Source organism: Typha angustifolia, chromosome 9, assembly GCF_048772165.1.
Source record: "Typha angustifolia cultivar Huaian chromosome 9, ASM4877216v1, whole genome shotgun sequence".
In the NCBI taxonomy this organism is placed as follows: Eukaryota; Viridiplantae; Streptophyta; class Magnoliopsida; order Poales; family Typhaceae; genus Typha; species Typha angustifolia.
In genome coordinates this window covers 4,967,057-5,082,074 of record NC_133247.1, presented here as the reverse complement: position 1 = coordinate 5,082,074, position 115,018 = coordinate 4,967,057, and the positions used below count along the sequence as shown (strand labels likewise).

The 115,018-nt window shown below is 35.8% G+C and overlaps 11 protein-coding genes across 18 annotated transcripts in view; 2 read left to right on the top strand and 9 right to left on the bottom strand.

The window, feature by feature from the left end:
• Positions 1-3,418: 3,418 nt before the first annotated feature.
• On the bottom strand, positions 3,419-7,270 carry LOC140767176 (uncharacterized). The gene is made up of 3 exons (XM_073106994.1): positions 6,667-7,270; positions 5,844-6,471; positions 3,419-5,022 (listed from the first exon to the last, which is right to left on the bottom strand). Exons 1-3 carry the CDS (start codon positions 6,993-6,995, stop codon positions 3,988-3,990), a joined length of 1,992 nt encoding a protein of 663 aa, XP_072963095.1. The 5' UTR covers positions 6,996-7,270; the 3' UTR covers positions 3,419-3,987.
• A 2,005-nt stretch (positions 7,271-9,275) lies between these two features.
• On the bottom strand, positions 9,276-10,830 carry LOC140767178 (uncharacterized). The gene has a single exon (XM_073106996.1). It carries the CDS (start codon positions 10,555-10,557, stop codon positions 9,634-9,636), a length of 924 nt encoding a protein of 307 aa, XP_072963097.1. The 5' UTR covers positions 10,558-10,830; the 3' UTR covers positions 9,276-9,633.
• Positions 10,831-14,091: 3,261 nt separating this feature from the next.
• LOC140767177 (peptidyl-prolyl cis-trans isomerase CYP59) lies at positions 14,092-21,888 on the top strand. Its single transcript, XM_073106995.1, has 14 exons — positions 14,092-14,278; positions 14,499-14,603; positions 14,834-14,951; positions 15,808-15,858; positions 15,950-16,047; positions 16,354-16,453; positions 17,088-17,207; positions 17,306-17,383; positions 17,625-17,671; positions 17,756-17,811; positions 18,205-18,245; positions 19,652-19,757; positions 20,951-21,074; positions 21,207-21,888. The coding sequence occupies exons 1-14, from the start codon at positions 14,181-14,183 to the stop codon at positions 21,724-21,726; spliced, it is 1,662 nt and encodes a 553-aa protein (XP_072963096.1). The 5' UTR covers positions 14,092-14,180; the 3' UTR covers positions 21,727-21,888.
• Positions 21,889-22,347: 459 nt separating this feature from the next.
• LOC140766915 (4-hydroxyphenylpyruvate dioxygenase) lies at positions 22,348-25,813 on the bottom strand. Its single transcript, XM_073106603.1, has 2 exons — positions 24,493-25,813; positions 22,348-22,736 (listed from the first exon to the last, which is right to left on the bottom strand). Exons 1-2 carry the CDS (start codon positions 25,659-25,661, stop codon positions 22,550-22,552), a joined length of 1,356 nt encoding a protein of 451 aa, XP_072962704.1. The 5' UTR covers positions 25,662-25,813; the 3' UTR covers positions 22,348-22,549.
• A 968-nt stretch (positions 25,814-26,781) lies between these two features.
• Positions 26,782-31,211, bottom strand: LOC140766437 (uncharacterized). Its single transcript, XM_073105774.1, has 4 exons — positions 30,765-31,211; positions 27,989-28,177; positions 27,253-27,859; positions 26,782-27,151 (listed from the first exon to the last, which is right to left on the bottom strand). The coding sequence occupies exons 1-3, from the start codon at positions 30,954-30,956 to the stop codon at positions 27,515-27,517; spliced, it is 726 nt and encodes a 241-aa protein (XP_072961875.1). The 5' UTR covers positions 30,957-31,211; the 3' UTR covers positions 26,782-27,151; positions 27,253-27,514.
• An 810-nt stretch (positions 31,212-32,021) lies between these two features.
• Positions 32,022-37,100, bottom strand: LOC140766460 (urease accessory protein F). Of its 2 annotated transcripts, none has more exons than XM_073105811.1 (2): positions 36,657-37,100; positions 32,022-32,908 (listed from the first exon to the last, which is right to left on the bottom strand). In XM_073105811.1, the coding sequence occupies exons 1-2, from the start codon at positions 36,668-36,670 to the stop codon at positions 32,170-32,172; spliced, it is 753 nt and encodes a 250-aa protein (XP_072961912.1). In that variant the 5' UTR covers positions 36,671-37,100; the 3' UTR covers positions 32,022-32,169. The 2 variants fall into 2 exon arrangements, with proteins under 2 accessions (XP_072961912.1, XP_072961913.1); XM_073105812.1 differs by having other exon boundaries at positions 32,022-32,913; positions 36,657-37,099.
• Positions 37,101-39,850: 2,750 nt separating this feature from the next.
• On the bottom strand, positions 39,851-53,480 carry LOC140766476 (probable LRR receptor-like serine/threonine-protein kinase At1g56130). Of its 3 annotated transcripts, XM_073105839.1 has the most exons (24): positions 53,180-53,479; positions 50,533-50,722; positions 48,873-48,944; positions 48,354-48,425; positions 48,185-48,256; positions 47,600-47,671; positions 47,435-47,506; positions 47,280-47,351; positions 44,750-44,821; positions 44,592-44,663; positions 44,434-44,502; positions 44,222-44,293; positions 44,033-44,098; positions 43,708-43,773; positions 43,241-43,285; positions 43,086-43,150; positions 42,604-42,983; positions 41,948-42,149; positions 41,697-41,861; positions 41,500-41,618; positions 41,098-41,308; positions 40,772-41,003; positions 40,521-40,671; positions 39,851-40,418 (listed from the first exon to the last, which is right to left on the bottom strand). In XM_073105839.1, exons 1-24 carry the CDS (start codon positions 53,301-53,303, stop codon positions 40,023-40,025), a joined length of 3,129 nt encoding a protein of 1,042 aa, XP_072961940.1. In that variant the 5' UTR covers positions 53,304-53,479; the 3' UTR covers positions 39,851-40,022. The 3 variants fall into 3 exon arrangements, with proteins under 3 accessions (XP_072961940.1, XP_072961939.1, XP_072961937.1); XM_073105838.1 differs by having other exon boundaries at positions 43,086-43,285; positions 53,180-53,480; XM_073105836.1 differs by having other exon boundaries at positions 42,604-43,150; positions 53,180-53,480.
• A 6,144-nt stretch (positions 53,481-59,624) lies between these two features.
• Positions 59,625-70,995, bottom strand: LOC140766478 (probable LRR receptor-like serine/threonine-protein kinase At1g56130). 2 transcript variants are annotated; one of them, XM_073105844.1, is made up of 24 exons: positions 70,812-70,993; positions 69,445-69,628; positions 68,924-68,995; positions 68,232-68,303; positions 68,077-68,148; positions 67,410-67,481; positions 67,228-67,299; positions 67,070-67,141; positions 66,558-66,629; positions 66,369-66,440; positions 66,208-66,276; positions 65,989-66,060; positions 65,798-65,863; positions 63,708-63,773; positions 63,197-63,241; positions 63,042-63,106; positions 62,560-62,939; positions 61,816-62,017; positions 61,559-61,726; positions 61,361-61,479; positions 60,964-61,174; positions 60,551-60,782; positions 60,314-60,464; positions 59,625-60,191 (listed from the first exon to the last, which is right to left on the bottom strand). In XM_073105844.1, the coding sequence occupies exons 1-24, from the start codon at positions 70,933-70,935 to the stop codon at positions 59,808-59,810; spliced, it is 3,114 nt and encodes a 1,037-aa protein (XP_072961945.1). In that variant the 5' UTR covers positions 70,936-70,993; the 3' UTR covers positions 59,625-59,807. The 2 variants fall into 2 exon arrangements, with proteins under 2 accessions (XP_072961945.1, XP_072961946.1); XM_073105845.1 differs by having other exon boundaries at positions 63,042-63,241; positions 70,812-70,995.
• Positions 70,996-74,521: 3,526 nt separating this feature from the next.
• LOC140766477 (probable LRR receptor-like serine/threonine-protein kinase At1g56130) lies at positions 74,522-86,385 on the bottom strand. 4 transcript variants are annotated; one of them, XM_073105841.1, is made up of 24 exons: positions 86,149-86,384; positions 85,022-85,208; positions 84,495-84,569; positions 81,529-81,600; positions 81,360-81,431; positions 80,680-80,751; positions 80,502-80,573; positions 80,345-80,416; positions 79,816-79,887; positions 79,645-79,716; positions 79,487-79,555; positions 79,273-79,344; positions 79,078-79,143; positions 78,758-78,823; positions 77,962-78,006; positions 77,807-77,871; positions 77,320-77,699; positions 76,623-76,824; positions 76,374-76,541; positions 76,176-76,294; positions 75,793-76,003; positions 75,379-75,610; positions 75,146-75,296; positions 74,522-75,036 (listed from the first exon to the last, which is right to left on the bottom strand). In XM_073105841.1, exons 1-24 carry the CDS (start codon positions 86,270-86,272, stop codon positions 74,743-74,745), a joined length of 3,030 nt encoding a protein of 1,009 aa, XP_072961942.1. In that variant the 5' UTR covers positions 86,273-86,384; the 3' UTR covers positions 74,522-74,742. The 4 variants fall into 4 exon arrangements, with proteins under 4 accessions (XP_072961942.1, XP_072961943.1, XP_072961941.1 ...); XM_073105842.1 differs by having other exon boundaries at positions 84,495-84,566; XM_073105840.1 differs by having other exon boundaries at positions 77,807-78,006; positions 84,495-84,566; positions 86,149-86,385.
• Positions 86,386-88,720: 2,335 nt separating this feature from the next.
• On the bottom strand, positions 88,721-89,504 carry LOC140767447 (auxin-responsive protein SAUR71-like). Its single transcript, XM_073107363.1, has one exon. It carries the CDS (start codon positions 89,424-89,426, stop codon positions 89,067-89,069), a length of 360 nt encoding a protein of 119 aa, XP_072963464.1. The 5' UTR covers positions 89,427-89,504; the 3' UTR covers positions 88,721-89,066.
• A 17,654-nt stretch (positions 89,505-107,158) lies between these two features.
• LOC140767390 (probable LRR receptor-like serine/threonine-protein kinase At1g56130) overlaps positions 107,159-115,018 on the top strand; it is a 12,049-nt gene continuing 4,189 nt past the window's right edge. The window contains exons 1-12 of the mRNA XM_073107275.1: positions 107,159-107,458; positions 107,738-107,915; positions 112,588-112,659; positions 112,906-112,977; positions 113,067-113,138; positions 113,483-113,554; positions 113,651-113,722; positions 113,819-113,890; positions 114,250-114,321; positions 114,486-114,557; positions 114,658-114,726; positions 114,860-114,931. Of these exons, the coding sequence (XP_072963376.1) occupies positions 107,320-107,458; positions 107,738-107,915; positions 112,588-112,659; positions 112,906-112,977; positions 113,067-113,138; positions 113,483-113,554; positions 113,651-113,722; positions 113,819-113,890; positions 114,250-114,321; positions 114,486-114,557; positions 114,658-114,726; positions 114,860-114,931 (1,034 nt within the window). The 5' untranslated portion in view covers positions 107,159-107,319. The remainder of the gene's footprint in view (positions 107,459-107,737; positions 107,916-112,587; positions 112,660-112,905; positions 112,978-113,066; positions 113,139-113,482; positions 113,555-113,650; positions 113,723-113,818; positions 113,891-114,249; positions 114,322-114,485; positions 114,558-114,657; positions 114,727-114,859; positions 114,932-115,018) is intronic.

Here is a 115,018-nt window from a genome sequence, read left to right as displayed (position 1 = left end):
CAAGAAAAAGAAGATAAAAAAAGGCTGGGTTTTCTTCAGTCCAAGAGTGGATTCACAATGCCTAGTGAGAGTTGAGAAGCTGGATGTTTAAAAAAAGATTGGGCAAGTCAAAATGAACCAATTGAATTATTAATCATAATTGATAGTCTGAGATAAAGACTTATATTGTCTATTAATCACAACGGATTATGGTCAGACAAATAATGTACAAAAAAAAAATCAAATGCATTTATCAATAAATAAGAAATAATAAGTTTGATGTTGATATAATATATTTCTTAATATCAGCATACCCTTGTGATCTTATATAGTATCTATCGTTGTTTTACATACAACACATTGTTATCTACCTTTTTTAATATTTTGCCTTCATTCTTACTGAACATCTTTATGTTTAGTATAATATTAATCTTTGAAGATGCAAAGATTCTATTTACTCCCACTATTTTTTTACTATCCATAAGAGATACAACTTATGAAATCTAAGATGGGGATGCACTAAAGATCAATTAGTTGGAACACCAATCTAAGTTCTTTAGGCTACCTTTATTCCTGGCCTCTCAAAGGTTGTATATGACTTTAAATATAAGAATTCTTTCATTCTTATACTATAACTTTTAAAATCCTTAAAAAAATATGACATGAAAAGTTCACTGTATAATTTCGCTTTATGTGATTAACTTAAGATAAGTAGATTCTTTTCTCCAAAATATATATATACATATATATAAACTTGAGATAAAAAAAATAAATTATCATACTATAGTCGAATTTATTTTCCTCTTCTTTTTGTATTAAGAAGAGAAATATATCTACTTATAACTGCCTCATCATAACAATTTAGATGATTAATTCATAAGAGAATCAATTTTACTACATCTCTTTAACTTAATTTTAGTCTCTTATAAGTAACATATTTATTCTCATTTCTAATCAATACAAAGTTATCACGTAGATGTATAACCGACACTATCCTTTTCGCTATAAGTACGACACAGTGTACTTGTTTCATTAATTAAAGCAAGAAACTTAATTAATGATAATGTATCAAACTATTTCAACTATTTAATAAATGATTATTTCTTATCCTCTTATCACATATTCTCCACTATCATCTAATTAATATATAAACGTGATTATGAGAAAGACTCCACCAAATAAACTCAGGGCCATTAATCATAGTGGAATTACAATTATTTCTCAAAAAGAATATGATACAAATAAATTAATAATCTTACTATAATCACATCAAATAATATTTCTTATGACCACCTTATAGATGATCCTTTGGCATCTACTAAAAGACATCCTAGTGTGTGCATGGTCTCCTAACAATGAAGGGTCATTGGGTTTTCCTCAATTTGTTCTTTGAGAAATGGAAATAGACAGTATTCTCACCAACATAATAAAACAAGAGGAGTTGATAGGTATATTATTTTGTAGTGAACTTAATGGGGTTTGTGTTAATCCTTATACAAAATAATATGATCATATTTGAAATAATCAAGTACTATACTTATAACTATTTTTTCTTTAACTAATAAAGATATTATCTTCAAACTTTTTACTATCAATGAGTATTATACATCATCTCATATACAATATATTTTTAGCAGGTCTATATGATATATCCCAAGAAAGAATAACATAACTTTAATACCTTCTTTTTTTAATGCATCATCGTAATCCTTCCTTCCTTTGAACTATTAGATTTTATAAAAGTAAGACTATATATAAATTTCCTATGAGCCTAATCCTTTCTACTCAATGTTAATAATTACTCTATGTTTTATTTTAAGAAAGTTTGTAGATCATTCGTGTCATTTATTTTAATATATCGATTACAATTTGGTACAAAAAATAATAAAGGAAAATAGGACAAGAGCCCTAGAAGCAAGTCCCACACTTGGCTGTAGTACATACTGAACGACAAGTTAACATAGATATTATAATAAATACTCAAATATAGTAAAAACAAAGGAGATACAGCGATGCTTTAATAGCAAACCTCTTGCTTAACTAGCTGGTAGCACTTAAGTAAAACAACATCAATCTTGAGAAGCTAAGCACCCAACTAAGGAGCAAGCTTCAATAGGGATACAGGCACACTACTGACGAAGTTCGATAAATTTAACAAAACACATATAAACCTCATTTAAGTAGATCTGTGAATCCAAGAACAACACAAGCAAACAAGAAGGAGAAAAATGAAACAAACAATAAGGGGGAAGAGCAAGGATCTACTGCTGCCTGTTACATCCCATTGCATCCATACATATTTAATTCAAAAAATAGATGGCCCAAAAAATATGAAAAATCCCAATAATAGAACAGCACAAGAATTACTCTACGTTGCTAATGAATCACTATACTTAAATTTCCACCATGCATGGTAACCAGGAGATACCAATCTATCAAAGAAGCAATTAGGTAAAGTGGCCCTCTTCCATGCCTGAATCAAGAGCTCTTTCTTCAAGAAAGAACACAATCTTCCCCCCTTTCCATCATCAAACCTCCATGGGATTAAAATTATAAAAAAATAATTAAAAAAAAAGGTGATAGAAAACAAGCAAAAAAACCTGACAGGATGAAACACCGAAGAAAATAATAAGCAACCATCTGATAACAGGATGTTTGAATTTTTTCATTAGTTTGACCGAATTTTAATTACTTTAATATATTTTAAACTTAATTACTTTAACATCGTAATCCCTATGAAGTACACACCAAGTTGAAACGGTCAGTATTAGAAATATAAAATATCTTACTTATTTTCACATAAATACAGCCTAATTTAAGGATGGTGTAATATACTTGAAATTAGCTCAAATTAAAATAACTTTAATTCAAACTTGATAACAAATATATGCTCAAAATTAATTTTAATTTATGGTCGATTAAAGAGAGAGAGAGAGAGAGAGAGAGAGAGGAGAGATGAAATAGACGTTATTGGATAAATCTTTGATATTTTCCAACGTAAGTTCTAACCACCATGAGAGAAGATAAGGAATTAAAAAGCAAAACCTATACTAAATAAATTTGAGAGAAAGAAGCTTTACGGCCATTAAGAGCAAGTCCACTTGTGTCAACCGTGTAGAGTGTCTACAAATGTAATGAGTGAGATCCATAACTAAAACAAGTTGGTCGCATATGAAATTAGTGATCCATATATTCTATTTCAGATTGGTCACCACTCACAAGTTGATAAAATAAATACTAACTATACTTGCTCAATATATACATATATATATATACATAATTTTTTACTTTTTGAAATATTAGAAGTGCATGGATCTGTGGATCTACACATGAACACAACTTTTAAAACCATATCCATTTGGATAAAACCATCCCTATCCGAATTCAATGTACAAGGCTTGCAAGTTGCAACCACTTCACAATTCACATGGAGAATAACTTTAAACAAGTGCCCGGGATTTAGGGCATATGACTCTCCCAAAGGAAATAAACTTGTACTAGTAATCTTCTTTTATAGAACCAATCAAATTTTAATTATTTATCCTTTGGAGTCATCTGCGACATAACAACAATCTTTAATTATAGATCAATTTGTTGTGTCGTCCTGTCCATCCAATTGCATTTATCATCTAAGAAATGGACGGCTGATGCTTGGTCTGAGAATTTTTAATTTTTTTCTTTTCTTTTAGTGGTATTTGATGCTCCACTCACTGCCCCTTAAAACTCTTCTCTTCTCCGACTCTCCCAATTGTCCTGTCCCCCAAATCAAATTTTGATCTCAACTACAACAGAAAGAGGGGAAAAGAAAAAAAGAGATCAAATTACACAACAAAAAGGCTACGCCTACGGGCTACGGCTAAACCGACTAAAACGAGGAAACGCAATCAAATTAAACTAAACTAAACTAAACTAAACTAAACTAATAAAAAAGTCTTCCCTACTTGCTGAGGTTAATAATCGGATAATTTACATCCCGACCCTACTCTTTAATCCTCACCCCAAGCGCTACTACTTCTTTCCTCGCTTCCTCTTAGCGGGTGGCGGAGCCTCTTCCCTCGCCCTCTTCGACGGCGGTGGAGGCGCCGCCGTCTTCTTAGGCGGCCTCCCAACGCTCCGCCTCGCCGGAGGAGTCTGCTCGGCCAACTTCTTCGAAGAGCCGCTCCCCTGCCGGCCGGCGGAATCCTTCTTCCCCTCGGCCGCCCGGCCGCCCTTCTTCGTTTCCGCCGCCGCCCTCCCGCCGGAGGCGGTTTCCTTCTTGAGCGACTCGAGCAGCGGCGCTTTCGACGACGGCCAGGTCCGCTTTACCCGGGACGGGGTACTCGGCGAGGGGGCAGCGTTTCGCTGCTTCTTCGCTGTGGAATCAGTCTTCTTCTCCGATGAGGTCTCCGCTTGGGTGGTCGGTTTCTGAGTCGGCGGAGCAGGTGGGTTAGGGTTCTTGGCCCGGGCTTTGTTGCTCCTTAATCCTCTCGGTCCGGAGAGAGTAGGCCTCTCCTTGGTCCTCTTTCTCAAAGGGGATTGCTCCTCCTTTTGGATCGGATTGGGCTTCTCCTCTTTTGCCTTCTCCTCCTTCGCCGCTTCCGCCGCAGCAGCCGCCACTGCGGCTGCCGCCTTGGCCGAGATGGAGCTCCGTTTCTTGCACGTGACCAAGGGACCCAACGTCGATGGCTTCTCGAGAGGCGAGCTGGCTCTTGCTGGCTCCGACTTGAGCTTGGCGGGTACGGGCACTGGAGGCGGCGGAGGAGGGAAGTGTTCAACCTCCGCCGCCATCTCGGGAGGCGAAGGAGGGCGCGGGCGCCGCGGACGGTTCATGATGCTTTTATCCATCTCCTTGCGGACGAGTTCCCGGAGATGGGCCGCTGCGATGGATTCGTGGGAGTCTTTGGGGTAGAAGACGATGGCGTTCGTGCACAGGAGGAGTAAATCGCGGAAGAACTCCGCGCGCGTGTAGGCGCCGTCGGCACGGCCTCTCCTCCCTTCGAGCTTTGACCGCACCATCTCCAGGTCCACGTGTCGCCTGATCAAACTTTTGTACTCTGCGCTCTCCTGTAAAAAAAACAATAATACAGCAAAAATTAGAAAACCTTAAAATAAACATCTACAGATACTCCCTACTCTTATAACTACACCCTGTTTAAAGTCATGGGAGGTAGGCGCACTAGGAGTGAATAAAGTAATAGCAGGGTGAGCTTATCGACGACCCTGAAACGAAAGACGCGGGAGTTGGAATACCGGGGGGGGGGGGATTTTAAGGCGAATCGGACAAATCGTGGTCCACGTCAGCCGGAGGAGTTAGGCTATCTATCGGACATCGGCCTTTTCAATTGAAATTTTTTTATTTTTTTAAAAAAGAAAGCCTCTACAGTTTTTATATGGTTTAAAAAGGGCTGCAGGTGGATACGACGTTAAGCTGCACCGCTGGAGCAACTTAACGCGCGGCGAACAATCACGAGCACCAGGGATACAACGTGGCATCTCAAGGCATGTTAAAACGTGTCGAAATTTCATTGGGTATACAAGCTTAGGACCCTTTCATAAATTAGGGGCCGTCCAACCAATTCGTCATTATCCGCATCGAAATAAAAAGGCACAACCCCAAGAAATAACACACGCTTCAACACTCGTGCATGATATTGACGGTTGCGCTGTATGCCTGTAAGGCACCACCTATGGTAGCCCTGGATTAATTTTGTAGCTAATAATTTACAGTTGTTTTTTTTTCTTTATTTTCAAAGGTAAAATTCGCAATTATTAATGGAGTTGCACCGCGGGAAGTACGTGAATAATAACGTCACTATTTCTCGTTTTAAATTTATTTTGAGATCGGTAAAGAACGTGATTAATCGCGAAATGGATCGTGAAAATACCTGGCTGTCGAGCCGGCGGTCGAAAACGATACCGTACTCGTCCGAGCGAATCACATCCAGGAAGCCGACCAGCGACTGCGGCTCGGCTTCGGCTTCCGGCTCATCGGCTCCGCCACTGCTGCTGCTGCTGCCTGAAGCCGCCTTCCTCAGCCGCCATCGGCGCCGTCGCCGACGCGAGAGGCTCGCCGAGCTCTGCACGTCGCTCGTCTCCTTCGAGACCTCCTCCTCCTCCTCCTTCCGCCCCTTCGACTCGGCCACCGACTCCCCAAGCCGCGCTGGATTAGACTCGGCTATGGCTCGAGCCATGGTGTCCGAACTCCCGTTATACGATGCTTCCTCCGTCGGCTTCCCACGTGTGAGATCGGGATAGGGTCCTCCTCCGCCTTCCCCGGCTTGATCACCTATTTCTTTCATGGGTTTCGGGTCGCCGCCTGGATCCGTGGAGTTGGACTCGTACGAACTGCCGGAGATCCGATCTCGGGGGCCGTCCTTGGGTTTGGATCTCGGCGATCCAGCGTCCTTATCCTCCTCCTCGTCTTTCGGATCGGGTCCGACCTCGCCGCCGTCATCTTCTCGGACGCTCCGTTCGTGCTCATCTTTTAGCCTTTTTACCTTTGATTGCAAAGACCTAAAAATAATATGACGAAATAACTTTAAATAATATATATAATAATAAAATTTTAAGATCGTCAAATGACTAACGAAGACCGTTAGATCCTGATCTGATTGAAAAAAGGGAAAAAAGAAAAAGAAAAAGAAAAATAGGAGAGAAAATTAAAATGGTAAGAGGAGAACAATTTCTAAGTTGATATGATTTCTTTACAGGATCGAGACGTCATAGCGGTGGAGCTCGCGGCGGAGCTCGGCGACGCGGAGGCGGCGCAGGTCCTCGAGCCAGGGGATGGAGGCTCCGGGAGGGAGGTCGTCTTCGCCGTCTCCGGCGGTGGAGGCGTCGTCGGAGTCGGCGAAGCGGCGGCGGAGATCGAGGTATCGGCGGCGGCAGGAGTCGGCAGTGGCAACGGCGGCGGGGCTCCGGGAGCGGACCTCCATGGCAACAGACTCCCAGCTCTGGCTCCCGTGGCGGCTGATGGCGAACGCGAGGAGAAGCTCCTCTAGCGTCCCCCAGATCTCCGGATCTGCCGATCTATCCATCGATCGCCTTTCATCTCTCCATCTCCTCTTCCTCTTTCCCTTGAAACCCTAGACTCTCTTTCTCTCTCCCTCCCTCCCTTCCCTTCCCTTCCCTTCCCTTCCCTTCCCTTGTTTCGAGTTAGGTTCCCCCCTTCGCTTGTTTCGAGTTAGGTTTTCGTTTCCTCTTCTCTTCTTCGTTCTCGCTTTTCTTCTCTCTCTTCCTCCGGATATATAAGGGGGGAGGGGGTAAGTCGAACGGGGAGAGGAGAGGGATTTCTGCTGCTTCCTTCCTCTTAGTCCTTGAAGAACAAGGATAACTCTAATGTCTAAATTGCCCATAGGTTAAGTCCGTAATTAGGGACTGTGTCTGGGAATTATTTAAAAAAATCAATAAAGCGGTTGATTCACCAAAATGGCGAAATTGCCCCTTAGTGCTGCCCTGCTGTGGTGGGTGGGTACGCCGAGGCCGGGGTTCATCGACGTGAGAGGACATTAGCCTTCGGATTGGGAGATCTGCCATCTTGGCCGTTGGTTTTATTTTCTACGAGATATTTGTGGGATTCAAATGGCTGGTCGGTTCGAACACGGAACACGAGTGTGAGTTGGTTCCCAATGACGTGTCGAGTTGTACCAAAGTGGCCTTTCGAGGGCGAGAGAGAGCGGAACTGGAAAGTGATAGGGTGCTCTCTCTCTCTCTTTCAAGAGCTCTGAAATTAGCTAACTTTTTCTTGATATAAAAATAATCTTCGCCAACGTACGAATATTCGATCAAAGCTTTAAATAGTTATGTTGTAAAAATAAAAAAAAAATAGTTATGTTGTCGAGCTATTGCTCTTGGTTAATTATTGTCTAATTGTTTCTTAAAATCAATATATGAGCTATTAAATTAAGACGAGTTGAGCTATCAAATCAAACTAAGCCACAGTTAACCAAATAATTTATCTATAGAAAAGGAAACGAGTATGAGAGAAACTATTTTGTCCATAAAATATAAGAAACTTAGGAAAACATTCTGGCTTTAATCATGAGTACAATGATTAATTTGGTTAAGAAAAATACTTATACAAGAGGTAAAGTGTATAAGTAGACAATGGTAGTATATATTTCTCATAATTTACTATTAAATCTCATTTGATTGAAAATAAGGTGAGTCATAGATAGTATTATACATATTTTTTATGTTTAGAAGAGAATTAGCCTTACTCATATATTTTTATGTTTGATTGCAATTCTAAGATAGAGAGTATAATCATAATCATAGATATGAAGGTGTTTAATTTGTTTTATAAAAAAAAATCTAGTCTATTTAACTATTTAAGTAGCGATATATCAAAGCAAGGCATCTTATTGATGATAAAAAGTAATTAGTACTCTTTTACTACACATTTAGTCTCTTTTGTTTAATAATTTTGTAGTAAAATGAATGTGAACAACCTGCGAGGGGTTATTACTCATCTGTTTACCTACTCAGCTCAATTTTTTTTGGGACATATGGGCTCTGGTCTAGAGGGTGATGGCTTGCTACTAAAGATAAGGCTTTGGTTAAGTGCCTTGATTATTGTCGTTGATTTTTTTAATATTAAAAAAGAAAACTTAGATTAGGTTTTACTTATATCTTATCCTTAACTAACAAATACGTCCACCATCGCTTTATCGAATTAATGAAATTGACGATATTTGTCTCTTTTGACGTTCTCTTTCGACGGACTTCACCCCTTGAGAGGTGTAAGTGAATACTGATGGCTTTTTTCGAGTCTAGATAAAGTCGAGGGGCTAGCTTCATATTCAACAACTTAATATGGCTCTACCTATATAGTGATTAAATGCAGAATGTATAAATCAAAACTTACGATTGAGGTTATAGTAGTTCGCGAAGCATTGCTTTTTTTTAAATGACAAAGACATCCACAAAATCATTATGAATCTAATTTTCTTCTCTTAGTTAATTGCTTGAAAGGGTCACCAAGTCTACTTAGTCTGTCGTCTTGTGAACGATAACAAAAGTTTAACAATGTAATTTTTAAAATTATAAAATTAATTATATTTTTAGAGAAGTCAATCAAGATACTGATTGTTTTACTAATTACGGTAAAACTATAAGCTATATTATACTTGGGATTGTGAACTTTTTTTTTTTCTTAAGAAAAGATTCTCTCCAATTCTTCTTTCCTCCTCCTTCGTCGCCCACCACACCACCACCATCCTCTCCTTTCTCCTCCACCCACCACCACCTCTTCCTCACCACCACCACCACCGCCACCGCCACCACCACCAACTCATACTCCTCGTTCTCCTCGACCACCCATCACCAACTCCTCTTCCCATCTCTATTTTTTTTTCCTCCAAAATTTCCATTGTTTGATATATTAAATCAATCCTAAGAAAAATAACCCTATGCGTTCAACACAACTAGATTTGAGCTAATTACTCAAAGCATATCTACTAAGACTTGGCAAAGATGACCAAACTGACCCAATCCTACCTTACTCGACTCTAAACTCTAAAGCATCCTTTTAAATGCCCAAAAGGCCAAGACAAACCTAGCTCAGGCTTTCGTAGTAATATTCACATTCTACAGGTCTTTACGTGAAAAATGTTGTATAAGATTTACATCTTTTAGAATTTTCACGCGTAACAAATTTAAATGAGACGGATAGGATTACTTCCCCGTACTCGGATCAACGCCCATCAAGGCCTTCTTCAACTCCTCGCTAACATCGCCTTCAAGCTTCGCCTTGGCCGAGTTATCCGATGAACTCCAACTTCTCCGGCGATCCCTCCGTCCATCAGGCGCGGCAGGCGGATTCGCCCCTTCCTTCCGCTCTTCTACATCATCTCGGATGTCAGCCGTAGCCTTCCTCTGGACGGCGATCTCTGGCGCTGTCCGATCCATCTCATTCGGTCTCCGATCTGCTGCCACGCGTTCGATCGAGAGCTTGCGCATCACGAGGTGCGGGAGCCGCCGGAAAGATACGCTGGCCGCCGGATGTTCCCCGATGGCTGTATGGACCTCCGCTGGTATCCTCACCCCCCACCGGAACCTCACCGCCGTGCAGCTCCGAAGCGGGAGAAAGCTACTCGCTGTCATCTCCGCCCCGGAGAACGCCCTCAAGATTCCCTCACCAGCGCCTTCCGATCGGATCTCCGCCGGGATCCCGTTCTCCTCTGCGCAGCCATCTGACCCGTTGACCTCCGGCTGTAGCGTCATCGGCGGAGCACCTGATTCCGACCCGATCGCCTTCTTGATCCGGAAGTCGCCGAGGCGGGGCTTAAAAACGATGGAGAAAGTAGGCGCCCTTCCAAGGCCGAGCACCGCCGTCATCGTCATGACGGAGGAGATCGGAGACCCCATGGACCCGGATCCAATCCGGACGCCGACGGCGAATGGGATCCCGGCGTCGTTCGGGCGATAGGAGAAGCGAAAGGAGGGGCCGCATTCAGAGGCAGTCGTGAGATCGAATCCGAGATCCGCCGCGTCGCCGGTGGAGATCTTGGAGAGGAGGGGGATTCCGGCGGCGGAGAAGGGGATCTTGGCGGTAACGAGGGGGCTACGGTCTTCCCGGAGCTTGATGGATGCCTTCATGGGTTTCTCGATCGAGGGTTATCAGGGCTAAGGGTTTCGAGGAGGAGCGGGGACGTCGAGGTGGCGGGAGGGATAGGGTGAATCGGAGAGAGCGGTCCTCAGGAGCGATCAGGTGAGGATGCCGGTGTGACACGTGGACAAGTTTGAGCCGTAAAAATCGAGATCATAGGAAATCGTACAAACGGTTTGTGGACAAAGGATAGGAAGGGGGAAATTTCTTTTATTTTTATTTTTATTTATTAATTAAAAGATTAAAAGAAAACACTCAATCACAAATATTTCGGATATCCCAGCGGCAATTTTCCTCTCCTACGATAATTTTCTTTTTATAGACGATGAGTTTTAAACTAATTAAATACTAAACAATGAGATTAGACCCTTTTAATATATATATATATATAATAATTAGATTAATCTTTTTAAGAAAATAATTAAAACGAGTAGAATTCGACTAATTAGCTGCAGTTAGTAGTTACCAACGTGCGATAGGCATTGGCTGCCATTATTTAAGATAGCAAATAGGCTTGCTCCTTTCTAAAGAAGAAACACGAAACGATAATTGATTCTGTTCAACGCTCATCTACTACTAATAAAAGAGACCAACTAGTGTCGGACTTTGTCCGTTGAATGTAACAACTTTCAAATCATTCGTCTACCTCCAAACTGCCTTGCAATGGGTCGTAGTATGTTGGTCCGGAGTAATTATTTAGGCCGCTAAGATCTATATTTAGCCCCTATTCATTTTAGCTTTATTTTTTTTATTGTATTCTAATATATAATCTCTTATTTTAAATAAGTAAAATTTGTATACGACACCCTGTCTTTTAATAAAATTATAATTTACACCATATATTATTTACTATTTATAAATTAAGCTTTACGATTCAGTGAGTATGCGCAAAAAGTTATAACCAATCTCTGAGTTAAATTTAACTAAACTAATAAAATTATGAAACTATCCTCAACCAAGTCATGCTAAGGACATTTTAGTTATTTTAAAAATAAAATATCTCTACTTAACGGAATATTCTGATGGTGTTAGTTCAAATTTTTCCCAAGGTGTTTTCTAAATGTATTCGCATAAACCACAATTACGTTATCAGTAAGATATTATATACAAATTTCTCTTTAAAAAAAAGCTAAATATTATAATAGTAATATTCTATAATATAAATATTATTCATAAATTATATTTTATATCATATATGATACTAACCAAACAATTAATTTACCGGTGACATTTATTTGATCAACCTACTTTATATCAAATCAAAATATATTTATCATAATTTTATAAAAAAATTAAAGATAATTCTCTTTTTTTTTTCACTTGAGGTCAAAACAAAGATAATTACTACACCATTATTCTAAATACAAGTGACATCCAAAATATTTTTTCTATAGAATAAATAACTCATTTTACGAATAACGAAAATAGATACATATTCTTATATTGCAATTTTCCAATGAAATAGGCTACATACTGATGCTATAAAATTTTGGAATATAATCACTATTGAAAGCATAGTTATTAGAATTGGATCGGACACTGATTTGATTAGAGGTCAGGTCACCCAATTGAACTACAATAGGACCACGCCCAAACAGTATGGGTGGCACCTATTTTTATTCCGGACATAGAGCTTGTTGTGTAATTGCTTTCCCTCACTCTCCTTTCCTTAATATGAATAGTTTATTTAAAAATATTTTAAATAATATATTAATAGTTATAATTAATTTTGAAAGCTAAAAAATCTAAAAAATGATACACATGTTTTTCTTCTATTACTTAGCCATTTTAACTAATATTTGGGTTCAAATACATCCAAATCATATGACTCATACAAAATCATATATTAATTACACTTTTAATTTCAAAAATATAATTACTTTAATTTTAGAGAAAATACTAAGATAATTAAACACTAAAGATCGTAAAAATCTGTCCACGTTCTCATAAATACGATGGAAAGCTCAAGCTTAATTGAATAAATCAAATAATATCATATGATTGACATAATGTCATTCTTGTTCAGATATTTTTAGTGCAGTTGTGTCTGGCGTTAAAGCATTCATCCATTGGATTAATGGGTTTGAGACTTCCAGTTCAACATGTACTTGATCCAAAACTAGTGGTTAAAATGGGTAGAATGGCTATCAACCAACATCTGAATTTATACTATTGATCGGAATAGGGATATTGGATGGATTTCAAAATTTAAAATTATATTAAGATATAAAATGAATCTTAAATTAGCAATGATACAATCTGAATACAAATCAGATCTTAAATGAATTCGAGTATTAACTAGATATTAAACTAAGTTGAATACATATATGAAGTTTGAGGATAGAATGAGTTGTGAAATTTAAGGATATGTAATATAATAAATTCATTTGTTATACATTTGCGGATAATTGATATTTGAATATGTATCCAAATTCATATCTAATCATGAAATGTGAATTTTGGAAGATGAAAGAACTATCTATTTAATATTAATAGATTCAAGTCATATTTTGCGGATAGATAAATATTAGAATTCATATTCAAATTTGTATCCAAGTAAAATTTATTCGATTCTAGACTTAAATTTTTTTTTAATTCTCTATCTATTCTCATCCGAATCAGATATTGAGTCGAATAGAAAATTTACAACCCTATCATATCTTGATATAATTACATCTTGATTTCTTAAACTATGACTATTTTGAATTTTTCTTTTTCTAACATATAGCTCTTTTGAACTATTAAAATTATTGAAAATGTCTCACCATTTGTCATTGGAGGCTGGAAAGATAAAAAAAAAACTAAAAAAAACCTCTAGAAAAATAAGAGTATTTTGCTAAACTAATTTTTTTTAATCCTCCAAAATATATGTAAGGGTAAAGATATGCTCATGTAACTTGCACGTAATAACTTATAGATAAAAAAAATATAATATAAATTTAATAAAAATAGTATTTAATATATTTTTAATAGTTTAGAAGATCTATGTGTTACAAAAAAAAAGTTTAGAGAATATCCGTATGATCAAGGAAGTTATGAGTTTAACTTCAACTCCAAACAATATTGTGGAGAAATTGTTTGGTGATTTAGTGGCTTGACTCGATTCGGTTGATGGCTCGACAGTACGGTTAGCTTAGAGGAATAGTTTGGTAACGACTCGGAGTAGGTTTCGACGGCGTTTGATTCGGAGCAATTGTCCGGTAATACATATGACTTGAAGCCTAGACTAGGCAACTAAAAGCTTAGTGGGGCCTAATTGCCTCTATATTTAGAGAGGGTTGGTATTTTGTCGAACCCATATCTAGCCTTCGGGCTCATAAATGATTAAAAAGAAAAAGAAAAAGTGATATAATTATCCTATCCACGTATTATCGGATCCATTTCACCCCCCGCCTGGACCGAATTCCGATCCGTTTTCACCCGTGTCAGGACTCAGGAGTCAGGACCGAAACCCAACTAATCGGGTCAGCTTGTTGAATACATGCGCCCTATTTGGTTCGGATCTATATCCATCTCGAGCCAAACCGCTGAGCTCTTTCTTCTCCGAGAGAGCGAGAAAAAGAAAATATCGAAGAGGGAGAGAGGAGAAGGAAAAAAACGGAGAGGGAGAGAGATGTCGGTGCTGATCGTTACGAGCGTAGGAGATTTCGTGGTGGATCTCCACACGGATCGATGCCCTTTGACGACCAAGAATTTCCTCAAGCTCTGCAAGTAGGAAATCACTATCCTCTCTCCTCTTATTTCCATTTCTTAAGATTCTTAATGGAGTTGGTTTTGCTCTTGGATCTCCAATTCTCTGTTTGGTTTTTTGATTTAAGCGGCACTGACTTTCTTGAATTTTGCTCATCTATGTGATACATAAAGTCCTAAACCCTAATCTTTTTTTGCTGGGACGCTGGATTCTTGTTTATGATTGGGTTGATGTGGGCAGGATGAAGTATTACAATGGTTGTTTATTTCACAAAGTGGAGAAGGACTTCTTGGCGCAGGCGGGTGATCCTACGGGGACCGGCACTGGAGGCGATTCGGTGTACAAGTAAGTGCTTCATTTCTCAAAGTTGCTGAATATTTCGTGAATCAATGTAGGAAAATTTAACATTGGAGTTAAAATTGCTACTGATGAAATCAAGTGGATGATTGGTTTTGTGGGATTTGTTAGTGCATACGTGATCAAAATTTAGGAGCTGTATAACTAACATATTTGTAATTTATTTTCCACTTGAAAATGATGTTTTTGTTTTCCTGCTGTGTTTGCCGTACTTTTAGGTTTCTATATGGTGAGCAAGCACGCTTTTTTGAGGACGAAATTCATCCAGACTTGAAGCATTCTAAAATGGGAACTGTAGCTATGGCTAGTGCTGGTGAAAATTGCAATGCTTCGCAGGTTAGTTTTATAATTTCTCATTTTCTCCCGAAGCATGCTAATATCAGCTGTGCCCTTTGTATGAAGCATGCTAAACCATGGGAGACTATATATTTTAAGTAGAGAAGATTTTGTCTCGTACTGGACATCAGAAATATGTTAACCTCTGATAGTGCAAGCTTTGAAAACATTCTGCTTCTAGTGCAACGCCAGGCCTATATATGGATTGTCCCACATCATGTATGTTAAATAAGCATCACTAAAACCTAGACTCATACATTTCTTCTATGGAATGGTTTTCTTGACATATAAGGTGCCTATCTTTGTGATTTCCGATGCGCAAGAATGACCAGTATTTAAAATGGTAGTAATTGTGTGGTAAGGAACTTCTAAATTTATGGCATGCTTGAAATCTAATTAATGTGTTGTACTCATTGAAAGTGACATATTATAGTTTGTCGCTATTGTCATTAGTAGTGAAATCACAGGAAATAGTTGGAGATTCTGAACTAATCTGTATCTGATTTTGGAGTGTTGTTGGTGCAAGTAAGGTGAAAAGGGACAGAATTTTCTCTTCTGATATATTGTCGGACCAGGATGGTGAGTTGATCAGAAGGGAATATTGTCGCATTAACAGAACTTATTCCTAAATGCTATATATTTGAGTTGATGGTGAAGTTTGTAGATTCAATCGATGGATTTTGTTCTGTAAATGTTTAGAGAACATCTTGTGGTTATGTGTTCTCTATATTCACGGGAGTGAAGTTAGTCTATCTTGAACTTTTTTGGCACTTGTGATACTGAATCTTCTACTCTTCTTACAGCACTGTATTTTCTAACCTGGAGAACTGTTTACTTGTGTATTTATTTATTTCAGTTCTACTTCACCCTGCGAGATAACCTTGACTATCTTGATGGGAAACACACTGTAAGTTGTCTATGATCAGACTTTCCTGTTAGTTTTTAGTCAACAGATGCTCATGTTTAAAAAGTAAGGTGTATCCGTTCCAACAACATAGGTATTTGGAGTTGTTGAAGAAAAAGAAGGTCTGGAGACCTTGGCTAAGATAAATGATGCATATGCTGATGATAAAGGAAGGCCGTTTAAAGACATAAGGTAATGTTTCTTCCTACTTTTATTACTATGTTTCTGCAGTGACCAACATTACCGCACTTGTGAATTTCTAAGATTATGAACATTCGTAAATTACTAAGAATATCAAAAGAGCTAAATGCAGGAGTTGTAGTGTTGCTAGAGTAGACAACAAAAGTGAAAGAAGATAAAGGATATGATTTAAAATTTCTCTTATTTTACTTGAATTATGCTTTCTATGCTAGCTTTTTTATCTCTACACTTTCTATTTTTTCCCCCTTCCTCATGTTTGTTTGACATGCTAAATTTTTGCAATGTGCACCCTAACAGAATCAAGCATACCTACATTTTGGATGACCCTTTTGATGACCCACCTCAGCTTGCTGACTTTATTCCTGAAAAATCTCCCGAGGGCAAACCACGTGATGAGGTACTTTGAAATTTGGATCAACTTGATTGGACATCCGTCATTTAGGACGACTGAAATGTTTGTCATCATTCAGTTTCAATGTTATTCAACTTATATTATATCCTTGTCCTTTATTGGAAATCAATTTTCATTCTACTTTATTTTACTTTTGCTTTTTATCCTTCCCTAGTCATATGTCTTAGTCACTGACTTATTTATACCTGCTGATTGATGGATCATATTTTCAAAGAAATGTTGATAGATATCCAAGCTCTTGAGTAACTTTTCTTTTGATTGAGGAAGCATCATGCTTATATCATGATGGATAAGTGTGATCTTGCAGATGGAGCTAAAGATGTTCTCAGACAATTGTAGCAGATTATCTTATATTCTTATTTCTTAATAAGTTGATCTTACTCCTAATATACCTACTAGCATAGAAGAATGCTAGGAATATTGGAAGCTCCTATATGAAACCTTTGTAGTATCTGGGTTGAAGCCATTGAATTAGATACTACCATCATAATGTAATAGAACTAGTTTACCTTATTTCATGTATTGTACTTTTTTGCTTTCAGGTGCATCAACTCTAAATAACTGGGTAAAAGTTATTAATTTATTTATCTCTCAAACTTCTGTTTCTCTTTGGGCGTAGGTAGCAGAAGAGCGTTTGGAGGATAATTGGGTCCCATTGGATGAGACATTAGGTCCAGATGAGCTTGAGGAGAAGATCCGCTCTAAAGAGGCACATACTAATGCAGCTATCCTTGAGAGTGTAAGAACTGCTTCCCGGGTTCTTTTGTTTCATGTCTAGCTATATATGCCAATTATATATTTTTCAATCACATACATTCAACTTTTGTGTGTGTGCAGATAGGGGATATTCCGGATGCTGATATCAGGCCACCGGATAATGTCTTATTTGTTTGTAAACTCAACCCAGTTACACAAGTTAGTGACTAATCTGATAGTTTTAATATTTCCTCGGCTTAAGATTTTATGCATATTTACTAACTTGTCAATATCTCTAGTTTCATCAGAATATGCATTACTTTATATCTTTGCAGTCTCTTGATCAAACATCATAAGGCACTCACCAAATGCACTGCTAACAATATTATTGTACATTCTTCCAGTTTCAACTCAGACTACAATGGTAGATGATCTCTAACTATATTTTCAAATATTGCAGGATGAAGATCTGTATACAATATTTTCTCGTTTTGGAAATGTCACATCGTGAGTAATAATTTCTTGGCAATTAGATCTGTTGCTGCATTTGTTTTGGTCTTTATTACATAATTTCTTCAATTCTGCCTGCAGAGCTGATATAATTCGTGACTATAAGACTGGAGATAGCTTATGTTACGCTTTCATTGGTATAAATCTCCTCTCTATTTACATACGCATGTATGTACACAATAGTGTAATAGCATTCAGGTATATGTAGACATGCACAAGCTTACACCCCTTTTCTGCAAATTGGTTGTGGGTTTTTTCATACCTTCATCTTCTGTAGCCTGAGTATTTCCTCTCACCTTCTCTAGAATTTGTGAAGAAAATTTTTAAGTAGCTCTAATTGAAGGGTCTCATAAATGAGTTGCAACCTAAGCTTATATAGATATATAAACATACACACATTTCTGGAAAGTTTTTAGCTGAACGTTGGATTACTAATGTTTAATGTAGTCATGACTGATCTTCTAATGGCAATATTATTATGTCATAGTAATCATACATGTTGAGAATTTTTTTTTCCTTTTTTTTGTCAGAGTTCGAAACAAAGGAGGCATGTGAACGAGCATATTTCAAGGCAAGTAGCACCATTATATTGCTTTTAGCATGTTAAGAACTGTAGAGGAAATCTTTTATAATGTTTTAAGGTTTTCACTGAAATGTACTTATTAAAGTAGTTCTGGGAGGCATGTGAATGAGCATATTAAGTAGTATTGGGAGGCGTGTGAACGAGCATATTTCAAGGCAAGTAGCACCATTATATTGCTTTTAGCATGTTAAATACTGGTAAGAGGGAATCTATTATAACGTTTTAAGGTTTTCACTGAATTGTACTTATAGTAGTTTTGGCATGAGTGAAGAAGTAAAATTGTCAAGAAGACTTGTCTTTGCATTGGAGGAATTTAAAAATCTCTAAACTTTTAAGTCTTCAACTCTTAACCTTCGATTATACTAGAAATCCTTAGGTTTGTTACATCACCACTGGTGCTTCATATCATATTATTGAGCTTTTGTGTATTAGTATATAAGGTCACCAGAAATTAGTGTTTTGTGTGCTGGTCTTTGGTCAATAGGTTGGCGACTTGCCATGGCATGTCAGGTGCACTGTACTGGCACTTGGAGACAGTCTATTGCCACTAGCATATATCTAGTGCACTCATGGCACATTTTTGTGGCTATCCCTTTACATTTGATTCCTTAATCAGTGGTTATGCAAGAAATTATGAATAAAGCCATGCATCTTTTATGAAATACCTATAGTCTGGTACAAATTGGTCTGCCTTGAACACCCAATACACGCTGGTTAAAACCTTGTACCATGAGTTAGCAATGCCCAGAACTGTGATTTATTGAGAATACAGTATGTCTGGCATGTATTTGATCCCTTATTCATCATGACACTCGCTCTCACCCAAACCCCAATTCCAACTCCGACCTCGACCGCAACCCCGACCCCATCTCTCCAATCCAACCCCAATGTTGATGCTTTGAGAGCTTAAGCATGAAATGGCAACTGCTGCTGTAGGTGTCCACATCATAATTTAATTTGAAGTTTTGACATGGTGATGGAGAATTGTGCAAAAACGAAATGATGAGCTATGAAATTCCATAAGTCACCTTGGAGTAAAATTCCCATTTTGAGCAGATGAAATGTTGAATAAGGTTGACTCTCTGGTAAGATGACTTTAATATATCAAGGGTTCTGTAATTTGGTGCTTGATTCTAGTTTAGTTATGTTCGATTGATCAAAGAATTTCACTTGGGAAGTAATTTGGATGTATAGGACGTTGAGAATTATATTTTTATGCCAGGTTTTGCTTTAGGATTTTGCATTTTCTTTACTGTAACCAGCTGCACAATGAGAACAGCATCACGGATCTCTGTTTCCCACTAAATTAAATCACTGTTCTTTGCAGGTTTTAAGTTATCTGTGATCATGGATCTTTTAAATACTTGCTAATATATAACTCTGGAATGTGGCAGATGGACAATACTTTAATTGATGACCGGAGGATACACGTCGATTTCAGTCAAAGTGTCTCAAAGCTGTGGGGCCAATTTAGACATGGCAAAAGAAATGCCAATAAAGGTATTGTTGAATTTTGCCTGTCTTCTTTCATTGACATCATTCATTCATTCAAACTTTGTATTGTTGATCTAAACTACTTGACTTGAAATAAATGAGAAGAGTCCTCATGTATACTTCTTTCTTGTTAAGACTTCTTGAGCATATGAAATTTATATATGAGAGACTTTGTTTCTTGATGTAAGAAAGAAGCAGCACTTATGCTGTTAAGCAGGGAGTCTTAGATTGTCTTTGAAAAATGTGAAGTGTAGAGAATAAAGCCATAGATGTAGTTGAGCTAATATACTTTCGAAATTAAGGAGGTCTAAATGTAAATTTAGTCATATATATCTGGTTTTTGTTCCTTTTCTATTAAACTATCCTGTCCTTATATTCTTCAGTAAATGAAATTGTGGGGAGAATTTTAATGTCCTCTCTTATTTGTGAAATTACTATGAACTTGATACGTCGATATGCAAGCAGTTGTCTATCATTTGGTGCAATATTGTAAATCCATTTGTTGTCTAGGATTGTTCAGTACTAACATTGTTGCAATAAACTGGAAGACAATAGCAATTTTTCTTTTACATGACTAGACAAGTAAACATATGGGCCTGTGTAGATGATGGAAGTATTAATTTCCTTCTGTGGGATGAAAGTGAATTTTATAGTTTGTTGGGCTAAGATATGTCTTTTGTTCAGAGGGCAGCTCTTTCTATTTCAGTTACTGGTTCAATGGTCACAAGGATAAGGCAACTTTTCACTTTTCCATTTTTATGGTGATTCTGGCATTTGCAACTCTCTTTTTTCCTTGAGGCATTTACTAATAGTTGATTAGCCTCAAGAAAGTAAAGAAGACACGACAAAACTACACACAAAGAGACAACAAAACAATAATTACCGTGCCAACTATGAGAAACAAAAAGAAAAGAAACTTGCTTTTTGAAATGTCATATGTGATATTGGTTGGGCAGCTTCTGTTGTTTATGGTTGATAAAGATGTGTGCTGTTTCTTCATCTTCAGTAACTCTCCCTGTGTTGGGCATTCAATGAAATGCTTGGACTGTGTAGAATTGATTGATAATTCAGAATAAAACCCCTCTTGTTCTCTCTTCAGAATGTCATCTTGTACTTGTTGGGCGATTGGTAATACCTCCCTGACATTCCTAAATGCTGCATTTTGATATGGCCCTCTTTCTTGCCAAAAACAATTGCAGATGGCTGCTTCAAATGTGGTGCTCCTGATCATCTTGCAAGGGACTGTGATCAAGGTCCAGATAGCGGCCCAAAATATGTTCTGAAAGATGACAACGCTCAGCGGGGTGGCCATGATCGTCAAAGGTCTCTCTCTCTCTCTCTCTCTGTGTGTGCGCGCGCGCATGTGTTTGTTTGCGTTTGCACATTGTTACTGTGTGTTGCTGGAAAGCCTCTAAATCCATTCTAATTTATCTCATGCTTCCTGCTCTTGTGCAGGTATGACATGGTTTTCGAAGAAGATAACGTCAGTCACCAAGAACGTGAAAGGCAAGATACTAAGAAACAGAAATTGGACTACCAAAAGGGCTCAGACAGAAGTAGACATGAAGATAATGGAAATAGGGATCGTAAAGAAGATGATAGGAGTCGAGGAAGTAGGAGGCACGATGAGAGTCGAAGCGATAAGCTATCTGGACATCAAAGCTCTGAGAAAGATGAAGTTAGAGAGCACCGAAGGCACCATGACAGTAGTAGAGACAGGAAAAATGATGGGGATTACAGGAGAAGCTCAGGCAACCATCGACAAGAAAAGGATAGATTAGATGGTGATAGGGACAAGAGAGATGACAGAGAACATAGAAAGAGCGATCAACACAGGAGAGACGATGGTGATCATAGAAAGAAAAGCACACATAGTGACAGATATTCGAGAGATGATGTATACCTTGAAAGAAAAGCTAGAGGTTTTGATGACGAGTCTTACAGGAGAAGAAGGCGTGTAGATGATAGAAGATAGTGAATGATATCTGCACGCCTTTGTGCTGTTTATGTATTGTATCTTACTATCCTTTTATGTATACGACTTAACGTTGTCATTAGGAGCTTGCATAGAAAACAAAATTTTCGTGCTAATGGTTGAAATTATAATAATTTTTTACCATGCCGATTTCCAAATGAACTTGAGGTGAGATGATGTAATACATTGTCATATGTGATGACTGCTTGCTATAATTTTGATAGAATGTAGTTAAAAACTCTCGGAATTCTCCATTATTTCCTGTTATTTATAATTTTGACTACTGAATTGTTCTTCACAGTGAGCACTAAATCGCTGCTTTTTTTATTAAAAAAAAAAACAAACAAAAATTTAACTGATCCAAGGCTGGGTACAAACTAAGCTCATTACTAATGTGATCAATCTGATACACCATATCATACACGGTTTAATAGTCTTGGTCAGATCCTAGATACAGTAACAAATTAGTTGCCTGGTTAAACTATGGAACTCAAGTAGTGAATGGTCCTCAAATCTCTCTACAAGTTTAATTAAAAAAAAGAAAATTAAAAAGAAGGTAGAAATACAAAGTTCACTTGACTGGAAAATATGTGAAACTAATGCATGGATTAGAAAAGGATGTAGAAATAGATGACAATGTCAATTGATTAATTAAGTGCCAATGGATAACAATATCTACTGATCCATGTTTCACATATCACAACATGAAATCATACATCAATTACGCTGATGAGAATCTAAACCTAGAAAAGGCCATCTCAGAGAAACCCCCAGAAGCAAGGACAAAGAGAAGAAAAGAGCAAATTTCCATCTTGAATTAAACCTATGCAGCTGGGACTAGTGTAGATTGCTTGGCTTCAAGGGACTTCTCATATTCCTCAATGGACTTAAAGAGCTCGGAGAAGTTACCCTTACCAAATCCACCGCATCCACCCTTCTGATACTCCCTCCCATCCTTGTCCTTGGTCATGCACCCAATCCTTTGTATGATCTCTAAGAATATTGTTGGCCTAAAGAGAAATTACTGAAAACAATTAGATGCCGGCATATAAATAAAAAACATAGAGACCCATAATTCAGCCAAAAGGTGATCATCCACCAATTCCAAAATTACTAGTGAATGTGCATTTAGGAAAATCAACCTTGTTTGTCTAGAAACGACAAGAAATTTAGCGTCTATTATCGTAGTAAAAGATATGGACACATTACTAGCAATCTGGCATACTTGTCTCCGCAAATATTTAAGATAGCATGAACATTACGAAAACACATTAGCTCTAGAGGTTTCTAATTTACAGCAGTAGAGATGCCACAGCATTCAAATCCACATTTGGCATGCAAAGAATCATAAGTAATTGTAATCATTGGCAATGTGCCAGCATTGGAAAACTCAGGACAAGTTCCTCCCTTAATTATTTTTCTTTCCTCCTCTCTTAGATAAGAGATTCATGTTTCAGTATCTCTTAATATAGCAGCAAGATAAAAAAGTTTGATCTCATCTGATATATAGGAAGAAATTGACTCATAAATTACTTGCAAACTAGGAATTATAAGGCGTAAATTGAACTATTAAAGAGCTCAAACTGTCCTTGAATTTCAAAATCAACACGTCGCACATAATATACTACATCTACAGTACCTAAAAATCATACATTCCAAGTATACTTGTTGAGAATCAAGTAGCTTCAAAGCCAGTGTTGATTATTATTATAAATTGACTAATTTTTCTTGTTGACAATATGCTTAAGGTATTGAATACTATAAAGAAAGCATTTGCATATGTTAGACTTCATCTTTTTAAGGGGTATAAGACAATTACAACCAACATATTGATCTATATCCTATAAAGATAAGAATTTAGATAAAGATCTAATCCGATAAATCTCTCACTTCAAATTGGGACTAAGATAGAGTTCTTTGAAGGATCAGAATACCTATTCATTACCTTATAAATATGAAGACGATCTCTATCTCGGGTATGCCTACAAGCTCTCCATCAAGTAGGATACCTGAGATGGATATGGTTTATCCAACGGAACCTAATTAACACGGATCTAAATTATCCAAGATTCTAATTTGACTTTTATTGAGATGGATATGGATTTTAAATATCAAGGTCCCCTCATAAGATGCATTAGATATCAAGTCCCAGCTATAAATGACTTAACCAATGCTTAGCCACATATCTAATTGAACTCGACCGAACTGAGAATGAATCAAATTCAGATCAATCCCTCTCTTAGAAGACTAGTAATGGATCATAAAATTAAATTCTGATAGAGATCCCAAATCTGATAATTTGACCAACTAGATAATGCAATTTAGATCATCATCGTCATCATTATTATCACCAGTAATATTATCATAATTCATCAAAGTTAGAACAACACTAACACTAAGGCTTTATTTGATTCGTGCATAAGATTTTTTAAAGATAATTTTCTGCACACCTCTTAAATGTAAACTAGATACATCATATTTTATTATTTGATTATAAAACATAGTAATTATTATAAATAAGTATGTTACGTGTAATGAAAATTTTATTTAAAAAATATGCATAACTTTATCGCACTTTGTGATAAAATTGTGTATAACTTATCGTGTGTAAACGATCAAAGTATGCATAAATAAATGCTTGGTTATAGAATATATTTAAGGAAAAAAAATTCTAATTCATAAATAAATATAAGGAACTCCCAACCAAAGCCCAGCTGAATATTCCAGAGGCACAAACACACACAGAGAGGCATGACATTGACATACCTGTCCCCCACTGGCTTAGTAAAGATCTGCAGCAGCACACCCTGGTCATCCCTATCGACCAGCACCCCCAGCTCCTGACACTCCCTGATCTTCTCCTCTGAGAGTATGTCCCCGGCCCTCCGCCGCACCCCGTCGTAGTAATTCGACGGTGGCGGCTCCAAGAACTCGAACCCGCCCATCACCGACTTGCTCCTCATCTCCCTCAGCGTCCTGAGCACGTCGTCGCTCGCCAGCGCCAGGTGCTGCACTCCGGGCCCGCCGTTGTGGTCCAGGTACGTCTGTATCTGGCTCCGCCGCTTCATCCCGTGCACTGGCTCGTTCACTGGGATCAGCACGTCTTCCTCGTTGTTCGCGAGGACCACCGAGTTGAGCCCGCTCTCCGCCGTGCCCACGTCTTCCGCGGTAAACTCGGCGAACTCGTGGAACCCCGTAAATCCGGCGATGTACTCCACCGTCGCCGCGAGGTTCTCGACGTTCCCTACTGCGTGGTCGAGTCTCCGGATGCCGTAATCGAGCGGATGTGGATTTGAATCGGGGAGATCCTCAAATCCGGGTAGGAAAGATGGGATCTTTTTAGGGCTTTCGGAGTTTTTGGGGGGAGAGCTGATGAACCGGAGGACGACGTCCCCGTAGAGCTCGACCTCGGAGAGGGCGAAGCCCTCGCCGAGGTCGGCAGGGGGGAACGCCGGGCGGGCGCCGCGGGACACGCTGACGTGGAAGGCCTCGGCGGCGTCGGCGACGTGCATGGCGACGGCGCGGACCGCGAGGCCATGGGAGGTGGAGAAGCGGCGGGCGGCGGAGGCGGAGAAGGAGGGGATGGCGGCGGCTGGGCCGCCGTCAGAGAATCCCGCGGCCGCCGCGGCGTAGGATGGGTAGGGGGCGGAGAAGAGGAAGAGAAGGGAGTGGGAGCGGAGGAGGTAGGAGGCGTGGACGGGGTTCCCGGTGGAGAGGTCGGACTTGGAAGCCAACGGCATGCCAAGGGAGAAGGAGAAGCGTCCGGCGGCCGACGTGGCGTCGCTGGTCCAGAACTCGATGTGGTGGAAGGCGTAAACCGGGAACCGGTCCGACTTGGGATTGGACCGCACGAAGTTGGTGGCGCCCACAAGCTTGAACCCGTTCCCCGCGCCGTCTTCTTCATTGCCCGCCGTATCCTTCGCGGACTTCGCCATCGTAAACAACTAGCTTTTGGGGGATTGGGGTGGATTTGGGCTTCGGATGGGATGGGATTTGTAGCAATCTACGATTCTGCGGGCGGCCACATATGGGGAAGGGGAGCCGGAGGGTGACACGTGGACGATGAGACTGGGGTTTGTCGTTGGTGGTGGAAACTGGGAACCGGACAGAGAGGGAAGATAAGCTTTTATGGCGCTTACCTGGCGCCCGCCAGTAGTTACGTGGTAATTTTGCATATCACTACCAACACTTTGGACTTATCATAAACAAGACAAAACCTCAGTGTTAACGAACATAATACATACGTGCACTCAATCGACGTCCGAATTTTTCTCTCTTTCGTATTTGCGCTTTTTACATAATTGACACTAATTTTTTTTAATTATTATAAATATTATAGTAATTCTTCTTCTTAATAAAAAATATATATAATTTTTTTTTTCATTTTACTATGATATTGGTAATAGTATATACCTTTAAAGATATATTGGAGAATTTATATGAGTAAAATAGTCTTTGTTTTCAACTGAGATGGTTTCTGGTACACGTGTGACTTATTTATGAGGTGGCAAATCTAAGCTTATCTTTGAACTTGTAACGATTACTTTGACTACGTTTCTGTGTTAGGAATGGGTCATAGTCTTCTTTTTTTAAGCCTTTGGGGATTGGGGGCCTGTTCGAAAACTCTAAATTCGTGAAATTTAATTGATTCGGAATTCTGATTATTTAAAATCTACTAATTAGAACTAATAAGTGATGAGATTTTAATTTGAATGGATTTATTTGTAAATTAGCATTAACTTTTCAAAATACCTAAAATCTAACTCTTATCTTGTTATATAATTATTGATGCCAAAATGAATTCCTAATGAAATGTATTAAATGGATATCATTTCAATTCCACTATTTTCCAAACAACATAATTCACTTCCAAATGAAATGAATTAAATTTTATCCAAATAAAACCAATCAAATTCCATCTATAATTGGTTCCAAAAGTAGACATAAATTAATACCCATAGAAATCCTACCACCCCCATTTTTGGTATGTATAATTCCACTGTCATAACATAATCTTGAACCAATAATATTGAGATTGTTGTCCTCAAAAAAATTAATAGCGAGGGATTGTTGGGGCAGTTAAATTGATGGGTGATCATGAAATTTAATGAGTTGCAGTAATCAAGCATACAAAAAAGTAGCTCTAATCATTCATCAGTTGCTCACATTGCAATCCACCTATCAACAGATAAATAGTAGATCAAAGTTATCGTCCTAGAGGACACCAGATATTTACATACATGTAATATCTGCAGGGTCGTTTAGCTCTCCCAAGAAGTCTAAATTGTAAAAATATTAGAGATGTTTAATCACGCTTATCGACGATCATTTGAAGATTTCTGATGGCTGCTAATAGAAGTAAAGCCTTTCTCATGCTTAGAACTTCCATTAAGCATGTGAGCTGTAATTTTGGAACCCAAAAGTCCTGCATTACAAAAAGAGAAGAAGATAAATATAGCTCATAAAGGTTGCATGATAATAAATTTTCAGAAAACAAAGGCCAGGTATATTAAGCACATGAAATACCTGTAGACCTACAATCTAAAGTCTTGAGTCATTGCCTTAGTTCATCCATCAGAGTTAAGGGCCAATCCCAATTCCTTCTGCACACATCATAGCTAACTGATCTTCTAGTCTAAATCTTTATATACTTCTGCCATTTAGTTCGAGATATGAGCATGCTACCCTAGGATAAATAATGGATGCATGAAAGGAAGGCGATGGAATTGTGGAGCCTTGTCCTATCCATTTATCACATATCTACTATACACTTCACCATCGTCCATTCTTACTTCACAGACCGTACACCAACAGTTCTCACTCGGAACCGGTACTGGGGTTTCTGCTCTTCTGCATCATCATCATCTTCTTCTTCTTCACTCGAGTCATCTTCGACCTTGTCCCAACGAGAGTAATCAAGACCTGAGTGCCCTTTTGGTTTTGGGATTGCTTCCCAACCCCTCGGTTTTGATGGCAAATTAACAGAGGCTTCAAGGTTTGGAGGCTGAGTTACATGGGCTTCAAGCTTATTTGTGGGAGAGACAGTTTCTTTGTTCCCTTTCGGAGGGGCTTCTTCCTCGTCTTCTTCAAGATCCAGCATTTCTTCTTCAGATTCAGGTATTGGAGCTAGTGACTTCAAGAAAAAAGATAACTAAATAGGGAGGAGCAGATAATAGGACATAGGATACATGCTTGTGTAAATAAGTATGAATGAAGCAACAGAAAACTAGTAGCACAAGGACAAATGGACAAAAGTACTTACAACTTGTGTTCTTAGTCGTGCTTGTAGGTTTCTATACACTTCAGATGACGGATTTAGCTCCATCAGCCTGTTCACATCAAAGAGTGCAGATTGATAATCCTTCAGGGTGACCAATGTTTGTGCACGCAACATCAGAGCTCCTGTATGCTGGTGATCTAACTCAAGAACAGATGTACATTCTTCTGCTGCCTGTGATAGTAGGCAATGACCATTTTCAGCAAAACTTTCGATGAGCAAAGTTGTCAGTTAAACTTACAAGAAAGAGATATGTAGTACTAGTACTACTGCTAACTTTAAATTGTTCAATTGTATATTTGACTTTCTTCTTGTCATAACCCCAATATGTCAAAAAATTATGAAGTTGACAAAAGAAAAATAATATTTTGCATGAAATGCACTGCTCATCTCCAAAATTCAATGGTTGAATCATACTCTATACTTTAATATCAATACTGACTACAATGACTTGCAACTTCGATACAAATGCTTAGGAAGAAATCAACTATGTCCATTAGCATCACCTCCTGAGCAGTAATCAGCAATCACTTTCAAGCAACATATATAATATTGTTAATGCTAATTTTAAATGTGTATGTTGATTAGACTCAAATAGTACTGCACATGTGAGGAGCTGTTTACAATTATATTATTAGTAACTTTTACCTTTCAGACAACAACCAATAGACAAGATAACTTTTCCAATAGTAAGAAAAGAAAAAGAAAAGGCATTAGGAGATGGAAAAGAAAGTAAAATAATAGTAATAATCATGTATGTCAAATCAACAAAAAAGCGCAAATGTTTACGATTCAAGTGTTGCTTGACACTATGCATGTGGGGCAACATATTTTGTACTTCGGAGATGCTTTTTTTCAGATGCCGACACGATAATCATCTTTGTGCCATGAGATGCCGATAGACATGATCAAATGGCCCAGCCCGCCCATGTCCGGCCCGACCCGGCCCGGTTTGGACCGGGCTAAGCCCGGCCCGGACCCGGTTTAGGCCCGGCCCGGCCCGAGCCCGAACTACCCATGGGCGGCACGGGCCAGCCCTTTGCCCGCCCGACCCGGCCCGAAAGCCCGCCCGTTTAGCCCGCAACTAAGCCCGCCCGTCTGCTACAGTGCTTTGCCCGTTTTGTTACAGTAAAAAATATTTTAGTATTATACCATTTTGCATTATTTTAAGCAGACTTTTAAAATTTTTTTTTTAAATAGAGGAATATAAATATTTAAAAAAAAAAAAACTAATAGTTAAAAATATTCTAAAAATAGCTGAAATATGGGTTGGGCCGAGTGATTGATGGGTTGGGCTGGCCCGGCCCGATCTCTCACGGGCCAACGGGCGGTAACGGGCTAGACTATTCTAGCCCGGCCCGAACCCGGCCCGGCCCGAGTGATTAATGGGTCGGGCCGTGAACAAAGACTTAAGCCCGCTTGGCCCGAAAAGCCCGGCCCGAACCCGGCCCGGCCCTCCCGGTTATCATGTCTAGATGCCGACAGGAGAAGTCGAGGGAGATGAGAGGTTATGGACATACTAATGCTCTTTGCCACTACTCTCGCCTGTCTCACCGCTCATTGCCACTGAGCACTCATCTCAAGGGTTATGAAAGATTGGAGAAATGATTGATGATTTGATTGTCACCACTCGCTGCTTAATAATCTGTTGATGGTCAAGGAAACTGATGATTTGTAAAATAGATCATCTTCTTCCTCTACTTCCCACATCTCTCCTTCCCTCCCCTCTCACTCTGACTCTACCTCCCTACCTTCTTTTCTTTGCCTCCTTGTGCCAACCACGACATGATTCCTTGTGCAAGAGGTTCAGACCTGAGATTTACTTGTAATAAAGCCCAAGCCAAAGATCTTTGTGGCCCAAATTTTTCGGGTTGTTTGGCTCCATAAAGACCTGATAGACCCATCAATATCTATCCTAATTAATATATCCCCAGGCTAGGCTTGTTCAAGGCTAGAAATATTAAAAAACCTTAAGGCGTCCTGAAATTTTCTTTCGAAAATAATAAGAAGCCAATAATGTTGCTATTCTCATAGTATTTTGACTTCTCAAACAAATGTGATAATTGTGCTGTAGTTAGACTTAGTGAGATGCAGATTTGCATCATATGGGATATTGGCATATAAAATAGGACAAAATTGTCCATTACCATTCGGTATACATGGTTTTATGTTCCAGTATTAATTTAATAACCTCCATGCAAGGAAAAATTTAGATAAAAAAAAGAATTAAAATATGTACCTTCCCAAAAGTCCTATTGAACTTGTTCTCTCTTTCTCCCTGAATGACATGCAGAGCTAAGGCACGAAGCAAACACGACACCTTGGATTGTTTACACATTGTCCAAACAAAATCATGGGTATATAGATGCTTGTTCTGGTACTTCCAAATATAATCTAGTAAGCCATATCAACATAATAAACCAACATCTTACCATGACTTAATTTAGAACATAACCTTTTTCTCTTTTTGTCGATAAAAAGACAATAACCTTCAAACAGATTAATTAGCATTATTTATTTCACATATCACCCTTTATCAACGATTTCTTACATTTCAAAAATGTTATCAGTTCTATTTCAATATCGCTTATGATCATCGCTTACAAGAAACAGGATTAACGGGAAAAAGGTTAAAATTTCAATCTTTCTTACATATATTGCCTAACTCGGATCATCTACCAATTGCCATTTCACAAGTCAATGCTTTTAAAAACGATATGAGAATTAAGAATCGCTTTGTAAAGGAGATGCTCAAATAAACCTTCTTGAAATCATGCAGCTTCAAATAGCACGCAGCCCTATTGCTGTGGAGCGCAATCCTCTGAGCTTTCGTCTTCGCCATCGCCAGGGCCTCCGTGTAGAGCCCGAGCGCCTCCTCGTGCTGCCCCTCGCGGTACATCTGGTGGGCCCTCTCAATCTTGCCCAAAGCCGTCGCCGTCGCCGCCGCGGCCATCGATTTGATCGATAGAGATGGAAGAAAAATTCCCAATTTTAAGAAGAACCCAATTGACTTCGAGATAAGCTCGAGTGATCTACACCGGAAATCGAGATAGAGAGAGAGATCTAGAGATCAGATGATAATTCGAGACGGGATGGCATATAAGAGGAAAGATTTTGGGGAGATTATTCGAGGAAGAATCGTCAATTGGATTCGGCCGCAAGTTAGAAAGACAGAGAAAAGAGGAGTCGGATTTGAAACACTGGTGCAGAGAGCATCACTTTCTACTTTCTAGGAAGGCATTCCCACATTACTCCTCTTGGGTAGTTGTTCTCAACAACTTCCCCACCTACACCGAAATAGTTGGATTCAAAATTCGAAACGATTTTTAAAATTTTTTTTGAATCCATGAAAATTAATCGATAGCCATTCAATTAACTTATTAAATATATAGGTAAGTAGAGTTCGTTTTCCAATTTAATTGGCGTGAGTACTGAGTAGCAACCAAAAGAATAAAAGAATTCCGCTACTTTTAGGTGTAAAATATTTCAATAATTAAAATATCCCTTAATTTACTTTAAAATTTTGTTCAACTTTAATTTTTTTTTAATCTCAATTTTAAAAAAGTAGAAGTGAAAATGGATCAGATAGATACAGAACTTAATTATTGTATACATGGATAGAAAATCAATTGTATCCATGTTTATTTTCCAATATATCTATAGTCAATCAACAAATACATATGCAAAAAATATCTTTTATACTATTACTACGCTTTTACTGCTGTCACGATCAGTTGGGAAATTCCCATTCAACATTATGTTATATTGTAATGGCAGCTGTTAAACCACAGAAGAGATGCTTTTAGTGATTGCATACCATTGTTAGAGAATAATTTACAACTCCAAAGTCAAATGTGAGAGATGGCAAAGTCAGGAAATGGCACACTTGTAGAAGAAATTAAGCCATATTGAATCTTAAATGCAAATTACTAGGAAAAGGAAATGACAAGAAAAATCTGACTATAAGTTTGCTCCTTTGAACAGGTACATTCTATGTCAACTGACCAAAGATGAATAATGGAATACTCATCAAAATTATTCTGCTGTCGTACTCATCTTTTGTCCTGTAAGAATTGTAAAAAGTCCCTGTGCTTCCTTGTCAAGAGGAAAAGAGAAGACATATATACATCCAAAGTAACAGACGAGGATGAAACTGTGCTTTGTTATCAAGAACAAAATAGTCTGGAAAACAGGTATCCGTGACAGCCCTGCACGGCGTCGAGCAAAGGGGCAACCTGGAACGCATCCTCGACAGGGCGGTCCATATATTTCTTCACCAATTGTTCAGCTATAGGAGCAATTTGATGCTGCAAGACTGATGCTCCAAGGGGACCGATCAAATTCAGCCTCGTCGCAGCAGAGATTACATCTCTCATTGTAATGAACAAGTAAGCACGCTGAGAGGTCATACTGCTGAAACCAGTAACTCCGCATATGAGTCCAAATATGGGTGCATGATGGAATGAGACAGCCCCTGAACCTAGGTAAGTATTCCGCACTTCTTTGAGATATGGAAACTCTGAAAATACAGAAGCAGCAACTCTTAGAAGTGCTGAGCCTTGAGATACGGATGCCTTTCGACTAACTTCATTTGTTAGCGTCGCTTCAAGCAATTTATCAAGCTTAACCCAGGTTCCGATATTAGGAGATTTGCTTGCAGAATAAACAAATGGAAGAAGTAGGCTTCCAGTGTTCTCCAAGACTTGGATTGTAAAGGACTTCAGATCTTCAGGTCCCATCACAATGCGAGCTTGGACAGCAGCCTCAAGGCCATAAGAATGAGCAAAACCACCAGTGGGAAGAATGGAATCCAGTAGCTGCCATTGGCTCCATTGAAGAATATCATTGGTATTCACACAATTTACATTCATTTCATCTTGATCGCACTCCATTTTGTAATTCCTGCTGCACTGGTAAAACAGCCTTGTCAATAACAGAAGCAAATGTGGTTTCATCAGGTGTCACTAAACTATAGACACATATATCAATGGTTTTTCCTTTTTCACAGCTGGAACCGTCATTACCTCTCAACTAGATAATTCTCACTGGCACCAAAGTTATGAGGAAATATAACTCGGCTTACTAGTAGCATGCAGAAAATCTCTTTTAGGGATTATAGGCCATAACAAAGTCAGTAGAAACCATAGAAGAATTCATCTGATCAAACCAATATGAATGCTGCTAATATGAACTGGATACATGTCATCATCTAGTCCAAATAAACCTACAAAAAGTGGACACTATAAAGATATTATCAGAATTTCCTTTTGGTACACATAAGTGAAGCATATCAGCTTTCTCCTCTCTTTTCTTCTCTTTTGAGTTCTCAGGACACTTTCATAGGCTAGTGAATCGTATTGAGATGAAATATGCTAATGAACAACAGATGCGTTGTGCACCTGAAATAGTTGTGGTTCTGTAACTGCAATTTGAACTGAAAAAGAAAAGTACTTCAGGGTGACACAGGATATCTCCCTTACAAAACAAATCCAAGAATTAAGACAGCCTAAAATAAGATTCTCCAAGTTGGACTTAACTGAATTCAGTGAAATATTAGAACATAGTGAGAGAATGCCTTTCCTATACATTTGATATACCCAAATCCATTTAAAACTGTAGAAACAGTAACATTTTGTTATATAAAATATGCTCCCATCAAATAAATATACTACAATACTAAATTCCAAGAGAGCATTTTGAAATGAAGTTCGATTACAGAAGGTCTAATGTGAAGAAGAAGATAACTAATATTCAAGAAAAATACAAACAAGATAGAGAAATGGAAAAATAGAAAAAATAATTTGTGTGCCTCAGCAAGGATATATTGTAAAGTGATTGAACCATGTACATTTTTTAAAACATATAAGGACAGAAGTCACCGCCTGGTAGATAACTAAGCTTCAAAATCTACATATTTTAAAGCTGACAAGTTGAGAAAACAATGAGCAAAATTTGTTACATGTGTTGTTCATATCAACAAGCTATTTCTTCAAGAGGATATGATGGGTGACAAATAGTTGGGTGATTGGATTGTCTGAAGGCCCTTGATCATACCTGACCATTTGGGTTGAAAATTGGATACCAAATCCTAAACCATTTATATCTTAGGAACCCAAACTAAAACCATTAACCAGGTTAAGAAAGGAATGGAAAGTAGAACAAGGTTCACAAAAGGAGTAACAAAAGAATGTCGCAGTTCAAGGATAAAAGATGCATTTTGTAAACCATTTTTTTTATTTAAAAAATGTGTTTTTTTAATTATAAAAAGAGTACCTGACCTTTTTGTATTTAAAAAAAAATCAAAAAATTATAATAATTGTAAATTAGAGAGAAGAAAATTAAGAGTTGATAAGATGTAATATCATCATTTAAAAAATATTTAAAAAAATACTAATTTGAAAATAGATGAGAAAACCCATTCTAATAAAATATTATTAAATCAAGCATCTAAATACTAAAACCACAGCCAAACTTTGAATCTCATAAGATCAATAATTTCAAAACTATTCTTGTCTAATCTCAAAAATCATATTAGAGAAAAGAGATAAGAGCAATTTAGGAAAGTAAAAATATCATTTAAAATGGTAGAATATTTCCTTATTTATTCCATTCAATCATATACTTGTTAATTTCAGAGTATGGCTTGACATTTTTAATAAAGTGGGGGCTTAATTTATAAAATAATGACAAGATAGAGCTTTATTTGTAATATGGTCAAAATACATAATGTTGTTTATAATTTTAATAAGGGAAACTTGCACTTCAAACCCTAACTATTTACGATTAGTATCCTGCATAAGGGAAGAGAGGTCCGATGACGAGAAGAGGGGGTTTGAGTTCAATTGGCAGATGGATTAGATAGAACTTAGAAGCCTATCTAGATGATGAATTGGCCATTAATTGTGATCTCTCTTTGTTGGTTTTGGGCTGATTTTCGCTTTGAGAATGAGGCTCAAACTACAATAACTAATTCTATTTCGTACTTTCTAAAATACGATATTTATTCTAAGAATAATTATTCTTATATTTACTTATAATTAAAAAGTAGTAATATAATAATTATTTTTGATGTGATATAAAGTATAGTATAAATAAGAAATAAAAATTGACAAAAATAATTTTGATTTGATATCTAAAATTAAATTAAAGTGTTCTTTATTTATTTTTATCGTAGATATGAAATGCATATTTATGAAGAGTTTTTAAACCAAATTACTGCTACAGTGTAAATTATTTTCCAAAGTATATTCCTGTTCAGACTATCTCTCAAACTAGTACAATAGTAAAATTTTTATCTCAGACAATGATTTGTGGATTAATTAATTTTTCAATACATTGAAAAACAGTTAGGAAAATTGTTATCTTAGGTAACATTTTTTTCATCATTGTTTCTATATAAAATGCTTTCTATGAAGGCAATTTATGTATAAATCATTTTCATAGAAAGCAATTTATAAACTACTATATAAAAAATTTGAAATTCTAATTTGGAGGAGCTATGGTCTTTATTTTGCGATTCTAAGTGCAGTTTGTGCACGCAACATCAAAGCTCCCGTAAGCTGGTGATCTAACTCAAGAATAGATCTACATTCTTCTGCTGCCTATGATAGTAGAAAATGACCATTTTCTATTAAACTTTCGATAAGCAAAGTTGTCAGTTAAACTAACAAGAAAGAGATATGTAGTACTAGTACTACTGCTAACTTTACAATTTTCAATTGTATATTCAACTTTCTTCTTGTCACAACCCCTATATGTCAAAAAAAAAAAACAAAAACAAAAAACAAAACATATGAAGCTGAAAAAAAAACATATATTTTGCATGAAATGCACTGCTCTTCATCTCCAAAATTCAATGGTCGAATCTTACTCAATACTTTGATATCGATACTGACAATAATGACCTACAACTTCAATACAAAGGCTTAGGAAGAAATTGACTATGTCCATTAGCATCACCTCCTGAGCAGTAATCAACAATAACTTTGAAGCAGTACATAAAATTGTTTATGCTCATTTTAAATGTGTAAGTCGATTAGCCTCAAATAGTACTGCATATATACTATTAGAAACTTTTACCTTTCAGATAACAATCAATAGATAGCCTAAGTTGGTCAAGATAAAAAATAACTTTTCAAAAGAAAAGGCATTAGGAGACGGAATGAAAGTTAAATACTAGTAATAATCATGTATGTCAAATCAACAAAAAAGTGCAAATGTTTAGAATTCAAGTGTTGCTTGACACTGTGCATGTGGGGCAACATATTTTGTACTTGGGATATGCTTTTTCTTTGAGATGCCAACACGATAATCATCTTTGAGCCATGAGATGATTATCCTTGGTAAGATGATTATCGTGTTGGTAAGATGATAAAAAGACCATCTGATCAAAAATGTTATCCGTTCCACTTCATCACTCTTCAATTCCCATCTTCATTAGATACATCCTTGCAATGTCATCTGATCAATATCGCTCATGATCATAGATTACCAAGGTACAAAAAACAGGATTACTGGGAAAAAAAAGGTTAAAGTTTGAATCTTTCTTACATGCCTAATTCGTATCATCTATCGATTGCCCATATCACAAGTCAATGCTTTAAAAAAGATATGAGAATTAAGAATGCTTTGTAAAGGAGATGCTCAAATTGACCTTCTTGAAATCATGCAGCTTCAAATAGCCCCAGCCCTATTGCTGTGGAGAGCAATCTTCTGAGCTTTCGTCTTCGCAGGCCTCCGTGTAGAGCCCGAGCGCCTCCTTGTGCTGCCCCTAGCGGTACATCTGGTGGGCCCTCTCAAGTTTGCCCAAAGCCGAAGCCGTCGCTGCCGCCGCCGCAGCCATCAATTTGATCAATAGAGATAGAAGAGAAATTTCCCAATTTTAAGAAGAGCCCAAAATTTTGGGTATTTTATTCGAGGAATCGTAAATTTGGATTCGGCCGCAAGTCAGAGAGAGAGAGAGAGAGAGAGAGAGAGAAGTCGAAAGTGATGCAGAGACTTTCCATTTTCTAGGAAGTAGGAAGGCATTACCGCATTACTCCTCTCGGGTTAGTTCTCAACTTCCCCACCTACATCGAAATAGTTGGATCCAAAATTCGAAACAAATATTTTCTTTGAATTCGTGAAAATTAATAGATAGCCATTTCGATTAACTTATTAAATATATAGGTAGGTAAGTACAAGTTCGTTCTCCAATTTAATTGGCGTGAGCAGGCCCAAATTTTGTAATTAATAGCAATATCCTCTGATTTTATCTGAATAAAGGGGATTTTATTAAAACAACACCCAACATTTTATATTTGTTATCATTTGTAATTCTTTTTTTCTTATTGCAACAATTGCTTTTCATTTATTTACCATCTAAACCAAAAGGTCCATTCCCTACTAATACAATATCGAATTATAGATCCGCCAAATATGGGCCTTGAACTTGTTAGACCTACTCATATAACACACCTTATAAGAAGAATTAAAGAAAACCCATCTAGACATACCAATGAATCTCATCATGTTTGTCATTAATAATCTTAATTATCATAGTTGAATCGGTAAAGATCAAACTAGTCTTATTCGAGAACTTCAAGAGAACGAGCTTTAGCCTAGTTAGGATCACGAGCTCCTCCGCATGTAGAGCATTAGAGCACTGCTCTAGAAAAGTGTTCCCCTAAAATAGGCTTATGAGCATCGCCGTGTTGCTTCCACTCATGCAACATACTCCCTTAATATAAGAATATCGTCAAGCCTATCACAAAGATCTATTCTAAGCAACCTGTCAATTAGAACTTCTTCAAGGGGAGTAAGGTTATCCATCTAGTGATAAAACTCGATCCAAAGGAGGTTTGCCCTTCAAACAATCCTCCACATAAGAGCCTTTTATTTCCTGAAGATCAGCTAGTTCCCACATTTCCACAAGCCCCACATAAGGACGAGAGCTTAGTCCAAGAACTTCGGTAGTAGAATCTACTGCATCTCAGATCCACTCATCCAACTACACAACCAACTTTTCTAGCCTCAACCCAAGCCTGCTATAGAACTATGTGATTTGACCAAACTAACAGTTAAACAGAATGTGGACAATAGATTTTTCATTAGTTAAGCAACAGGGATAGCTAGGGTCGATCATTTAGACACGCTGATGGAGGGACGCTTTCACCAACAAGGCATCAACCAAGCAGTGCTAGAAAAAGATTTTAATCTTTGGCAAAACTGCTTTCTATTCCAAACCTGTTTCCATAAATTCTTCAAGTGTGGAGACAGAGAGGAACTAACTCAGCCGCCATTAGAGAGAGCACTATAAGCAAACTTGGCCAAGAAGCTTTTCTCTTGGAGAGAGATTCCAGATCAAACAATTAGGAAGATCTTGTATATATACTGAGCAACTTCATTCGGAAAACACATAAGAATGCATAGATATATATCTTTCTGTCCTATATATTACTTTTAATGCTAAAAGGTACATTCAATGTTATATACTAGCAACCAATCAATTAGAAATTTTCATGACTTTTAAGTATAAAATATATCAATAATTAAAATATCCCTTAATTTACTTTAAAATTTGGTTCCATCATTATTTTTTATTTTAATTAAAAAAAAATTTACTCAAGGGTAGAAACCAAAATAGAGCAGATAATAGCAAAGAAAACTTATAAAGAAGGGATACAGAACTTAATGATTATATATATGGATAGAAAATCAATTGAATCCTTATTTATTTTCTAAATATATAAAAAAATAATTTTTTAAATCTACATGCAAAACTATCTTTTATACCACTATTTTATAATATTTTAAAATAGAGGTTAGCAAATAGCAAACCTCATGTTCCTTTCTATTTTCTGGATGTAATGTAATAAAAAAGAAGCAAATCCCAACTACTGACTCAGGGGGATAAAACTAAGTATATATTTTTATGTGACACAAAGTATATCACTTCCAGCAATCGAGCACACTCTCTCAGGTAATGAAATCCAATCATAATATATTTAAGCTAGAAAGAGTAACTAAAGACATATGCTCAAATCAACAGAAACCTTTTGAACTCCAAACCAATGTTCTTTAGGGAGAGTCAGAACTGCATGTCTAAAACTCACATACTCTAATGATCATAAAAAAACCAAGAAAAATGAAAAGATTGGGTAATTCAAATGAGATACATTCTTATGATTAAGAGCAGTACAGTGCACGCCAATTAATACATATAATAGAGGCAATTAACAATAATTGAGTAAGATGTTCAACAAAATGCATAAGACCTTTGTTATACATAAATTAATAGGATCAAATAAAACATCTTTTAATTTCTAGAATAAATATATCTTTTTTTTTAGAATAACAAAAGAAGAATATCTATTTAAAAAATTGACAAAGAGAGAGAGAGAGAGAGAACAAAGGCCTATAGAGCTAGCGTACGTACCTTCTCTCAGCACGCTAGATCGCTCCGGTCCGGTGGCGGCATTGGCAGAGCAAGATGAGGACAGGAGGAGAGAGGAAAGAGAGAATAGATGAGAGGGGAGAGCGTCGAGGCTTCCCTCTCCCGAAGGGGAAGAAGAGAGAGGCAGTGGCAATGCCGATGAGACGTAGGGAGTGATTAGAAAGACAATTTAAGGAGAAGGGAGAAGAGGGGAAAAGTCCACCTAGCCGAGAAAGCTACGGAATAGAGGGGGAGGAGAAGGCGCCGATGGCGCGCTGAGGAGTCAAAACGACACGGCGGCGCATCTCCGATGTACAAATGCGGCCTTTAATCTAGTCGCAACATTTTTCACCAAAATTGGGAAATTCTAGATTCCACCGTAGAAAGGAATTAATCGAGGGTTGTCTCGATTGTAACAAGACGAATCGAAGGACTTCATTTCAACAAAGGGAATTTATTCAAACCATGGTTCATTGATATTGTACATGCTCAATTAGAACTAGCTTACGGACGAGTTTTATTATTCTCAAATATTGTTCAAGAAACACAATGTGTTTCCTGGTAAAAAGATGAAGATCAGTATCAATGTATCACCAACTGGATGGTTCACCTTCCCTCAGCAATGCCTGCATGCAGCAGTGACCGAGACGTCGACGGCGTAGTGCCGGTCATGGTAGCATCTGCGCTTGAGCCTGCTGGCACAGTAACTTGGCTACTTCCAGATTGTTGTGTTGGGGCTTCAGAGAAATCGGTTGCGAAGCTGCTGCTGACATCCTTGAGTTGCCACTCCGTTAAGTAACTAGGCCTCGTCGTGACCTCAGTTACCTCGATATCTCCTGTCAGCATTGCCACCACCCTTGACATTGGTGGTCGCTGCAGCGGTGATCCTTGAGTGCAAAGGAGTGCAACACCGATGACGCGGGTGATCTCTTCAGTGTTATATGATCTTAGCCTGGGGTCTACCATTTCCAGTGCATTTTTACTTTCATATAAATGCCAAGCCTGCCAAGGAAGAACAGGCAAGTTACTGTGTCATAATGCATGGTGTGAATCATATTGTCAAGCCAGTGAAATGAAGAACTAGTTTTTTTTTTATCAGCTTACCCATTCAAGAAGATAGATCTTATCCTGTTCCAGGTTTGAATCAGAATTTGGCCGTCCACATACGATTTCCAAGGCCACAACCCCGAAACCGAACACATCCGCCTTCTCAGTGAGGTGCCCTCTCATAGCGTACTCCGGTGCAAGGTACCCGCTGAGAGAAACAAATATCAGCTTCTTAGATTTCCTAGACATGGTTTTACCTAAGAGATCTTAATCAAAGAGCAAGCTTTTAATCAATGATGCCTTCTTACATTGTACCAGCAACTCTAGTGCTAATGTGAGTCTTCTTGTCATCATAAAGCTTAGCCAGCCCAAAGTCAGAGATCTTTGGGGTAAGATCAGAATCAAGTAGGATATTACTGGCCTTGACATCTCTATGTACAATCCGCACGCTGGAATCCTCATGGAGGTATGCTAAACCTCTTGCAACACCCAAGCATATCTCAAAGCGTGTTGGCCAATCAAGGTGCAAATTGCTCTTCCCTGGGATCCATGGAGAATTGAATGAGTTCAGTGCTTTCTCAACTACTACTATATTTCTGGAAGTGAAAACAGTTAGTGATTTAACTAAAGATACCAAAGATTGCTTGATCAAGACTTTTGTTTTCAAGGTACTCATAAACCAAGAGCCGCTTGTTTCCCTCGATGCAGCAACCATACAATTTCACTAGGTTCCGATGCTGCACCGCGGATATGGTTGCGATCTCTGCCACAAATTGACCCTTTCCTTGGTGAGATGATACTGATAGTTGCTTTACAGCCACAATTCTTCCATCAGACATTTTCCCCTACAAAAAATAACGAGTCTTAGTATAGTGGTCGTCGACAAGTACTGGTTTGCATACACTAGTCTGAAGGTCATAATATCTACTTCAACCAGTGAAATCCCAGATTGCATCAGTTAATGACATAAGATCACAATAAAATAGACAAGAGGCAATGGAGTTCTTTCATGCAAAGAAAAGGGGAAAGAACTGACTTTAAACACTGGCCCAAAGCCTCCTTCACCAAGAATATTTGATTGACTGAAGCCTTCTGTTGCGGTCCTTAGTTCAGCATAACTGAAGACATCAGGCCTTTCAATAAGCCCCAATAGCACTGCACAGAAATACAAGCTTCATTTAGTCTAGTCCTCCTTAGTGCGACTACTTAAGTTTAACCAGAAATATGAATTACCATCATCCTGCATTTCAAGCCTTCTTTTCCTTCTCCACATGAAAACTCCAAGCACTGCTAACAACCCTAAAACTACAACACCAGCTACTACTCCCGCAACAAGACCTGCTTTGCTCTTTGATGAGCTAGTAGTTGGTGCTACATTAGGGACATTGGAAGTGAAGTCTGAATATTTGCATCAATAGTTAGTATGGTATATCACATTGGTTCCTGAAAACTGTATGCATAAATTTGTGTATAGGTAATTATACCATATGGAGACACACTAATAGCTGAAACGGATGCACCATAGTAGCCTTGAAAAGGGACACAACAAGTACCCTTCCCCGCCCAAAAGAAATGAATGTCGAGGAAATTATTGGTAACCGGAGCTTGGAACTCCCTCACAACAGCTGTAATAGATTTACCACCGGCGGCCTTTCTTATATCAAAGTCTTTTGCTTTGAGATCACCCTAAAGCAAATGAAAAATAGATATTTAAAACCATAACAATCTGAACTATAATCATAAAACCTTAGCAAATTTAGTTGCTACTTTTTATATCCTAAAGCAGCTTTTCACTAACTAATATGCAAGTACTTGGAATGGCATAATCTCACAGGAAATTCATTCAACGAGTGCAACTTCATCTTGATTTTAGTAATGGCCAATAGACATCATAGATCAAGCTCTAAATTAACAAGAAGTTCAAACATGTAAGCATTACATTTAGTGAAGAACTTATGTAATGCAACAAAATAAATTGTGCCACAAGCACAAAGAGATTGTTATTTATTCATCAGTTTCGTGTATACCTCTAATGCTTTCAATATCAAACTTGGGAATTTCATATATGAAGTCTTCTTCATTTTGTTATTAATTCATTTATCTTATCAAATTTGTACCTGCAATATCTAAAATAACCAACCTGAATATAGATATCAAAAACCCTCCTTCCAACACTTTTCCAAGTAGGGGGATCGGGGAAATTTATCTCAGCGAATTGGAGTTTTATGGTGTAATTTCCATTCTGAAGCCCAAGACCGTAGTATCTAAGGGATGAAGGTGAAAGTCTTGCATTCTGAAACAATTCTGAATCCAGAGTGTTTTGGAACTGGGATAAACTGCCAATAATATAACTATTATTTGGGGAATCTCCAAAACTTCCAACACTGCTTACACCCCACTTTGCTGGCTCAGTTACAAAATATGATGCAGCTTTGAGAGTGGCATCGTCTACTTCATATACAATTCCATCAGATGCTGTTATTGCTCTATTACCACCACACTTTATTCCAAAGGAAGAATCTGTAAGCAAGTAATGTATAGATGAGTACTTGGATTTTACTTCTGCAATTAAATTTTCATTAACTAAAATAGCTGATGAAAAATTTAAAGGAAGGAGCTCACAGATAGGAGAACCACGATGGCACGGCACATCTCGTTGAAGGCAATTCAATCCAGAGGGCAAACCACTGTCCAACAATGTTGCAAAATTAAAGAGAATGCTCCGGAGAAGGATAATACTTGAAATATCACATAGTGAGTTAAAAAGTTGTAAATACCTACTGTTGGAGTCGTCTATCACAAAATTGTTTGCCACCAAATTCCTGAGAAGAGTATGTCAGATGAAGCTTGATTAGTGCAAAAAATTTCTTGGAAATTGAAGGTGGTTGTCAGATAGAAAGACCAAAGAGTGGTGAACTAAGCACACTTCTTTTCATCCTAACAAAAAGGTTAACCTAATTAAATTGCTTCCCCCTCATCATTTGTATAATAACAGAGAAAATCTCCACTTTTCCATTAAGGACGTGAAAATACAGAAATATTGGCGTCTGGGTGCACCAGAAGAAGAGCTGGGAGTGGGAGATTCATGAAATAAAGTTTAATCTTGTATTATGAACTGTAGGAAATTTTGAAGGTGTTTCTTATCTATCTGATAATATAAGAGGTTTGTCAGCATTGGAGACAGCATGACATTATGCAGTAACTTAAGAAATATAAAAGAGAAGCTTGCAGTCCTACAACTTACAGCTGCAAATTGTTTTCGCTAACCCAAGAAGGAAAGCTTCCTGAAAGTTGATTGTATGACAAATCTCTGCAAGGAAATACATATTATTTTCAGTAAATATACAAAAAAGAATAAATAAGAACAGAGCTTAAACATCCATTTGTAAAGAAACAAAAGATCGACACATTATGATAATGGAAACAACAAAGGTTGATATTTGATAAAAGCCTTCCAGAGAATAGTTGGGTTATATTTGAAGATAAAGAACATATATACCAATTTACATAAAGCACAAAGAAAATAACGTTTCAATCTATCTCAAGTAAGGTGAACAAGATAGCCATACACATTGACAAGTGATGTGCTTTTCCGAACTGGCAAGCTACCAGATAAGCTATTGTTCCCAAGAAATCTGCTCGAATAAATATCAAAGGAAAATAATAAAAAGATCAATCCTTTGGGACAATTAAGTGAACAGAAAATTGAAATAAGATAAACTTAATTTTCTGAGGGGATTAGACAAGTGTTTCCTTACAAGTAGACAAGTGAACTCAAACTGAAGAGAGGCTGTGGAAGTTGGCCTGTTATATTGTTAAAACTCAAATCCCTGGGCAATGAAAAGTATTTAAACATTGTAAGCTACATAAAGAACAAACGAGTAGCATATCATTTGAGTAAATCCACAGATAGAATGCTATTAGGCGTCAATATAATCAAAATAAGTTGTACACATAAGAGAAATCTCACAATTTCAGTAAACGTGTAAAGCTGGCAAAGTTTGGAATGGTATCAGATATTTTGCTATTCCTTAAGATCCTGTAAGATGAGAAGTAAATATTAAGGTCTTACTAAAAGCATACAGAAGTAGACTAAATACAAATTACAATATGGAGCTGAGACCGTACAGAGTGCTCAAAGAAGTCATATTACTTATGAAGGCCAGAGAGGAGCTTCCATTGATTATATCACCTATCCTCCTGCATAATAAATAATTAAATATGACTATATGGTACTTTAATTAAATAATTAAAAGATATAACATAAAAAGTTATCAGACAATTACAAGTCAGTCAGTTGAACAAGATTAGAAAGACTCGAAGGAATGGGGCCTTGGAAAGAATTGCCCTGGAATCTCCTGCAGAAGAAACTCAATGATCAGTACTACTGGGAAAGAAACATATCTTTCTGACAGTATTAGTTGCATCTTCAAATTAGAGAAAATAAAACAGTTGGAATTTAAGTGTTATGATCCATCTACGTGGGCCGAATCAGTTGAGTCAAGACTAATCGGTTATATTTGCTTATTACTTTTAATTTTAAATCAAAGCGATGTAAGCTCAATAGAGCGAATTGGATCTAACTCACTATAACTCTACTTTTATAAATAGGAAATGTTATGGGTTAATTAAGAGATGCAGAATGAGAATTGAGTTAAATTGTTATTATCTTGTATTTACCATTTATTCGTAGCCGTTAGATCATCTTAATTTCTTGTAGAATCCTTCCAAGCTTTTAAACTTTACCCACCATCACCCTCCACGAGCTACCTACTCTTACGGTCGTCTACCACCATCTTCCAACCGATCACCCCCCTCCGACGACCACCGTAATATTGGATATTTTTATGAGATACTTTCTTTTTCACTCCCTGAACTATCACACATTTTCACAATGACCGCCTGAAATTTTTTTGATACACATTGACCCCCTGAATTATCAAAAATACCTCACTTGACCCCTTATATTAGGATTTTGTTACTTATTTTCATTCATAAAATATCACGTGATAGTCACATGACACATTATGACAATTTTACCCCTCATGTGCATGTGCAAGTTACATGCAAGTCAAAGAAAATTTTAGGTTGACGAAAAGCCTCCTCCTCCTCTTCTTCCATAGCTGCAGGGCTCTCGGGTGGGCGACATCCCTCTCCACCTCGCATTGGAAGAAGTCGTCGTCCGGCTACTAGCTCCTCCTTCCCATCAGAATCGACTAGCTCCGCTCTACCACCTACCTCGACCACGTTCTCTCTTGCCTCGACAATCACGTCACCTCGGCCTTCCACCACCACCAATGAAGAGGCAAGGCCTCCTTCCTCAACGTCCCAACTAGGTCGAAGCTTTATAATGTTGTATTCTACCTCCCCCATGACTCCTTCCTCGGCCGATTCATCCATGGTAATGATGCATTTCGGAACGCCCGATTCAATATTGCACCTCCCTGTCTCCCGTCGAGGGCTTGAACGCCTCCTCGAGGGCTCGATCGTAGGTAGCCCATGTCAACCCACTGACGAAGCAACGGTAATCGACCTCGGATGCCATCGAGAAGGGAAAGAAATGAAACCCATCTCCGCCAACCTTGTCGGCTCCCGAACCGGCGCAATGTTGGGAAAATCATCGTTAGCGGCATGTGAATGAGGAGATAGAGAAGGGAGAAGGGATAAGCGTCGGGATCTCCTTCCCTCTGATCCGCCACTGGTGGTGGACCTCTACTTTCGTCGCCTCGGTGTCAAGAAGTTTAGCATTGCTGATGTGCAGTGCCTCGAGTGCGATGCCATCGGCTGCAAGATCAGCTCCTCCACTTCTGCTGACCCCAAGGCCGTTGACCGCGACTTCTCTATCGACCTCGACCGCCTCCACTTCGACTTTATGCACGACGAGGCTAGCACTAAGCTCGACAAGCTCATGCTGACCTTGAGATCCTCGGTCCACCGGCCTTCGCTGACCTCATCCGTCGCCAGACTGCGGCCAGCCACCTCGAGTTGTGCCGTCAGGGTGGGATGTGCTCAAAGAGGAGAGAGACAAAGGATTTTTGTTTAGAAAGGAGATTAGGGAAGAGGTTAATGAAGGAATTTTTTTTTAAAAATTAAATATTTGATTTTAGTTAACCATTTAATTATTTCGTCATTATAAGTGGAGGGGTAATTTGATCAATTTATCAATTTAGTCAACAATGTTAGAAGGGTGAGGTATTTCTAGTAGTTCAAGGGTCAGTGTGTATCAAAAAAAAAGTTTAGGAGATCATTGGCAAAATGGGTAATAGTTTAAGGGGTGAAAAGAAAATTTTTCCTATTTTTATTTCTATTCCGTTTTGACCTATCTCCACTATTTTAGTCAGATCTTTTCACCTCTACCTCGGAATTACGTGAAACTAGAGCTAAAAGATTCCTAACTCACTAAGCTCCACTATTAAAATCTCAGAATTTTTTTACAAACAGATCAGTCAAGATATGGTTCGTAACATTAAGAGAAAACAATCATGCACTAATATTAAAAAGATACCTTGCTTGTTCGATTGGTGCACTCTGTGCTGTTTCCTGAATGATAAGCAGATCCTATGTAACTATTGACTAGAATCTAACACTGCCTGAATTAGTAAACTATAAGCTGAAGGTAGTTCAAAATAAGTCCATAGAACTGCAGCTTTACACAGGCAATTTGCTCAGAGATTGATGAGTTTATATGATGAAAGATGAGTTTATAAGGATTTGTCATGGCTAATACATGAAGAAGTGACTTTATGCAAGTTACTATCATGCAGTTAACTAGTTATTACTGAATACACAAATGCAATTTTTTGTAAGGTAACTTACAACACGGTCATGTTTATCCAGCTTCCAATAAAATCCGGTATTTTTCCAGTAAAATCATTGTCTGATGCCCACCTGCAACCATAGTGACCCATAACATGCTTAATATTTGGTTTCTCATATGTATGGTAAAAATTAGGTGTTTTTATGGACGTTACATTATCTCCATGCTTTTCAAGTTAGATAGCGTTGATGGTAGGTCACCACTAAGGCCAGAACTATCCAGATACCTGCACATAAGGAGATTTGTCAATTATGACTGACCTAAACATGAAAGAGAGAAGAACAAAGTAGTTCATTATTGCTGGAGTATTAGCGTTAACCATTGCTTTAGCTTGGTCAAATTCCCAAATTCTGGAGGGATTGAACCATTAAAGAAGTTTGTACCCATGCCCCTGAAAAAGAATAGGAGAAATTTTTTTTCAAAAAATTGTCTATAAAGATGGCACAAGAACATATATTTAAGGATAGATTCTAAAGAGAAATGGAATTTGCTTTTAATTGACCCCTCAACACTTCACATTTAGCAACAGTCAGCTGATTTCAAGATTTCATGCTGAGCCAAATCTAGACGACCTCAAGATCTTGACCAATTTATATAGTTGATCCAGAAGTATCCTTATCTTCATTTTACCTCGTTAAATGGTTCAAACTTGAATGTTCGCAATATGTGTTATTTATTCTCTTAAAAAGAGAAAATAACATATGATTATTATACTGGAATGCTACAAACTATATCAAAATGCAAATGCTTTTCTAAAGGGATTGAATTGAATGAGCCATTAGTCTCAGTATTTATGCCACCATTTTATTTGATATACAGATACCAAAGAGTATGCATCATGATGAACAGTCCTCACTCTGCAAAATTAAGCAGTCTTTTCGGAAAGTAAATAGAGCTTACTTACAATAAAATGAGATTCTGAAGCTTTCCAAGCTCCTTTGGTATGGGACCTGATAATGCATTAATCCCCATACTCCTATTAATGGGAAGAAGAGGAAATTGTAAACAACATCAAAGACATTATGCATAACTACGTTACTACCATCTCCAGTCTCCTGTAAAACAAAACTTACATATATTGCATGGCACTTAAGTTTCCGAGAAATGCTGGTATGGGACCAGTTAAGTAATTTTGATCTAAATTCCTGCAAATACATAACACTGCTGTGTTAGGGTCACAACTGCAAACACATTCATGCTAGCTAACAAGAAAAGAGACGTGATGTTTGATGCTCTGATGCCATCGTTTAGTTTAAATTGCACAAGTTTAGTGCCTATAATTTACTTAGAAAGCAGCAATTTCTTGAAAATTAATCATATTGTCAAGTAGTTCATGGGTGCAATAGCCTGCAAATTGCTAGACTTAGGGGCCTAATGGCACTGTGGCAGAACTATTCTTGTCTGATGATTGCTGGTTTTGAGCTCTATTAGCTCTGGAAACCAATAATAGAAACATTCACCATTACTGTGTTTCTTCTAGATTTCCTACTATACGATTCTAAAGAAAGAGAAAACAAATCTTGCATTGTTTGCATGAAATTGGATTCTACTTCCTAAAAATTGCACAATGAGGTAAGAGAGAGAGAACTTACAGGTTGGTAAGGTAAGTGAGATTTTGAAGCTCCTGAGGAATTGAGCCCACCACATCCAAAGCATATACTTTCCTGCAAGAACACAAACAAAGAGAGTAACTCATAAGATTGTGAGTTGCTTATTAAAAGTAACATTAACTGAGCATTCTCCCAACCTTTTTCTCATCAGGCATGAGCAGTTCTAATGCGACTCGAGTTTGATCGGATCAATTCACAGGGATATTGGGTTCAATTGATCGAGTCTATTTATCTTTTAATTATTTCATAATGTAAGCCTTTTAGATAAGTCTAGTTTAGTCATGTGAGCCACTAAGACAAGTCGAAATAAATCATGACAATCCTTAATGCAAGTCTAGTTAAGTCAAGGAAGCCTTTAATTAAGTCATGTAAGTCTTTAAGGCAAATCCTAATTCAAGTTGCGTCATAAAGCTAGTCTTAGTGAAACTCGTTGTAACCTACCTCTATATATAGAGGGGTTGGGCTATTTGTTAAGTATCCAAGCATTGAGAATTAATTGAGTTTAGCTATTTTCTTATTACCGTATTTATCATTTTATCGTAGTCGTTAGATCGTTTTTACCTTTCTAGGAGTAGATCATAGCCGTAGAACCTCCAAAGCTTATAAACCTTAGCCACCACCTTCCTCCTGCAGCCACCTTAACCTATGACCGACCACCACCACCCTTGGCCATCCGCCACCCCCTCTGACAATTGCCGCAACGTCGAATATTTACCGTTCTATCTTATTTTGATCTATTTTCACTGTTTTATATTTAACTTTTCATCCCGACCTCCGTTAGGTGAAACTAGAGCTATTAGAATCTTAACTCATAAGGCTACCACCACCTAAATTTTTATAATTTTCTTACGTCTAGATCAGTCCAGATCTAGTTCGTAACAAGTTCGGGGTTGCATCGGAAAAGACAAATAAAACATCAAAATATAAAACAACAAAACTAAACATAAAAAAGTAATGCTGCTTAATGCAACCCCTATGTTGGCATTCATGTTTGTAAGTAAACATTTGTCTTCTAGGATATCAATTCATCACGGATTAAGGGGATGTTTTCTACATCATGCAAAGCATCAGCAACATAAGATCATATTTATTTTTTAGGCAAATTTATTTATCCCCTGTAGTGCCTGCTATATTTTCATTAATGCCACTTACTTTCTTTATAGTTTTAGTCGATGTGTAAGCATTAGTTTTCCATCCAAAAACTAATAGTGCAGATAATTTTTTTGTCAAAACTATTAAAATTTTGAGCAATTTGCCTTTATATTATTTACTTTTGGAATAATTGTAACATCCAAAATATCAAATTGAAAAAGATTATGACAGAAGAAACACGCAAAAACATTTTCATAAAAGATCATATTTTTCTAATTAGTTATTGCAAAACAAAATGGGCATTTTAGTTTTTTAATATTAAAATTAATGTTGTGAGATTCCCTCACTTCTTAATAACTAAATATGCTCACTAGTTATCATTATAAGGAGGTTAAGCGGCACAAATGAAAGTTCAGAAACACTCTAAATTTTGGCATTGTCATGTACATGAGCATAAATTATATTTTCTCTTTTATTATTAATTTTTTACTCACTATCAAGTTATATACTAATTATAGATTAAATAAAGAGGCAGGAGAAAGAGGTTTACAGCTTGGTGATGTGGCAAGTGGTTCCGTTGTTATAGCTGCAATCACACTTGATGCCTGGGTTGAACTGCTGGTTATTATCAAGCATGGTGGTGGTGTCCTTGGCAATGCCACTGCATGGCTCGCCGCTGAAGTTCCAAGTCGACTGTGCCTTCTTTCCCCATCTCCCTAGTATTGTATTCAACGCCACCACTGCAGTGCACACCTTACCACTTAAGCTCATTTTAGCACAATCCTACATAATCATGCTAACTGTGCACATACCAAATAACTCTCGTGAATCGTGATTGATCCACCCTGAACAATGTTACTAAGAAAATCATAAATAGAACTTTGTATATCTTGACTGTATTTACGGATAAAGCTCTTTTTATTTAGGAAAATTTGCATATGACAACCTGTTTTATAATGAATTTGCGGTTTACACTTTATATTTTTACTATTTGTATATCAAATCATATGATTTCGCGAATACGTACAAAAAACATATTTGTTGTTAGTTTTGTTAACTAAACTTTAATAGGTTAACTAAACTATACCGAAAAATTATAAAAATACTCTCAGCTAAATTATACTTACTCAACCTATACTATGGGCATTTTAGTCATTTTCTTAAAAATTTAAATTTGATAAAATATTTTCATCTAATCAAATGGTGTTAGTTCAAATCTAATTCAGGGTATTTTCTGCACATATTCATTAAATTATAATACTCAATCTGTAAATAATGAAAATGTAGGATATAAATCAAAATTTCGTTAGAATGCAAGGTGTTATATGCAAAGTTCTCTTTTATTTATTATTATTTACAAATTGAGCCCCCTCTTTATTAAAAAATTACCAATCTAGCACCCTCAAGTAAGCTTATCTGATCAAGTATACCATCTATCATGATGCAATCAAAAGTAATATATTTATTCATTTCAAATAGTATTTTTATATTTTTTGAGTTATTCTTATCTCTTTGCTCTAATGACTCTCGAGGTTTGATCTGATTTTACGGTTAGGTGTGGGTTATTATATCTATCTATTTATTTCTAATACATAAAAGAAAGTTTATTTACAATATACTTAAAATATAGGGTGCTATTTGTTAAGTTGACATTAAAGTGCTAATTCTTATTGTCGCTCACTCTCATTGCGTTTATTGGCTGTCCATTTTATTACTTATATGATTTTTATACAACTTGTCTTCTTATTAAATATCATAATATCACTATCTCGGCCACAGTTGTATAAATCTCATGTCAAACCAAAATGAAACTTGTTAAGTAATTAAGCCACCTAAAAATATGCCCGTTTGACTAGAATGAGCTTTATGAGGGATCTTATTCAATCCTCTACACTAAAATCAACCAAATTGACAGTTTTGAAAAGTAAATCCACTAATAAAAGAATACCGTTTTTGTTTACATAAAAACACTCTATTTTTGCTTTTATTATCGTTCACACTCAACATCAGAATATTTATCATTCGACCTCTATATTTTACTATAAATGATAATAAAGATAAAACACAGGTATATTTAATAATTTTTTAATGAATATAAAATAAACTTATATGCAGATATTTCCTAACATTCTTGAAGTGGTTAGATAGGGTACACCATTAGCTAAAAGAAGGCCAAATGGATGTGATGTGAAAGCATCGGTTGATATTTTAAAAGAAAATAAATTATCCTATGTAGTTTGCCGAATTATACTAAACACTTTGTGGTCCTAACTAAAGCATTTGACACACTTGTGATCCCGAATAGAGTACAAGTATTAGCCTGAAATAGAAATTTTATTATAGGTGAACAATAATTCCTTTTTAGTAGGAGTAATTTTTGTCATATAAATATAGTTTTATGGCGAGAGAAGTTGACCAATAATTAATATTATTAAATCCGATGAAAAAGATAATGATTGTATTTCTGGTCCCGAGAGGAATTAAATTAAATGCTTAACTTAAAGTACAGATATTCCTTTTAATTCGGCCAAAACAAAGAGTAAAGTGTAACTTTTCTCATGATGAAGAACAGGGGGGATGTACGAGAAATATAAAATAAGAACTTTTTGCTATTAGAAAAAAGAAAATATCCCTCCATGCCCACTAACATCTGTCAAGGGGCCCATTTCCTCCTAGATCTGATAACGATTTATCTCATCTTTGAAAAGTTATCATAATTACTGCTGCATTCTTTAACCATCATAATATTGAGTCGATCAAGCTTGAATAATCGCTGTTAAAACTGAACTTCGATTGAAGAAAAAGACTATTTTACTTCTTATTACAAATTGATTAAACTAATTCGAAAGCTTATTTAGTAAGAAGAAAGAATCAAGAAAATTTAGTAACAATTATGCCAGTTTAAAATCTTCCAGTGGCAATGATGTAAACTTCCATCGAACAAAACTAGTTTCGTTTTTTTCTTCTTCTCCCAATGAAGTTTGACGCAAATTGGGAGAAATACAAGCTGCAGTAACCCAAGAAAATATCCCAAAGAGCAGAGGAGGAGGAGCAAGTATCAAGATCCTATCAAACTACTGGCTAAATCACTTGCTATCAATCCTTATCTTCTCAAAAATAGCATTCGAATTATTGATTCCTTACTATGTTTCGTCAAAGAAAAGAGCAAAAAAGGACAGGATTACAGAGATGCATACCTTCAGACGGGTCCGTCTTAGCTTGAGCTGCAGCTCTCTCCGCAAAGAGGAAGAGGCATAGAATGAGGCAGAGCACAAAAGCCTGCGGCGATGAAGTGGGTAGGAATCTTAACACCACCATCATCCTTTCGTCCCTCCTTCCTCTTCCCTTCTGTAGCAGAGTTGGAGGGAGATGGTGGCTGCGGCTATTAATCTCTACTAACTGATGGTTGCAGAGGAGAACTTGGGGGGGTATTTATCTCTACTATTAAAGAGGCGTTCACATGGGCATTTGGATGAGGAAGAAGAGCTCTAAGAATGAGGTGGAAGAGAGTTTTTTTTCATCTGTTTATTTAATATTAATTTAGGAAAGTTCGACATATGATTTGGAAATGTTTTGACCAAATTAGCCCTCTTCCGAATTTTATTTACTGAAATTGATAGCACTCCAAATTTAATACCAAAAGTGATTTATTTTTGTTGAATTAATCGGTGTTTTATTTTCAAAATGCTGAAGAATTATCATCTTTTTAGAGCATTTTCTCAGCAAAAAAAACTTGATAAAAGAAATTAAAATTAAAATTTGGAGTAGTTATCATTTTTTTAATGTTATTTTATATTTTTATCTATATCTTTCTTATTTGAGATTTGATTAAGCTCAAATCATAATCAGTATGCTCGTTTTCCTTTCATCTTCATGATGGTATATCATATCTCTAAAATAGGTTATCGGTTACGAAGTAATGGCCATTTAAATTAAATATTTCAATATTTTAATAAGTTGCTGAAAAATAAGTCCTTTAATTTGTTCAATATTTTATTTGGAAAAAAAATAGAATCCTTTTTCTCTTTCGTAAAATGCTAAATCATTCGATATTTTTCTTTCACGAGGTGCAAGTCGACGTCTTAGTAATTCTTTTTTTCTTTTCAAATATCTCACTACCATAATGAAAATACCGATAAAATTATCAATTTAACTTAACTTATAAGTAAAATATCGATCAATTCAGTGTTTTCTCAATACAGACACTTCCGTATCAAAATAGAACACATTTTGGTATTAAGTTTAAGCGCACGATCTAGTTTAGTATATTAAGTTTGGAAGAGGGCTATTTTAGTAAAAAGAAAATATTCCTATATGGAAGTCAAAGTTACAAACTAATCCCGGAATATAGTTTAGTCTATTCTATTGATAGAAGATCTTGAATGGCGACCGGCCAAGTAGTAAACCGTGGCCTTGTTACGGACACTCATATAAGACACCCAAATAGAGAAGAATAAAGTAATTCAAAGATTAAAGAGGTTGTATTCTAGGAAATAGAAAAGGTCAGCAGGTAAGGATTCAGACCGTTCTTTAAAGTCAAAATCACTCGCCATCCATATTATTATAGAAGCTTATTCAAAAAATTAATGATAATTAATCTTTCGAAACTATAACTCATTAAAAACAAAATACTTACTTATAATTTTTCTTTAATTATTTGCTTGTGAAAATTTAATATTATGACTTCCTTGTTTGACTAACTATTATTAAGCTTAGAATATAATTTAGTTAACTCTATAATTAACATTACAAAATACCCTTATTTAATTTCTAACCTAATCCCACGTTACCCCAATATACTAAAATACTCTTTGAGAAGTTTGGGTTCTCTAGTAGCACTTTTAAAAGTTAATGAAGGGGAGTAATAAGAGAGACACTTTTAAATAATTTTGTGTTAGTAATGGAATAAAATTAAATTTGATGTCGACCATCGTTCTCATCGCATCCAATGTTGAATTATTTATAGGAGAATTGGCTTTCACTCCTATATTTATTGACAGGGAAATGTGGCAATTAATGGGTAGTCAATTCATTAGCCCATAGATTTCAATTATGTGGAGTCTCCTCTTATGGTATTAGGCTTTTAATTAGGAGACATCAACGTTAATACAAGCAAGTGGTTGGTGGTTCTACCAACTGCCATCACATCCATCTTATTGGCAAATTGATGAGAGTTTCCTTTCTTTTTCTTTTTTTTATTACTATTTAAATACGAGATTAAGTATATCTCGTATAACCATGTTATATAAATAGAATTATAATCCTAAGAGAAAAGTGATTTTTTTTAATTAAAAACAGTTTTTATTATTAAATTTATGTTTTATTATATGAATATTTATCATTCCACTGTTTATCTAAAATGCTTGGTTTTCTTATAGGTCATTATCATGTATAAATGAGTTAATGACTTGTTTGCTTTGAATTTAGAGACTCCCATTGTAGTTTAGTAATTAAATATTTTTTAATTATTTTCATATCTAATTAAGTTTATTTTTTAAAAATTAAGACTGAGAAATGAGACTAGCTAATCGAGTTCGGGGCTTAGTCTCGAATCAAGCAAGGCCTATAATTATAGATATAGAATTACTCTAATACCCTTAAATAACATTAAGTAAACTTTTTTTTAGTTTGAATTGAAAAAATGAAAGCTATATTTTAAAGTTAGATGAGAGGTATTTTATTTTTTAATTTCAAATATAATGAAATAGAAATATGAAACGTTCAATACTGACTTGTCTACTATTTTTAAGAACACCTCGTTCACTTATAGAATAAGAACTATTCCGGAAGAAGTATTTTTAAGTTTTAATACCAGAAGATGCGAAGATGAGAAATACTACCAATATAAGCTATTATATTATTTAATCAAATATTAGTATAAAAAATAATAATTATATTTGACGTGATATACAATTAATATTAAAATAATTTATATAAGAAATTAGTAATATTTTAAACTAAACGAAGAAAATACTCTTAATGGGATACAAGCGGTAATAACTAAATATCATCTAATCTATGGGCAAAATAGTTATTTTATATTATTAAATTAATTTTTATAAGGTGTATGGAATAAAAAAAAGTGAGAAGATGAGTTAGTATATATATAGTATAAAAAGTTAAGTTATTATTTAGTTATGTCCGAATAAATATTAAAATATCAGAATTATTCTTCTACCTCTATTATATTATTTTTTCTTTTATTAAAATATACTTTTTATATTTCTATGTTCTCCTATAAACCCCAACTTTTAGGTAAACCATAGGGATTAATCTGAGAATTACTCTTATTATTCTGAATTAATAAACTTTTTTTGTTTAATATATTGTGTGAGATTTGAGGAGATGCGTTTGACTTGACTTAGACTTATTCTAAATAAGTATATGAGTTTTGATAAAATAGTGACACATAATTTATTTATCTTTATTTTATTGCTGAAAATTTCTTCCAAGTGTTGTGCTGGCATCTTGTACTTTGTGTACATCGTGCGGGCATGTTGTTCTGTGTGCACTTCCAAGTTGGTCTCAGGGTAGGTGGCTACTACCTATTCTTTTATTACACACGCAACGTGGCTCGTACCTACCAATTGGGACCATATGCTAAAGTTTATAATTATAAGCTTGTATTTATATTAATGTACTTCATGTAATATTTAGATTGAGCAGTTAGTGGTTTTATATCAGTCCGAATCATTGGAGGAGGACAAAATACAAATATTAGTTTAAGGGTAGTTTAGTTTTACGCAAAGCCACTGGGGCAATTTATTATGTACTCTTTATATATATGATTCCAAATCTCTATAGCTCCAAATTAGAGCTAGCTATACTGGTTGGAGCACAGGTTTATTTAGTTTTATACTTTTTAAAATTTCAACTTTGCTATGTAGATGTTTAATCCAATAATTTTGATTCTATTTTATCTTTTGTTAAATAATCTATTTAGTTAAACTGAGTATATAATTAATTTTACTAATCAGTTTTTAATAAAAAAAATAGTACCGTTGAAAAGATCTCATTGAGAGCTTTAAAATGAGTATAATGTTAAATTATTTTTGAAATTTATTTTTGAGTTAATATAAAATTTTAAAATATATAATAAATATATTCTTTTTATTTAAAATCGATGTGTCCTAAAATTATTCGAATAATGGCTCAAAATTATTTTCCAATATAAATGGTAAATATTAAAATACATTAAATATGAAATACATTAGACATAAAATACACCAAATATGGAATATTTTAAACTTGAAATACATCAGACATGATATACATCAAACAAGATTGAAAATCTGGATGAACGTGCCTTTTTCAAAGAAAAAGACATAGAATTAATAGAAGCAATTTTTATTTTTATGTGAGAGGTTTGCAGGAAGATCTAGAGAAGATGAATACAGTCAAGAAAAAGGAGGTGGCTATAAAGATAACTTACAAGATTATTAAATATTTTATTATTTTTATTATTAAATATTAATTCTGCTTATTGTTTTTAATGTAATTTTGATATTTTAGTAATGACATATAATACTTATTTCGAAGTTTATGTCATGTAATATAATTTCGATGCGTTTATTTAAAAAAATATAATAATATAAAATTACTTCTAAAACTATTGAATATTAGTTTTATTTTAAAGATCACAACGAGATTTTTCTAATCATATATTTTTTATTTAAAAATAATAACACTACGAGAACGTATTAAATGATTTAAAATATAATATATATATATATATATATATATATATATTAATTTTTTTTAATAAATATAGAGCCCGGTGCATTAGAGTGCATATCGGGCTCTTGGCTCTATATTGGAGCCTTTAAGCTCCAAATATAGAGCCCTCCTTTGGAGATGCTTTAGAGTGAATTGTAAGGACCAAAAACATGTTTTAGAGGTAAGAAGAATTTCCGTTCGAACGAATTTTCCCACGAAATATTTTTTCATAAGAGTGAGAAAGGCGTTCTCACGGATTCCTAAAACGCTACTTCGTTTGAACGAGATACACAGCTAGAGATAAATAGCTATCGAATATGGGAATAACATTCGAACGAGATATTTTAGAGAGCTCACTATATTTAATATGGAAAAGGCATTCAAATAAAATTCTCTGAAGAGTTACTATATTCCGCATAGGAAAGGCGCTCAAACATGATTTTCTAAAGAGCTCACTGTATATCCAACAAAAATGTTCGAATGGATGAGTTAAAGACTTTGAACTTTGGAACACCGTTCAGAAACTTACTGAACACCATTGGTTGGAACTCAAATAGTTCGAACGTCCAGATTTCGTATCTAATGACCGCGAGATTTTTTTTTTGGCTAATAGAATTTTTTTCCCCCAAAACCCCATGTGTACAAGTAGCTTTGACCCACGGATTTCTTGCGATACGTGACAAATTCTATCATTTCTAGGTTGGTTTGAGGTTTTAGGTCAAACTGACACTAACCCACCTATTAGCATCAACGATGTCGTTGAGTCGGGCGTCAGATCATTTTGATAATTATTTGTCTATTTTTAAATGGTAGTGTCATTCTTTTGACAAGACAACTTTTATTTTTTCTATAGCGAGTTACTTACTCTTTGTACTATTCTCTTCTGCGTGGACCCTACTAGAGAACTCTAGCTAGTTGTTGCTGGACTCTTCCACATCCTTCCTCTGGCTCCATGGGCTAAGAGAAGAGGCGCCTCCTCTTCTTTCTTCTATGACCTAGTTTATCGCTTTCTATCTACTTCTCCTCCTCCTTTCGTCGTCGTCGTCGTGGGATTTTCACTTTCTTTCTCCTTCCTCACATTGCCCTCGGCATCGCTGGGCTTGTCCTTCACCCCCAACGTTGCCACTAGCATCGTCGTTGTGATCGATCCTAGCAATCTCTCTCCTTCCCCTTCATCCCACGTCGGTAGTGGCCATCTCTACAAGGGGTGGCCTCAGAGGTGGAGTGTCGAATTTCAAAGCACATAATTATTCCAATATCGACGGTGCCAATTTAAGAAGCTAACACAGATTAGGATCATTGTTATTTTATATCTAAGAGATCTTATTAATAAGATATTCTAGCCTCTCCTATATATATAGAGGTAGATTGGTCCGAGATTTAACGACTTGCGATCAATCTAGATGAGTAGTAGGAGAGAGAGACGAGAGATTCTTTGTAGAGTTCAATAATGAACTATAGAAAGCATGCATATTCTTGAATATAAAATTGATATTAGATTTAACTCGTGTTTTAATTAAATCGTTGTAAGAAGTTTTGGAGAATGATCTCTATAAATTTCTCTTTCAGATCCAGGGAAGTATCTGAGTTATTGTCTATATCTAAATCACCTATTTGTAATAAAATTGAGCTTAATCAGAGGTTCTCTCTTTATTTCCTTTGGTTCATTAGAACCAAGGGGCAATAAAAATTTTGCTCTTGAAACATTGATTGTTGGATTCATAGTATCTTAAATTTTGGACATTTTGGAGCCCTTTTAGATCACTCCAACTCCACCACTGTACTCAAAATATCTTGATCTAATTCAATTTTCTATCCTAATCATAAAATTCTACCTTATCTTTTCACATATTACATAGGGAAAACAGTCAGGGAGGAGAGATTCTACCATTGGCAAACACCAAAATAAGCAGCAGGCAAAAAGAATTAAAATAGAAGTTGTTCATTTCAACAGAGAGTATTAAAATCATCATGCAATCATACATATTTAATTGATATTTTAACTGCTTTGGAACTAGCTTATGAATAAGTTTTAGTCTCAAATATTGTTTTAAGTAAACTGCAATGGAATCTTTTATAAGAACATTAAATCATTGTCAACTTGGGCAGTCACTTTTCCTCGGCAATGGCTGTTTTGATCAGTGACCAAGAAGGCGATGTCGTTCCGGTTGTAGGTTCTGTGCTTGAGCTTGATATCACTTGGCTATTTCCAGATTGCTGTGATGAGGCTCCAGAGAAGTCAGTTGCAAAGCTGCTACTAATCTCCTTGAACTGCCATTCTGTTAGGTAACTAGGCCTTGTCATAACCTTGCTAACCTCCATATCTCCTGTCAGCATTGCAACCACCCTTGACATTGAAGGTCTTTGCAGTGGTGATGCCTGTGTGCAAAGGAGTGCTACACCAATAACACGGGTGGCTGCCTCCTTATCATATGATGTTAGCCTAGGATCCACCATTTCCAGTGCACATTCGCTCTCGTATAATTGCCAAGCCTGCGACGAAAGAACAGACAAGTTATGGTGCTAGAGTGCTCTTGCACCACCTTCATAATGTATGATGTGAATCATATTGTCAAGTTAATTAAATGAAGAACTAGTTAATTTGATCATCTTACCCAATCAAGAAGATACATCTTATCCTGATTGAGGTCTGAATCAGAATTTGACCGTCCACATACGATTTCCAAAGCCACAACACCGAAACTGAACACATCCGCCTTCTCAGTGAGATGTCCTCTCATTGCATACTCTGGTGCGAGATAGCCACTGAGAAAAAAAAAATATCAGCTTCTGCAAACTAGACATGGTTATATTAAGAGATCTTAAAGAATAACTTAATGATGCCTTCTTACATTGTACCAGCAACTCTAGTGCTAATGTGAGTCTTCTTGTCATCATAAAGCTTAGCTAGCCCAAAGTCAGAGATTTTTGGGTTAAGATCAGCATCAAGTAGGATATTACTCGCCTTGACATCTCTATGTACAATCCGCACACTGGAGTCCTCGTGGAGATAAGCTAAACCCCTTGCAACTCCCAAGCATATCTCGAAGCGTGTTGGCCAATCAATGTGTAAGTTGTTCTTCCCTGTGATCCACAGAGTAGAGAAAGCATTGAACTTCATTACTCAATTATGCAGATACAGGGTGCAATTTAGTTCTCCAGTGAAAGCTATACTCTAACTGTTGGTGAGATTACTGTGAGCATTGCTTGCCTAGCTACTATATTGCTGGAAATGAAAACAATGAGTGATTTTAGTAGAAGATACCAAAGATTGCTTGATCAAGGCTTTTGTTTTCAAGATACTCATAAACCAAGAGCCGCTTGTTCCCCTCAATGCAACAACCATACAACTTCACTAGGTTCCGGTGTTGCACCGCAGATATAGTCGCAATCTCTGCCACAAACTGACTCTTTCCATGGGGAGATGCAAGTGAAAGTTGCTTTACAGCTACAGTTCTTCCATCAGAAAGTTTGCCCTACATTTATAAAACATAATTAGTACAGGTAAATGCTTTCAACTTTTGCATATACCTCTTTGAAGGTCATAAGATCTACTTCTATCTGTGAGATACCAAACTGTATGATTAATAACATAAGATCACAATAAGATAGAAAAAGGCCAAAGGAATTCATTCACAAAAAGCAAGGGAAAAGTAACGGACCTTAAACACTGTACCAAAGCCTCCTTGACCAAGAATATTTGATTGAATGAAGCCTTCTGTTGCAGCCCTAAGTTCAGCATAACTGAAGATATCAGGTCTTCCAACCAGTTCCGATAGTTCTGCACAGAATAGTCGAGCTTCATTTAGTCTAGTCGTCCATAATATTACTACTGATGTTTATTCAGAAATATGTACTACCTTTGTCATCCTTTTCTAGCCTTCTTTGCTTTTGTCTCCATATAAATATTCCTAGCAGTGTCAGCAACCCTAAAACTACAACACCAGCTACAACTCCTGCAATTAGGCCTGCTTTGCTCTTTGTTGAACTAGTACTTGGCACTTTATTAGGGACAGTAGGCTTGAAGTCTGAATAATTGCAACAATAGTTAGTAAGATGTGTCGTACCGTTTCTCAGAACTATGTGCATAAATTTGTGTAAGACAGTAAGCTAGTACCAAATGGAGATACACTGAGAGCTGAAACGGTTGCACCATAGTAACCTTGAGTAGGGATACAACAAGTTCCCTTCCCCGCCCAAAAGAGATGAACTTCGAGGAAGTTATTGGTTACTGGAGCTGTGAAATTCTTCACAACAGCTGTAAAAGATTTACCGCCAGCCGCCTTTCTTATATCAAAGTCTTTCACTTTCAGATCACCCTAATGCAAATGAAAAAAATATATTTTGAGCCGTAACAATCTGAAATAATTCCAAAATCTGAAAAAATTACAGTTCCTAATTTTATATCCTGGAGGAGAAATGATATGCATAATAATATTAATATGTAAAATACTTGGAATGACATAATCTTAGAGAAAATTCATTCAACAACTAGTGATAACCTAATTGAATTTCCTGGTTGGTCAGTAATTGTATGAGGCATCTTCATCTTGATTTTACTAATGGGTAATAGACATCACAGATCAAGCTACAAAAGAAGAAGTTCAAATATTGCAAATATACTATGTGGAGAAGCAAACTATAATACGTATATAAGACTCATAATTGGTAAAAGTGTACAGCAAGCATAAAGATAAGTTATTTATTCATTGTTTACTGTATACTTCTAATGCTTTCAGAGATCTCAAGCTTAGAAATTAAATTTGTATAGTCTTTATTCCTCCTGCTCTTTGTTTTAACTTTAGCTTTCCAAATCATAAAACTTGTACATGCAAATATCTAATATACGTGAATAAACAACCTGAATGTAGATGTCAAAAACCTTCCTTCCCAAACTTTTCCAAGTAGGAGCATCGGGGAATGCTGTCTCAGCAAATTGGAGTTTTATGGTGTAATTTCCATTCTGAAGCCCAAGACCATAGTATCTAAGGGATGAAGGTGAGAGTCTTGCAGTCTGAAACAATTCCGAATCCAGAGTGTTCTGGAACTGGGATGAACTGTTAATAAGATAATTGTCAGTCGGGGAGTTTGCAAAACTTCCAACACTGCTTACACCCCACTTTGTTGGATCTGTTACAAAATATGATGCAGATGTGACAGTGGCATTGTCTACTTCATATACAGTTCCATCAGATGCTGTTACTGCTCCATTTCCACCACAATTTATTCCAAAGGAGTAATCTGTAAGCAAGTAATGTATAGATGAGTACATTGGATTTTGCTTCTGCAATTAAATCATCATTAATCAAAATAGTTGATGAAAATTTAAAGGAAGGGACTCACAGACAGGAGAATCGCGGTAGCATGGTACATTTCGTTGAAGACAATACAATCCTGCGGGCAAACCACTGTCGTACAACGTTGTAAAATTAAAGAGAATGCTGAGGTGCGGAATACTATTTGACATTTTACGTAGAGAGTTAAAATGTAGTAAATACCTACTGTTGGAGCTATCCATCAGGAAGTTGTTTGCTACCAAGTTCCTGAGAAGAATATACAAGATGGAGTTTATGAAGAAAAGGCATTTCAAAATAACTTATAACAGACCTAATTAGTGCAATTTCACCAAAACTTTCTTGGAAATTGAAGGTGCTTACAAGATGGAAAGACAAAAGAATGGTGAACTAAGTGCACTTACTTTCATTCCTTAAAAAGCTAACCTAATTAAATTGCTGCCCTTTCATCTTGTGGATAATAGCAGAGAAAATTTCCATTTTTCCATTAAGGGCATGGTATAATATAGAAATGTTGGTGTCAGGTTGCACCAGAAGAAGAGCTAGGAGATTCATAAGCTAAAGTTTAATCTTCTCATTAACGGTAGGAACTAGGAAGTACTGTTTTCCTTCTTTTCCATCATATAAGAAAAGAGTCTATCAGCACTGGAGACAGCATTATATTATTCAGTTAATTAGGAAATATAAAATAAGAGCTTTTGGCCCTAAAACTTACAGCTGCAAATTATTTTCGCTAACCCAGAGAGGAAAGCTTCCTGAAAGCTGATTGTATGACAGATCTCTACAAGGAAATACATACTATTTTCAGCCGATATGCAAAAAAGAATAAATAAGAGCAGATCTTGAACATTCATATGTATAAAACAAAAACTTTGATGAATTATAATAATGGAAATGATATTTGATAAAAGTTGTTCGAATATTAAGCTAGCCCATTTGACTAGTCAATTAGATTAATCGGCTTGTGTAGAATTCAAGAATAATATACTATTGGTGTTTTGGTATTGTAACGATCACCTTCCTAATCCCACGTTCGCTGCGAGTCCAAATCCGAAGATGGAACTGAATTCCGACTCACATAGAGATAGTTATGGTTACCGCGGATCTCCAAGTTAAGAATGAACTAGAAATCCTACGGTTGAATGGTAAAATATTTTTGGGATTGAGATAAATTCGAGATGGAGAATAAATCTATTAGAGTGAATCATGGAAAGGGAGACTGAAAAGGCATAGTGGTGATCGGCCTAAGGTTATGGCAAGATGATGGAGATGACAATGGTGAAAATCGATAAAATCAATTGAGAAGGGATAAAGAAGGAGGGCCTTTTTTAGAGTCAAGGGGCTGCTACCAGATGACAAGGAAGGCAGTAATGAAGATCCTAGATGGTGGCTAGAGTTCCAAAGCTTAGAGATAATCGAACAAGGAGGAAGGAGATGATCTTGTAAATTAACTTTAATAACCTAAAATGACTATCTAGGTGCACATAAATCTATTTATAAGTGGCTCCTTGACTCGACTAAACTTAGCAATATGATCGATAAGGCTCGAATTTTATTGTCTAACATAAACAAAAACACTTAATTAAAACACATAAACTGAGGTTCCTCACTGTTGGACATTTGAACGGTCTTGAAGGCGTTCGAATGCCTAATTTATTTTCTGCCTTTCGAGTAAATGCATTCGAACGGTCTAGAGAGCGTTCAAAAACCTATTTAATTTTCTGCTCTCGGGAATTTGCATTCGAATGCCTAAAGGGCCGTTTGAACGCCCAATCTTGAGATTGGTTCTTTCGGCTACTGGAACCTTTATTTCCTTCATAAGCAACTACTATCTAACCATTACAGATTTTGAAGTGACTCTTAGTTTTCTTTATATTTTTAAATTATAGTAACCTTTTGGGTTCTCCAAATATTTGAAATCAAAGTATTATGTAGTATAACTAAGAATCATGTAAGACAACTAAGAGTTATATAGTATAATTAAGAGTCATTTAAACCACTATATATATGTGGTCTTATCTTATGTAATGGCAAGTAAAGTAAGAAAGTTTTAAATTTTTATCCACTTAATCTTGTGCTAAGTATCAAAAGAATAATTTTCTTCTCTTGAGTTTGTTACCACCTTCTCCTAACAAAGTCATATCAAGCTAGCTTTCGTTGAAGTACAATAACTTCCAACAGCTTGTTGCAATCCCAACTTTTTCATGTTACCAAAAAGAATTACAATCAATGGAGTATTCAAATGAAGATTCTCTATGAATCTAAATAACTTTAGGATATTGTAAAGAACGACTACATTAAGTCAAAAAACGTGACAACGCTCATATCACAACAACTCAATGAGTTGAAGGAGATTCGCAAGAAGGACAAGAAGGTATTGTTCTCATTTACCAAATGAGAGACGAAGCAATCTTTGAATGAACATCAACTGTGTCGACAGCGAACAATGACAACGATGACAAAAAATCTTCAGTGCAGTGCTGCTATGAGGGGTGCCGTGCGGCACCCCTCGTGCCATGTGATGGTACACCGCTGGCACACCTCATGCCGGTCGGCACAACCATCATTGGAAGTAAGTGACTAAAAAAGTTAAAAATTTTGATCTACTTCATCTTGTGTTAAGTATCAAAAGAATAAACTTCTCTTGAGTTTTCTACCACCTTTTCCTAATAAAAGCCAGTGTACAATATTCCTAGATAAAAGTCGGATTCTATTTGAGGATAAGGCATGTATACCAATTTACAAACCGCACAAAAAGAATAAAGTTTGTAGCTATTTCAAGAAAAATGAACCAGAAAGCCATACATATTGACAAGTGATGTGCTTTTCTGAACTGGCAAGCTACCGGATAGGCTATTGTTCCCAAGAAATCTGCTCAAAATAAATATCAAAGGAAAATACACAAAAAATGCTCAATCCCTTGAGAAAATTAAGTGAAAATCAAATTGAAGTAAGATAAGTTTAATTTTCTGAGAGAGAGATCAGTGTTTCCTTACAAGTAGACAAGTGAATTCAAATTGAAGAGAGCCTGCGGAAGTTGGCCCGTTATATTGTTAAAACTCAAATCCCTGGGCAGTTAAAATATATAAATATTTTAGTTTTTAATGCCACATAAAGAATGAAGAGCAACATATAATGTATATAAATTCACAGATAAGATTGCTATTAAGTGTCAACATCATCAACATAAGTCCTACACGATAGAGAAACCTCACAATTTCTGCAAATTTATAAATGTGGAAAAGTCTGGAATAGTATCAGATATCTTGCTGTTCCTTAAGATCCTGTAAGATAAGAACCACAAATTAGGGTCTTAATATTATTAAAAACATATAAAAGTACATTAGATACAAATTACATGAGCTATGGACCGTACAGAGTGCTCAAAGAAGTCATATTACTTATGAAGGCCAAAGAAGAGCTTCCATTTATTATGTCACCTATCCGCCTGCATAATAAATAATTAAATATGGTTAGGCAGTCTTTAACAGTGATACAATTGAAGATAATTAGAACCTCTACATCATCATAAAAGATGTGATATAAAAAAATATAAGGCACTTACAAATCGGTCATTTGAACAAGATTAGAAAGACTCGAGGGAATGGGGCCTTGGAAAGAATTTCCCTGTAACTTCCTACCGAAGAAACACAATAATCATTACTTCAAGGAAAGAAACATATGTTTCAGACAGTAATAGACTATTAGTTGCATTGAGAATCAGAGAAACTAAATTGGTTAGAATTAAAGAGAACCCAATCATGCACTAATATATAAAAGATACCCTGGTGCTCAATTACTGTACTATGTGCTGTTTCCTAGATAATATGCAGACATTATACAACTATTGACTATAATGTAATACTGATATTGATGAGTTAATAAGTTTGGAGAACTGATTCTTTTGACACACAATTTGCCCAGATATTGATGAGTTAATATAATATGATAAAGAGATGAGTTTATAAGGATTTGTCGTGGCAAATACATAAAGAATTGGCTTCATGCAGTTCAGTATCATGTAGTTATATAGTTATTACTGAATATGCAAATGCAATCTATTGCAAGGTAACTTACAACTCGGTCAGGTTTGTCCAGCTTCCAATAAAGTCTGGTATTTTTCCGGTAAAATCATTGTCTGATGCGATCCTGCAGCCATAGTGACAGCCCATAACATTATCAATATTTGGCTTCTCATACATATAGTAAATAATAGGTCCTTTTATGGATGTTACATTATCTGCATGTTTTTAAGTTTAGATAGTGTTGATGGTAGCTCACCACTAAGGCCAGAACTATCCAGGTACCTGCACATAAGAAGATTTGTCCATTATGACTGTCTAAACATGAAGAGAGGAGAACATTGTAGTTCACTAATGCTGCAGATTTAGCGCTATAATGGAAAATGAAACTTAACCATCTCTCTAGCTTGGTCAAATTCCCAAACTCTGGAGGGATTGAACCACTAAAGTTGCATAAACTGATCCCCCTGAAAAAGAATTAGAGGAAAGAATTCAAAAGGTTCTCTATAAAGATAGCACAAGAACGTATTTTTATGCATATATTCTAAAATAAAAAGAAAATGATTTTGCTTATAATTGACCCTCAATGCTTTATATTTGCAAAAACTAACAAATTTCAAGATTTCATGCTGAGCCAAATCTTTGGAAAGAAATTAACTCGTCATCCTACAAGTTCCAAGCTCTCCAATAATATAAAATCTAGACAATATGAAGATCTCGACCAATTTATATAGTTGGTTTCCAGAAATATCCTTACCTTCATTTTACTTTGTTAAACGATTCAAACTTGAATGTTCTTGATATGCGGCATTTATTCTCTTAAAAGAGAAAATAACTTATGAGTATTATACTGGAATGGTAAAAACTATATCAAAATGCAAATGCTCTTCTAGAGGGATTGAGTCAATGAGCCGCTATTCTCAGTATCTAATGACAAATATATGTAACCATGCAGTTTCATGATGTACAGATACCAATGAGAATGCATCATGATGAGCAGTCCTATCTCTGCAAAATTAAGTAGCCACTTCAGATTTTGGAAAGTAAGAAGAGCTTACTTACAATTTAATGAGATTCTGAAGCTTTCCGAGCTCCTTTGGTATGGGACCTGATAATGGATTAAATCCGATACCTCTAGAAATCAAAAGAAGAGGAAAGGATAAGGCAACATCAAAGAGATACTATTATTCTCCAGTCTACTCTGAAACAAATCTTACATATATTGCAAGGCACTTAGGTTTCCAAGAAATGCTGGTATGGGACCACTTAAGTAATTTTGATCTAAATTCCTGCAAATAAATAACATGTTAGGATCACAACTGCAAACACATTCATGCTAGCTAACTAGAAAAAAGAGATTTTGTATTCAGTGCTCATATCTGTATATTTACAAGAAAAAGGCAGAAATTTCCTGAAAATTAATCATATCATCAACCATTTCATGAGTGCGCCAATCTCATTTAAGGCCTACTGGGAGGAGCACTCTTTCTTGTCTGAAGGTTGCTGCCTTGCTGGCATAGAGTTCTATTAGTTCTGGCAATCAATAATACACGCATTCACGACCACTCTGTTTATTATATAAGCTTAGTGCAAAGAATGTTTTCTCTTCAAGAAATCCTAATATATGACTCTAGACTAAGAAAACAAAAAAGAAAGAAACTTATGGTTTGAAGTTTTGCCCAAGAAGGAACAGTTTCAGCTGAAAATTATCCAAAACTGACACAGAACTCAGTGTTCATAGTGCAATCAATAAGATTTCTGGCTTTGACCTTAGTTCCCAATCAGTATATGCTGAAATCGATCCTTTTGGGTTAAAATTCCCCTTCTTAATGGGCCAAAACTGAAACAAAAACTACAAACTATAGATTCTCAAAATCCTAGATTGAGGAAAGAGAGATAGAGAACTTACAGGTCACTAAGGTAGGGGAAATGTTGGAGCTCCTGCGGAATTGGACCCACCACATCTAACGCATATACTTTCCTGCAAACACACAAACAAAGAGAGTAACCATTTGATTATGAATTACTTACTAAAAATAAATAACTGAACATTACCCTACTTTTGTCGATCAGGTACTCAACCAATCTTGAATCAGATAAGGCAAAGAAAAGAAAAAAAGAGGGACACTGCTTAATGCAGCCCCTACTGTGTTGGCATTCATTCCTACTTGTAGGTTAAAACACTTCTATTTACATACAAAGAACAAACTATACCAAAAACAACCCCTCAACCTGCAAATGGCAATTGGGTGCCCAAATTTACTCTTTTTATTTATGTCATGCCTCTCAATATCATCACTTGGCAGTGTTTTCCACTCCATGCAAAGCATACGCAATGAAATAGTATAAATATTATTTTTTTATTTCTGTCATGTCATATATATATATACATATACATTAGATAAGAAGGATGAAGAAAGAGAAGCATACAGCTTGATGATATGGCAAGTTTGGTTATCAAAGCTGCAGTCGCACTTGATTCCCGGGTTGAACACCGGGTTGTTATCGATCTCAGTGTTGTCGGTGGCAACACCGCTGCATGGGTCACCGCTGATGTTCCAATTCGACTGTGCCTTCTTCCCCCATCTTCCCAACATTGTGTTCAGTGCCACCCCTGCAGTGCATAAATTATCACTTAAGCTGATCTTAGCATCATCCTACACAATCATGCTAATGGAGCATATCAAAATCTCTTGTAATTCATCTACTCTGATGGCAAATTTGTCCAGTTATTTTGTGTCACTTCTGTTATTTTCTCCAATGGCTATCAATTTGATTACTTTCTGATTTCAAATACACTTGTCTTATGCTTATCAAGCATTGCTACGTTAAATTTCACTCTCTAATTTTTTCTGCCCCACAGCTTAAAATTGTTAGGCTACGAGAAAAATTGAGTATAATTGAATCAATTGACTCACCTAAGGTCAAATAATCCCTCATTGCTGCTTTAAGTGAGCTTTACGAGGGATCTTATTTGGCCTTGTACGAAATATTTCTCTGGGGATAAGGTGAAGGTTTTATAAGTCAACTAGCTGATGGTTTTAAAGGTACGCAGCAGAGGCCAAGACATACAAAATATGTGATATTGTTCTCATAATTCAAACTCATATCCATTGAGTAATGCAACTAGATAGTCTCATTATTTCACCAGGTGACTCCCTCAAATGCCATATGAACTAAAAAGGTCAATTGTTTAGCAAAAGGTAAAAAAAGGTCAAATGGATGTGATATGAAAGCAAAAAAAATTTTAAAAAGCAAACAACTCTTTTAACAACAAAAACGAAGAACTCATGTAACTATAGCCAGAGTCAGTCTTTAGGAATGGGCCGTCAAGAAATGTTAGTTTAGAAAAGAAGAAGAAGAAGAAGAAATCCCATGTTTTATCGTATGACTCCACGAGTCCACCCGCCGCTCAATATAAAATCATACGATAAAATATGGGAGTTCAACTTAACGTTTCTTTGTCTTCTTCTTTTTCGAGTAAAAAGTTAACATTTCTTTTTTCTCCTAAACTAATATTTCCTTAAGAGCCCATTTCAACCTTCTCATACTACATGATAAGGACGAGAATGCACGGCGATTATTAAGAAAAAATTATGATTTTTAGTCTGTTTGGCAGTAAATGACAGGTTGCCAAGTTGCAGGAAATTCTTGCAGACAACCTGCTCCATTTTCTCATAGTAATCTCTATCCAAATAAACTTATAAGAAGGAAAAAAACTCCATCCAAATCGTTGCTTCCTTACTATGTTTTGGCAAAGAAAGAGAAAAAACTAACAAGATTATAGAGATGCATACTTTCAGATGGGTCAGTCTTAGGTTGAGCTGCAGCTCTCTCCACAGTGGAGAAGAGGCATAGAATGAGGCAGAGCACAAAAGCTTGCAGTGATGAAGTGCGTAGGAATCTTAACACCATCATCATCCTCTCTTCTCTCCTTCCTCTTCTCTTCTATGGCAGAGTTTGGTGTGTGTGTGTGTGTGTGTGTGTGTGTTGGGGTCTATTTATCGCAAGAGAGACCTTCGCATGGTCATGGGTCACAAGGGTAGGAGGACATACTTTAAATCTATTGAGATTTATTAATATATTTATCTAAAGAAGAATGATTAGTTTTTGGTGGATATTTTGGCTTGTAGATATTATCACTCGTTTATATTACTTTTATTTATTCTAAAGAATAGTCTTATTTATATAACAGTTTGTGCTAATCTGTTTTATTAAACATCAGATGAATGGTATAATAATAAATATTTATTTTCTCCTCCTCCCTCTCAATTACATTCAAATATGATTAGATAAAATTATTTTCTCTTCTATAATAAGATTTAATGTAGGAATATATTTGGTTTGATTTTATAAAAATATAAATCACCTAAGATTTATTTCAAGCTAGATTCAGGCTTGAGTTAAGATATGCTTGAATTTACTTATGAAGAAGGCTCCAAATAGGTTATGCTTGATGTCAAATATAGAGCTCAATTTGTAATATATATATATATATCCCTATCATTGTTAGATAGATAATCCTTTTTTTTAATCTTTAGGACTTGGTGGCACATCCACAGCCTTTTATTTCACTAAATATAAGCTAAAAGAAAGGATTATTTTATTCAAAGAAAAGTATATGTCAGTCCCACGGACTGAGTCAACCATCCCCACCAAGTGACCAAGTGAGGCAGTCCAGAGACATCCCATCAAGACTAACAACGATCATCTATCTAAACATTTGAAAAGAAGTATAGGTACAGGAGGACAACGTCTCTCTCGCCTATAAATTTGGGAGCTTGTCATTTGGACTAGACCTCTAATTATACCACCGTTTTTTCTATTTACTTACCTTTCAATTATTAGTATTAGAGAGAAAAAGGAAACAAACTATGATGTCTCAACTAAATCGAGGCAGTTGAGACTAGCATTCGGTGTATCAGACACGTCCTTATTGTAACGACTTCTATTCCTCCACTTTATGAGGTTCTTACTCTGCCACTATCTACTATCCGAGATCAGTTGTTCAAATTTAGTGTGGAATTAAACTGACTATCAAAGTCTCGTTTATAGTTTTGTGTGATAATTTAGCGCTACTCCTTGGCGATTAAACCACATCATTAATAGTATTCGATCTCTCTTCTTGATTGTTAGTTCGAATATCGTCAATATCACAGTTATATGGCGCCTGACCAGTGCAGCTAGTAATTAGCTTTCTCAATTTGTAAAATCTGCTTCTTTTACTACTATGTATCTTGGTAGAGTGTATCATTTATAATTGTATTAATCTTTTGTATTCTAACTCGAGGCCCAGGCCATTAAATATTAGCCTTAAGAAAGAGTTCCTCTTCCCTTGCCGAGTTCTCACCGCCTCCAACAGCCTTTTTCTCCTCTCCCCTCCACCTAGGCGGAAGGGAGAGTGTCTTTTCTCCCCTTGTGGGCTTCTCCTCTCGCCAAGAGGGTTTCTCCACCACCTCCAATAGTGTATCTCCTATCCCTTCCGTCTAGCCAAGTGCCAGGTGGAGAGAAGAATGATTCTCTCCCCCTAGTGGGTTTGCTTGCTCCTCTCTTTTTCTTTTTCTTTTTCTTTTCCTCCCTCTTCTTTGGATCCCAATCTCTCCCCACTTGCAGCAGTCGCTACCATAGTTTCGCTCTATCCACACCTCGCTCCATGCCTTGCCACGCCTAGACGGCTTCTAGTTTTGCCATGCCACCTCCAGCTCCGTCGCCCCATTTCCAGCTTTGCCGATGGCTAAGATCTGCCACAATTTTGCTGCATTGGGGTTGTTTTCTTTTCTAATATTAACTGCCCTAAGAAGTTGTATCAAGGTTGTATTAAGCAGATCGATTACCCTCCCCCACTCTCCGTTTGTTTTTTTTTATATATATTTTTCTTTAGGTTGTGGTTTTGGTTTATTAGGATTCCTCAAATGGGGTTTTTCAAATGATTTGTTGTTAAAATCACTAAACTCCATGAGCCTGAACTTCTACTCGAGTTTACTCTTTAACAAAGTGCTCAGTTTTTCAAGACTCATGCTGTTCTTTGTGTAATACTGCCAACTGGCTAAATGGGAGGTTTGCTTCTAGAGCGTCTACTATATCTCCTCTATATTAGTGTGCTTGAGTGTTTACTTAGATACTTATTTTAATTATTATTCAGTCCGTAATACAGCTAAGTATAAGATTTGTCCTTAAAGCTTTTGCCCCTTTTTTTCCCTCTATTCTTTTGTATCACATTGTAATCGGTTGCTCAAATTAAATAATATGACCAGCCAACTAACTTTCTTTAAAATATATATATATAGGCCCACCACAGGAAGGAACATAGTAAAGAATATAATACCTTTCTTTAACCAAAAAGAAAAGGTCAATAATGTAGAGGTGGCCACTTATTCAACCTCGATGGCTTCAACAACCAACACTTCCGTAACGATTTTAGTTATATCTAGTCAATCTAGCACAGTAGTTAGGTCTTGTGCTATATTGATCATGCGTTTCAAACTAGACTCGTTTGAGAAATTAATTAATTTTATGGCATTCATTCTTGCATCCACCAAGACTCTGTTATGCACTTTAAATAAACTGCATAAACTAGGCGGGATTTCCGTGATTTCCAATGTTTTTATGATTAATTGTTGGTTTCCTGTTCCACTTGAGGAGTATGAATATTTTGGCATTTGAAGAGTGATCCATTTGGCAGTGCTTAGGCTTCTTAATCATAGTGGTAATTGAGTTAAGTGGGAAAAAAAATCTACCAAACAACAGAGGAAAAACAGAGACATAGAGACCTTTGGAGAAACTAAAAAAGAATGACCCGGAGAAATGTTCCACACTGACGTCAAATCCCATTACGATGAAGCAAGAATTATATATTTTTTTATTGCTACAAGATTGGAGACACATGAAGTGAGTATGTCATCCAAGATTGAAAATAAATTGTCTTTAGTGCAAATTCACCAAATTTATTTGACAATAGAAAGAGTCACCGATTTCATTTGACTATACCAAATTTATTAGTTTTATTTGACTACAGCAAGAGTCACTCCTTAGGGAGGCCATTTGCAATAAAAAATTAAAAATTAAAAATTAAAATAATAAAAATAAGTTCTTGTTCGCATCATTCTCTTATATAAATTATGTGTATTTAATTATAATCACGATGGATCCATTATCCGACCCCTTTATTCCTGCTAGGCCCTCCCTGTTCAGAGGCTTATGCCTGGATAAATTCCTTATCAGGGAATCATATTGAAACATTGTGAACCAAGCATTTCTTGGGAACCACTGCATCGTTTTTAGATCACTCCAACAACTCCACCATTGTTCTCAAAATATCTTGATCTAATTCAGTAAATTAGCCTAATCGAAAAATTCTACCTTGTCTTTTCACATATTACATAGAAACAGTCAGTCAGGAAGGAGAGATTCTACCATGGGCAAACACCAAAATAAGCAGGCAAAAGAAATCCATACAGAAGTTATTCATTTCAACAAAGATTGCAATCATACATATTTAATTGATATTTTACATGCTTTGGAACTAGCCTTATGAATAAGTTTTATTCTCAAATATTGTTCAAGTGAAAAAATGTCTGCAATCAAATCTTTTTATTGTGTTTGCTGATAATATGAGATCACTGTTAACTTGGACAGTCACCTTTCCTCAGTAATGGATGTTTTCATCAGTGACCAAGAAGGTGATGGCGTTCTGGTCATTGTAGCTTCTGTGCTTGAGCTTGATAGCACTTAGTTATTTCCAGATTGTTGTGTTGAGGTTCCAGATAAGTCAGATGCGAAGCTGCTAGTGATCTCCTTGAACTGCCATTCTGTTAAGTAACTAGGCCTCGTCTTAACCTCACTAACCTCGATATCTCCTGTCAGCATTGCCACCACCCTTGACATTGATGGTCGTTGCAGCGGTGATGCCTGCGTGCATAGAAGCGCTACACCGATGACACGGGTGGCTTCCTCCTTGTCATATGATTGTAGCTTCGCGTCCACCATTTGGAGTGCACATTTGCTCTCGTATAATTGCCAGGCCTGCAACAAGAGAGCAGAAAAGTTATGGTACTAGAGAGCTCTTGCACCACCTTTATAATGTATGGTGTGAATCATATTGTCAAGTTAATTAAATGAAGAAGTAGCTTACCCATTCAAGAAGATACATCTTATCCTGACTGAGGTCTGAATCAGAATTTGGCCTTCCACATAAGATTTCCAAGGCCACAACCCCATAACTGAACACGTCCGCCTTCTCAGTGAGATGTCCTCTCATTGCATACTCCGGTGCGAGATAACCACTGAGAAAAACAAATATCTGCTTATGAAAACTAGACAGAGTTGTATTAAGAGATCTTAAATAACAGCTTGATGATGCCTTACATTGTCCCAGCAATTCTAGTGCTAATATGAGTCTTCTTGTCATCATAAAGCTTAGCCAGCCCAAAGTCAGAGATTTTTGGGTTAAGATCAGCATCAAGTAGGATATTACTTGCTTTGACATCTCTATGTACAATCCGCACGCTGGAGTCCTCGTGGAGATAGACTAAACCTCTTGCAACTCCCAAGCATATCTCGAAGCGTGTTGGCCAATCAACATGCAAGTTGCTGTTCCCTGTGATCCACAGAGTAGAGAAAGTATTGAACTTCATTACTCAATGACACAGATAAGCAGTGCAGTTCAGTTCTCCAGTGAATTCTATTTCTCTAACTGTTGGTGAGATTACTGTGAGCACTGCTTGCCTAGCTACTATATTGCTGGAAATGAAAACAATGAGTGATTTTTGCAGAAGATACCAAAGATTGCTTGATCAAGGCTTTTGTTTTCAAGGTACTCATAAACCAAGAGGCGCTTGTTTCCCTCGATGCAGCAACCATACAACTTCACTAGGTTCCGATGCTGCACAGCAGATATAGCTGCAATCTCTGCCACAAATTGACTCTTTCCTTGGGACGATGTAACCGATAGTTGCTTTACAGCTACAGTTCTTCCATCAGACAGTTTACCCTACGAAAACATAATTAGTCCAGGTAAATGTTTGCATGTATCTCTTTGAAGGTCATAATATCTACTTCTATCTGTGAGATCCCAAATTGTATGATTAATAACATAAGATCACAATAAGATAGACAAGGGGAAATGGAGTTCTTTCACACAAAGCAAGGGGAAAATAGCAGACCTTGAACACTGTCCCGAAGCCTCCTTTTCCAAGAATATTTGATTGAACGAAGCCTTCTGTTGCAGCCCTAAGTTCAGCATAACTGAAGACATCAGGCCTTCCAACCAATTCCAATAGTTCTGTCCAGAATAGTCAAGCTTCATTTAGTCTAGTCCTCCATAATGTAACTACTGATGATTATTCAGAAATATGTATTACCTTTGTCATCCTTTTCTTGCCTTCTTTTCTTTTGTCTCCATATAAATATTCCTACCACTGTCAGCAATCCTAAAACTACAACACCAGCTACAACTCCCGCAACTAGACCTGCTTTGCTCTTTGTTGAGCTAGTACTTGGTTCTTTATTAGGGACTGTAGGAGTGAAGTCTGAATAATTATAACAATAATTAGTAAGATGTATCACATTGTTTCTCAGAATTATGTGCATAAGTTTGCATAAGCTAGTACCAAATGGAGATACACTAATAGCTGAAATGGATGGACCATAGTAGCCTTGAGTAGGGACACAACAAGTTCCCTTTCCTGCCCAAAAGAAATGAACTTCGAGGAAGTTATTGATTACCGGAGCTGTGAAATTCTTCACAACAGCTGTAAAAGATTTACCACCAGCCTCCTTTCTTATATCAAAGTCTTTCACTTTGAGATCACCCTAATGCAAATGAACAATAAATATTTAGAGTCATAACAATCTGAAATAATTCCAAAATCTGAACAGATATAGTTGCTAATTTTATATCCTAAACCAGATTTTCACTAACTAATATGTTAAATTCTTGGGATGATCTTAGAGGAGATTTGAAATCAATGAGTGCTAACCTACTTGAACTTCCCGGTTGGTTAGTAACAGTACAAGGCATCTTCATCTTGATTTTACTAATGGGCAATAGACATCACAGATCAAGTTCCGAAAGAAATAAGTTTAAATATTGCAAGCCTAAATTGTGGAGAACCAAATTATGATATGCATAATAAGACTTAATAATTGATCAAAATGTACGGCAAGCATAAAGACGAGTTATTTATTCATTTGTTTGTTATATACTTCTGATGCTTCAAGTCTCAAGCTTAGCAATTTGATTTGTTTAGCTTTTCATACATAATTGTCAAACTTGTACGTGCAGTATCTAACTAAGCAAATAACAACCTGAATGTAGATGTCAAAAACCTTCCTTCCCACACTTTTCCAAGTACGGGAGTCGGGGAATGCTGTCTCAGCAAATTGGAGTTTGACGGTGTAATTTCCATTCTGAAGCCCAAGACCATAGTATCTAAGGGATGAAGGTGAGAGTCTTGCAGTCTGAAACAATTCCGAATCCAAAGTGTTCTGGAACTGGGATGAACTGTTAATAATATAATTGTTAACCGGGGAGTCTGCAAAGCTTCCAACACTGCTTACACCCCACTTTGTTGGGTCAGTTACATAATATGATGCAGACGTGAGAGTGGCATTGTCTACTTCATATACAGTTCCATCAGATGCTGTTATTGTTCTATTACCACCACATTTTATCCCAAAGGAGTAATCTGCAAATTAACAAGTACATTGCAGATGAGTACTTAAAAGTTTACCTCTGCACTTAAACCATTGTTAACTAAAATAGCTGATGAAAATTTTAAAGGAAGGGGCTCACAGATAGGAGAACCACGATTGCATGGTGTATCTCGCTGAAGACAATTCAATCCAGAGGGCAAACCACTGTCCGACAACACCGCAAAATTAAAGAGAATGCTGAGGAGAAGACGAATACTTGAAATTTTACATAGAGAGTTAAAAAGTAGTAAATACCTACTGTTGGAGCTATCTATCATGAAGTTGTTTGCGACCAAGTTCCTGAGAAGAATGCACCAGATCGAGTTTATGGAGAAATGTCATTTCAAAAAAAATTATAACAGATCTAATCAGTGCAATTTCACCTGTTAGATTATAAAATATTGAAAAACCACTATTAATTAATAGCTTGAGCTTTTAGAACAGTTAGTATTTTAACATAGTATTAGAGCATAATTTCTAAGTTTGGATCTATTGGGCTCCTCTATTGTTTAAAAATATAAAATCTCCACCCATTTAAGCCAAATCTATTTCTTGGGCCTACCAAAATGTCACAAACTTAGACATGAGGAGGAGCGTTAGAGTATAAAATATTAAAATCATTACTATCTAACTGCTTAAGTTTTGAGAGTAGCACATGAATTAAAATCACCAAAGCTTTCTTGGAAGTTGAAGGCATTTGTGAGATAGAAAGACAAAAGGAATGGTGAACTAAGCACACTTCTTCTTTTAATTTCTTAAAAAGGTTAACCTAATTAAATTGCTTCCCTTTCATATTTTGAAGAATAGCAGAGAAAAACCTCCATTTTTCCCAGTAAGGGCATGAAAAACGCAGAAATGTTGGCATCATGTTGCAGCAGAAGAAGAGTTGGGAGATGTTCATAAACTTAGTTTAACCTTCTAATGAATTGTAGAAAGTTTTGGTTTCGTTCTTCTCCATCATATAAGTAAAGAATCTAAACATTGGAGACAGCTTGACATTATACAGTAACTTAAGAAATATGAATGAGAAGATTTCAGTCCTACAACTTACAGCTGCAAATTATTTTGGCTAGCCCAAGAAGGAAAGCTCCCTGAAAGTTGATTGTATGACAAATCTCTACAAGGAGACAAATTATTTTGAGTTAATATGCAAAAAGAAAAAGGAAGAACAGATGTTGAACATTCATTTGTAAAGAACAAAAACATAGATGAATTTTTAATAATGGAAAGCTTGATATTTGATGAACACCAGTGTACAACATTCTTAGATAAAAGTAGGAAATATTTGATCGAGGATAAGAACATGTATACCAATTTAGAAACAGTAAAATTTTGAGGCTATCTCAAGTAAAGTGAAATAGAAAGCCATACATATTGACAAGTGATGTGCTTTTCTGGACTGGCAAGCTACCAGATAGGCTATTGTTCCCAAGAAATCTGCTCAAATAAATATCAAAGGAAAATTTTTTTTAAAAAAAAAGCTTAATTCCTTGAGAAAATTAATTGAACAAATTGAAATAAGATAAGCTTAATTTTATGCAGGGAGACAGATCATTGTTTCCTTACAAGTACACGAGTGAACTCAAATTGAAGAGAGGCTGTGGAAGTTGGCCTGTTATATTGTTAAAACTCAAATCCCTGGACAGTCAAAAATATTTAAACATTGTAATGCTACATAAAGAACAAAAATGTAGCATATTATTTCAGTAAATCCATAGATAAGATTGCTATTAGGCATCAACATCATCAATAAAAGTCATACACATTAGAGAAATCTCACAATTTTTGCAAACTTGTAAATGTGGCAAAGTTTGGAATGGTATCAGATATCTTGCTATTCCTTAAGATCCTGTAAGATGAAAATGAATATTCGGATCTTATTAAATGCATATAGAAGTGCATCAAATATAAATTACAATATGGAGTATTGGACAGTACAGAGTGCTCAAAGAAGTCAAATTACTTATGAAGGCCAAAGAAGAGCTTCCATTTATTATATCACCTATCCGCCTGCATAACAAATAATTAAATATGTTAATGATACTATCTAAGATAATTGGAACCTCTACTACATTCTAAAAGATGTATATCAAGATATCAGAGACTTACAAGCTAGTCAGTTTAACAAGATTAGAAAGACTCGATGGAATGGGGCCTTGGAAAGAATTGCCCTGGAATCTCCTGCAGAAGCAACTGAATAATCAGTACTTCAGTGGAAGAACATATGGCTCAGAAATTATTAGTTGCATGTGAAAATTAGAGAAGCTAAATTGGTTGAAATTTAAGGGCAGAGAATAATGCAATAATATGAAAAGATACCCTGTTAGTTCAATTAGAATATTCTATGCTGTCCCTGGATGACATGCAATGACTATATGATTATTGACTAGAACCTAATATTGTCGATGAATTAGTAACTATTATCTGAAGAAAACTCTAAATAAGTGCATAGAACTGAACCTTTACACAAGCAATTTGCTCAGAGATGGATGGATTCATATAACAAAAGGTGAGTACATAAGGATTTACCATGACAAAAACATGAAGAAGAGGTTCCATGCAATTCAGTATCATGTAGTTAAAATAGTTATTAGCTATTACTGAATATGCAAATGCAATCTTTAGTAAATGAACTTACAAATCAGTCATGTTTGTCCAGCTCCCAATAAAATCGGGTATTTTTCCAGTAAAATCGTTGTCTAGTGCCCACCTGCAACCACAATGACAGCCCACAACATGCTTAATATTTATCTTCTCATATGTTAGTAAATATTATATGCTTTTATGAATGTTACAGTATCCTCATCCTTTTAAGACGAGATAGTGTTGATGGTAGGTCACCACTAAGACCAGAACTACTAAGGTACCTGCACAAAGATTTGTCCATTATAACTGGCCTAAACACAGAGAGAAGAATAATGTAGTTCATCAATGCTCGAGATGTAAATGCTATAATTGGAAATGATACTTCACAATTGCTCTAGGCTTGTCAAATTTCCAAACTCTGGAGGGATTGATCCAATGAAATTGTTAGTACCCAGCCCCCTGAGAAAATATTAGAGAAAATCTTTCAAATAGTTGTCCAGAAAGATGGAAATGTGTAATGGTTCAACAATACTGTATGTTTATGCATAGATTCTAAAGAGAAATGGAGTTTGCTTTTAATGGATCCAAGAATGCTTTACATTAGAAGCAACTAGATGATTGCACAATGAGCCAAATCTTTGAAAAGGAAACCCTATTTCAGCCTACAAGTTCCATGCTTTTCAATCAAATAAAATCTAGACAATCTTAAGAGCGTGACAAATTTATAGTTTTATATGGTTGGTTTCCAGAGGTATCCTTAACTTCATTTTACCATGACAAACAATCCGAACTTGAATATTCTTGACTTGAGTAATTTATTATCTCAAAAGGGAAAATAACATATGAACATTATATTGGACACCACAAGCTATATCAAAATGGAAATGCTTCTCTGGAAGGATTGTGTGAACCATTTTCTCAGTATACACTGTATAATACTATAATGACAAACAGATGTCACCATTTTACTTGATGTACAAAAGAAAAACGAGCATGCATCATGACAAGCAGTCCTATCTCTGGAAATTAAGCAGTTGCTTGGGAACAAGCAACAAGAGCTGACTTACAATGAGATGAGATTCTGAAGCTTTCCAAGCTCCTTTGGTATGGGACCTGATAATGAATTGATCCCAACAGTCCTAGTAACGGAAAGAAGAGGAAAGGATAAGACAACACCAAAGACATGATTCATAACTATGTTGCTACCATCTACAGTCTCCTCCAAACAAATCATACAAATATAGCATGGCACTGAAGTTTCCGATAAATGCTGGTAAGGGACCAAACAAGTAATTTTGCCTTAAATCCCTGCAAATATATAACACCACCATGTTAGTATCAGAATTGCATGCACATCGGTGCTAGCTACCAGAAAAAAGAGATTTTGTGATCAATGCTCATATCTGAATAATTAATAGAAAAAGGCAGAAATTTCCTGACAATTAATCGTATTATCAACAATTTCATGAGCATGACAGACTCAGTAGTCTGTAAATTGCTACATATTAGGGGCCTAGTGGGAGTACTATAGTCTGATGTTTGCTGCCTTACTGGCATTGAGTTCTATAGTTCTGGGAATCAAGAATACACGCATTTACTACTACTGTCTCTATCCTAGAAGTATACTATATGAATCTAAACTAAAAACAAGAGAAATTCTGCTTAGTTTGCATGAAAAATCATAGTTTGAAGTTTCATATGAGATGGAACAGTTTCAGCTGAAACTTATCCAAAACTGAGGCAGAACTTAGTGGTCATGGTGCAATCAATAAAACTTCTGGTTGTGACCTTGGTTCCCGACAGAAATATGCAGAAGTCGATCCACGTGGTTCAAAATTTTCCTTCTTTGGGGATCAAAACTGAAAAAGAAACTACAAACCATGATACAAATTACCCTCACTCAACAGAACCAAGGATTCTTGTAAGATTTTTTGTATTGGCAATTCGTGTATAAAAAACTTATTTGAATGTATTTAGAATATTTTGTATGCACATGATTATAGAAGGCTTGAATTTCTGTTTATCACATGGTTTGTAAGAACTTGCACCATTGGGAGGGTGTTTGAATGCTTAAAACGTGTCAAACAGTACAAAGCTATTTCTCAAATGTTGGAACAGTGCCACAATATTTTGAATAGATATAAGCCTAGCCTTAAGTACATAAGAATCCTGAAAAAAATTATGTTCTTCCATTCTTCATCATAACTAGTATGGAAGTGACAATACATGGACAAGCGACCATGAGTACACGAGGCCACGACCACCCTATCCACTTCATACTCTCCTTCTCCAACCTCTCATGTTCCGATCTTCTCACTTACTACACCTCAATTGTTCCGCCACCATTCCGTTACCGCCAAAACCATCCTCTTCTTCATCTCGAGCAAAGCAAGGGAAGGCCTAAGGTTCTAACCGACCTTGCTACCATTGCCGCCAAAATCTTCATGTCTTATTGGCGGCACATCGAACTACAATAACTCTAGGCGAGGACCCTACCAATGCCACAGGAGCAAGAACCTTACTCTTCTTCTTCTTTGCCTGTGTCAAGGGATACGCCACCACGAGAGATGAATGCTAAAACCCATGATGAATTACTTCAAGAGGTTTATCACCTCAATCTTAGTGACCCTCAAAATCGGATGTCCTGTTCAGTGATAGAAAGAAAAATTCATAATAAATTGTGGGATTTGCAACGTTTATTTATGGTGATTTGATCCTCGGAAAAAAGATCTGTGATTTTTTACTCGTAGATTTTACTGGGTTCTCCACTTAAAAATCTTGTGCTTACCTTATTTTTGCATTTTCCCAGTAAGCCATTATCTCGTATATTAGAGTTAGAGTATAATTTTTCAGGAGAGGTTGTACTATGAGAAGCTTGAGGATAAACGAGCTACCGAGCCGAGCTCGAGCTTGAGATGATCCTAGCCGAGCTCGAGCTAGTCTTATCCAACTCGTCTTGAGCTTGTGCTAGGAAAAATTCTATCGAGCTGAGCCGAGCTAGACCCAGCTCAGCTCTTTTACACCTCCTACACACATATAAGCCAAATAACCCTAGTTTGAGTGTTATCAATGAGAACACATTTTGAAGCCCTAGAAAAGACTTGGTGGATTGTTCTTTGTGATCAGAGAATATTAAAGAATTGTGCTTCACTAGTCATTGTTGTTGACCTTTAATAATAAATAATAACAAATTTTAATTTGACCGATATAATGATTTCTAAAGTTTAAACTAATTAAATTGCTAAAATGGGATAAATTAAGCCCAAAGAGTTGGGTTGGACTACCTACCCAACAATTCGGTTTGGGTTGGACTTAGTTAGCCCACAACCTAAGACCCAATAAACAGTATGGACTTAAGACCCAAACCTTACAAATTTCATAGATTGAGCTATAGCTAGCACACAACCGACCATCAATTTAAGGTATTCTTGCATTCTGGCTTTCGGTGTGGATAATTTAATTCATTGAGCAATGAAGGTCTAACAGTGGATTGCCCTTCTCTAGGAAAATCCATTTTTTAGTGGAACTGTCCTAATACCAATAAATATATGACTTGTGCAATCGTTGTACTTCGTGCAAATAGCAAATTTAATGATCATAGGTATTAGTTAAAAAGTATAATCGATAATTAGTGTGACTTAGATAACAGTTCTAACATAGATCGCTCTACGACTTTCTATAGTAACCCAAGCCTATTTGAAAATCCATGTATCTCAAGTATATTAAGGTATATGGTTAGTTATGATTTCAATTTTGGATTGTGATGTAAAGTCATCATATGATGAACTATAATAGGAGTCTCAAGGATCATTGAGACAAGATGCCCAATCTCGAGAGTCATCAAGATCGAGTTAATGAACCACTTAAAGCAATTCATCGCAGGTTCTAATTGCCAAGAAAACTTCTGATAGAATTATAAAATTCAATGGGTGATTTTTAAGTGGTCCTTATATTTGCAACACTTTTAATGATTGATTTCATCCTAGGAAAAAGGATATGTGGTTTTTACCCGTACGTTTCAGGGTTTTCCACATAAAACTTTTGTGTATTTGCATTGCTTTATATATATATATATATATATATATATATATATATATATATATGTTTGTGTTTCTCGATAAGTGTCCTAGTTTGGTATTTAACATATAACTTTTTCCAATTCCTAAGATCTTAGAATGTGGCAATAGAGATAGAGAACTTACAGGTTATTAAGATAAGTGAAATTTTGAAGCTCCAGAGGAATTGGACCCACCACATTCAAGGCATATACTCTCCTGCTAGCACACAAATAAAGAGAGTAACCCATGAGAAAGATTATGAATTGCTTATTAAAAATAAAATAATTGAGCATTATCCCTACTTTTGTTGATCAAGTACTCAACCAATCAGGCATGAGAAGTTCAGAGAGTTGCATCAGATAAGGCAAAGATTTTTTTTTTTTTAAGAACACTGTTTAACTCAACCTCTAGTAATGTATTGGCATCCATTCTTGTAGGTAAAACACATCTGTCTGCATAAAAGAAACTACTACATCTCCCTCAAAACATCCCCTAATCCTGTAAATGGTAATTGGATGTTCGAATTTTCTCTTTTTATTTATGTTAAATCATGTTTTCCACGCCATACAAAGCATCAGCAATAGAAGATTATAATTACTTGTAAATCTTTTATCACATCAGAGATAAGTATAGATTAGGAAAGGAAGATAAAGGAAGAGAAAGAATCATACAGCTTGACGATGTGGCAAGTAGTTTGGTTATCAAAGCTACAATCGCACTTGATTCCCGGGTTGAACACCGGGTTGTTATCAATCTCAGTGTTGTCGATGGCGGCGCCGCTGCAGGGCTCACCGCTGATGTTCCAAGTCGACTGAGCCTTCTTCCCCCACCTCCCCAGTATTGTGTTCAGCGCCACCACTGCAGTGCATGCGTTACCATTTGATCTCATCTTAGCATCATCCCAAATAATCATGCTAATTAACGTGCAACACACAATAGTCATTCTGATTTATCCACTCTGATAGCAAATTTGCCCAATAATTTCCTGTCACCTCTGCCTTATGATTTCTTATCAAATATTGCTATGTTATAAAGAGATAATTAGCTTCTCACCCCTGAATTATTATCCTTTTTCGTAATGATCTTTTGAAACTTTTTAGGTTATATGATGACATTCTGAATTATAAAAAATAACTCACTTAATTTAACTCAGAGTTCTTATGTATTAAAAGAAAATTATGGGAAGTCATTATGACAACGAGATAGTCTTATTATTTATTACACCAAGTGACTCCCTCGGACATGCTACGAATATAAAAAGTATTACAAAAGTAAAATAAAAATAAAAGGTCAAATAGATGTCGTAAATATGAAAGCAAGATTTCATTTGACTACAGCAGCAGTCGTTCTCTAGCGTCCAGGTCGCCATTTTCTTAATTTTTTTTAAGCAGGCCGATGGAGTCATACGATAAAGATGGGAGTGTATTTAGTGTACGGAGATTATAAAGAGGAACAAAAACAATATAGAATGAGAAGCAACCAGCAAATAATTATTAGCAAAAAAATTATTATAAATATATTATTATAGAAAATTTTGTGTGATTCCGTAGCTTAGCTTGGAGATTAAAAATTAGCTACAAGATTTACTATAAAAAAATCAAGAAAAAAAAGAGAGCTAGAAGAAAGGATCGAGTTCTTTAAAAAGAAAGAAAAGAGAGAGAGAGAAGATCGAGTATGAAAATCCTATCAAATTACTTTGACTAAATCACTTGCTATCAATCCTCGTCTTCTTAAAAACTCCATCCAAATCGTTGCTTCTCTTACTATATTTTGGCAAAGCAATTATAGAGATGCATACCTTCAGATGGGTCAGTCTTAGGTTGAGCTGCAGCTCTCTCCACAGAGGAGAAGAGGCATGGAATGAGGCAGAGCACAAAAGCTTGCAGTGATGAAGTGCGTAGGAATCTTAACACCACCATCATCCACTCTTCTCTCCTTCCTCTTCTCTTCTATGGCAGAGTTGGGGGAGATGGTGGCTGCTTTTAAGCTATAAATTTGGAGTTGAAGTTGACATCGGCACTGTCTTCGGATTGGAATATTGATGTTTTTTAAGAGACTTGTTATGTGGAAGAGGTTGTGTGTTTTGGTTGCATCAAGGTGTTGTCAGGGGAAAAGGTGGGAAGGCATGCATTCACACCTCAACCAACGACTATTCCTTCTCTTTTCTCAAATTATATACATACATATATATATATATATATATATATATTCTAAGGGCTGATAATTTTATTAATATTTTAATATTGTTTAATATTAATATATTAAACAATATTAATTTTATTAATATATATAAGGTGGTCAGAGAATCCTTCTAAAATAGTTTAATATTGTTTGTATTTATCCATTATTCTAGGGATTCCTTCACTCTTATGTATTTAAATGTTGCATCTGATAGGTTAATTATTCCAGTAGCTCATTGACTTCAATTTTTTTTTTAATCTTTCATTTTGATGTTGTTAGGCTTTGTAGGATACATTAAATGTTAATTAAATGCTATAAAGTTAATATAAGAATGGTCAACTAAGATAAAAGAGATTGTACCAACTACTATCACATCCACCTTTTGTCAACAAATGAGTTGCTACAATTTCTTTGGAAACATCCTTTAAATCTACGCATTATTTTCCTTTAAATCTATGTAGATATTCCATGAATGAATATGAAAATGGAAAATAATTTTATCTTATATATTTTAGTAGTTTTAAGAAATACTCTTATCTTCTCTTTTAATTTCTAATTACATTTTTTACCTAAAGTATTGTTACAAAATCCAAATTTCTTTAGCCAGATTTTAGAATCTCAAGAATACTTTTATAACTTCATTTATAGAGTTAGATAAACCATAATCTAGGATTATAGAGATTAAAAAAATTATCAAAATTTAAAATAAAATCACTAAAATTATTCTAGCTAATCTACCAAGGGGATATTAGCTAATATTTTCTCTGAAATAATTGGGCCGGGCTCCAAATTAGGCCCAAAACTTGGTTTCAGGTATATTTGTCTTAATATCTAATACTCCAATTTGAAGTGAATTTTCCAGCTTGCATAAAGAAAGAGAAATCTGATCATATCTTAACATGATTAAACTAAGTGAAGATGGATGGGTGCATAAAGCATTCCTCTCTTCACACTATTTGGGATTCTATCCTCTAGTCTTCTCTGGATTGAATTATTATTTTTTTAATAAAGCCCACAAAAGAAGGGGAGAAAGGTATCCAAAACGTATTATATCACTTGATAATGATTAGAGGAGGTGATTTATTAATGTATACCAGCTAATGATTGACTAAGGTTGTGTGTATTAAATTTCCTCGCCTATCATCACCACCACCACAAGCCACAGTTACGAGGCAGTTGGCATTTGCTCTTGGGCAAAGACTTAGCACATGCACAGCCTTGGGTGGCAATTGGCATAGAAAATATGTTAGTTGGCATCCAAATTTGAGTCTTTGTTGTATTCTTCTTTGAAAGTTCCATGAGATTAGGATTCCATATACTAAAGTAAAGAGCTCTAGAACATCTTACTGCATAAATTTATAAAAATAGAGGAAAAGAATTACATCAACACCTCCTGAACTATATCCGGTTTTCACGAAGACCCCCTAAATTTTTTTAGACTATAATGTCACCTCTAAACACCCTTAAAATTTTTAATGTCATTCTTTCGTTAATGTACCGTCAAAAAAATGAACACCTCCTAAACTATACCCGGTTTTCACGAATATTAGATACTCTTTGGTTTTATTATTAGGGTTAATTACATCAACACCTCCTGAACTATACCCGATTTTCACGAAGACCCCCCAAATTTTTTTTTCAGCTTATGTAATAGTTATATCGGACGTAGGTATCTAAATGGCCTTGTAATCTTTACACAACCCATTAATTAAATTAGAATAAAATATATTCTAATATAATTGTTTTTATTATTATATTCAATCTCTTCCTCTGCTTCTCACCGTCTACCGCCTTATAGATTTAATTCTTAAAAACACCGTAACTTTATGCGTTGTGTATGATTAAACCTAAAATGTTTATGGTTGAATGAAAAATACATATATAATGTAAGAGGAAAATGATAATAAAAGTAAAATTCACTGTATTTTTAATCAGCTTTTTTCTAAAAGAATTTATTGTCGAACTAAAAAAAAACCACTACTACTTGACACTTTTGTGTAGCCTGATAATATCCTATCAGCTCATGAACTATTAATATTTAAAGAGGAATTAAAAACCACTGATGTTAAATGATAGTAGTCAGAAGATTGAAAGGGGGATTGTTGTCCTTCTTCTTTTTCCAGATTTCTCTCTGCAAAAGAATATTAGTAATAAATTAGGTCAAATTTAGGGAGGCTAAAATGTCTTTAAGTTTTCAGTCCATTAAACGTATCATAATTACAGGATTACAAATATCAGCAAGTTGACGATTACATCACAGCTAGCTAAAAATCTGGAATCGTAACTAATTCTTTTTTTTTTCTCCTTTTAACGATTACAAAAATCATAAAAGACAAGAAAAGAAATTGGAAAATTCCCAGACCACCCTTCTACTACTCCGTTTCAGCTGCCAGCCTGCCACCTATGTACAGCAACAAAGCAAGGGGCAAAACTGGAAACATTGGGAAAAATTGGAAAAGGAGGGGGGGGAGTAGAGAGAGCGCGAGACGAGATCCGAGAGAATCCCTAAGGTTGGGATGCGATCGGGGCGTGGATCTAGTCGGAGGGCGACCGGAACAGATCTTCGACGGCGATATCGGCGTCGTCGGAGAGGGCGAGGAGGACGCGGCGGAAGAGGGGGACGGGGCAGGGGATCCGGAGGACGCCGCGCTGCTCGTAGCCGTACTCCTGAGCGGATCGCTGGAGGAGCTCGACGAACGCCGGCCGGCCGAGGAGATCGGCCCGGACGGCGAACCGCTCCATCTCTTCGCCGACGTAGACCGGGACGTGCCCCTCCGGCGTTCGCCGGCGGCGGCGGATCCACCCCTCTTCCGCGGCCGCTGCCTTTCCGGGACGGAGATGGTGGTACTGCGAGGAGTCCGCTACCCTCGAGATCCGCCGGACAAGGCGCTTCATCGCTCGGAGATCGGCGAGAGCTAGGGTTTGAGATCGACCAACAAGAGTGTGAAGAGAGGGAGAGAGGAGCAGGGGGAAATGTTGGCTCTACGGGGGTATTTATACTAGTTGGGAAATATTTTAAAAAATTGTAAAAATTTTGGGATTTATTGAAAATGGAATAATAGGAGGTACGAAGAGGACGAGGAGAGTACTCGGCGGGTATTAGTGTGGAGGGAGAGAGAGATCTATTGGACGAGAAGGAAACAGCTTGTTCCCCTCATAGGTGAGTGCCACGTGTCCCTGCCAAGTTCACGGGCCCACGGAGAAGAGAAAAATATCGTTCACCCTTTCTTTTCGCATTTGGGGATTACTAACATTCCGACGATACGTTTTAAAGATGCCCACCGGCTATTTATTTAAGAACCGGGTTCAATTACTATGGTGAAGTTTCAAATAGTACTTACGGTTCATTTTCGATTGGGTTGGACCGCGGAATTAGCTCCATTCCCAGTGGACCGCGAGAAAACGCCGATATCGAATAAGCACGAGACGATAAGGAGCGTTGCATTTGTGTGTGTGTGTACATAAATATATATATATATATATATATATCTTATTTCTTCCGTAGTCCGTTGTAGTACGGCGTCCGTGAGCGACACGATTATTGTAAAACGTGGCATTGTGGGTCCCGCTTTCCACATCCCATTTATCGCCGTAATTCCGACAAAAGCAGCAGAGTGAGGAAAGCTGCCATATGAATGATTTGACCAACCTGTCCCTCTCCTTGTTAGTTTCCAGGGACTTCTCTAATAAAAAAATAATAAATAAAAATAATGCCAAAATTTAAAGTAAAAAAGAAATGTCCCTTTGTTTTACATCAACCAATTATATAAAAGTAATTTGGTGAAATCTATTTTTTTTTATTTCTCATTTTTTAACATTCCAGACATTGCAAGAATTTGAGAAAAGAAATCATACAAAAGGCAAAGTAGTCATAAATTTAATAATAAGATTCACATAAAATTATCTTCACCATTAATTTTGACTAAAATGTCCAGGAAGGCTCTTTAGATTTCATATTTTCTTTGAAATTTTATGACACTATTGTTGTTGATAAATTCCCCTAATTTCTAAAACTCATTAATGTCACTAAAAGTTGAAAATTTAATGGAAAAAAAGAAGAAAAAGAAATGGCAATTAATGAGATTTGAGTATTGTAATTCTAAATGTAGCTTTTGGTTAGAGTTGGTCAAATGAGTAGGTGCAAGAACTTTCTACAACCATTTTGCTATTAATGTTGCCAATTTCATGGTAGATTGACTAGATTTTAGGTGAGCCATACTATACTAGAATAGCCTAATTCCACCACCTTAGCTAATGTTTCATACTTTTGACAATGCTAGATATATATATATTAAAATATAAATATATATACTCAGACTCCAATTTTTTTTCTTTCCTGCTACTATGGCCAGAGTATAACAAGAATAGCAAGTAGGCTTAAATCTCAATATGCTTGTCACAATCACAGGAGCATATGTACATCCATTATAGGTGAGTCTCAGCTAGCAAATCATGTCATCATGTACTTCACTATGCAAACCACATGCATGCAACTATCCAAGTATCAGTGACACAAATTGAAAATATTTAATTACCTCTTAATATATCTATTTTACTTAGAATGACAAGACACAATCAAACACAATTTTAGAAGAAAAACTCTTTATCAACTAAGGGCAAAAAATCAAGAATCTCTTCTACAAGAATAAATTAAGCATTATAAAAATAGAAGTTACAAAAAACTTATAACCCAATTATTATTTCCTACAATTCTCTTAATGATGCTTTGCTTGACTCTCCTTCAAAGCATCGCTTCCCATGCTTGGTACCCAACCTCGATAATCCCTAATGTTGTAGGCTTGCCTTTATAACCATTAAGACAATGTCGAATTGAATCTTCAATATAATAAAACTCCAACAAAATAAAATATTAATCATCCTAATTCCCCCTTTGAATGATCTCCAAGGAGATTTTTTAGCCTTTAGGTGTTATCCTTTTCTTCAAGACTTTTCCTTTTATATTCCCCGAAAAGTAAGCTTCTCAAACCCTAATCTGGACTGAAAAGGTGAACATTTTCCGACATGTTTGAGCAAGTTTAAATAAACCCATTGAGAGCTGCTTTAAATGACTTATAAAGCTCTCAGGCAAATCTTGTTTAATGTTTGTTCGAACAACTTTGAATAAATTACTCAGCATTATTTTTTGGAGCTCTTGGAAAAGTTTCATTCAAACTTGTTCGAACAATCTTCGAATAAACTTTGAACAAGCTTCAAACAGATTTCAAACGAATTTTGAACATACTTTAAACGAACTTCAAACAAGCTTCAAAGGAACTTCAATCTTTATCGCATAGCTCTCCTTTTCTTCTAAACTCCATAAGATATTATCTTACAGCTCATACAGTAAAAACTAAAAAAATACATTATGATTAACTTTGTTTAGTCAACAATTTATTAATTACAAAACCTAACACAAATATCTATAGCAGTACTAGTTGGTTAGTCACAATCAATGGCAACACTATCATAAAACATCACATCTAACATTTTGAAAAAATATCACATATATATAGTTCTCCTATGCAACCCACAAAGCGAGCCTTAACTGCGAAACCTAGTATTTTAGGGTTTTATTATTAGGAAACAGTAGCTATCAAAGTTGAGTTCCAGATATTTGAATTGCTTCCTTCACTAAAGTGCAGCTCTATTCATTCCATTATGAGCATGGAGGTTAGTATGGTTGCATGTCGTTTGCACGTAAGATTGTGACAACCTTGTAGTAGAGTAATTTGCTGGCCTTATCGCAATTACGTCAAGAGAGAGAGAGAGAAGAGCAAGGGTGTTTCTGTAATTAGGTGTGCTTTCAGCGGTACGTTTGGTAAAAGGAGCAGAGCCCTGTGCCACCTCGGGTAGTGCAATGGTCCGTACGGCAAGATGATGACGTGGCGCTGCAGGAATCCACCGGCTTTGGTTTCCTGGGGGGGGTCCACCGGGGACACCATATTCGTGGTCACGCACCCGGTTCTGTTGGATGGACGACGCGGTCCCAACCACCACCGAGACCGTTAAATGCCCTTAAAGTAATCTCCGAGTCGAAGGGCGCTACGAAAGGGTCCTCTTATTTCACTCTATTCACGAATTTGCCATTCCATTTAGTAGACGGTCGCGATCTGTGGTTAGGCCCCATTAATATCTCGTCGCAGCCGCTCACGTGCGCACAGTGAGCTACTCTACGCGGCCATCGAATCCTTTTGTCGTATAGGACGGTGCAAGTTAAGGTAGAATATCCGCCGGAGTACGTGATTACTGAAGCTTGTTAGCCCGACACTAGCAGGTGGTCAAGCGCGTTGCTTCGTTGTCACGGCCACGTGAGGAGCACCAGGAGTGCGTTGTGATGTGCCTCCCGCTGTTTAACTTTCGCTAGAGCTTTGATCCTTCACTTACGAGCTAAAGCGTTCCGGGGCCCACCACGTGGCAGTCAGATTGACACTGAGGAGCATCATACCACTGCAAGTGGACTAGCCAATTGGCCATCAAAATTTATAGCACAGATTCATTCCGCCACCGTCAAAAGGTTCGAGTTTATGATTATATATATATATATATATTTAAAAATTAACCTCTTAGGCTGATGTTAAAATGGTTAATAAATATGTTATACGAATTAAACAAATTAATTATGTAACGGTAAAGTAAATTTAAATCTAACTACAAGAAATAAAATATAATTTTATTTTATAACTTTAGAATGCGAGTAATGTTACACCCGCAAACACTCTACGTCTTCTCAAAAATATTATTGATCTTAAAAATATATATTACTTTTATTAACTTCTTAACCAACAGATCCAATATAGATGAGTTAAATTAATTATATATGCATAATAATAATAATAATAATAATCTCGGTACAATATTGATAATAATTAAAAAATAGATTTTTTGATAGTTCATGAGTCCCTAAATAAATCCTTTTCATTTAAGTTAGTTATAAGCCAAATAAAAAGGCTAAACCTTTATGTTACATAGATTAGTAATATCAGTTGATATTTTAGAAAAATGGGATATAATGAATCAAATATATGAACGCACAGCGTGACGATTCAACCTAGCATCCTCCTTTCATTAATTATCAAAGAGTTACACAAATCCAATAGAGTATATATTAATATGATGTTAGACCTGACATATTATGACACATGAATTTAAACATAAATATTGGACGATAAAATCTATTTAAACTATTTTATTAATACAAACACAACTCACTAAATGCATCATTGTATTATTTTATTTGTGTTACTCGACAATCTTTATAGTTTAGATTAAAGTGAAATAAATTTATTTTTCATCGTATTTAACTAAATCACAAGTTTAATTTATAAATATTCATTAGATAGAAAATTATAGATAATTAAATAAACTTCTAACGATTTTAAAATTAATACCGATCAAATTTCAAATAGCAAATATATGATAAATATATAAATAAGATATATATTTTTGTCATCTAAAATTTGATTATTTTACTTTAGATGCTTTGAAAACCTTATTTAACCTTCTATAATTTTATCTCTAATAAAAAACTTAAAATTCGACCTCTAATTTAATTATGTAATAAAAAAAGGTAATTATTGTCGGTTTGTTTATGACTATAAAAGGTTAAGTACATTACTAACCTGCAATTTACTCTGTCTACTTCAAAGGTCATAAACAAATTCATATACTTATGAATAAAATAAAATCATTAATTTTTCTTTAACTGCACACAATGACTATTTAGTTATTTAATAATATTATCTCAAAAACCTACGTATTTCATCTAACAAACGTGATCGAAGTATTTTAGTTATTTTATTACTAATTAGTCAAATTTAAGACTTTTTAACGTATAAATAAATAAATAAAATTACAAAAGGATGAAATATACGCAGACCTAATCGGATGACGATACAAGGGGGGTAAAAATGTCATTTCATAAAAGATATATTTTATAAGAACAACATGACACAAATCACTAATAAGACAACCTGTCAGCTTTAACTTCTTCCAAAACGGCCAAAAGTCCTTTTCGTCCGACCGTACAGTCCGGATCACGGGCCGAACTTTATTCTTCCACTAACCATAATTTTGATATATTTTTTTTAAAAAAAATTAATTAATTATTATAACCATAACAAGGTAATGCATGATAAAGACTTATAATGTTATATTATATTAAATACCACTAGTATGAATAATCTAGGGTATTTTCACAGATGATACGAAATATTTGTTTGACTTATGACTTGGGTTGTCACGTAATCCTTGAATATTAATGATATCTCGTTGGGATAAGAGATATATTTGGAAGGCTTTTTATATATATATATATATAGTTTGGATCTTTCTTTCTTTACCTACCATGTCATAGTTATTTTAGTATTTAATTATATACTAATTAAATATATAATAATAATTTAATAAATAATTTAAATAATATTTATAATGGAAGGTAAAATAAATAATAAAAAGAAAGAGAGAGTAATTGAGATAATAGAAACCGAGAGAAGAGAGAAAATATATATTACTATACCGATATAGAGTTAAGTGGTGGTTATTTGCATAGTCCGTTTAATATTTATACAAGACCTAAATAAAAATTCTAAATAGGTCATTCCCTAAATTAAGTAATGCTGAATTATAAAAATTATAATACACATTAAATTACTTTTTTATTACTAAAATAGAACAAAGTGATCTACTTATATGAAAATGTATCTACAGAGAATATAACTTATTTATAAAAGTATATTTGTATATATAATAAATTATATATATTTGAAAAATAGGAGACCCTTTGTAAGTGGGGTTCTAGCCGGCTATCTTAATTGCTTAGCTATTGAATCAATCTTGTTTACTTGCTATACTAGCATAAGAAGGCTTATACTAGAATAAATATATATTCTTATTCTACAAAATAAATAGAGTCCATAGGCCATACATTTTGCTTGATTTTTATTATATGACCTTCTCAAAAATATAATAACTGAACTTATTATATGATTACTCCGGAACTTAAATGAGATGGATTACAAAACTATTAATTAGAATGTCGACTTCTAAACATATATAATTGACCAAGAAATCGTTATCCCAATCAGTGATTTTACTAACGTGATAAAATATATATAATTATATATTTATATTTTTAAAATGTAATAGATGCGTAAATAATACTTTTGAAAGGGCTAGTTTAGTCCAAAAGAATAAAAAAAACTCATGAAAATTTTGGCATAGATGGAAGTCAAACATCTCCCCCCCAAAAAAAATCTAAGATAAATACAAATTAAGTTTGATGGAATCCCAAAGAAGATTTCATGGAAATCCTACTCACAAGTCACATGACTACATACTAATTTGGCCAAACGCCATCCTTCTTGGCTTCTACTTCCATGGCAAAGGACTACTGCTAGGTTTTCTTCAGTGCTTTGGTCATGATCCTAAGTATAAGATTTGATTTGGAGTTTCCCACTATCACAAAGTCTCATGGGGATATATCTACCAATTTGTGTCCTTTTGTGTTTATTTGTCAAGCAAGTGTTAGCCCTACGGATGGCGAATACCACAAAGAAGATGAGCTTAAGTTGATATTTTAGATGATCATCACATCTATTGAGTAATTAAAGAGCCTATGTTGTTGTATGAGTCTAATTAGCATAATATTTACTTTTTACTCTTTCTAAAAAAAAATCTAGAGATTATTTGTTAATATATATATATATATATCAACGCTTTGAGTTAAGTTTATCTTACTCTTCTAATATAATCTTTACGATTAAACAATAATCAAAATGATAGGGTGTGACTTAGTATCTTCAAGCTATTACAAAGTACAATAGTTTGTCTTCAAGCTATTTTCAATGTTTAATTAGATTCTACAATTAAGTTAACCTAATTATTAGGTTAAATTCTATCTATCCATCTATCTATCTATCGAACAAATCTTTTCGCAAATAAAGGACTATTCACAAAAAGAAAAACCCCTATATTGTGAGTTTTTTATGATTTGAATCCTATCTTATCTTCTTTTTGTTAAGAAAAAAGTCTTATATTTTATCAAACATCATATATGAACCTAAAATAAAATACCAGCTAAGTGATAATTACTGCAGGCAAGAAATATCCATTGGCCATTGCCTGTTTATTTATAATATGAGTAGAGCTATTACTGAGCTGAAACAAAGGCCCACCTTCACACAACCTAATGGCAACTCGCCAAACTTCACGGTTTCTCTACAACAGTAGAGAGATAAGATCTACCACTTCAGTCAACTGTACTTTTAAACCAACTTTTTTGTTGTTCTTGTTCTTGTTAAGAGGAATAATGTATTTATATGTTAAATTACTTGTACTGAAGAGGACTTGTGACAAATTTATGTTTCTATCTCTGTGTCCTCATTTGGACTTATTTAACAAAGAGAATGAAAAGCCCATGTAGGTTATGGCCCATGCTTTGGTCTGCAAGAATTATTTATTTATTTATTTTTGCAATAAGAGACAATTACAAGTAACACTGTATATCTTGTTTGTATAATAAAAATTAGAGATTTTTACATAATTGTAACCGAAAACTTTTAAAATATCATAGTTGTTGCGGAATCATTGTTGTTTTTTTTTTAACACCGGCTAATCATGATTAAAACATCACTTAGATTTAAAAAAAGGTGCTCTCGTATAGTCTGGTATGTCGGCCTTGACTGTCTGCGACGATGTTTACCGGCAACCAATTCCTCCTCACTCTACTATCTTTAGTGGAGGGAAAGGGGGAGTGAACAAGAGAAGACTGTGGATTTGGGTTGGGTTTGACCCAATTCAAGTGTGACTTGGGTAGGGTTTGGCCTAGTCTAAAGTTATGAATTTAGGTTGGATTAAGGTCCATAGTCTACAGTGACAAACTATCAATTATATTATTTGCCAAGTGTTGGGTAAACAATTATACCGCTAAATGTCTTTCCTCCTTAATGGGTGTTAATGTTTATAATTGTAGCTCTACGTGAGCTTACGAAAGAAAAGTTGATGTTTTCGGATTATGCACATCATCTTTATTGTTAATAATATATATGGGCTATAATTATGGACATGATAAGTATGTGGTTGAATACATTATTATAATCATGGTTGGCATTTGTATATCATATTGTATCATTTTCATATTATTTTTAAATTGTAGGAGTGCATAATTATTGGACTTTACGTTTATCATATTTTGATAGAAATATTCTTAGATTAGTAGATAATTTTGAGTCCATAAAAAAACCGATAAATATTAGTTTTATAATTCTTTTATTTATATATTTTTGTAAAATAAAACAGATGGATAGTAAACTTTTGGGCCTCTTTTTGTTTGTGCCATTTGTAAAGATTTTAGATATTTATTATATATATTATATAGAATATTGACCAACTAACCCTAAAAGTTTAAACTACTATGCCACTAGCAAATTAATAACAATGTTGTAAAAGAATCAAGTAGACTTTTCCTCAGTTTTGAATAGAAAGAGAAGTGTAAAACCGATAGACCCGAATCTAATAACGAAGAAAACATAGACTGAGTACGAGACTTGGAATGTGAAGACAAAGACTTTGGGAGTTGAACGCTACTTTATCTCACCCACAATGTAGGTTTTTCTTTTACTAAGAATTATTAAGTTCTAAACTGTTTGATTATTTTAGGACTTTATGATACTGATCATAGTTTATATTTAGTTTTTTTTTGTGTGCATAATGGCCACTAAATGATCTTCAAATATCATATTCATAATTATCATCACATTCTTAAGAATAACTAAACTCTTTTAAAATTATCATTCCATTGGTTTAAAATAATAATGGATATATAAGAATAGTGAAAAGGACAGTAGGATGTAAATAAACTTTTCTCTTTACCTAACAAGTTGAATTTTATATCAAGATCTTGGTTATTAAAGTGATTAAAGTGAAAAAGAGTAAGCCAGGCTTGTTTGTTTGTAGAGAAATTTATTAAAAATATATAACAACTTAACGTGAATTCCATTGATATCCTAAAAATTAAGTTATCAAGATACTCCTCATTAAAGTAGACTTACAGAAGTTTTATAGTTATATATGCATACTGTATAATTAATTTAACTTATCTATATGATAATTATTGGTTAAGTAAGAAGTAAAATTTAGAGTCGAATAACAGGTGTTAATACTAATAGAACCAAAACAACTAATTTTTATTCTCCAAGACAAGGAAATTAATTGTTTCTGTCAGTGGTTTGGTCTTCACACAAGCATTTGCCAAGTCAAGTCATCATCCCAAGATGGTGACTCACTTTGAGTCTTTTATCAACGATTTCGCACTTTGGCAGTAGACGAGTAGCTCAATACTGACTCATGACCCAAAGCTAAGATCTATCACCAACTCATCATCTAGAAACCTTGTACAAAATTTCTCTCAGTCAAATATATCATACTTAATTGGTCCTACCATGTTCTCAGTTCATACTGCACTGCGATATAAAGCCATGGCCGGAAGGGAGCATGACGAGCATGGGAAAAGAGGGCAAGGGCTCGGAGCGGCGAGTGCCGGAAGGGCACGTCCCGGTGCTCGTCGGAGTGGAGAAGGAGATGGAGAGGTTTGTGGTGCAACTCAAGCTCTTCAACCATCCATCTCTCATGGCTTTGCTAGAGAGGACTGCTCAAGAGTTTGGTTATAAACAAGAAGGGGTTCTTAGGATAGCATGTGAGGTTGATCACTTTAAGAATGTGCTTGAGTTGATCTCTAGAGGGGCTAAGTGATTAATTACTGCCAACTATGTTGCACTTCTTTTTCAATTTTCCTAATCAAAAGAAGGCTATAGATGTTAGAAGTATTAATCTCTCTCTCTCTCTCTCTCTCTCTCTCTCTCTCTCTCTCTCTCTCTCTCTCTCTCTCTCTCTCTCTCTCTCTTGTGGAAGTATTTCAAAGGTAAGAAGAGAAATCTATTGAAGTGAATTATGATAGGAAAAAAGAAAAACTGAAATGCTTTATATGTTCTATTAACATGCGATGATATTGAGTGAATCATGCATTTGATGCTTCAGAATTATATCTACAGATCGGGCAAATTTATTTCTATGTTTATATATTTCCCTATAGATTGAGAAAAAAATATTCTTTATGTTATACATAATTTATTACTACATTATAATGCTATATATGTATTTTTATAGAGATAATTATGTTTAGATATCTTAACCGTTGCCTATTTTCACATGGAGATTTTCTTATTTATCTTAGTACATTGATCCTCTAAGCTATATAAAATCCTTCAAATGCCATTTTATTAGTTGTCTACTTAATTTTTCATTAAGAAAATATCATGTAGTAAATTTTAGATACTTAGTTCTCAGTCTATTCTGTCAAAGTATTGAAAGATATTAGATAATTAAGGGGGTCCATAGTGACACAAAAAACATGATTAAGGTCTTGGGTTTTAATTAACCCTTTTTAATATAGGGCATTTTACATAAAAACAGCTATGCAAGTTCCTTATTTGTGTCTATTCTTCTAAATTTTATATTCTTTGAATCCATAATTTTTATGTGGGTATCTTTTATATTACTTTTCGACACCTATAAGTTATAATCTTAGTAATTTGAAGGATGAATTAATATAAAAACTTGTTACGGACCAGATCTGGAACGATTCGTCTGTTGGATGATTATAAAAATTTAAGTGGAGGTAGCCTAATGAGTTAGAGTTCTAATGGCTCTAGTTTCACATAAATCGAAGGTCAGAATGAAAAGATAAAAATAAAATAGTGGAGATACGTCAGGGAGGGCAAAACGGTAATATCCAACGTTGCGGCGGTCGTCGGAGGGTGGTGGATGGCGGCCAAGGGTGGTGGTGGACGGCTGTGTAGTAGGGTGGCTGCTGGAGGTGGAGGTAGGAGGTGGCTAGGGTTTAGAAGCTTGAAGGAGGAGTAGAAGATAAAGACAATCTAACGGTTAACGTAAAAAAATAAGGACGAGAATAATAACTAGCTAAACTCAGATTTCTCTCAATGATGATTATTATCAACTCATGTCCATCCCTATTTATAAGAGTAAAATCCCTAACAGATTGGATCCAGATTATCCGATTTATTTGAAATTCAAAACAGAAAGATAAAGCTAAGTAACTAATTTGACTCGACTAGACTCGACTTGACTCAACTTAACCCATGTGGTCGGATCGTAACAAAATTCTTAAATAAAACAAATATTTATGTGTATCCATAAATAAACATGAGTTTTGGAGGGATATATACATATTTATCAATTTTTGGAGGCATAATTTAAAATGCATAGATATAAATAAAAGCCCCTATATATATATATATAACATTTTATTATTCTAGTAATCGAGTCAATGTACTTTTCATTAAAAAAAACACTATGCAGGTATGCTACATATAAAAAGTAGACTGTGAGAGCTAATCATGGTTAATAATTAGGTCTAATTATTTATTAAGGTGTTAGAATAGCGAGATGCTACCGGGTCAAAAACGTCATTAGTGCGTCACAAATTTAATTAACGACTATACTCTAGATTTCACTCATTGCAATATATGGAGTCATTTCTGCATTATATGCACTATTTTAGGATGTAACCCGTAAGATTAGCTGATCAAATATGAGTTTTAAGATGTAAATTATTGATGCAAGGTAAGTAAAGCGATAGATTTGAGAGTTAATTGTCATGATCTTTCTTCCCTAATTTTTTACTTAATTCCCAGTTAGCTGCTGCTATTAGGTGATAATTTTAGGTATTTTAATTTTCTTTTTAGTTCTCAAAGTAATCGAACAAAATATAGAGGTCGAACGATAAACAACTAAAATATACAATGTTTCTGATCAATTTTGACAAAAGAATTCTCATCAAACCATGAAGATTGATAATCTATGTATGTTTCTTTCTTTCTTAAAGGCTAAGCTTAGTAATTAATCAAGGTCTAAACCAACCAGCAATTTGGACATTGGTTTTGGACTACTATTATTGATAAGAAACCAATCTATTTTCTTTCAAAATTTTGTAATGTTTATTTCCTAGGGGCCGGAATTGAAACCAAACTGAAATCTTAATCGAGATAGGCATTAAAGTAGATAATGTTGCAATATAAAATATAAAAAATATATAATTTTTAATAGCTTAATCTTTTTAAAGCAGGTGAATGAGAGCTTTTCTGTCATCCTCTAGATTGTCATTATTTTGATGCCATGAGAGTGAGTGTTTTTTTTAAAATGAATTATTCGAAAAATTAAGCCTAGTGATTACAAAAGTCTCTCCCTATGCAATCAGATCAATTCTAGGAGAAGTATTTTAATTTTTTAATACTAAAAAAAGAGAGATAATAATAGTATTAGTTATTCTATTATTTAGTTGGATATTAGTATAATAAGTAATTATTATGCTAATGTGACGTAAAGTTGATATTAAAGTAATGAAGAATAGTATATATATATATATATATATATCATTCATGAGTCCGAAGGGTAGATATGAGCTAGACAAATGACTAACTCTCCCTAGATATAAATGCACTTAGGTCCTACCAAACTTTTAGTTAATATAGTAAGCCGTGTAGTAAAGGCTTCAAGCCTTATGCGTCGCCAGACAACTGTTCCGAACCAAACACCGCTGAAACTTGCTCTAAGCTGTCACGCTGTCGAGCTGCTTCTCCAAGCCAACCGCACAATCGAGCCATCAACCGAATCAAGCCGTTGGGCTAAGCCACCAAACCATTAAACAATTTTCTCCATAATATTATTTAAAGATAAAGTCAAACCCTAAATTTATATTGAGACATTTTAAACTAAATAACAAAAATATCTTTGATTGAATATATATTGTAACGGTAGTAATTAGATATTGTCCAATTTTAAAAGTAAAATAATAATTTTAAATAATTATTAAATTAATTTTTTAAAGTTGTATGTAATAAGAGGAGAGAGAATGATGAACTAGTGTATTAAAAATAGCTAGGTTATTGTTTAATTATTATATTAAAATAAGGAGGTTTATTCGAAAGTAAAGCTATTTTTATTTCACAGGTAAATAGAAACTAGAAGGGTGGCGCTCCTCTTATCTGCACTCTAAATTTTATTTTAAAAAATAAAAAATTAATATAGGATTTATCGATAAATATCGATATGATATAATAATAAAAAAAGGTTTTAAAGTGTTTTTAATTAAAAAAATATTCAAAAAGTATTTGTTCCTTCACATCACTAACATCAATAAGTTTCTCTCTCTCTCTCTCTCTCTCTCTATATGGAATTAAATATATAGAGTAGTGACTAGTGAGGAGTTATTAAGCACGGCGCCGTAAAGGAGAAGTCCATGACTCAAACTCTGACCATAGATTAATTAGTGAGAAGTTTCGTCCAAATTGGTAATAAAAAGTAGATTCTCATACCAAGATTATCTACAGATTATTAATTGGAGTTTGGACCACAACTTGCACCCCCCAAGTGCGAAATTTTGCATGAACTACGATCCTAAGTTGACCGTAGACCGCTCAAATGTTTGACCACAACCTCGACGGCTAATCCATCTTTGATTACCTAAAGATTTAAGCACAGGAAAGTTAATTCCATGTTAAACTTGTTAATTTCATAAGTTTAATATAATTAGTTACATTTTTAATTACGTTAGAATAACTACACAGTCTTATTCTATAAGTTTGATGGTGATTGGTGATGACGATGATTACGATGACGAAAAAAGATGATGAAGAAGATGATCGTTTCCTTCGTCGATGATGGTGATAGAGTTTGATTGGCTACATGGGTCAAAGTACTGTGCAAATCTAATGCAAACTATATATATATATATGGACCCATGACGTTGTAGCCATTTTAGTGGGACCCTATATATATATATATATATATATTCTTCCAAAGAAATCTCGTACAATGATAATATATATGTCGGTTGGTGGACACGTGGAAATAAATTCTTTATGAAATACTTGGGGAGGACATGGTTGACTTCCAATCACAGGCTGCCAAGTACCCAGTTGTAGTACATTCCTACAGTCCTCCCGCTAGCAAACCACCTACGTCAAAACTTCTCGTTCTACGTTCTTAAAACTGACGGCTCGTTTGTTTAATGTGTTTTGACTAAGTTTGCGTAGAAGACAACAACAACCGTGCAAATTAGACCAAATTAAAATCCTTTGGCATACTAATGCAGCAGTGGTCAACCTCTCTTCGTCCTATATAAGAACAAGACCTCCGGGTCTCTAGCTTCATCATCTTATCATGCTCTAACCCTAGCTATCTATGCACTTTAATTATTCTTTTTACTAGTTGATAAGAGAGGATGGTGCACTGGAAGAAGAAAGATAAGGAGGCTATGGATATAAGCCCTCGATTACTCGAGAGCTGCGACGAGCAACCGGAGAGGAGTTTTCCCAAAGGTTACGTCCCGGTGATCGTCGGAAAGACTGGAGGGCCAACGGAGAAGTTTTTAGTTCATGTGAGAGTGTTTCAGAGTCCATGCATCAAGGTTTTGTTGGATATGGCAGCTGAAGAGTATGGGCATCAGCAGGTAGGGGTGCTTAGTATTCCTTGTGATGTTGCATATTTCCAGAAAGTGATCAGCTTCGTCTCCTAACATAGAAGAATACAACGTGTACTTCTTCTTCTTTTTCTTCTTTGTATACAAAGATTCGTATACATGTACATGTACGTATAAGAGTTAATGGAATCGATTCATTCATGTTTGATTCCAGTTCCAGTAGTAGTTTCCGTGAGCAATAATAACTTGATTACCACTAGTTTTAAGAATCCTAAGTAGTTTGATAATAAAACTTTAGTCATAAGTATAGAGATTCATTAAATGTCCATGTACCTATATGAATTATTAATGGATCGATGAATTGATGTTTGCTTCCAGTAGTGGTTAATCACTATTTTTAAGAATCTTAAGCAAGCTTTGTTAATTTGGATGGAAACTCTATCATTACACTTGAGTGATAACTATAGGGAATAATTTAGTATAAAGATTAAAAAATATTAACTGAAAAATATAATAAATAAACAAAAGGGATAGTTATAACCTTTTTTGTTTGTTTTTTTGTATACAAAGATTCATATACATGTACATGTATGAATAAGAATTAATGGATCGACTAACTATTGTTTGCTTCCAAAACTAGTTTCCATGAGCATTAACTTAGTTACCACTATTTCTGAGAATCTTAAGCAGTTTGGTAATCTCGGTCATTGAAGCAAACCTCGTTAATTTGGATGAAACCTCTAGTCATTTCACTTTAGTTATAAGTATAAAGATTAAAATATATTACCTAAAAAATATAATAAATAAATAGTTATATTTAGACCTACGAACTATCACCGTTTTTAGAACTTTTTATGTGATATATAAACTTCCTAAATACTAAAATATTTCATTCTCGTAGACGGAAAAGTGAAATAGGACTAAATTATTTTCCGAGAAAGTAATTATATTTTGATAAAATATTTATAACTTACTAACGATTGATGTAATAAAAACCTAATGAAAAGGATATTTGAGATATTGTCAATAATTTAGAAAAACTATGTATCCAAGCAAAGAGACTTCCATGCATGTCTAGATGAGATAAACGTGGTTCTTCGAAATGGCATAGATCTTTCAAATACTTAGGTAGATCGTTGTTATCTACTGTACGAGTGGGTCACTTGGTGGTTGGCTTGTTTAGCCAGGCATATTAAACTCTTTCTTTAAAAGAGATTCTTTCTTTTATCTTATGTTTAATGACATGAAAGGCAGTGGATCGATGTGCCACAAAGATTAAGAAAAAGAAGAAGGATTATTTATCAAATAATGCGACAGAGATATGATATCTTTTATTTTTTCATGTTAAATTTTGGCCCAATTTGGTTGTGAAATCAGCATCATCTTATTTCAGTATATTAATCAGATAAAAATTTATTAATAATTATTAATAAAATTCAAAAACTATTTATTTTGAAAATAGATCATTTTATTCCCGTATACTTTCATTCTCTCTCGGCTTTTTTTTATTGTATTTATTTCTTCATCCGTCGATTATAAAGAGTATTTAAATGTTTTAAAATTAACATAAAAAAATAATGCGGAATGAAATTTTAAGATCAGTGAGAAAAAAATTAATACATTGTTTCTTATTTCAAAGGAAATAAAAATATTCTTTATTCTATAGCTGCTATTAGAATAAAAAGTGGGTTAAATTATATGTATCTATAAAGAATAAAGTAGTTTAAAATAAATTTATCTAAATTTAATTACAATAATTCCACTTAGATTTCTTAAAGTTTTTCACATATATTTTTTAAACCTTTTCATACACTATATCCCCCTTGAACTAAGAAAAAAATTTTCTGTAAACTTCTAAATCTAAATCTTTTTTTGGATTATAAGATATATGTGGTAAAAAAAAGTTTAGAGAATATGTAGAAACGATAATAGTTTAGGGAGTTTAAATAGAATTATTCAATTTAATTTATATAATAAAATATTAATAATAATAAAAATAAAACTTCTGTATTCAGCTATAGGTGACTATCCCTGAAATGATCCGGAGAGAAGTCACAGTAAAATAAGTTACAAAGATCTGGGGGTGAGACCCTATCGACTCTAAAATTTTAAGAAAATTTCTTGCGGCTAATCTATGTTGGTTTGCTACCCAATCAATAACTCAATTACCTTCTCTAAATATATATTACACTCAGAAAAGTTTGCAATCTAATAGCAATTGCTAAGCATTAGTCCACTATATTTCTGAACCTCTATGGGCACATTATCTTGCCCTTGAGGATTCTAACTACATCAAGAGAATCTGTCTCTAGAATCAACTTGTACTTTGTTGTGGTTGATTATAGTCCCATCGAATGGCCTATATTTTTTTTTGGCAATGATGGAGTCATTTGGACACAACTCCCAAGCTATCCTGAGGCATCCCATGCTCATTTCTTATCACTATCCTCGGTAGGCACTATCTGTGTATGCTATATTAGGGGTGTAAACAAATCGGGCAAGCCGACTTTAGCTCAGCTTAACTCAAGTCGAGATAGACTGAGCGTGAGCTTGTGCTTGAATGAAGCTTGTTATCAAGTCATAAACTAGCCTAGTTGGACCAGTGTCAAATCCAAGCTTGAAACTAGTCAACCACGATGAGGTGGAAGATGAGATAGAGAAGGAGATGGTGGAGAAGGCTTGCCTACAGAGGTGGCGGTGACGACTTGAAGAGAAAGAGGAGGAGGATGTGGTGGAGGTTTGTTGACAGAGGAGGAGCGATGCCAACTTAGCGATGGAGGAGAAGGAAAAGGTGGACCGATAGCTGGAAGAGGAGAAAGGGATTGGTTTGGAGATGGGTTTTGTGAATGTTTTGGGGGTTTGGATTTAGAAGATAATTTATATCGAACCTATTGAGTTGAGCCTGAGCGAGCCGAAGCACTCCGGCTCAGACTCGGCTCAAAATTCAAATCTAGCCTAAAGTTAAAGCTCAAGCTTGACAGAGCTCAAGTCGAGCTGAGCCGAACTCGAGCTTTAGCAAAGCCGAGCCTAAGCTGAGCTGGAGAAGCTAGTTTATTTTGACACGGCTATCCTATATTGTTTATATACAATAAGTTACATTGTTTAACTTATCGACTTCCACTAATGTGAAAGATGCACTGCGTCTGCAACTAGGATCAAAGTGTGAAATAGCTGCCGTTGTATAAAAGTCTCTCCATATATCCCATCCAAAATAAGGCTCCACTTTATATATGAATGGTAGAAAGAATTTAATCCAACAAAGAGAGCTCATTAACTTAATCTCATCTCACCCATATGGAGAGGAAGAAGAGGGATATGCTAAGATCTCCATTCCCTTCCTCTCTGCAAGCCTTTTCCCTCTGCTTCACGCTTTTCGTCTTCCTGATCTCCGTGGAGAGAGCTGCAGCTAAATTTAAGGCAGTCCCATCTGAAGGTATCCTGTTGTTGTCTAAATATTAATCTTCTTTTCTTGTCTTTTGATTTGGTTTAATTTCTTTTTAGTGATTTTCCCATGTCTAAATTCAGGGGAAAAAAAATCTCTATAAAACTAGTGATATATTTACCATTTTGAATTTGAGAAAAAAAGGGTATTTTGGCAATTGAGATATCTGCGTTAAGTTTTAATCAATCATCTGTTAGGAATAGTTCTTTCTTAATGGCGATTTTGAAAAGATCCCTAAAATTTTAATGGTAAATATTTTTAACATCGCAGTGACGGCGCTGAACACGATAATGGGGAGGTGGGGTCTGAAGGCGTTGCCGACATGGAACATCAGCGGCGAGCCGTGCAGTGGAGCCGCCGTCGACGACAGCGACTTCAACGCCGACGATTTCAATCCGGGCATCAAATGCGACTGCAACGACAAAGGCGTTTGCCACATCACCCAATTGTACGCTTCTCTCTAATTTCCCTCACCAAATATTTTATATTTGGATTTATCAATTTTGCTCATTTGGACTTTTTCTTTCTAGGGTTGAATGCATGTTATGTGATTCATCGTCTCTTCGACCTATTTGTAGTCTGAAGCCTCTTTTTGCCGTCCAATTTTTATATGACACCTTAATGTTTTGTTTTTGTTTTTTGACTATCCTTGACCTTAGACTATGATTTATTTACCCCTATAAATAAAATTACACGTACTTTCTAATCTATCCCATATTAACCAACTTTACTAAAATATCTTTGAGAAAATATTCTAGAAAAGTTTGGATTAGGTAAGGGCATTTCAAAGGAAAAAAAAAGAGAAAAAAAAGTTATTTCTGGTATTTTAAGAGGTAAATTTACACTGTTCGAATATAGAGAATAGGAGAGAAGAGAGTAGAGAAAGTAACCGAGGCTCGTTTAGATTGAACTTTTTAGAGAGAAAAGAAAGGAATAAAAAAATGAGAAATTGGGAGAAAAAAAGTAGCCGCTTCCTCCCCAAAAGTGGAGAGAAACGGAGAGGAAAGAAAATATGGATTGTTATTACAATTTAATATTTCAAATATGTTCCTATTCTATTCTATTATTTACTTAGTCTTTTAGGATTCTATTAATAAATTTAAAAAAGAATCAAACGCAAGTCACAAGATATCCATTAAATTGCACTAGATTGATATGTGATCAAGTAAATTAATCTTGATACTAAATTTCAACTTTACGTTGAGCACCAAGATACCAAAATCTCATAAAATTCTAAAATGTCCAATCGAAATCTAATCAGTCTAAATTTAGGAACGAGATAAGTTTTTACAACACTTGATGCATAAATGCACTATAATTGTTTGTTACTTTTATGGGTGATTTGTATGAAAAACACATATGGTTTTTATTTTTGACGGTTGTGCCTGTTTTAGTTTTCTCTTGTAAGTTACATTTTTTTCCTTTTTCTAAAAATTTTTTTTGCCCTTATCAATGATGGTTGTGTCACAAATATTGACTTTGCTGGCCACCTGTCGGTATGGCACGGCGTGGCACATGCCGCGACACTTGTCAGCCGTGTCGCGCGAGAGAGAGAGAGAGAGAGAGAGAGAGAGAGAGAGATAAGAGAGAATGGGCTTATTGATGTCGCTAACTTTACGCCGACCGTGCACTCGCCCGATTGCCGATCTCGACTGTGAACGACAAGTGACGAAGCTGCTAGGAGGGGTGTCATATGGTACCCCTCGTGCCACATGCTAATTAGCCGCCGACATAGCTATCCATGGCCCTTATATTACTTGGTGCCTCATTAAATGCTAACGAAACATTATAGATATATTACTTGCCTCGAAATTTGTGCACTTTATCTCCTCCATGCACTTGTCCTAACCCTAACCTTAGGGCTGAGATGGAATTTCAGCCTAGGGGCATCATCACAGACCGCTATAGCCTTGGTGGCGGTTGGGTAGGTAGGTGGCTAGTGGCAGTCACCATTAGTGGGTTCTTGCGACAGTGAGCGACGGTGAAAGTCTAAACAAGCTCGGGCTCGATTTGATGCAGCGGCTACCAAGGCGCATCGCCGGCGGGTCCATCGGCTCCTGACGACTGCAGATGGGGCCCATGGACCCACTGTATGGGAGCACAATAGGAAGCCTTGACGAGGTCACCCCTATGTATGGGTAGCTTCCTATGGTGATAGTTGTCGGGTTCGGCCACTCGAGAGTCGTCGGCGGCTACAACGACCACTACAACGACCACCACTGCTGGCAATTCAAGGAAGCCAACCAGTGGTCGTGGACGCGCCAACCCTGCGTCCACCATCCGTTGGTTTGCTGCAGCGGTAACCGTCATCGTCAGCGGTCTTCCTGCCGGTGCTAACGCGAAAGACGGTGTCTCGGGTGCAAGTGGTCCAAGGAAGTGACTGGACATGGCGGTTTGGGTCGAGATCACCTGGATCACCACCGATGGAAAGCTAGAGTTTTTGGCCCTAACTTTCACTTCGGGTGGGAAAGATAACTCGAAACTCGCCTCGACAGACCACTCCAGCATTACTGCAGCGGCGGTCTGGGTTTGTGGTGGTGGGAGTGTCTCCATTGCTGCTAAAGGAGGAGTTTGGTTGCAATTTGGGATTTTCCTCCATCTCCTTCACGGGTGGAATCTTTTAGTCATGGCTGGCTAGTTTTCACCGTGGTCGGTGGTGCTGGAGGTGGGGATGGCCGTGCTGGGCTAGCAGAATGGCCATCAAGGCTTGGATCGCCTTCTCGATCCTCTCAGAGCTCCCCTTTGATGACTATCAATACCTTTGCCCACACGGGTGGTTTATTGTTGACCATTGTTGGTGGTGGCACTAGAGAAACTCCCATAGAAATGGTGAGATAAGTTTTTGATCCTCCATGGCTACTCCTTTCTTATTCATCTTCTTCAAACTCGTGCTAACATCGGCCAAGGAATATCGGCTCTACTACCATTGCGACAAACCAAATCTGGACCGATTCGAACATAAAAAATTTGTGAAAATTTTTGTGTATGAATTAGGGATCTAATAGATTTGTTTTCACATAAATCTGAGGTCGAGGTGAAAAGTTAAAAATAAAAGAGTGAAGGAATATTAGAATGGGGCAGATCGAGAAATATCTGACATTGCGGCGGTCGTCAGAGAGTGACGAATGACAAAGGGTGATTATGGACAGCTGAATAGTAGGGTGGCTTATGGTGGCGGATGGTGGCTAAGGTTTGAAAGTTTGAAAGAATTCTATAGTTACGATTTACTCATATGAAGATAAAGACAATCTAATGGCTACGATAAAAGATAAATGCAATAATAATAAATTAACTAAACTCAATATTCATTCAACCATAATAATTAACTCACAATCACTCCTATTTATAGAAGTAAAGTCCTAGCAGATCGGATTCACATACGGATTATCCACTTTATTTGAATTTAAAGATAATATGCAAATCTAACTAACTTGACTCGGCTCAATTTGACTCGACTGACTTAATCCACATAGTTAGATCATAACAGGAGGACCTGTTTCGGGCAGGATCGTCCAAAGCAGACGATACCACGTTGAGACTAGTCACCATGGATTGGGATTCGCTCTGATCCATTTCGGCCAATTCGACTCGGGATTAGCCAAAACTTGGATGCTTAGTAAAATAATTGCGAATTGTATAAATGTAATTATGAATTGCGTAAAAATAACTATACATTGTGTAAAATAACTGTGAATTACAGTCTAAAAAAGAAGAAGGACGAATGAGAGAGGTACTACAAACTTGTGAAGACTCATTTCATCACCACTAATATGTAGTGTGAATTATACTTCCAATAATACCTAAATGTTTGCCAAAAATACTAGGGATGAGATTAGAAAGATGAATACTCTTAAAGTAGATATAAGCAAATGATTCTAGAAACTTGATAGCTGATCCATATTTTCTCAAATTCGATGATCCAAAGATGGTTCGTGATTATATTTACACAGTTTCGTTAGTAATTCGCAGTTTTTAAACACTCGTATTTTTATGAATTTTGTAGTTTGTTCACTTAGTCCTTAATTTGTACTGGTGTATATCATAGTTAATTTACGTAATTCTTAGTCTGTATTAGTTAGTAAATATTTTATTACTGCCTGCGTTTTCCTAAGGCAAAAGTGACATAGTAGTACATTTAAAAAAAAAGTTTAATTTACTAAAATGTTAGATTGTATTAAATGCATAGCAGGATTTTCTCTCTTCACTGCTTAATGAGGACAAAGTTAAAAGAGGAAATAAAAAAAAAGCTTGACATACAAACAATAACATAAAGTAGGCCTTACTGACAAAATAAAAACCCCTATGTGTTTTCAGTGCAAATCACTCTACTTTTATTTATTTTATAGATATTATAATTTATGCTGGTTTATTTTAATAATTAAAATATTAGATAAAGGATATAATAGTAAACATGTTATTTTCTCTCCTTAAATTAAATATAGCAAACTTACTTTTCTCTTCTATTCTCTCGATTACATCGAAACAAAATAAGAGGAAGTTATTTTCTCTCCTTTCCTCTTCTCTACCCTCTCTCATAATCTCTCTATCCAAACAGTCTTAGTATCCCAAAGGGAATATTTCTATTTAGATACAATTACAGATTAGTTAACTCGAAATGAAAAATTATAGGCATAAAAGAGGCGTCACATTACAAATAGATTAAAGACATAGTGTTAATCATGAAATCACTAAAATTTAGAGTGCTCTTCCCTCTAATTTATAAATCTTCTGAACATTTAAACACTTTTTGACATTTTTAAATCACAAGGTGTTGCAATTTGGAAGAAAATCACTCAATTCCGATGACTTTTATTATATATTAGTAGGACCCATACTTTTTTTTGTCTCAGTCTAGTATTTTTTTAGTTTCTTTCAGAAACGTGTAATATACCTTAATTTACTCACTTATTCTTTCTTTTTTCTCTCTTTCCTTTTTTTGGCGGTAGATTTCTCACACATGATTGACTAAGTACCTTCTCAGAAGAGGGATTTGGCTCTCTTTCTTCTATCATCTTGATTATTAAATTTAACGAAAAGATTGTGGATTGGATCAGGTTGTAACAACTCTAGTATAGTCTGCTCATAATTGGTGGTTTAACTCATTAATTTCATGTGTGTAGGAAGGTCTATGCCATGGATGTGGTTGGTCCAATTCCACAGGAGCTCCAAAATCTCACTTACCTTTTCAACCTGTAACTCTCTCTCTCTCTCTCTCTCTCTCTCTCTCTCTCTCTCTCTCTCTCTCTCTCTCTCTCTCTCTCTCTCTCTCTCTCTCTCTCTCTCTCTCTCTCTCTGTGCCCTTGAATGAAATTAAGTCTGGACTACGAAGCTTATCACATCAAAGAAGTAGCCTATAGTATGATTAATTTTCAAAAGTTGACTCAACCTTTTAGAAGGCAGCAACGACCCTATAACATGATAGTGTGATGTGCTTGCAGGATTTTAGCCCGAAACTTCTTAACCGGTAGCGTACCAGCATTTCTCGGAAACTTAACTTCCTTGCAATACTTGTAAGATTTGTTTTGGAAGACATTGATGATGGTAGTGTCGTAGTTATTCCTTGATGATGTCTTTTGATCTCTCTTCTTAAAATTAATAGGACTTTTGGGATTAATGCATTATCTGGTCCTGTCCCAAAAGAGCTAGGAAAGCTTCACAATCTCAAATCACTGTAAGCTCTTCTTGCTTTTGCAGTTACTGCTTAATTTTTTGAAGAGGCAACTCAGTTAGATATACTATGCAGTTGTCCAGTGCAATTGTCATGCTATTATTTTCTCTTTAAAGAGAATACCAGTCACTGATGTCCAGTATTTTTGGAGAATGATTCAAAAAAGTTGGTCAATTTAAAAAATTATAGAATGAATCATTCTGGGTTGTTATAGAATCTTGACGTCGGTTAATTGGCCCAATACATGGTGTCATTGATTTCCCTGTAGAAGATTGACACATAAATGTACATTCTTCTGAATATTGACATTTTTATGGATTTCTACTGATGTTTTGAATCCTTTTCAGGGGCATGGGTGCAAATAATTTTAGTGGTTCACTCCCTTCGGAGTTCGGAAATTTGACCAGTCTAGAGCAATTGTTAAGTTTCACACTATTTTAGTTATTAATTTCCAGCTTTGATTTTTTTTTCTTATGTTTAGGTCAAACATAATGGAGATATCTTCTGACATGCAGGTACCTGGATAGTTCTGGCCTCAGTGGTGACCTACCATCAACACTATCTCAACTCAAAAGCATGCAGATTCTGTAAGATTCATAAGAGCATATGAACTTTAGTTCTTCACTATATGTACAAGAAGAAAATCGAGCACGATGTTTTAGGCTCTGACCCTGTGGTTATAGGCGGGTATCAGACAACAATTTTTCTGGGAAAATACCTGATTTTGTTGGGAGCTGGCCAAACCTGGCTACATTGTAAGATTAGTTACTACAAGTTTCATTTCAGTAATCTTTATGAACCCTTTTTAACTGCATGACACTAAATTGCACACCATGTAGAAACTACAATAAATCCTTCTGAACTCGTTTGTTTCTCTGTAAACTGTCTTTGTATGATGATGCACTTCTATTCACTTGCCCGGAGTTACTTGTAGTTTATAGTTACTAGTTCATCTACATATGCTACATTCTATTTATTAACATTTAGAGCATGACCATCTGGTACTTTCTCTTTTTAACAAGTTAAATTTCTCTAAATTTTAGAAGCAACTTATAAAATGTCTCTCAAAGGCTTTATCTTCCCTGAAGTTCTGATTATTGAGTTGCTCTTGTAGGAGGTTACAAGGAAATTCTTTCGAAGGACCAGTTCCCTCTACTTTTTCCAATCTCGTCAACTTGACTGACTTGTAAGTTTATATATATATGTATGTATATATATATATTTCCAATCTCATCAACCTGAAGTTCTGATTATTTTTTTTTTAAAACTTTATGATGCTACAAAGAAATCTTATGTATGCATCCATCAGAGAGACATAAGTTGCTAATTGTCTTAGTATTTATGATGCAGGCGGATAGGTGATATAATGAATGGAAGCTCTACTTTGGCCTTCATTAGTAATATGACTTCTTTGACCACTCTGTATGTTGTCTATAGTCCTGTGGCATAGTCTGTTTCTAGTGTGCTTAATATTAATATTCTTATACTAAGATTCTAATATTTGATATTGCCTCTATTATAGAATCTTAAGGAACTGCTTGATATCTGATACTATTCCAAACTTTGCCCAGTTCAAGAGTTTACAGAGACTGTGAGTATTGTGGAACATGTGTGATGTGTTACCGAGTAATATCAATCTTCTGTTTCCACTTGCTTAGATACTAAGCAACTTTTTTGTTCTCTTATGCGGCATTGAAATATTTAAATTATTACTCACTGCCTAGGGATTTGAGCTTTAACAATATAACAGGCCGACTTCCACAACCTCTCTTCAATTTGGGTTTACTTCAAAACTTGTAAGGAAGCATCGATTCTGTCTCACTGCAGAAATTTAAGCTAATCTTATTTCTATTTATTGTGTCATTTTCTTTTCTAATGATTGA

Bases quoted from the DNA above. Each gene is read 5' to 3' on its own strand.
- LOC140767176 (XM_073106994.1), bottom strand. From the start codon at position 6,995: ATGGATAGATCGGCAGATCCGGAGATCTGGGGGACGCTAGAGGAGCTT. The intron at 6,472-6,666 runs GTAAAGAAATCA...TATTATTTTTAG, and splicing joins CGCTATGACGTCTCGATCCT to GTCTTTGCAATCAAAGGTAA. The intron at 5,023-5,843 runs GTATTTTCACGA...TTTTTTTTACAG, and splicing joins ACCGCCGGCTCGACAGCCAG to GAGAGCGCAGAGTACAAAAG.
- LOC140767178 (XM_073106996.1), bottom strand. From the start codon at position 10,557: ATGAAGGCATCCATCAAGCTCCGGGAAGACCGTAGCCCCCTCGTTACC.
- LOC140767177 (XM_073106995.1), top strand. From the start codon at position 14,181: ATGTCGGTGCTGATCGTTACGAGCGTAGGAGATTTCGTGGTGGATCTC. The intron at 15,859-15,949 runs GTAAGTTGTCTA...CCAACAACATAG, and splicing joins ATCTTGATGGGAAACACACT to GTATTTGGAGTTGTTGAAGA. The intron at 18,246-19,651 runs GCAAGTAGCACC...GGAATGTGGCAG, and splicing joins GTGAACGAGCATATTTCAAG to ATGGACAATACTTTAATTGA.
- LOC140766915 (XM_073106603.1), bottom strand. From the start codon at position 25,661: ATGGCGAAGTCCGCGAAGGATACGGCGGGCAATGAAGAAGACGGCGCG. The intron at 22,737-24,492 runs GTATGTCAATGT...ATTTCTCTTTAG, and splicing joins ACTAAGCCAGTGGGGGACAG to GCCAACAATATTCTTAGAGA.
- LOC140766437 (XM_073105774.1), bottom strand. From the start codon at position 30,956: ATGGCCGCGGCGGCGACGGCGACGGCTTTGGGCAAGATTGAGAGGGCC. The intron at 28,178-30,764 runs GTTTATTTGAGC...CTACTATCACAG, and splicing joins AGCTGCATGATTTCAAGAAG to GCAGCAGAAGAATGTACATC. The intron at 27,860-27,988 runs GTAAGTACTTTT...TTTTTCTTGAAG, and splicing joins CACGACTAAGAACACAAGTT to TCACTAGCTCCAATACCTGA.
- LOC140766476 (XM_073105836.1), bottom strand. From the start codon at position 53,303: ATGATGGTGGTGTTAAGATTCCTACCCACTTCATCGCCGCAGGCTTTT. The intron at 47,352-47,434 runs GTAACGTCCATA...CTATGGTTGCAG, and splicing joins TTGAAAAGCATGGAGATAAT to GTGGGCATCAGACAATGATT. The intron at 44,664-44,749 runs GTAATTGTCTGA...TTTATTATGCAG, and splicing joins CTTGTTCAACTGACTGACTT to GAGGATAGGTGATATAATCA.
- LOC140766478 (XM_073105845.1), bottom strand. From the start codon at position 70,935: ATGATGATGGTGTTAAGATTCCTACGCACTTCATCACTGCAAGCTTTT. The intron at 68,304-68,923 runs GTAAGTTCTCTA...ATTTATTTGCAG, and splicing joins TTCCCCTACCTTAGTGACCT to GAATTTAGATCAAAATTACT. The intron at 60,465-60,550 runs GTAAGAAGGCAT...TTTTTTTCTCAG, and splicing joins ACTAGAGTTGCTGGTACAAT to TGGCTATCTCGCACCAGAGT.
- LOC140766477 (XM_073105840.1), bottom strand. From the start codon at position 86,272: ATGATGGTGGTGTTAAGATTCCTACGCACTTCATCACTGCAAGCTTTT. The intron at 78,007-78,757 runs GTAAGTTGTAGG...CATTCTTCTCAG, and splicing joins AGCCAAAATAATTTGCAGCT to GAACTTGGTCGCAAACAACT. The intron at 75,297-75,378 runs GTAAGGCATCAT...TGTTTTTCTCAG, and splicing joins ACTAGAATTGCTGGGACAAT to TGGTTATCTCGCACCGGAGT.
- LOC140767447 (XM_073107363.1), bottom strand. From the start codon at position 89,426: ATGAAGCGCCTTGTCCGGCGGATCTCGAGGGTAGCGGACTCCTCGCAG.